Raw genomic sequence first — 144,179 nt, forward strand, 5'->3', positions numbered from 1 at the left:
AGTCTCACTCCAAATTGCTCACAATTTGCTAGTAGATGCACTGCAGCAAGTACAGCCACCAGCAGATCAACCAGAAATCAAATATATATAACGCTACTGTAGGCGTAAGTAAGCCGTTTGGATTCTCCTATGGCTATTTTCTAGCCAAGTATGAAAGCACACTACTATGCCAGATGAGATGACGCTGAGTTATGAAAAAAATAAACGTAAAATAAAAAAGGAAATGGCAGACTGTGCCTAATTGAAATACAACCCCGGGCCCTAATAAATTTTCCCACTTCGGTCTTTGCAATGGATATGTGCGTCACTAAGCGCAAAACACAGCGGTCGCAAGTCTCACTCCAAATTGCTCACAATTTGCTAGTAGATGCACTGCAGCAAGGACAGCCACCAGCAGATCAACCAGAAATCAAATATATATAACGCTACTGTAGGCATAAGTAAGCCGTTTGGCTTCTCCTATGGCTATTTTCTAGCCAAGTATGAAAGCACACTACTATGCAAGTTGAGATGACACTGAGTTATTAAAAAAAATAAACGTAAAATAAAAAGAAACTGGCAGACTGTGCCTAATTGAAATCAAACCCCTAATAAATTTTCCCACTTTGGTGTTTGAGGTGGATATGTGTGTCACTAAGAGCTAAACACAACGGTAGCAAGTCCCCCTGCAAATTCCTCACAATATGGTACTAGCTGCACTACTAGTGCCAGCAAGCCCAGCCACAAGCAAATAAAAAAAAAAGTATAACGTTATTGTAGCCCTAAGAAGGGCTGTTGGGTTCTTGTTGAATCACTCCTGCCTAACACTATTCTAATAGAACACCCTATCGCTTTCCCTAACCAGCAGCAGCTCTCTCCCTAGCGGCATCCAGACACAGAATGATCCGAGCAGCGCGGGCAGCGGCTAGTCTATCCCAGGGTCACCTGATCTGGCCAGCCAACCACTGCTATCGACGTGTAAGGGTACCACGTCATGCTGGGTGGAGTGCAGAGTCTCCTGGCTTGTGATTGGCTCTGTTTCTGGCCGCCAAAAAGCAAAACGGCGGGAGCTGCCATTTTCTCGAGCGGGCGAAGTATTCGTCCGAGCAACGAGCAGTTACGAGTACGCTAATGCTCGATCGAGCATCAAGCTCGGACGAGTATGTTCGCTCATCTCTAATTATGACTTATTTATGATGATGACTCTTCTTGTAATGTAAATGAGGTAATTGATGTATCTACAGTAGACCTCTAGTAGGACAATAAAGCTAACAATGATGACCTTTCTTACTTTACTGTGTATCAGCCAATGCAGCATTAGTCACATTAAAACAGTGTGAAAACTTGCATCTGCAAAATCTTTGCTGGTTCTGTGGGATCCCTCAGAGTCTCTGTTGCCCTCAACCAAGATGAAAGGATGTTCTACAAGTTTTGGAAGTGGAGGGAGTTCTGATTCAAATGGGACAGGTAAGTGTAAAAAATATCTTGAGTTTGTTTATCTCTGGGACTGAATAATGTGTCTGCAGAGATGTCCCCTTAGGTATCCCACACAAATTGATCAGAAAGCAAATAGTTATGAACATGTTGCTTCCAAACTTTCAACTCTGTTACCTATATTCATAATTTTGGCCTATAAGTTAGCTAGTTCAACCATCACTGAATGAAAGAGCTTTCTTGAGGAATGACTTAGAGATGGTAGTCAAGATAGCATCGGCATTCCATCCCTCATGTATGCTATCTAAATCTGATTTAACAGCTCTGTTGTCTGTGGATGCAGCTTTTTGGGATCCTATCTGGTTAGAAGGCATTCTTTTTTTTCCACATTTTCTATATGTCAGGTTGCCTTTTTTGAGACCTATGTGAACTTGGTATTCCTCCTGGTCTGTCTTTATTATTTTTCAGCTTGTGTTGTATGCAATGGGGCCCTGGTCCTACAAGCAATTATGTACAGTTTCATTAGCAAGGTATGATTCTACACAGGAAAATAGGGGCAGGAGTTCCAAATAGTAAGGATGAAAGGTGGGCTTTAGGGTATCAGACCCCTGATGCAAGTGCAGGGTTGTTTCTCACATGACTCAAGCATCTCTCACTGAACTACTTTCAGTGGTCTGAGTTTGTGGCTCTCAGGTTGTTGCTTGTCTCTGGCCACTTAGAGCGGGGCACTGCCTGGCAAATAAGGGGTCTTTTGAATGTGGTAGTGTGGGATAAATTCCTGGACCCGCACTGCATACTCCCCAGGTAATATTCCCTCCAATTCTCTTTTACTGTAGATCTGTGCAAATCAATGAATTCTCTGTGCTGGTTATGGAAAATGTCGGAAGATAGTGGAGAGAGCTGATGGCCGGGGATCCGATATGGAAGAAGCAGCAGCTGGTTTGGCTGCTATAGAGGTCAGGCACTTAGTCGGTACCTAGTTTCCTTATGGGTCCACTCCGGACAAACAGATGGGGAGTCTTCACATATACTGCTCCCACCCTATGTGCACGTGTCGAGACTGCGTCCCAGCAGCTGGCTGTTTGAGTTACCAGGGGTTGTTCCATTAGCTGGAACTTGTGTGCTCAATTAACACATTACTCGGAGCCTGATTTGGAGCAGAGCTCAGCGGCATTGCTTCCTCTACATGGTAAGCCACGCCCCCATTTTCAACAGAAATCTTTTGCACAAAATTTGATGAATCTGTTCTACTGCGTTCTATTGATGGGTGGAGGTCACAGTTGTTGCAAAACAAGAGATATTGGCACAGTCTGTCACCAAGAAAACACTTTTTGTAACATAAGACAGAAGAATTTTTTTTTACAAAGGTAGAATTAAAATATCTCTCATAGTTATGAATAAATGATATAATCATATTTCTACTTTTAAATGTTATGGTAAGTTAAATAAAAAAATATGCTCATATACAACATCAATAAATAAATCCATTGTTTTTAATAGTTATGGTGCGGGTACATTTTCACAGAACAGTTATTCCACTCGCATAACATTTCAGCTACAAAAATGTCTATCAGCCATAGCAAATTCATGAAAGCATGGCACATTGATACATGTACCATGTTTATTCTGAATATAGTACTGTGAAAATCAATATCAAAGCCATTGTAGCCTGAGGCAAACACTTTTCCTATTTGTATTTCAACAGTTTGTGAGGGAAATTCTTTATATTTTGTTAACAAAGCATTGCTCTCACTAGAACGCAGCTTTCAGAAGTTGCACCTTTGGCTATAAGTATCAATACACTTTTAGCTATGTTAAAGGGTCTACAGTGACAAACTATATCAATGAAAGTCATCAATATCATTTGCTAAAAATGGCAGAACTAAGGTGTCAGAAAATGCAAATCAAAAATATAAATCCAAACTTCTTCTTCTATTAACCCTCAGTAGTCATACTCTATTAGCTTTATTGTGCAAACATCACAAGGGGATACAAATTTAAGAACTTTATTTGATGGGCAAACCCCTTAATCCCTTAACATCCTGGAGACTTTTTGTTTTTTAATTTCCATTTTTCACTCCCCACCTTCAAAAATGTATATGTTTTTTAATTTTACACATACACAGCAAAGTGAGGGCTTGTTTTCTGCTTAGCAAATTGCACTGCATAGTGATGTGTGCTTGGATGCGGGAAAAAAAATCCAAATGCAGTGTAAATGGTTAAAAAAACGCATTTGCGCTTTATTCTTGTGGGCTTCGATTTTACAGCTTTCACTGTGCGCCGGAAATGACATATCTACTTTATTCTTTGGGTCGGTTCGATTATTGGGATAACAAATTTGTATAGGTTTTATAATGTTTTCATACATTTACAAAATTAAAACCTCTGGTACTAATTTATTTTTTTTCATTTTGCCATCTTCTAGAACCAATAACTTTTTCATACTTTCGTGTAAAGAGCTCACGGTGATGTCATTTTTGAGACATTTGGTTTTCAATGCTACCATTTTTAGGACTGTAAGACTTTTTGATCACTTTTAATTGAATTTAAAAGTTAAAAACCGCTATTATATTTTGATAGACGGGATAACACTCGCGGTCGGTGCTAGCACTGATAGCGGGTATTACTGGTATGTGTTTGCTGCAATATGCAGCAAAGACTTACTGGCTTTTCTGAACCAGGGGCTTTACTTTACATTTCTAGCCTCAACACTTTACAATAAACTTAATGTAAAGGGGCCAACCCCATTGTATGTTACCACAAGCAAATATTAAGAAATTACTTAATCTAGTCTAATTACTAGTTAGTGCCTGATTTTCTGCTGCTTGTCAAGGAATTGCTTGCTTGAGCAATTTTCTGATGAAATTAGTCTTTTTACAAATCCAGGAAATTGCTAAATCCTAGTAAACGATTTAAACCAGTGGATTTGGTCTCACACATCAATTATAATAGTTTCACTATGGGACAACTTTCCAAAGTTCTGCAAGCTTCATCCTTTAACCTTTATACAGTGAACTTGCCTTTGTTGTATATGTCTGGAGGCAGTCCTGGTGTAAATATTGGTTAAACCAGCAAACAAGAAAACACCAGGCGTCACAGGATCAGGCACAGTCTGAGCAGTAGGTAGAGAGTGGTCCCAGAATAGGCAGAATGGCCTGCAGGCAGCAAGATATTAAAGTTAGATATCAGGTAGATGGTCAAGGTAGGGAATGAAGTGATTCAATCAGAAGGGAAGGTGAAACAGTGTAACAGCCTGTAAAGCTGCAGCACAAAACCCTTCTGGATCGTTAGCATAATTTTCAAAGTTGATTTTAGAAGGAAGACACAGGGGCATTCTGAGGTAGAGAGAGATTAAATTGACTTGAATTTCTGTAGATCCAAGGAGTTATTCTAACAGCAAAATTAGGAAGGAATTTTTCCCTGCTTTGGGCCAATTGTCATTAGCCTTATAGGGTTTTTGCCTTCTACTGGATCATTACAGTATAATTAAATAGGTTGGACTTAAAGGACTAATGTCTTTTTTCTAACCCTATTTATTGTGACAAATTTAGATATAACTTCAAGGTAGAATCTTTGGCTGATGCCTCCACGCTGAACTTTGATCTGGGGAAGGTTTGAAGATGCTTGAGAAAATACTGGTAATAATTAATTACTGTGTATACTCGAGTATAAGCCGACCCGAGTATAAGCCGAGACCCCTAATTTTACCACCAAAAACTGGGAAAACCTATTAACTCGAGTATAAGCCGAGGGTGTAGTATACAGCTAGCCAGCCCCATATAGTATACAGTCAGCCAGCCCCCATGTAGTATACAGTCAACCAGCCCCCTGTAGTATACAGTCAGCCAGCCCCCTGTAGTATACAGCTAGGCCCCTGTAGTATACAGCCAGCCCCAAGTAGTATACAGCCAGCCCCATGTAGTATACAGCCTGCCCCAAGTAGTATACATCCAGCCCCATGTAGTATACAGCCAGCCCCAAGTAGTATACAGCCAGCCCCATGTAGTATACAGCCTGCCCCATGTAGTATACAGCCTGCCCCCATGTAGTATACAGCCAGCCCCAAGTAGTATACAGCAAGCCCCAAGTAGTATACAGACAGCCCCCATGTAGTATACAGCCAGCCCTCATGTAGTATAAAGTCAGACCATATAATATACAGCCAGCCTTCATGTAGTATACAGTCAGCCCCCATGTAGTATACAGCCAGCCCCCTGCCGATTTTCAGCGCGAGGCTCCTGATCTTTGGCGCGGGTCCTGGTGGCTCCTCTTCTCTCTTCTTTCTTCTTTCACTGGCAGAGTCATGTCCATGCGATCTGCCGGAGGGCCCATACTATGATGCGCTGGTGTTGCGGCTGATGACGGCTGATGACGCGACACCCCCGCATCATAGTGTGCGCCCAGATGCAACTCTGCCAGCAAGAGAAGAGAGAAGAAAGACGTGAGAAGAGGAGCCGCGCTGAAGATCGGGAGCCTCACGGTGAAGATGGGGACCCGCGCCAACGATCTGGACACTGGAGGGTAAGTATTGAGTTTTTTATTTTTTATTTGACTCATGTATAAGCCAAGGTGAGTTTTTTCAGCACATTTTTTGTGCTGAAAAACTCGGCTTATACACAAGTATATACGGTAGGTCATTTCTCTGTTACAGTGCCTTGTACATTTTAATTTATTGTTTTTTAATTAAATGTATTAAAGATTTTTTTATTTACTTTTTCCTTACTTTACCTTCAATTGTCCTTTCATTATGATGTAAATTCTTTAATTAGTTTAAAGTTCTTTCTTTGTTCAGTGGATGGTCCAGCCCAGTAACTAGTTATCTTCTAGGAGTTCTTATTCCTAGTTATTCTTATATTATGGCATACAGTCTTAATATATTTGGTGCACCTTAAGAAGTACAAATGAGCATCACAAATGACCAACCACATTCATGAATGGGTTTATAAGTTGGAAAACTTTTTATTGGTCTTATTATGCACCAAAAAAAGTGCCAGGAGAAAAAAAATGGCATGAGCATTGGAAAAATGAGGTTTTTGTGGCGCTTACACATAATACATCTGGGACATGCAATTCAGAAACAACAAGAAAGATTTCCGTGGCTGAAAAGACAGATAAAAAACATAGTAAATGCACATGTATATGTCAAGCTGCTGTACTCCTGCTTGACTACCATGAGGCAGATATATTTCATATTTAGTGACTGCGCCTTTTTCGAGCAGTTTGCTGGAGTTCGCCGTATGGCAGTTTTTCTGGTTAGCACAGGGTCAGGAACTTTTTTGGCTGAGAGAGCCGTGAACGCCACATATTTTAAAATGTTATTCCGTAAGAGCCATACAATATGCACATGCCCCCAATGGGACAATGTCCCATTGTCACAGGTTCCTTGCGATCTAGGTCTTCCCGGGTTCCTATAAAGACCGGCGGCTACCAGATAGATAGCTATAGTACATGTTTCCCATTATATAGGCAGCCACAGCACATACCCCCAAGTAGATATGTAGCCACAGCACACGCCCCCAGTATATAGGTAGCCACAGCACATACTCCCATTAGATATGTAGCCCTAGCACATGCCCCCAAGTAGATAGGTAGCCACAGCACATGCCTCTCAGTAGATAAGTAGTCACAGCAAACAAAACCCCAAAAAACAAAAAGAATATTCACTTACCAGCACTCCCTGCAGCCAGCTCCTCATCGGTCCCATGCTCTTCTCTTTGACCCAGGCTTAGGCGATGGCGGCAATGGCACCTGGGTCGTACAAAGGATGTAGGCAGCAGTAACATCACTGCATGTGTCCAATGATAAGTCTAAGAGACACACAGCAGCCATCACTATTTATTACAGATCTGAGAGCCAGATGCAGCCAACAAAAGAGCAACATCTGGCTCCCGAGCCATAGGTTCCCTACCCCTGGGTTAGCGCCTAATTTGTCTATGTATTTCTCCTGCTTCCAGATGTTTGTGCATTATGTAACAAAGATTTGCGCCAAAAAGGGTGCAAATAATTGTGCAAAAACACAACAGTCCCGACCGACTTGCAAAAGGTGCAAAAAGAGTTCAGAAGGAAGTTAAATGACCCCCACCCCCACATGTTGTACATATAGGGGGTCAATAGTATTATTTTTTAAATTAATAGATATGTTCAACAATGTGCTCTGTTAAATTCCTTATTCAATTGTTTTAGGGTTAAATACTTTGATTAACTTATACAGAGGCCCTAAAGAGATACAAATCAGAACATTTAATTCTGACTTGCTGCTTTGACTAGAAAAGCTCAGCAGCATAATATTCCTTAGCAATTCAATAGTACACCTGTGCTCACTTTGGCAGGATATTAGGGCAGAATTTAAATGGAAAACCTAGTAATAACATTAGTTCGCCTAAACAATATAATTTAAAGGATGTATTTAAATTAAAAGGGATGACAAGTGGAACTTTGCTAGTGTAGATCTAGGCACACCTATTCCCAGCAATGCAAATAAGCATATAAATTAAATAGAAAATATCTAAGGCCAGTGTAGGTGTTTTCAATTGAATATGTTTCTAAGTAATATCTAGACACAATTATATAATTTCATTCTTTGTTTGCAAAGGTCAATTTCAGGGAAGTAACCAGTGCTGACTACATACAGAGATAAAAGCTGGATATTCACTTTAAATTTGATTTATAGCATTGTGTTAACATTTTATTAAAAAAATCTCATGAGTTGATTGGAAAGTATAAGACACCGGTTCCCGTTGAAATGTATATTGTGCCTATTCATTGGAACATTATCTTGTGAAACACTACGACTAGAGATGAGCGAGCACTAAAATGCTCGGGTACTCGTTATTCGAGACGAACTTTTCCCGATGCTCGAGTGCTCGTTTCGAGTAACGAGCCCCATTGAAGTCAATGGGAGACTCGAGCATTTTTCAAGGGGACCAAGGCTCTGCACAGGGAAGCTTGGCCAAACACCTGGGAACCTCAGAAAAGGATGGAAACACCACGGAAATGGACAGGAAACAGCAGGGGCAGCATGCATGGATGCCTCTGAGGCTGCTTAATCGCACCATTATGCCAAAATTATGGGCAACAGCATGGCCATGACAGAGTGACAGAATGAAGCTAGATAGCATCTAAAACATCCAATAATTGACCCTGACACTATAGGGGACGGCATGCAGAGGCAGCGGCAGCAGCGGAAGGCTAGAGAGTGGCATGGCGACATACCCTAAATGGACTCAGGCTTCAAACCAATGGGTAGCAGAGAGGAACCAAAGAAGGTGAGCAAGAAGCGCTCAAATAATATTGGTACATGATAAAAGTTTGCCAGTATATTTTGTGGATTACACAGCAGGGTGGCGACAAAGTTAACATGGAAGCCATGAAAACAATCCAAAATTCTGCCTGACACAGCTCGTTTGATAAGGGGACGATGTATGGAGGCAGTGAACTAGTAGTAGATTAAAGGTACTGCAGTTAAAACTATGTTAGTTGGTTCTTGGCATGGAGCTGGTGCTCCGCTGCCAGGCGAGCTTTCGCCAATCCAAGCCCCTGTCTCTAGGCTACTCCCCAAACAGCACTTCTGAGAACCTTTCGGATAAGATCAAGTGTAGTAGCGTTCTTATAAGTTTGGGATATGGCGGGTGAGGGGAATGTAAACATCTGCGCAAGAAGCGCTGAAATAATATCCGTAAATGAAAAAAGTTTTCCAGTATATTTTGTGGCTTACACAGCAGGGTGGCGACAAAGTTAACAAGTTTGATGTGGAATGCCCTGCAATAGCTCTTGGGCGGTGTGCCTTTTATCACCTAGGCTCAGCAGTTTGAGCACCGCCTGCTGTCGCTTAGCAACGGCACTGCTGCTGTGCCTAGAGCTACCGACTGATGGCGCCATGCCCACGGATGGTAATTCGGAGGAGGAGGAGGTGGAGGAGGGGTGGGAGGATTTGGAGGTATAGTAGGCCTTTGAGACCTGGACCGAGGTAGGCCCCGCAATCCTCTGCGTCGGCAGTATATGACCAGCCCCAGGGTCAGACTCGGTCCCAGCCTGCACCAAGTTAAGTGTAGTAGCGTTCTTATAAGTTTGGGATATGGCGGGTGAGGGGAATGTAAACAGATGCGCAAGAAGCGCATGATGCGCATGGAGCTGGCGCTCCGCTGCTAGGCGAGCTTTCGCCAATCCAAGCCCCTGTCTCTAGGCTACTCCCCAAACAGCACTTCTAAGAACCTTTTGTATAAGATCAAGTGTAGTAGCGTTCTTATAAGTTTAGGATATGGCGGGTGAGGGGAATGTAAACAGATGCGCAAGAAGCGCATGATGCGCATGGAGCTGGCGCTCCGCTGCTAGGCGAGCTTTCGCCAATCCAAGCCCCTGTCTCTAGGCTACTCCCCAAACAGCACTTCTAAGAACCTTTTGTATAAGATCAAGTGTAGTAGCGTTCTTATAAGTTTAGGATATGGCGGGTGAGGGGAATGTAAACAGATGCGCAAGAAGCGCTGAAATAATATCCGTAAATGGTAAAAGTTTGCCAGTGTATTTTGTGGATAACACAGCAGGGTGGCGACAAAGTTAACAACTTTGATGTGGAATCCATGAAAACAACCCAAATTTCGGCCTGACAAACCTCGTTTGATAAAGGGACGATGTATGGAGGCAGCTATATTGACGACTTTTGGAGGTAGCAATGGAGACAACGTGTGGAGGCTGCTATGGAGACAATTCAATTTGGATAGTGCCTGTATGTGGCAGTCCAAAAAATTTTTCAAACCAGAGGAGCAGGTAGGTGGCCCTCCAGAAAAATGGAATAGATTGAGTGCCTGTATGTGGCAGTCCAAAAAAGTTTTTAAACCAGAGGAGCAGGTAGGTGGCCCTCCAGAAAAATGGAATAGATTGAGTGCCTGTATGTGGCAGTCCAAAAAATTTTTCAAACCAGAGGAGCAGGTAGGTGGCCCTCCAGAAAAATTGAATAGATTGAGTGCCTGTATGTGGCACTCCCAAAAATTGTTTAAAACAGAGGACCGTGTCGGTGGCCCTCCACAAAAATTAAATGCATAAAGTACTATACCTAGAGCCAGTGGGCCCTGTCAAAAAACAGCCAGTTTCCTCTGCTTTACTGTAGAAAGAGGAGGAGAAGGAGGAAAATGAGGAGGAGGAGGAGTGGATAAATTATTCAGGTTGAGCTTCCTTCACCTGCTGGAGATTTGAAATTAGGAGAAATCCATGCTTTATTCATCTTGATAAGCGTCAGCCTGTCAGCGCTGTCAGTCGACAGGCGTGTACGCTTATCGGTGATGATGCCACCAGCTGCACTGAAAACCCGCTCTGACAAGACGCTAGCGGCAGGGCAGGCAAGAACCTCCAAGGCGTAGAGCGCCAGTTCGTGCCACATGTCCAGCTTTGAAACCCAGTAGTTGTAGGGAGCTGTGTGATCATTTAGGACGATGGTATGGTCAGCTACGTACTCCCTCACCATCTTTCTGTAAAGATCAGCCCTACTCTGCCGAGACTGGGGACAGGTGACAGTGTCTTGCTGGGGTGACATAAAGCTGGCAAAAGCCTTGTAAAGCGTACCCTTGCCAGTGCTGGACAAGCTGCCTGCTCGCCTACTCTCCCTCGCTACTTGTCCCGCAGAACTACGCACTCTGCCGCTAGCGCTGTCAGAAGGGAAATACTGTTTCAGCTTGTGCACCAGGGCCTGCTGGTATTCATGCATTCTCACACTCCTTTCCTCTCCAGGGATGAGAGTGGAAAGATTTTGCTTGTACCGTGGGTCCAGGAGAGTGAACACCCAGTAATCGGTGCTGGAATAAATTCTTTGAACGCGAGGGTCACGGGATAGGCAGCCTAGCATGAAATCTGCCATATGCGCCAGAGTACCAACGCGTAAGAATTCACTCCCCTCACTGGCCTGACTGTCCATTTCCTCCTCCTCCAACTCCTCCAACTCCTCTTCTTCTGCCCATACACGCTCAACAGTGTAGGACTCAACAATGGTCCCCTCTTGTGTCTCGCCAACATTCTCCTCCTCTTCCTCCTCATCCTCCTCCACCTCCACCTCCTCCGATATGCGCTGAGAAACAGACCTAAGGGTGCTTTGGCTATCAACAAGGGAATCTTCTTCCCCTGTCTCTTGTGAGGAGCGCAAAGCTTCCGACTTCATGCTGACCAGAGAGTTTTTCAACAGGCCAAGCAGCGGGATGGTGAGGCTGATGATGGCGGCATCGCCACTGACCATCTGTGTTGACTCCTCAAAGTTACTCAGCACCTGACAGATATCAGACATCCACGTCCACTCCTCATTGTAGACTTGAGGAAGCTGACTGACCTGACTACCAGTTCTGGTGGAAGTTGACATCTGGCAGTCTACAATCGCTCGCCGCTGCTGGTAAACTCTGGATAACATGGTCAGTGTTGAATTCCACCTCGTGGGCACGTCGCAAAACAGTCGGTGAGCGGGCAGTTGGAGGCGGCGCTGCGCTGCCCTGAGCGTGGCAGCATCTGTGCTGGACTTCCTGAAATGCGCACAGATGCGGCGCACCTTCGTGAGCAAATCAGACAGATTGGGGTATGTCTTGAGGAAACGCTGAACTATCAGATTTAACACATGGGCCAGGCATGGCACATGTGTCAGTCTGCCGAGTTGCAGAGCCGCCACCAGGTTACGGCCGTTGTCACACACAACCATGCCTGGCTTGAGGTTCAGCGGTGCCAGCCACAGATCAGTCTGCGCCGTGATGCCCTGTAATAGTTCTTGGGCGGTGTGCCTTTTATCGCCTAGGCTCAGCAGTTTGAGCACCGCCTGCTGTCGCTTAGCGACGGCACTGCTGCTGTGCCTAGAGCTACCGACTGATGGCACCATGCCCACGGATGGTCGTTCGGAGGAGGAGGTGGAGGAGGGGTGGGAGGAGGAGGAGGCATAGTAGGCCTCAAACACCTGGACCGAGGTAGGCCCCGCAATCCTCGGCGTCGGCAGTATATGACCAGCCGCAGGGTCACACTCGGTCCCAGCCTCCACCAAGTTAACCCAATGTGCCGTCAGAGATATATAGTGGCCCTGCCCGGCAGCACTCGTCCACGTGTCCGTGGTCAGGTGGACCTTGTCAGAAACGGCGTTGGTCAGGGCACGGATTATGTTGTCTGACACGTGCTGGTGCAGGGCTGGGACGGCACATCGGGAAAAGTAGTGGCGGCTGGGGACCGAATACCGAGGGGCGGCCGCCGCCATGAGGCTGCGAAAGGCCTCGGTCTCTACTAGCCTATAGGGCAGCATCTCCAGGCTTAGCAATCTGGAGATGTGCACATTAAGGGCTTGGGCGTGCGGGTGGGTTGCACTATATTTGCGTTTCCGCTCCAGCGTCTGGGGTATGGAGAGCTGAACGCTGGTGGATGCTGTGGAGGATCGTGGAGGTGACGATGGGGTTTTTGTGGCAGGGTCCTGGGCAGGGGGCTGACTATCAGCTGACACAGGGGAAGGAGCAGTGGTGTGCACGGCCGGAGGTGAACGCGCTTGTTGCCACTGAGTGGGGTGTTTAGCATTCATATGCCTGCGCATACTGGTGGTAGTTAAGCTAGTAGTGGTGGAACCCCTGCTGATCCTGGTTTGGCAAATGTGGCACACCACAGTCCGTCGGTCATCCGGTGTTTCCTTAAAGAACCTCCAGACTTCTGAAAATCTAGCCCTCGCCGCCGGAGCCCTCGCCACGGGAGCTTCACTAGTTGACACATTTGGCGCTGATGCACCAGCTCTGGCCCTGCCTCTCCGTCTGGCCCCACCACTGCCTCTTCCAACCTGTTCTGGTCGAGGACTCTCCTCCGTCTCAGAAGCACTGTGTTCACCCGGCCTCTCAACCCAGCTTGGGTCTGTCACCTCATCATCCTCCGATCCCTCAGTCTGCTCCCCCCTCGGACTTCCTGCCCTGACAACAACTTCCCCACTGTCTGACAACCGTGTCTCCTCATCGTCGGACACCTCTTTACACACTTCTTCCACTACGTCAACAAGGTCATCATCACCCACAGACTGCGACTGGTGGAAAACCTGGGCATCGGAAAATTGCTCATCAGCAACCGGACAAGTGGTTTGTGACTGTGGGAAGGGTCCAGAAAACAGTTCCTCAGAGTATGCCGGTTCAAATGGCAAATTTTGCTGGGAGGGGGCAGACTGGGGGGGAGGAGGCTGAGGTGCAGGAGCTGGAGGAGTGCCGATTTCGGTGACATGGGTGGACTGCGTGGAAGACTGACTGGTGGACAAATTGCTCGAAGCATTGTCGGCAATCCACGACATCACCTGTTCGCACTGTTCTGGCCTCAACAGTGCTCTACCACGATTCCCAGTAACTTCAGACATGAACCTAGGGAGTGTAGCTCTGCGGCGTTCCCCTGCTCCCTCATAAGCAGGTGGTGTCTAACCCCGCCCAGGACCACGGCCTCTGACCCCTGCAGTAGTTGGACGCCCACGTCCCCGCCCTCGTCCTCTACCCCTAGCCCTCGGGTTAAACATTTTGAAAATGAGAGTTATAACTTGTATTTTTTTTTAACTTTTTTTTTGTTTTTTTTTTGTGTTTTTTAGTTTTTAAAACCAAACGATGCTATCCTATTGCTATGGCTATTTTCTAGCCAAGTATTACAGCACACTACTATGCCAGATGAGATGACGCTGAGTTATGAAAAAAATAAACGTAAAATAAAAAAGGAAATGGCAGACTGTGCCTAATTGAAATACAACCCCGGGCCCTAATAAATTTTCCCACTTCGGTCTTTGCGATGGATATGTGCGTCACTAAAACACAGTGGTCGCAAGTCTGACTCCAAATTGCTCCCAATTTGATAGTAGATGCACTGCAGCAAGTACAGCCACCAGCAGATCAACCAGAAATCAAATATATATAACGCTACTGTAGGCGTAAGTAAGCCGTTTGTATTCTTCTATGGCTATTTTCTAGCCAAGTATTACAGCACACTACTATGCCAGATGAGATGACGCTGAGTTATGAAAAAAATAAACGTAAAATAAAAAGAAACTGGCAGACTGTGCCTAATTGAAATACAACCCCGGGCCCTAATAAATTTTCCCACTTCGGTCTTTGCGATGGATATGTGCGTCACTAAAACACAGTGGTCGCAAGTCTGACTCCAAATTGCTCCCAATTTGATAGTAGATGCACTGCAGCAAGTACAGCCACCAGCAGATCAACCAGAAATCAAATATATATAACGCTACTGTAGGCGTAAGTAAGCCGTTTGTATTCTCCTATGGCTATTTTCTAGCCAAGTATTACAGCACACTACTATGCCAGATGAGATGACGCTGAGTTATGAAAAAAATAAACGTAAAATAAAAAGAAACTGGCAGACTGTGCCTAATTGAAATACAACCCCGGGCCCTAATAAATTTTCCCACTTCGGTCTTTGCGATGGATATGTGCGTCACTAAAACACAGTGGTCGCAAGTCTGACTCCAAATTGCTCCCAATTTGATAGTAGATGCACTGCAGCAAGTACAGCCACCAGCAGATCAACCAGAAATCAAATATATATAACGCTACTGTAGGCGTAAGTAAGCCGTTTGTATTCTCCTATGGCTATTTTCTAGCCAAGTATTACAGCACACTACTATGCCAGATGAGATGACGCTGAGTTATGAAAAAAATAAACGTAAAATAAAAAGAAACTGGCAGACTGTGCCTAATTGAAATACAACCCCGGGCCCTAATAAATTTTCCCACTTCGGTCTTTGCGATGGATATGTGCGTCACTAAAACACAGTGGTCGCAAGTCTGACTCCAAATTGCTCCCAATTTGATAGTAGATGCACTGCAGCAAGTACAGCCACCAGCAGATCAACCAGAAATCAAATATATATAACGCTACTGTAGGCGTAATTAAGACGTTTGTATTCTCCTATGGCTATTTTCTAGCCAAGTATTACAGCACACTACTATGCCAGATGAGATGACGCTGAGTTATGAAAAAAATAAACGTAAAATAAAAAGAAACTGGCAGACTGTGCCTAATTCTACTCAAACCCCTAATAAATTTTCCCACTTTGGTGTTTGAGGTGGATATGTGTGTCACTAAGAGCTAAACATAACGGTAGCAAGTCCCCCTGCTAATTCCTCACAATATGGTACTAGCTGCAAATAAAAAAAAAAAAAATATATAACGTTATTGTAGCCCTAAGAAGGGCTGTTGGGTTCTTTTAGAATCACTCCTGCCTAACAGTAAGCTAATAGAACACCCTAACGCTTTCCCTGAGCAGCAGCAGCTCTCTCCCTAGCGGCATCCAGACAGAGAATGATCCGAGCAGCGCGGGCAGCGGCTAGTCTATCCCAGGGTCACCTGATCTGGCCAGCCAACCACTGCTATCTACGTGTAAGGGTACCACGTCATGCTGGGTGGAGTGCAGAGTCTCCTGGCTTGTGATTGGCTCTGTTTCTGGCCGCCAAAAAGCAAAACGGCGGGAGCTGCCATTTTCTCGAGCGGGCGAAATACTCGTCCGAGCAACGAGCAGTTACGAGTACGCTAATGCTCGATCGAGCATCAAGCTCGGACGAGTATGTTCGCTCATCTCTAACTACGACTTAATAAACTAACCCAACAAAATTCTTGAATCATTAAACACAGTGTTTAATTAACAGGACTTTGCTTTCAACAGTACACAAGTAAAGGCAACTTATATCAGTGAACAGATTTAAAGGTTCCTTGAATTTTATACTTTGAATGCAGTAATTTAAAAAAAATACTATTAGAAATTATATTTAATACACATAGAATAGTAATGCTAACAAAGTGAAATTGAAATTCTTAAAAGCCTCATCTGAGAACAGATGTAATTTTGCCCTAATTACGGGAATCATTAAGCGACTTTAACCACAACCTTACACAAACACTCTTATATAATGTAAACAGTTTCAAGGAAACCTGTACCCATCCATATTCTGTGCATCAGATTGGGATATTCTAAGCAGCTTTATACAGACAGATAGATATTTTTTAATAATTCTTATTAGGGATGAACAGACACCCCCTTATGACTGGGCATACATAGACTGTTGTCAGTCGCTGATAGGACCACATTCTGAACTTTTTAACATAAAAAGAGTAGATATATTAACCCCTTAAGGACGGAGGGTTTTTCGGCTAATTTCTCGCTCTCCAACTTCAAAAATCCATAACTTTTTAATTTTTATTTGTACAGACCTGTGTGAGGGCTTATTTTGTGCGTAACAAATTTTACTTTCCCGTAATGTTATTTATTTTAACATGTCGTGTACTGCGAAGCTGAAAAAAAATTCCAAATGTGGAAAAATTGAAAAAAAAACCGTTCACGTTCTTGTGGGCTCAGTTTTTACGACTTTCACTCTTCGCTCCAAATAACACGCCTACTTTATTCTTTGGTTCGTTGCGATCGCGGTGATACCAAATTTATATAGGTTTTATTGTGTTTTAATACATTTTCAAAAATTAAACGAATGTGTACAAAAAAGAAAAAAAATTTTTTGCCATCTTCTGACGCTAATAACTTTTTCATACTTTGGCGCACGGAAATGTATGAGGGGTCATTTTTTGTGAAATGAGGCGACGTTTTCATTGCTTCCATTTTGAGGTCTGTGCGACATTTTGATCATTTTTTATTTCATTTTTTATGTTATGTAAAAAGGTGTAAAAGTCGCATTTCGGACATTTGGGCGCCATTTCCCGCCTCGGAGGTCACCGCCGCCCGTAACCGTTTTTATATTTTGATAGATCGGGCATTTTGGGACGCGGCGATACCTAATATGTCTGTGTATTTTACTGTTTGTTATGTTGTATATCCGTTCTAGGGAAAGGGGGGTGATTTGAACTTTTAATATTTTATTAATTTTTTTTATTTTTTAAACTTTTTTTTTTCTTTTTTTTTTCACTATTTTTTAGACCATCTAGGGTACATTAACCCTAGATGATCAGATCGCTCCTACCATATACTGCAATACTACAGTATTGCAATATATGGCGTTTTTGCAGGTCTTACATTACAATGAGCCACTGGCTCATTGTAACGAACCTGCATAAACCATGTAGCCTCGTGTCAAGAGAAGACCCGAGGCTACCATGGTAACCGATCGCCGCCCCCCGATGACGTTCGGGGGCGTGGCGATCGAAAAAAAGATGGCGGCGCCCGCGCGCCGCCGTCTTTTAAACGCCGCCCGCGACTTTGCGGGAGGCGTTTAGAGGGTTAATAGCCGCGATCGGTGCAAGCACCGACCGCGGTTATTAGCGGTGGGGGTTTTGTGCAAAATGCAAAAACCCCCACCTCTGTATGAAGAGGACTCAGCCCGTGAGCCCTCTTCATACATACCTTATACCTCTGCGCCGTAGAGCTACGGCGCAGAGCGTTAAGGGGTTAATACAGTTGATAAAATAAAGGTTATTCCTAATTTCTTTTCCTCAATCTGCCAATCAAATTCTGCTCTACAACATGCTATCTGTACATTACAATGCTCTTCTATTTGACTGGTTCTCTTTAAGCTCCATCGTAGCACCCTATAGAAAATTGCTGTACAGAACATCTGCATAAACTTCTTATGCAAAATATTAACATATGTAGTAGGGTTGAAAAAAAAATCTGGGTCCTTTAAGATTGATCAAATCAAGAGACAGGACTGCAAGGAAGAGGTGAACCTTAATAAGAACCTCTCAAAGGGAATATCATATTTAGCTGGTTCCAATAGCCTATTCTATGCTGATTTTAAAAATGTCTGCATTCAGCATTCTGAAACATTTCAATAGTTTATAGAATGTTAGGATCAGTGGATCCTCTGGACCACCGCGGGAGATGTAACTAGCCAACACCAGGAACCGGAGCCTAGCGGCACCTGGTTTTCACCAGAGCCCGCCGCAAAGCGGATTGGACTTGCTGCGGCAGGATACCACTAGGTCGTTCCCAGGTGTGACTAGCCCACGGTGGCAGCCGAGGTCGAGGTACCTTAGCGGATGACAAACTCGTAGTCGGGTCCAGGCACAGGGTCAGGGCAGGCGGCAGAGATGCAACGTCAGGTTCAAGTCCGGGGTCAGCAACAGGAGGTCCAGGCAGGTGGGAACGGGAACACAGGCACACAGCAACAGGGAGGAACACAGGTAACACGGCAACACAGGACTCAGGAACGGGAACACACAGGAATACACTGGAACGCAGGAATACAGCAATACTCGCTAGGAAGCTTTCTCTAAGGCTAAGAGGCACAAAGATCCGGCAGGGAATGATGGGAAACAAAGAGTTATATACAAAACAGGAAATTACCAATACTAATCACCTGTGCGCTGGCCCTTTAAATCTTGAGACAGTGCCGCGCGCGCGCCCTAGGGAGCGGGGCCGCGTGCGAGACCTAGTCCGGACGGGAGCGGGAGCCAGGAGAGGTGAGTGCACCGGAGCGGGACCGGGGCAGCGGAGGGAGGCACGGGTGCACCCGCGATCCGCGATATGGATCGCGGGGGTGCCCGCAACGGAGGCACGGGTGCACCCGCGATCCGTGGTATGGATCGCGGGGGTGCCCGTGACAGTACCCCCCCCTTCGGCCTCCCCCTCTTCTTCTTGGTCCCAAGAAACCTCTGGAGGAGAGTCCGATCAAAAATATTCTCTTCAGGCTCCCAGGATCTCTCCTCAGGCCCGAACCCCTTCCAATCTACAAGGAAGAACCGCTTACCCCTTACGAACTTCATGTCCAGAACCTTCTTGACTTCATATACATCTGGAGAATCAGCCTCAGGAGCCGGAGGAGGGGATTGCTGGGTGAAGCGGTTCAAGATGACTGGCTTCAGGAGGGATACATAAAAAGGAGTTCGGGATGCGCATAGATGGAGGAAGGCGGAGCTTGTATGCCACTTGATTAATGCGCTTGATTACCTCAAAGGGCCCAAGTTTATAGCTGGGTATCTTAAGCCGGACGTATCTGGAGGATAGCCATACTTTGTCACCAGGAGAGAAGACAGGAGGAGCTCGACGTCTTTTATCAGCCTGGGTCTTGGTACGGTCTGAAGCTCGTAGAAGGGACTGGCGGGTCTGGTCCCAAACAGCCTTGAGATCCTGCACCAGATCCTCCACCACAGGGACAACAGAGGGAGTAGACAGCGGGAGAGGTGGGCGAGGAATACGTCCATAGACCACGAAGAACGGAGCCGAACCAGTAGATCCCGAGTCCAGTGAATTGTAAGAGAACTCAGCCCAAGGTAGAAGGTCAGTCCAATTGTCTTGACGGGCTGAGACGAAGTGGCGCAAGTAGCAGCCCAAAGTCTGGTTCACCCTCTCTACTTGACCATTCGACAGAGGGTGGTAAGCAGAAGAAAAGTCAAGGATGACCTGCAGTTGGTTACATAAAGAACGCCAGAATTTAGAGACAAACTGGACTCCTCGATCGGACACAATGTGAAGCGGAAGGCCATGCAGACGGAAGATATGTTTGAAGAACAAACTGGCAAGCTGTGGTGAAGACGGAAGACCTGGAAGGGGAACAAAATGGGACATTTTGGAAAACCGGTCCGTCACCACCCAGATGACAGTATTGCCCGAGGAGACAGGCAGATCAGTAACAAAGTCCATTGCCACGTGAGACCACGGGCGACTGGGTATCGGCAACGGGAGTAACAGTCCAGCCGGTTTGAGACGAGAGGCTTTATTGCGGGCACAGGAGGAGCAGGATACCACAAACTCCCGAACATCTTTGACCAGGTCTGGCATACGTCTTGCCAGGAGGCAGCTGCCGAAGGTCCACCGGAGCTGCAACAACAAGCTGATCAGGAGAAATTATGTGCCGAGGAACTGGTTCATCTCCAACAACATCTGACGAACGGGACAGAACATCAGCCTTCACATTCTTGTCTGCCGGACGAAAATGAATCAGCAAGTCAAAGCGGGAGAAGAATAAAGACCACCGGGCTTGCTTGGGATTCAGGCGCTGGGCTGTCTGGAGGTACAGAAGATTCTTGTGGTCAGTGTACACACAAACAGGATGGAGAGCTCCCTCCAGAAGATACCGCCATTCTTCAAGAGCAAGTTTGATGGGTAATACTTCTCTGTCTCCAATGGAATAATTTCTCTCAGCTGGGGAAAAAGTCTTGGAAAAGAAACCGCAAGTCAAAGTTCGGCCCTTGGGCCCTTTCTGAGTGAGCACCACTCCAGCTCCTATGGAGGATGCGTCCACCTCCAGAAGAAAGGGTTTGTCCATATCTGGCCTAGAGAGTACGGGAGCCGAGGAGAAAGCAGACTTTAACTTGGAGAAGGCCATTTCAGCAGCTGGAGACCAGGCACGTGGATTGGCACCCTTCTTGGTGAGCGTCACAACGGGGGACACCAGAGTGGAGAAATGGGGAATAAACTGACGGTAATAGTTCGCAAACCCCAGGAACCTCTGTATGGCTCGGAGACCCTCTGGATGTGGCCATTGAAGAACTGCAGACAGCTTCGCGGGGTCCATCTGGAGGCCTCTGTCGGAAATTATGTAACCGAGGAAGGGAAGGCAGTGCTGGTGAAACAGGCATTTTTCTAACTTGGCATAGAGGTGATTGGCACGAAGTCGACCTAGAACTTGTCGTACGTGTGCCTGGTGGGACTCAAGGTCTGGAGAGTACACCAAGATGACATCGAGGTAGACCATGACACAAGTATAAAGAAGGTCCCGAAAAATGTCGTGCACAAACTCCTGAAAAACAGCAGGGGCATTACACAGTCCAAAGGGCATCACTAGATACTCAAAGTGCCCGTCACGGGTGTTAAACGCCGTCTTCCACTCATCACCTTTGCGGATCCGGATGAGATTGTAAGCACCACGGAGGTCCAGCTTGGAGACCACCTTGGAACCACGTAGGCGATCAAAGAGTTCTGTAATCAACGGCAGGGGGTAACGTTTTTTTACCGTGATCTTATTCAGCCCACGATAGTCTATACAGGGACGTAGGGAGCCGTCCTTCTTGGTAACGAAGAAGAAACCTGCGCCAGCCGGAGAGGAGGACTTGCGTATAAAACCCCTCTGCAGATTCTCCTTGATGTAGTCGGACATGGCTAGAGACTCAGGTACAGAAAGAGGATAGACACGACCTCTGGGAGGAGTGGCGCCAGGAAGAAGATCCACAGGGCAATCATAGGGACGATGTGGTGGTAGAATCTCCGCCTGCTTCTTGGAGAAAACATCCCAAAAGTCCCGATAACAAGCTGGCAGACCCTCCAGAGACTTGGGAGCCAGAGTCGAAGTCCTCACAGGTAGCGGACGGGGAATCTGCATACAACGTGAAGCACAGTTCGGTCCCCAACGGAGGATATGCCCGGAGGACCAGTCCAGTACAGGGGCATGAAGCTGCAACCAGGGGAGACCCAGCAGTAGAGCAGATGTGCTCTGGGGCAGCACAAAAAAAGAAAGTCTCTCTTGATGTAGGGCACCAACTTGCAGAAGCAGGGGCTCCGTGCGAAACCAGATGGGCACGGAGAGAATCTGACCATTGACCGAGGCAATAGACAATGGCTTCTCGAAACGAACCACTGGGAAGTGATGCCGAGAGACCAAGGCTGCATCCACGAAGTTCGCTATAGAGCCCGAGTCCAGGAAGGCAGTAACCTGGATCTGGGTACCGGTGCCAACGCTGAGGAGCACGGGAAGAGTCAGACATGGAGAAGCTGTACTTACACCTAGGGACGCTTCTCCCAAGAAGCCTAGGTGCTGGCGTTTCCCGGACGTTGAGGACGGACAGGACAGGAACCGATGAAATGCTCTGGGCTGGCACAGTACAGACAGAGGTTCTCCTGTCGGCGTCTTGAACGCTCTTGTAGAGTGAGCCGGGTTCGGTCAACCTGCATGGGTTCCTCAGCAGAAGATTCAGGCGGGCCCTGGAGCGGCCTTTGGAAGACTGGCGCCAGGCGAGGAATGCGTCTAACACGGCCTTGGGGATACTCGGAGCGTAGTTCCTCAGCTCGCTCCTTAAACCGAACATCAATTCGAGTGGCCAAGGTGATGAGGTCACTCAGAGTAGATGGAAGATCCCGAGCTGCCAGTGCGTCCTTGACCTGCGCAGAGAGCCCTTTCTCAAATGTAGCAATGAGGGCTGCATCGTTCCACGCAAGTTCAGAAGCCAGGGTGCGGAATTGAACTCCGTACTCTCCCACCGATGAGTTGGCCTGACGCAAGTTCAACAATGCAGACTCCGCAGAGGAGGCTCGTGCTGGTTCCTCGAAGACTGACCGGAACTTCGACAGAAACACAGTGAGGCTAGACACAACCGGGTCATCTCTGTCCCAAAGCGGAGTAGCCCAGGCCAGGGCTTTCCCGGAAAGAAGGCTGAGGACAAATGCCACCTTGGACCGCTCTGTGGCAAATTGCGACGGCATGAGTTCTATGTGCAAGGAGCACTGGGTTATGAAGCCCCTGCACATCTTTGGATCTCCATCATACTTGCCGGGCAAAGAGAGGCGTAGCCTGGGTTCAGCAGCAGGAAGATAAGCCGGGGTAGCAAGTAGTTGTTGGAGCATGGCGGTGACTTGCTCTAGCTGATTCCGCTGTGCTGCAATCTGCCGGGACTGGTGGATCACGATGGTGGCGAGATCAGGCTGACTGGGAGAAGGAGCCTCGGCAGGATCCATGGCCGGATCTTACTGTTAGGATCAGTGGATCCTCTGGACCACCGCGGGAGATGTAATTAGCCAACACCCGGAACCGGAGCTTAGCGGCACCTGGTTTTTACCAGAGCCCGCCGCAAAGCGGGTTGGACTTGCTGCGGCAGGATACCACTAGGTCGTTCCCAGGTGTGACTAGCCCACGGTGGCAGCCGAGGTCGAGGTACCTTAGCGGATGACAAACTCGTAGTCGGGTCCAGGCACAGGGTCAGGGCAGGCGGCAGAGATGCAACGTCAGGTTCAAGTCCGGGGTCAGCAACCGGAGGTCCAGGCAGGTGGGAACGGGAACACAGGCACACAGCAACAGGGAGGAACACAGGTAACACGGCAATACAGGACTCAGGAACGGGAACACACAGGAATACACTGGAACGCAGGAATACAGGAATACGCAGGAACACAGCAATACTCGCTAGGAAGCTTTCTCTAAGGCTAAGAAGCACAAAGATCCGGCAGGGAATGATGGGAAACAAAGGGTTATATACAAAACAGGAAATGACCAATACTAATCACCTGTGCGCTGGCCCTTTAAATCTTGAGACAGTGCCGCGCGCGCGCCCTAGGGAGCGGGGCCGCGTGCGAGACCTAGTCCGGACGGGAGCGGGAGCCAGGAGAGGTGAGTGCACCGGAGCGGGACCGGGGCAGCGGAGGGAGGCACGGGTGCACCCGCGATCCGCGATATAGATCGCGGGGGTGCCCGCAACGGAGGCACGGGTGCACCCGCGATCCTTGGTATGGATCGCGGGGGTGCCCGTGACATAGAAGTTTAATTCACATTACCTGGCTCCATTCTAACAGCTCGTGGTTAGTTCCTAGGGCACCCTCCCTAGAGACTAACCACATGCTGTTGGAAGGGAGCTAGCAGCCTGTGTGCTTAGTCTCCTCCACACTTGTCTTGCTCCATTCCCCTCTTTACTCCCATGTGCCTTGTGCATTGAGGACAGTAGGAGGATGGTGTAGAATAGAGGAAGAATGCATCACGATACACAGGCACACAACCTGCTGTAGCATACCTTCAACATAGGCTTCTAGCAGGGAACCAGGCAATGATAAATAAAGTTTTATAAAGCTCTAAAATTATTCAGAATGTTGACAAAGACATTTTAAAAATCAGCATAGTATAGGCTATAGCAGTGGTTCTCAACCTTTCTAATGCCGTGACCCCGCAATACAGTTCCTTATGTTGCGGTGACCCCAAACCATGTAAAAGAATATTGTATTCGTGCCAAAAAATGCAATAAAATCGTGGCTCCGATGGCTTTTAGGCGACCCCTATGTTCTGGTTGTTCGACCCCCGCCAGGGTCGCGACCCACAGGTTGAAAACCGCTGGGCTATAGGAACCTGTCACCAGGCAATAAGAACCTGTCACCACCTGTCACCAAATGACATTCTTGGAGACAGATTTATTTGAATCTATATAGGATGGCAAAAAAAAACTATCAAACACAAATTTATTAAATTTACATTAGTGTTGATGTTACTTTGTTCTAACAAATGAAGTAAGTCATCTTTGAAGCTATGAACAGTTATTGATGTGACCAGTGACTGTGAAAACCACTGTGCTCTTGGGAACTTCCAGACCAATATAGGATCTGTATCACCAGAAAATGGTTCCTTTGAGCTCTACAGGCAATCCCCTCTCATGACTTGTTTCTTTTTTCTCTAATGTGTATGTAGCTGAATTTATCACAGCTGGATATCAGTCAACTTGTGGAAACATCAAGCTGTATTTCAAGTGTAATAACAAAGGGTCTGAATACTTTTACTTAAATGCAGCATAAAAGTGCAAAAAAGAGGGCCTGAAGACTTTCCAAATGCAATGAAAAAGGACCATACAGGTGAGTCTTAGTTTAATGGGATTACAGGTACAGACTTGATGTTAGCTCTCTGACCTGGTAGGAAGATAGGTTTGGATGGTTCTAGATACAGCTCAGACTAACAGGTTTTCTATTTTATTTTGCAATGTAAAACCCTAAGTGAGTTTTTGTTAGAGCACAAAGAAGTCATGTTACTAAACTTTTTACCCTAGCTGAGATGAATATTGCAGTAGAGAAAAGGAAGAAGAAACATTTCTGTTAACCCTAATAGGGCAAGCAGATAGACCTAGATTAATAAATCTATTCTTGGTATACTGGTAGTTTTGGAAAAGCATCAGTAGTCTTTCCATTTTGGATTATAACTTTCTACTTCTTTTCTGAATTGATTCCATTTTGAATACGCCTTTTCTTCTCAGTTATACTCAATACAGACCATACTCTAATATGTTATTTTAGTTATTAATAATACATATTGTACAACTAGCTGTTGTATCAACAATGATTCAAAGCAAGACCAGCCTGGCGCAAGCCAGTGCCGCAGAAAAGTACACTGATGGTAGCTTTGAGATAATGAAACCAGCATAATTAAATAATGGTGGCACCATATATAAGGTACCCAATAGATACAGTACAATCAATGGTGATGATACACAGAAAAAGAACACTCAAACAGGACATTATATGGGGATTAACAATGAAGGGAGTCAAGAAAGAACTAAATGGAAAGTACTATGGGGGCCCACCAGATAACATATACGTATTGGACATGTAATGCATAGGATAGCCTGTGACATAAAAGTAATATGGAGGCCACCTAATGTCAAATTACAGTCCTTACCAAGTTTTGAGGGTGATAAGCTCCACTGTTTGGGATGCCTGCATCCCCGTTACACGTTTTGGCTCTGACTGAGCTTTCGTCAGAGCCAAAATGTGCATCCCGGACAGTGGAGCTTATCACCCTATGTGCGGCGATCAGCGGGAAAACACAATATGCAGCAAAGACTTACTGGCTTTGGAGAGGGATCAGCCCATGAGCCCTCTCCTTGCACCCGCACCCTGCATGTGACGTATTATGTCACATGTCGGTAAAGGGTTAAAGGGGTTTTCCCCTTTCAGTTCTTTAGTATGACTGATCTGACTAATCAGGGCTGTGTGTTATAACGAGTTAAGCACCTGTGTATAATCATGTGACCATGGATGGAATTTTATCAACATGTAAACAATGGAGCTTCTAATAGAATGACAGCAAGCACATATCTAGAAAATTGATACACAAAGTATATTGGCAAATTATAACTTTTCATTACACAAAATAAATTATTTGCTAAAAGTGGACAACCCCTTTAAATCAGTGCAAATGAGCAAAATGATCAAAAACATGAGAATTGGACATTAAGCAATATATGTTGTTTTATATATTTTTTTAATGTATCTATTGTGTGAATAAATTCAGTTTTCTTATGGTCTTTTTTAAGGTATAACCTGTAGTCAGGTATTGGAAAAGAAGTCCTACCAAAGACATCCTTCTACATTCTAATTTTGCATAAAAATATCTCTCAAACCAAAAACTTATAACACATACTGGTCTATTGTATAATATACAGTATAGTCAATTTCAACATATAGTCAATGCCAACATTTCTATAATTTGCCTTATAACAGTATTAGGTTTAAATTAAACAAAAACACTGTCACAATATTTTACATTGTCCCCAAGCATTTACATTAAAATCCCATTGAGTTGAGTAATGTTCATCTTGTTCACTGAGCTGTCACATTATGACTGACTGTTACATATTAATCTCATACGTTTTAATTGCTATAGACAGATGAAAGCCAAACATGTTAGATAAGAGGTTATTCAAAGACTAATCCATTTCCTTTGGCTGTTTCTTGCATTGCCTGGATAGTCTAAATTTGTTCTAAATGAAGTTGACTTTGTAGCACTGAGCCAATCACAAAGGGCATCTTTTAGGCAAAATGAAAGCCTCTGATAAAATGCCTTTGGCTGGAAATTTTCAATGTCACTGCAAATTTACTATAATGATTTACAAACAAGTTACGGGTAAGTAACATCGACATATGAGCAATGGGATAACCCAATTGAATAAGCCAGAAATATCATCTTTACAAAACCATAAGACACTACACTGAAAAAAGGAAGAAAGTTCTCAGACTGGTGAAAATTGATTGCTATTTTGGATGTTTGTGAAAAAATGAATAAATCCATAGCTTTGCATATGATTTTGTTTTAAGATTGAAATTGCTGTGAATATATCCAATTATGGGAATCAATTTATGAGCGTGACATCTTCTTAAAATGACAAACAAAATCTTGTTTCCTTAAAAGATTATATTATGAGAAATTGAAATCTTCACACTTTTATTGTGATACATTCATTGTTGATGAAAAGTTTTGGAATAAATAAGCTGTTTCAAAAATAAAAATATGTGACTTTAAAATAAATTTGACTGCCGGAATAATTTTTCTGTAACATGTAGTCTATTTTATTTTATTAATAGATGGATTGTTTGTATGGTTTAAGGAATTCTAGTGCAAGACCCAATCAGGTAATTTAGTATTCATCAATATGCTTGATCTTTTGTTCTCAAAGTTTCCATCACAATTAGAGGTATCCTACAGCGACTTTATGGAATTATAGAATGGACCTATGTAACAGCAGGGTTTCTAAACATCGGCAGTGGCTTTTTCCTTTCTAGACATCTCATCAAAACAGCAGAGAACCCTTAGCTCCCGCTAGGGATTCATGTGTAAAAATGTCAAATCTATATAAATATTGGAAGTGTTGTGCGACGCAAAAAAAAATATGCAATTGAGATATAACAGCTATGTAAAAACTTTTATCTTATGTTGATATAAAAATGTTGACATTTTAATTTTAACCTTTTCCTCTTTTTTGTTGACAGGAAATAAATCTTCTGAAATTAAATGGCCCCCTGTAAAATCTGTGTCAGCATCATGCTTAGAAGTTGTTAATTCTCCTCTGTATTTTGTGAGTATGACCTTTGGCTAGGTTTCTGATGTTCAAGGTTTCAAGGGTGGATTGAACTACACCCAGATCCTCTGCAGCCCAGTCCTATCTAGAAAGGGTTACTAGACTGATGGAAGGTTGAGGTCCAGATAGATGTTGAGGGCACTGTACCCTGCACCTTCCTTACACTCTTGCCAGATCTTTGTGCCTCACAGCCTGAAAGAAAGCTATTCTGCGATTTGCCTGCGATTCCTGGGTTCCTGTGTCTTCTGCGTTCCTGTGTCTCCTGTGTACCTGACCTCCTCCGTGTTCCAGTGTTACCTGACCTCCTCCGTGTTCCTGTGTTACCTGAGCTCCTCCGTGTTCCCATGTACCAGTGTTCCTCCGTGCTGCTGTCCTGTCTGCTGTGTTCCCGCACCCTTCTGCTTGGACCTCCTGTTGCTGACTCTGGACTGGAATCTGACGTTGCACCTCTGCCGCCTGCCCTGACCTTGTGCCTGGACTTCAACTACAAGATTGTCTGCCGTCTCTGTACTTCTACCTTGGCCGCCACTGCAGACAAGTCACGCCTGAGGAACGACCTGGTGGTACCTTGCAGCAGGCTCTGGTGAAAACCGGGTACCACTTAGACTTCGGTCCCAGGTAGTGGCTTACGTCATCTTATGCAGTGGTCAAGAGAATCCACACCTGCAAGCCTGACACACACCTTGTTGTTTCTACTAGTCTCCTCATACCTTTTTCCTAATACTGTTTTATTACTCCTTGGTGTATCCAACCTCTGCTACATTTACTTGATCCCATTGTAGTAATTTAATTTTGTTTCCTTGTGGCCATATTGGTTTTGACCCACTTCTGTCCTTGTGTGTACTCTGGTATGTTTCTGGCTTTATCTTACCCATATGCTCAAGCATTAAACTGCTGCCAGACAAAGTAAGTTCTACCTATCCACTTGCAGGTTATTTCATGGTCTGTAAGCATGTTCCTGATAGTGGGTTCCCCCTTATAAGGACAGTTTATCTGCTTCAGGCAGGACTGTAGCCTGCAGGGACATCGCATGATAAGTTGCTTGCTGCTTGCTGGAAAGGTACCTGACACCCAACTTTTGATACTGGGTACAGTCTCCTCTTAACAATCACACTCCTAGTTATATTATTAAGCGAGCCACTACCTCATCAAAATGAAGGTTTTCTTATCCCAAAAGTTTCATATTATTATTTATTTATTTATTTATTTTTTGTTACAGGTATATAGTACAGACATGTGTATGTAGAGAGCTTAAGAGATATATGGAGACATAAAGATATATATTTAACATCATAACGACATAAGGCGATATAGATCATCCTCATTAACGGGCTGTTGCCACACAGGGTTGATCTATATCATGTTCAGATTGTGCTGGCACTATCAGTGTGCCAGTCCAATCCACAGTCACTCCTCCGACCCCCTGCAGCACAATCGCGGGATGCCAGGGGGCTGCTATGGCAGCCGGAAGTCTGACAAAGACCTCTGTGTCTGCCATGTATGGTGGCTGTCAGGCTTGCGGGTAGTGGATCCACTGGACCACTGCAGACGATGACTCAAGTCACTACCTGGGACCGGTGTCTAAGTGGTACCCGGTTTTCACCAGAGCCTGCCGCAAAGCGGGTTAGACAAGCTGCGGCTTGGTACCACCAGGTCGTTCCACAGGCGTGACTTGTCTGCAGTGGCGGCTAAGGTTGAGGTACAAGAACGGCAGTCAATCTCGTGGTCAAAGTCCAGGCACAGAGTCAGGGCAGGCGGCAGAGATGCAACGTCAGGGTTCAATCCGGGGTCAGCAACAGGAGGTCCAAGCAGAGAGGTATGGGAACACAGAACAGCAGGATGGAGGAACACTGGTACACGGAAACACAGAGGAGCTCAGGTAACACAGGAACACGGAGGGACACAGGAGACACAGGAACGCAGGATACATGGGAACGCAGGCAAATCGCAGTAAAGCTTTCTCTCAGGCTGTGAGGCACAAAGATCCGGCAAGAGACACAGGAAGAGGCAGGCTTAAGTAGATTTGGTGAAAATGGCCAGCGCCAATTAGTGGCGCACTGGCCCTTTAAATTTGCCAAAGGTGGCACGCGCGCCCTAGGGGCGGGGACGCGCGCGCCGTGCTGCCGGAGTCGACGTGGGAACGGGACGGGGTAAGTAAGGTGCCGGGGGACCGGGCTGCCCCTGCGACCCGGGAGGGAGGTCACAGAGGCACCGGTGACAGTGGCCTATGAGGCCCAATCCAAGACTGGGTCTCTGAGGCACATTGTCACTAAATCACTAACAGAAGTACTGCAATGTATAAAGGATCAAGGTATCCCCAGTGTAAGTCCCCAAGTGGGACAGTAAAAAACAGTTAAAGTTTAAAACCACCAACCATTTCCTATTTAAATTATTATTAAAAATAAAATAAATAAAATAACCCTCCCAAACAAAAAATAAGTTTTTTCGCATCTGTAGCGACCTTGGCCAAGCAATATTGTCAGGGTTATGAAAAATAAAAAACTAATAAAATTTTGCAATTTTTGTGCTTCCTACCTCCCAAAAATATGTAATATAAATCAAGCAGAAAGTCAGATGTACCCTACAATAGTACCAATCTAACCATTACCTATTCCCACAATAAACAAGCCCTAATAACGCTTTTGATTGAGGAATAAAAAAGTTATAGTTCTCAGAATATGTTGGCAATTAGGCAAATGCAGTTTCCTTAAAAAGAAGTTTTTATTTGATAAAAATAAACTCAATAAAACAGCATGTAGTAAGGGAAACAGTAAGGCAAGTATGAACACAATTTTATACACAAACTAAGGGAGCCTATCCAGCAAAATTCAATTAGGGCTTTGCGAATTGGTTATCCTCATCACTAATCACCTGATATTGAGCCTATGCTAAAGCTGAAATTGCTCTGGAGTCACCATATTGAATTGGTGAATACAACTTCAACACAAGCTGGATCAAAACCGGAAAGAGAAGAAATGTTCTTTGTGGCATTTTTGATTGATTAGTTCTTTATGTAAACATGTCGAAGATGCATATAATTAACAAATTACATGAGCAGAATGATCTATAAAGAGTAATTTTGGTACTCTGTCACCACCAGAAACAGATGTCAAAGTTATACACTATTATCTTAAGATATTTTTTTTCAATTAACATACATTTAGACATATCCATTCACATGAGACAATAACTAATCAATAGCCTGTTTTTATAACCTAAACATTATTGATTTTTCATACACTTGTAAAGGACAGCAATACATTAAACCATGTTATTAAAAGCCATCAATATAATAGCATTAGATACATTACAAACAATGTATTAAACATTTATAATAGAAGAAAGATCAATATCACTTCTTAAATATGTTTCATAAATACATATTATTCTGTGTGGAGCTGACAGATTGAAAAAGCCGATGGTCTCTAATTCATTCCATAATTCAAATGCATTCTCTATTATAGGTTATCTAACATTTCTTTATTGTATATACTTGTGGCTTTGCTACCCATAATACCCTGATATTAGTTGATATTTTACACATCCCATGTTGTTCTTTTTATGAATAACCTTCTACTTAATAAAATAAAGAATGTTACACATTTAGGAATATTTTAGAATTGCTGCTTTTAAAGGGGTTTTCCCACAAACTAAAGTTAGTTCTAGTTCTAACTTGCTGATCAGTGGGGGGTCTCAGGACTGAGTCCCCCACAGATCATGGAAATGAGGGGTCAGACGGATAGGGCCTAACTTCAGTTCGTGGGAAAACCCCTTTAAGGTAAGAATGTATACAGCATTCCATGCTATTAAAAGATTTGCAGGGCAGATATTTAGGCTTCATTATATGGATCTTCCATAAGCCTAAGTTTCTTATATAATCTTTTTAGTATGTGAAGTGAATGTGGGTTTACAAGCGCTTAAATGAAGTCTGGATCAGGTTTCAATTTTCCTAAAGCATTAAGTAATCCTCCATCCAGAAAACAAGATATTTGACCATACATAAAATTAAACAAGAATACTCATAGCTCCCTAAGTTCTTGTCAGAGTGCCTATGTTTCATTATTCACCTTCTCTTTTTATTCATAAACATGTCCATACACTTATCCAAGAAGATATATCCCTCTCAAATACTTCAAAGTGAGACGATGATTGGGGCGTGCCTGGAAATTACAGACAGCTTCCCTGAAGAAGTCCACTGTCATTTTTTGAAAGACTTGATGAGGGGGTGGAATAAGGCAATGGAGACATCTGGAGTAGAAGCCACCAGGTATGTTGACTTTTATACCTAATAAATAGGTATGTGGTAAGTAGGTAAGTGGCGAGTATTTTTACTAGGTGGTGGGTATTTTTAATAGGTGGTGAGTATTTAACCCTTTAAGGACCTTGACCCTTTTTTGTTTTTCACTCCCCACAATCAAAACTCTAAAACTTTTTTATTTTTACACATACAGAGATGTATGACAGCTTGTTTTCTGTCTAACAAATTGTACAGTGGTGGTATTTATTACATATTCATGGACTTACCGGAAGTTCCGCAAATAGAGGGGGAGTGGCTGTCTCTCCGGAGGGTGTTTTAAATATGTGCACGGTTAGATTGCTAGTATATGTTTGTCATGATTAAGAGCTCGAAACACGTAGACGTTAACCATGTCTTGGAACTTTTAATGGAGAATTACTGAAAAAAGAAATGTAACGTTGGAGATGTTTGGCTAGACCGTGACCTCTTTTTTTATTGGAATCTTTTATGCCTGAGCAGCAAGGTGGCCCGTGCCTATCCAACCACATGTGCCTAGAATCAAGGGAAAGGTGAGCTGGTTTACTATTTGTCGGTATTTATTATTCCATGCCATGTACTGGGAAGTGGGAAATAAATTAAAAATGCAGTGAAAATGGTGAAAAAGCATTTATGCCGATTTCTTGTGGGCTTGGATTTTACGGCTTTCACCGTGCACCCCAAATGACAGGTCTACTTTATTCTATGGATCGGTGCAATCATGGGGATGCCAAATTGGCATTTCAGTGAATTGAGGGCTGAACCGGACCATGGCACCTAACAGGTTGAATGTCACGATCAGTGCAAGCGCCAACCTGCAGCCTGTGAGCTCTCTTCATAAACCCTGCAGCATCAGGACGTAATAATGCAGAGGGGATCTGGTAATCCTTCCCGGAATCCTTCAACATAATTTACACGTGGATTAGACTCTTTTTTAAAAGATGCATTTTTATTGATTATTTTTAATATGTCACGGTTAAGCTGTTTAACCCCTTCCTGACTTGTGCATTTTCTAGTACGTCGCAAGCTGGGTCCTGATGCATGGAGAGGGCTCATGGACCGAGCCCTCTCCATTGCCAGTAAGTCTTTGCTGTATATTGCAGCAAAGGCTTACCGGTAACACCCGCAATCAGTGCTAGCACGATCATGGGTGCATGGGCCGCCATTTTGCCGCAGATCGTCGCTCCCTGTGATGTCGTCAGGGAGCATCTATCCATCGCCATGACAGCTTTGGGTCTTCTGAAGACCCAAGGCTACTTTGTTTAGCCCATATATATATGGAGGTATATGATGGGATCGTTCGGACAACATAGGGTTAAAGTACCCTAGGGAGTCTGAATAATAGTAAAAGTAAAAATTTAAAAAAGTGTAAAAAAAATTATAATAAAAAAACATAAAAATTCAAATCACCCCCTTTCCCTAGAACTGATATCAATATTAATAATTAGTAAAAATCATATACACAAATACGATCTATTAAAATATAGTAACAGTTTATCACAGCATTTTACCCTGTAGCGGAAAATAGCTGCAAAAGTCCAAAATGGCACTTTTTTGCCATTTTGAAAAATATAAAAAAAATCAATAAAAAGTGATCAGAAGATCGCACAGTCCTAAAATTAATAGCAATGAAAAGTTGCAAAAAAATGATACCATTCACAGCTCTGTACACCAAAGTATGATAAAGTTAATGGATCCAGAAGATGGCAAAATTTGAAAAAAAAAATTTGTACGGGAGGTTTTAATTTTTATAAATGCATGAAAACATTATAAAACCTATACAAATTTGTTATCCCCATGATTGCACCGACCCAAAGAATAAAGTAGACATGTCATTTGTGGTGCACAGTAAAAGCTGTAAAATTCAAGCCCACAAGAAATCGTCACAAATGCGTTTTTTTCACTACATTTAGAATTTTTTACATGACATGTAATATCAAATACCGTCACTATGAAGTGCAATTTGTTATGCAAAAAATAAGCCATCACCCAGCTCTTTATGTGGAAAAAATGTAAAGTTATAGAATTTTGAAGGTGGGGAGTGAAAAATGGAAGTGAAAAAACTAAAAAGGGCCAAGTCGTTAAGGGGTTAATATCTACACTGGTGGTCCACTGTATAGGTTAAATGATGTGGTAAATTTTCTTAATTAATATATCTGATGTATTTTTACTGTTTTATCCAAAATGTATCAATGTTAACATTTTTAGGACTTGAAAGTATTTTTAGTATTTTAGTATTTTTATAACATAACCATTACATTAAGGACAGTAGCTAAATAATGGCATTATCAAAATGAGACAGAAAGGATATGACAAACGAAGGGAACACAGATATCATAGGGGTGATCTGAGATAAACCAGATCATCCATGTCCCTTATATTGACCATTCTTTGTCATTTTTTTAGAACTCCAGGGTATCATTTCTTTTAGCTAGTATTTCAAATGAGGCAGAACCAATGCATTGTAAAGTGATAATGTTACACCTCTATTCAATAAGTCCATACCTATTTTATTACATGACATTCCCATGTTGGCCCTACCAGCAGCTGATTGAAATTACAGTATATATTGTTAAGATGTTGAAGATCTCAAACTACAACTAGATCCTTCTCTACAAATGATTCCCTCAGTCAGTGTGTCTAAAACATACTAACATATAATCATTCTTCATAGGCTTCAAGATATTGCATTGCATGGTGACAAATATAAAAATTAATAATAATAATAATAATAATGTTAAATCTCATATTCCACCTATATTACTAATAAATTCACAGTAGATTCAGGATTAAAACATGGGATACAACACAATGGGGGTCATTTATCTTTAGTCAGGAGATTTGTGTGTGTCTCCCATTGCTTTTTCTGGGTTTTGGACTTGTTTGATTAATTTTTGGAGTTTATTTGCGACTTTTTGACCAAGATTTGGATACAATTTTTGACTTTTTAATATGTCCACATCTGGATTTTAAAGATATATCAGGCGCAACACTGAAAAATTCTTGCATGGCTATGTGTGTGGAAAAGGCTCAAATTTAGGAAAAATCCTAAAATCAATGGCCCAAAGAGCTTATTTTGCTATGTTTATTAGACACCATCTGAGAGAATAGCTTTTCCATAGTCAAAAACAAGTCAAAATCCACAGTGGTGTCTCTGCTCATGTTTCCACCTACTACTTCATAATACCAAATCAGGTGAGTCTGAAAATTTCTACCAATGGTAAAGTCATTATAGATTTCCCTTAAACCATTGTTATAGCATGTATGTAGTGCTTTGAGGGCCTCTAAAACATTTTCCTTCAATGGAAGTGAAGTTTTTGTTTCTGTAATTACATTGAGAGGAGCAGCAGCACAACCATTTGTGAATATGATCCCATATCTGCTTTGTTACAATTCTTAAACACTTGTCATTACTAGATGAAACATAGCATTGCCACTTGTAGAATATTTCTAACTTGCCAAACTTAAATTATGAGGAATTCATACAAGGCCCCTGATTATATAAATTGTGTGTAATATCAATATACATTATTGTATTTTTATATCAATAATTATTATAAATTCCTGACAATTATCATAATAACCATCAATGTACTACTACTAATAATGATTAGAATTCTTTACATTATTGCACATTTGATGATAATAACCATTAAGATATACCAAGCCAAGAAAGGCTATATTAAGAAAAAAACATAAAGAGGAAATTCAATAAACTTGTGATAAATAATAGATTACTGTAGTGTGGAAATATACTTCTCAGTTTCTCAGTTGGCTCTTATAGTCTCATTGGATTTGAGTTGCTGAACACTGCAAAAATTATATTATAGAGACAGAGAGAATGAAATACACATAAATATTTAAAACAACTGCAAAGGCAGATCATAAACAGCTTAAAGAGTACCTAAAAGCAGTAAAAGGGAACAAGCACAAAATACTTCATTAGATCAAAGCCCTTGGGAAATTAGTTTTATAAAACACCACCAAAAAGAAAAGCTAAATTAAGAGAGAGATAAACTGATCTGTATAGCCATTTAAAACCACACCATAGACTTAATTTTGTTGTTTTGGAATATTCACAGTATGCCCAGAAATATTGTGACTACATTACTACATTATTTGTTATGCATTATTGATAGAAGTACTTTTACTCCCTTATTTTATAAGATGTATACATTGTTAATTAAACACAACCCTAATGTGCAAGAACAGATTCCTGTAATATCCCCAATATTAACTAGGTTCATATTTCCCATTGCCGGTTTTTGTATCTGACATTGTGTCCTATTACCAGGGGTGGGTCTAAAAAGGTGGTATTTATTAAACAATTCAGTGTTCTATTCTATGGCACAGAGATTGAAAAAGTTTTAATAGAATTTGGTGTCTGTAAATGCAAATGCTCAATGATAATGATAATCAGGTCATGGAACACCATAAGGCTCTATACATCAAATCCTCCCTGATGCAAGCCACTTAGATCATGCTCATACTTTGCCCTACAAATATATCTTCAGACATCAACTCCTCAACCTCACAACAAGAGCATTTTTAGATTGCTCGTTAGGACAGTCGATTGCTCCCTTACCAGTTCTGCATTTTTTCACGTAGCTGCACTAAGATCAGGGGGAAAGGTAGCATGTGACTAATAGGGATTCAGGATAGGCCATATTTAAAATCAAAGACTGGACACATAGACAGATACAGTGGACTCAACCCCCTTCACAGCTGCCATTCTTAGTGCCCAACCTACCCTACTAGTTGATGTTCCCTTCTGCACCAAGAGGACAAACACATTACACAATTATAAGGCAAGTAGATGGTCAGAATAGAGACAAAGGGTCAGAGAAATCAGAATGAAAATGGTGGTTTTGAACGGGTGCTAGCAAAGTATTAAACTGTAGCCATATATATATATATATATACTATAGACAAAGAGTTCTGATTAGGAAGAGATTATATGAGAATCCATAGTTCCAGCCCGTGTCAAGCTAACACACAAATCATAATAACATAATCATTTTTGTTTATATAGCACTTACAGATTACGCAGGGCTGCACAAAACTTGCCAAATTCTAAAGGTATCATCAATTTACACAGTAGCAGCATTGGAAATTAGTTTTTTCTCAAACATTTTTCTACTGCATTTATCTAAAAATTGATATTTATTAGAAAATTGGAAAAATTCTTGTTTTTCAAAATTCAAATTTTCTACTTTACCAACACATAGTCATAACACCAAAATAACTTGATAATTAACTTTTACCAAAAGTGTTGACATGCTTTTTCATGCGTACTTTTTGTAGGATGTTATGAGGCTTAAAACTTTACATTTTTCACATTTTCAAAAAAAAGGAAAATCATACTTTTGATGGCTTTGCTCAGGTTTGCAGTGATTTTCGAAATTACACCCCTCTATGTATGAAAAACAACATTTCACTTTTGATTTAGTTATTTTTTTGGCTAACTGAATAAATTCACAAAAAAACACATTCCCAATAGATAAAATACCAAGACTCTCCATAAAATTTGCTACCCAATTTCTCCCGATTATGCCAATACTCTATATGTGGTGGTAAACTGCCATATGGAAAGACGCCAGGGCATTGAAGGGAAGGTGCACCATTCAGAGCAGATTTGCATTGTTATACAATCTTTATACTTTTTTGAAAATTTGGCATTACGAGAGCTTATTTTTTGTGGGATGAGATGTACTTTACAAATACTTTATTTAAGGACACTTCCTCAGCTTATTGGGTAAATTTCATTAACTCTTTAATGTGTGGGAAAAATGAAAATTATACTTTTTTTTTTGTATTTTTAGCATTTTTTCTGAGCCCGTTCACTGTACCATAATTATTATTTATTTGTATACCATGGATCACTACAATGACAGTGATACTACATTTATTTAGTTTTCTTTATATTTGTCCAATTTTATGAAGAAAATTTGTTTTAGGATTGCCATTTTAGCATGTTTTACAGGTTGGTTTGAACAAGTGATCCTATGATCTTTTGCTCAGGCTTTCTTTGAGCTAACACTGCAATACAATTGTTATAGTTAGTATCTGCCCAGAGGCAGGGCCTTACAGTAAAGGAGATTGCGCAACCCCGGGGCACTTGTCAGACTCCGGGGCTCTGGGGACTGGGGATCCAATCCACATTGGAAGCCCCTTCTGTATGGTGCCGACTCCGCTTGTGAGCCAGGACCATAATGTCCACAGTAATTGTACAGCCCTCGTTTGACAGTACCTTCCCTACCACATGTCAGGAAGGGGTTTATCATATAGGCCTGTAGCAAGATTGAAAGATTTGCCTGGCAAGGAGGATGGGATACTTAGTTATGTTAAATATTTTCAGGTAATATATGAAGAGTAAATCTTGTTATGGTATATAAGTAAGCAAATACTTTTACATTGAAATATATGCTTAAAAAATAAATGTAAGGCTCTTCAATCCTCAATCTTTTCCTTTTAATCTAACCTTGTGTGTTTATATGGATTGTCAATTCAAATGTAAAACTGAATGTGTTGTAAATAATCATGTTGCAGATTAATTACACATTGAAATGTTCATTTACATAATGGAAGTGATATTTTAATTACAGTCTTCCCTGGGTTAACAGGCCAGTTAAAATCATTGCATTTATTTTAAGATGCTTTTCTCCTGCTATAATTAATGTCACAGTTAACATTTTTCTCCTTTATATATTTGTTCTCTTTAATTTAGTGATGCCTAACGTCTGTATGTTCCTCTGACAATATCTGGTGCTTTTTCTCCCTTCAGACCAAAAAATAACAAAACAAAAGTTGTTTTGAAATACAATTCAACATGTTTTACACATATGTTGATAAGTTACTAGTAATCCAATGTGTTCCCTAATGAATGGTGATTAACAGATATGAATTATTTAATTATATAGTCAAGCAAACAATGTTAAAATGCCATAAAAACAAAGATGTAAGAGATACATTTTTCAGATCATCCCCTTTGAATTGAATTAGGTTAAGGTACAATATTAGACATAATACTTAAATAAGAGTAGTACAGTTTATGTCAGATGATCAATGGGAGTGTCATCATCACCAAATATGATTATGTACATGGGGCCTTAGGGTGAAAGGATATGTTTATTAGGGAGAGATGTTCAGCCTAGACACCTGTAGAGCCACCTCTAGTCTGAATACATGATGAGAAATGGGTGGGCATGAAGGCAAGCAGGTAATATGCAGTATACTGTGACACAAATGGCAACAGATATTGCAGATGGGCCTGCAGACCCTGCACACTCATAGACCTTGAATATGTCAATAAAAAGCTTTTGAAACCAAAGTAAAAAAACAATACATGAAGGTTTGTGTTCCAGGATGATTCCCTTGATGCTAATTTGCCGTAATTAAAGGAGTGATCCTCAACATGTAAGCAACCTTCATGGCTTTTAAGCTGATGTGCTCATAAAGAACAGTTATTGGACATTTATCTGGCTCTGATTTCTCATGCATCCCTTAAGAACGAAAAATACAGACTAGGTAAGCTAGTAAATGTTAACCTTACAAATCATGAAATGAAGCAAATATACGATTACATACAACTGTGAAGTGCCATGTGTAGGATCGTAAAAATGTATATACATGTATACTGTACAAACAATAATGTAAATAACACTCAATACCCTGTAAGCAAAGAAAATTGGTCACATATAAGGAAATCAAGCTCATCATTCTTGCAACAACATAATATATCAATTTCCTAAGCAACTGCAAGAATGGTCCATCGGCAAATTATATACATGTATATATATATATATATATATATATATATATATATATATTGACCCACATATACACTGGAGATTAAAATTAGACAGCAGCACACAATTTCAAGGTCATTGTTTAGTTCTATGTTAATAAATCCTTCCCAGTTTTCACTGACTTTGCAAAAAATGGTGTGCCATTCAAAAGTGACTGAAACTCTCCAGAAGCAGGATGTCCAAATGATGACCAAAGGGGTGACCCTATCAGCCATAACAAGAGAAGTTGTTCCAAGTCTGTGAGTTCAAAATATATAGCATTTTTATAACATCACAAACTCACTCAAGTCTCCCAAGGACGCTGGAAAGTGCATAAGAAGACAGAATAATGCTGAGAAAATCCATGGGTAATCATATTAACACTGCAGCTGGAATTGCTCCCTTGTTCATTAAGGAACAAGGTAAGGATCTGTCTCTTCATACAGTGCCACAATGCTTAAGACCATTTCAACTAAAAGCCCACTCTGCAGTGACCAAACATTTCATTAGCAGAAAGAATCAAAAGGCTAGAGTTACCTTTGCTGCGGAGCATGTTGTGTGGACAGAGGAGAAATTGTCCACAGTTCCTTTTATTGATGATTTTATTAATTTATTAGTATCTGATGAGAAACTTATGTTCATTGACAAACTGGGGAAATACAGAGAAAAATGGATTGATCTCACCAGTCATCAAACAGGAGTGAATCAGTTGCAGGGGTCCAAGTAAGGGGATATCTATTTTGTCCCTATTGGGCTGTTCTTTTTATACCTAGTAGTGAGTGAGATAGGTTAAGAATAAGACGAGCCACTGCTTGCCTCCCTTATGTTGGGTTGCAGGCCAATGTCCGCCTCAACATAGCTTGATTTAACTCCTCGCCACCAGCTGGGAGGTTTATTTTCAAACAAGTTCCATTTCCAAATTTTCCTGATTCTCCTGAGGAGTGCAATTAATGGTGCACAAAACGGGTAGGGAATACTAACATAATTTCTAGAGATAGGGCATATTAGCATCTATAGGGGCAGTTTTGGGACCGCCCTTGTAAGGGCTGGGAGCTACTAACCACGGGGTTAGGAACAGGAATATCAATATGGACAAGATAGGTATCCTCTTACCTGGACCCCTGGAATTGATACACTCCCGTTTGAAGACTGGTGAGATCAAACCATTTTTCTCTGTACATCCCTTTTACTATATGTCCCATGTGATGCATGAGAAGGGTTTTTCATGTCATGGCATATGATTGACATGAATGTATGCCTATGGGACTAGGAAAAGTCTGACCTATTCCTGAAACATGTTAAAGTGATTTGTATTTATATTTTATGAAGATAATGATTAAAGGTTAAGTTTTATTTCATGCAGCATTGTGCTAACTGTTATTCGTGACTCTTTCATGCTTTAAGACAATTGCTTGTCCTGTGTATGTGACTAGCGTAAATTGCTTTACTCAAAGTATGTAAAGAAGTCAATGAAAAGTGGTGGTTGAAGTGTCATGGTTTGGGGAATGTTTTCTGCAGCCTGAGTTGGACCTCTCACATAGTTATATGGCAAAACAGGTAAAGCAATTCCTTGAAACAAAAACATTGAAGCAATGAAATGGGCATTATACTAGACCCAATAGAAAATCCTCTATACCTATCTTTTTCTATTGGGGCACAATTCTAACCTGCTGCTGTGATGTTTCTGTGTAACTTTGTATCTTTAACTTGTGATATATGTGATTCCTATAAATATTTGGCATTACTGATAAGTAGGAGGAGCCTCTTTTTTATATTTTAATTAGTTTTATGTTATATAAGCCTAAAGTAATTAAATAGAAAAATGAACAGGGCTTTTAAAATTCATGTTACTATTTAAGTAGATTAGCAAATCTTTCATTGTTGTAAGTTTTTAGGAATAGGAGTTGCACATGGGAGGACAAGTAATATCCATGTACTGTATGTGCAAGACTATAGGTTCATTAACACTAAAAAGTAAATACAAATACAATGTGAAATGTACTTTAGGTTTACTTGATTGAAAGTGCTTTTTGCCTTTTTGTTTTAATCTAATAAGACATTGAGCACTCCCTCCAGCACACTGTGATACTTTGCACTCGTCCAAGCAGAAAAGATAGCAATGACAGTGAATCAGTCATTCAGATTTACAATAAAATGACCTGTGCAGGCAGCACTGTTAATATAATTTAGAAAAAAAAAAAATTAATTTTGTAGGTTGTCTGTCATCTGTGGTGAGAACATCTGGTTGATCATTTCTGTTCTGATCCACATGTCACAGTGAAGTGCACAGTGTTATAAGCCAAAGGCAACTTCCAGCCCGTGGAAAAGTGAAAATCAATGTGTGTTGCCTTTTTTTTTTATTCACAGCCTCAAATAAATTAAATATAGTAATCGTATATGGTGAACCAAGCATTATGAATACAAGTAGGAAAAGAAAACTAGGTTATTAAATAAGGGCATATTTTTGTAGGATATGTATCTCATTTAATGTTTATTTATATTTTATATTGTTGTATTTTACATGATATGTTGTTAGTATTGTAAGCGGATATGACACTTTAATTTTCCTCTGGGACAAACAAAAGGTCTATTATTACTATAGTTGATAAACAAGCATGTGGTTTAACTTCAGTGTAACTTCTATGGATATTTAATATTTATATGATAATATGATATTACTTACACTATTGTTTAGTTTTAGGTTTATTTCATTCCTCTTTTTTTTCTTCTTTTGTTCTCCAACTAAATCCCTGACTGCTTCCTTCTTTCAGTTTACAGGGTACACCCCTCCATGCAAAGTTATTTTCTATTTATAGCAGGTCACTGATATAAACAAGTTGTTTAGGATTGCCTACAACACACAAGGGGTACCCTTACTTTCTGTATCCATCAACCCATAGATTTTGAGCCCCCACAGGCATGATCCAAACATTGTTACTGAATGCACAGCACCACAGGATTAATAATGTTCTATAAATAATAATAATAATAATAATAATAATAATAATAATAATAATAATAAAATAAAAACCAAACAATTAAAATAAAAATAAAAAATTAAATAAAAAGGAAAAAAATGTACAGGTCCTAAATTATTTGGTCCAATTATTCAGTGTATTATTGATAAACAAAGCACAATTGCTCCCCAAAAACAAGTGTTATATCAACATGTGTGGGATAATAACAAACACAAATGTCATTATAGAGTTTCATATTATGAGCTACAAAATAATCTAGTAATAAGGGAATATTTTTACATTTTCTTTTCAAACTGTTAACCTTATATTTATTAAAAAGTTCAGTGGTTACAGAAAATATTCAGACCCAATTAAATTTTTCCCTCTTTGGTTCATTACAGTCAAGTGGTAAAAAAAGTGTTCCTCTTTTTGGTCATTAATGTTCACTCCATCTTGACAGAAAAAAACAGAAACTGAAATATCAAATGGTCAAAAGTATTCAGACCCTTTGCTGTGGCACTCATATTTAACTCACATGCTGTTCATTTCTTTCTGATTCTCCCTTCATTATGGTCCAGCTGTGTTATGAAACTGATTAGGACTTGATTAGGAAAGGCACACACCTGTCTATATAAGACCTCACAGCGCATGTTGGAGCACATAAGTTTCATGATGTCTAAGGAACTGCCCAAAGAGCTCAGAGACAGAATTGTGGCAAGGCACAGATCTGGCCAAGGTTACACAATTTCTGCAGCAAGTACCTAAGATCATAAAGTCCTGTATAATTCTTAAATGAAAAAAATATAGGACAACCACAACTCTTCCTTGACCTGGCAGTCCAGCCAAACTAGGCAACAGTGGGAAAAGAGCCTTGGTGAGAGAGGTAAAGAAGAAACTCAAGATAATTGTGGCTGTGATCTAGAGATTAAGTAGGGAGCTGGGAGAAAGTTCCACAAAGTCAACTATCACTGCAGCCCTGCACCAGTCAGAGTTTTATGGCAGAGTGTACCAACTGAAGCCTTTTCTTCGTGCAAGACACATGAAAGCTCACATTAAGGACTCCCAGACTATGAGAAATAAGATTCCTCACTGCCAAATACAATCTCAACAGTAAAACATGGTGGGTCTCAGTTATGAGGAAAGATTAAAGCAACTAGATTTATTTAGTCTAGAAAAGAGACAACTACAAAGGGACATTTATATAAATATTTGAATGGTCCTTGCAAAAATATGGTGGTAAGTTGTTTCAGATTAAATCAAATCAAAAGATGAGTGGGCAGTGTCTCCGTCTGGAGAAATCAAGGTTTAATCACCGGAGGTGACAGGGCTTTTTTACTATGAGAACTGTCAATCTATGGAATAGCCTGCCTCAGGCGGTGGTCACAGCAGGGACAGCAGAGAGCTTCAAGAAGGGTCTAGATGCCTTTTTACACCTAAATAACATTGATGGTTATTAGAGATGAGCGAGTATACTCGTCCGAGCTTGATGCTCGTTCGAGTATTAAGGTACTCGAAACGGCTCGTTGCTCGGACGAGTATTTCCCCTGCTCGAGATCGAGCATTTAATTAAAAAACACAGTGAAGAACAGTGAAGAATAGAATAAAAACAGTGAACACAGTGAACAGCACGGGGCACGGGGAGACATCGGGCAGCACGGGGGAGACATCGGGCAGCACGGGGGAGACATCGGGCAGCACGGGGGAGACATCGGGCAGCACGGGGGAGATAATATACACGCGGAACAGTGAAGAATAGATTGCAGATGTTTGCATACATCTGCTAACTTATCAGAAGACATTCTTTTTCAATTAAATAACACATTTTATTCCCGAACCATGGTCCCTTTGAAAAATGCTCGGGTCTCCCATTGACTTCAATGGGGCTCGTTATTCGAGACGAGCACTCGAGCATCTGGAAAAGTTCGTCTCGAATAACGAGCACCCGAGCATTTTAGTGCTCGCTTATCTCTAATGGTTATGTTAAATAGAATTGTTTCCCCTAAATCCCTTCCTCATCCAATTCCTTCCCTTCCTTGGTTGAACTTGATGGACATGTGTCTTTTTTCAACCGTATAAACTATGATACTATGATCATGCTATGTGGCTGTTTTTCGGCTGCAGGGACAGGATGACTGGTTGCAACTTTTCCTCGGTCCCTTCGAGGTGCTGAGGTGCATCAATCCTGTGGCCTATTGGCTGTGCCTTCCTCCTGCCATGTGCATCCGAAGCTCCTTCCATGTATCTCTCCTCATTTGCCTAATGAAGCTGTCTCCACCAACATCTCTGAGGTAAAAGAGGTTCAGGATATGAAGATAGTGAAAGGTAAACCCTTCTTCTTGGTTGACTGGAAGGGGAAGAATATACATCATACATAGGAAATTTCATTAAAGAAAAACATCCTCTTAAAAAAAAAAAAATCACATCTAAGGATACTCACCTGTGCTCCTTTTCATCTTGACCTCTTGTTTTCGTTATGCTTTACATGCCGGGATCACCTAGAAAAGAAACATAATTAGTAGCACAGAGCTCTTGGACAAGATGTCTGGTGCTCTGATCTTCTATTTATACATGCTCCCACACCTCCCTCTCTCATGGAAATCCACAAGATGTCCGGCACGCCCATGCCACCTCTCTCTCCTTGCAAATCCACAAGATGGCTGGCACTCCGAGCTGCTAATTATGCATGCTCCTGCACCTCCCTCTCCCAAGCCTCTTGAGTGATATTACCTCCCTCTCCTAGCATGGGGGGAGGTGCGTGGGAGCATTGGTTGTCTTTTCCCCATGCTTTGTGCTGTTAATTGTAAGTTTCTTTTATAGGTGATCCCGATCCCCAAGCGAAGATAAGCTCTGAGATCAAAATGAAGTGCCGGGGGGGGTGTGACTCTGTACAATGTGCAGGACACCAATATATTGAACAGAAATTATTTCCTATAGGGATATTTGCAACAGAATCACTAAGAGACACAAAACTTGTGCAATGTTTTCCCATATATTTATATAACTTGCTAATTAGTACTTGTGTTATATGACACCACTAATAACCCGGTATTATTTCCCGAAGCCAAGTTTAATTACTTTTTTGACTACTTTTTCCCCTAAAATCTTGTGAAACGGATCATGCAGTAAGAAATGATATTTCAGATTGAATTTCTCCTTATGAATGATGGATGTGCAGAATATGCTATGAATACTGTATATTTTTAATTTGAACTAATTTGAAATGTAAGGAATATTAAAAGTAGCACACTTTGCCCTTCACAGTGATCTCATTAAAACAATGATGTTCTTTCTTTATCCATGTACCTTTTCATTTGTCCATCAAAAGAAAGTTTGCTTTCTTGCTAACTATTCGGTTATGTTATAAACTCAGTTCTTAATCTATCGCATAGAGCAATTAAACAAGTACAATTGGCATTTTTTTGTTCTCATTGCAATAGAACTAATGCTAGATGTATAAACTGTAATTTCTAGAGAATAGAAGGACAGGTCCTGCTAAGTTAATGACTTTCTTTCATGTGTATTTTCCATCTCACAATTTGATTTTATCCATTGAAGTGTGAAGCAGAATGAATCAGGAGTAGGACATATTTTGGTTTCCCTTGGTTTTACTTTGTTAAAATGTATCTCGTTTATATATTTTATCCTAAAATGACTTGCAAAAAAATTACATGTTATGATGTTATTTCTGCACAAAACATGTAATAGCCATAACCTCATCAATGGTTGTAGTTTTACAAAGATTTACTTTTGTAGATTTATATTTATTTAGAAATAGAAATTCATGTAAATGTATTTTGCACAATGAATTATGCAATGAGAATTCTCTCAGAACATGAAAGAATAATTATTAAAATGGCACATAAATAATTCTCTTTGACTTAATGGTAGAAAAATAGGGAGGCCAAACAGGAGGTGGTAGTTTACAGGAGGTGGTAATTTACAGGAGGTGGTAGTCTTGGGGTACTTAGCAGTAAAGGAAACCTACCATCTCGGATCTACCTTTTAAAGTAGATCCGGTGGTAGGTTCAGCTAAAAAATGCAATCATAGCCCTTTTTAGGGCTAATCCTTGAGTGGCTGAGTTTGGAAAATTTTTATTGCCCTTATATGCAAATTTGAGAAAGAGGATTCTGGGACGTGGAGTAGCCAGAGCTGGGGCTACACGTGGATAATCCATACCCCAGTAGCCTCTTTCAATCCTCCTACTATGTCATTTTAAGCTCGCAGCTCCTGGTAGCAGTGTGCACTTGTCTCCGCTCTGCATAAACTCTCTATGCATAGCTGGCAGCTGCACTGACTCGGCTCCGAAGCCAGAGCTACTGCGCATGCTCAATAGCTCTGGCTCTGCAGCCGAGTGCGAGCCGCCGCAGTCTCTGCATAGAGAGTCTATGCAGAGCACTGACGAGTGCATGCAGCTACCAAGATCTGCTTGCTGAAGATTACATAACAGGAGGTTTGAAAGAGGCTCTGGCTACTCCATGCCCCAGCAGCCTCAATTTTTGCATATTAGGGCAATAAAACTCAGCGGCCGCTCAAAGATTAGCCCTGAAAGGTAGATTCGATCTGGTAGGTTTCCTTTAAGCAGCAAACAACTTGATAAAGAGTTGTGAAACTCAAATTCTTTTTTTACCCCATGCAGTAAAAGCAGCAATGCTTGGGACAAACAAACAGAACTATTCCCCATTTTCATCTTTGTGGCACTTAGAGTCGGAAGTGAATAAGGACACACAAAGTCCAGCTGCTACTAACATCCATCCATTGATTTTCATGGTAAATTTCCTTTAACAGGGAGAAAATCAGTTTCATATACATCCAGTCCTGTTGTGACTTCCCCAGCTACTCCTAGAGTTCTACCTTACCGATTTTATATTCTGCTTTACGTAGACCTCCATCTCAACTCTAACTAGAAAGAAGTATTTAATTACTATGATAACAGACTTTAAGGGACTGGCCCCAATACCACTGAAAATGAGGACATCCCAAATGTTACATGGAATTAAAAACTAAAATTCATAAAATCTCAAACATCTCTTAGACACATTTTGTGTTTGGTACATCTCTAAAAAAAATATAAAACTCCCATGCATTACTACTGGCTTGTCTTCCTATAGAATAGTGATTGCTTTAGCCACCAATTTCACAGAATATCATTTAGTGGCTCCTTTACACTCAATTCTTCCCAAAGTGGACAACATCATTCAGTCTAAAAAGCACATAAAGTTTTAATCCGTTTCAGAAAACCATCGTCATATCACTGTTTAAATGTCATCTCCCATAGTTGATTTTGGATAATGAAGACCATAGCTTTAACTAGAAAAAAACTCCTAGAACTATTCATAATTCAAAGCTGTTATTTCAGCAATTGTTGAAGAACAAAGATTGATGGAGCTAGGGATGAGCGGACCGAATTTAAAAATCCTGTTCAATGTCCCCAGTAACACCAACATTTGATGCCAACACTAATTGCCAGTGTTAACTGTTTAAATGCCGCCACAAAGTCACCACTGGTATTTAAACCAATAAGGCCCATGCACACCAGTACAATGGTGCCAATACATGCCACATTTTTGGCATTTAAACAGTTAATGCCTGCAATCATGGGTGTTACCTGCGGGGGGGGGGGGGGGGTTGAGGCAGAATATCCATACTGGCAAAGTTGGGTACCAACACAAACTTTGCCGTTTGGTTCTGCTCATCTCTAGAGTGAAAGACATATACTTTATCCTAACCTCCTACCTACGTTAAGGATAAGTTTAATTTTGGATGCTCATCCTTATTTATTCACTGTTTGTTATACTCCATGTCATATGCTCAATAGCAATGGAAATACTGGGTTGATACTGATTCAGCATTGGGTGTGGTTAACAAAAAGAAGACCGCAGAAGAAAAAAAATAATCAAAAAGACATATGTAAATATGTCATATATTCCTCAGTGTCACATATTACCATCAGTTAGATTGGCTACTGTATTTCCCACAATATCCCATGGAGCTCATAAATTCAGTTTCTTAATGTACAACCACCATCCCCATTCTTGGACATTAAAAAGATAAGAGTGACATTTTTTGACCTGTCACTGATCTGCAAGCCTGTAATGTCTCAGGAGAAGCTGTTCTTGCTACAGATGTCAAATGTCAAGTTTCTTCTGACAGAGCCTGATTTGTAAAGATTCAGACATTTATACAGTTTTACTTTGCTGAAAATTTAAAGATTTATCATATTTTTACTTATTTAAAATGTAAAAAGATTCAAATTTTATGAATAAAAAATTGTCTTTTATTATTATTATTATTATTATTATTATTATTATTATATTATCTGCTATTACATGTTCTTAATAGGCTTTTAATGGTTTCCCTCTAAGATGACTTATTGCCTCTCCTGACATGCATGTTGCTGTAAATACTATAACAAAAAAAATCCTTGCACCACTTTTCTTGGAACTGTGCTCTCTTTTTTGTTCTTCCTTGTCGAAATCGACGAATAAATCAACAACTTTATGTCAGTATTGGGAAGTATGGACCTGTATGCACCAGCAATATCTAATGAGTGTTGAGTGTGCAAGGAAACACCAATTCATAAGGGGAAGTTGGACCAGTTGGCATTTTATTTAGAAATGTCTATTTAAAACAAAGTTTTAAATATAGAAGCTGAAGGTACCTACTAAAATAGACAAGTTTCTCAGTGAATTCTTTGTTGAAAATAATCTTATTTGTCATTAGGAAACCCTCAATAAGATGGACAGGTCGTTTTTATAACAGATTGTATTGTGAAAATGCTTAACATTTTTTCACTTTATGACAACCTTAAGCTAAGTTTACTTATATTAATATTTACTATATTAATTTTAAATATTTACTATATCAATTTATGAATAAATAAAATAAACATATTTGTAATTAAGGAACATTTTTATTAAGTTAACACTGCTGCCCTATGGGTTTATCATAGAATACTTCAAGAATGTTAAAGTTTATGGGGGTGATTTACTATATTTTTCATACTATAAGACACACCTTACTATAAGATGCATCTCAAATTTAGACAACAAAAATAAATATATATATATTTGCCACCAACATCTCTGCTATACCATCCACTCAAACCACTCAGCAACGCGCACGCAGAGAGAGCTACATTTGCACACACAGCTCTACTAAATTAATCCTCCTCACATTATTACCTTTTATCATTACTAAACTCCTACAAACCCCATCTACTCAGTTTGACTCCCCCACCTCCCCATACATACATAATATGAATCAGCTCACAACTTATAATTTACCACTCCCCCACCCCAATCCGCACTTTATCCCCTCCCCAGAATAGCCTGTTCTCATCTTCTACTGAGACCGAGACCCAACAGATACGTACTCACAATCTATCTGTGCAGCTGCAGGGCTGCGGTAGCTCCTCCCATGAAATCAACCTCTTATTTATGGATCATGTGACTAGAGACACATGGCCTGATGACATCAGACAAGGTCCTTCTACATTACTGTGGGGATGCTATGAGAGGGACATAGCAGTGCAGAGACAATGCTCTAATGGAGATCTTGTAAGATGCTCTATCAGCACTTCACCTGATCTCCTTTACTATAAGACGCAGGAACTTTTAAGCAAGACTATTTTTTGCTAAAGTCAATAAAGTACAGAATAGAGAGTCACCAATGGCATCTCTCTTATCAGATGACCCTTTAATTTTTATGGCAGCATGAGATGATTGCACAAACAAACCAGTGGTGCTCATCTCATAATTAGAAAAAATTGTGACATTCATCAGTGGAGTAAAAAGAAAAAATTAATACGCACCAAATAAAATTCTTCTCATTCTTATTATGTAATTAAAACTGTAAGCAAACAGCCACAGGAGGCATACGGGGGCACAAGTAATTGTGATTATTTCCCTCCTTGCACCACCTTTACACAAAGTGGGTTAGAAGGGGGTTTGACTGGAACAGGCGCAAATTAAAGCAAATTTCTATGCCAGGCAGTATTTGGCATGTCACGGGTGCTCCATGTTCCAGGTCTCGTGCCTCGTGCCTCTGAGAAAGCATTCCTGTGTTTGTTCCTGAAGTTATTCTGATTATCTGTTGTGACCTTGATTGCGTTCCTGACTTTTATTCTGTGCCGCCTGACCTGACCTTCTGCCTTTTCCCTGACTCCGCTCCTGTGCTGCCTGTCCTAACCTCCAGCCTGACCACAACTATGTGTCTGCCTCACGATTCTGTACCTTGCCTTGGCCACCCATCGCAACCCGCATTGTGGCGGGCTCTGGTGAAAACCGGTGCCTCTGCTCCCAGATGTAGTCTTACGTCATCGCTTGCGGTGGTACACAGGGTTCACTACCCCTGAATCCTGACATGGCATAGAGTATGATGGCACACAAATGTAGAATTTGCATTGCCTTGTCTACCAGTTTTCGCCGCCAAAAAGAGATTTATGTTGACATTTATGCCAGCATGATACAGGTGTCAGGGTGGAAAGTAGGACAGTTTGGGGTATGACCAACTCAGTCAGCCTCTTTAATATAGTCTACACTGGAAAACCTGCAGAGACTATAGTAAAAGTACACATAAAAAAAGAAAAAAGAGAGAAGATTGTGGCCCACAATAAGAGTAGATTAAAATGTTTTCCTTTGTTAAATATCATATATAAAAATAATATACACAGAAAATGTCTTTAGAAAGAGGAACACAAAATATACAGAGAATCCAGGTAGTGTCCATATACTTTTACATACATATATATATAGTATAACTCCAAAAGGGGGCACCATAGTAATAGAGAAGACATTACAAAAACAGCTACCTTATTAACCCCATCACAATATATCATATAAATGCTAAATGCTGATTAAGTAAAAGCCTAATTCCTCAGCATAGACCAGTCGCACCTGGATTACAAATTATACCAGTGAAATGGGGCATATAACTAGAACATTGCAAATATAGTATTCAGTATTGCAAACGTATTTAAATATTCCTGCACATGGGAAGCCGCTATAACATGGACAGCCCCGACATGCATTTCAACCACCTGGTCTTTATCAAAGGGTGATGCGAGACAGCATACAGCTTGATTAAGTAGTGAGATCCACCAATTGCACAGCATGAAGCGCGAGTACAGAGTGACCGGAACACAATGTAGGTCAGAGTTGGAGGCAACAAACTCGGCCACAATGATGCCAGTCAATCCCTACCGTCCAATAAATTCAACATGTCAGCGGTATTCCCCACATGTTTTGATGGACCTGGAGATCTCAGCTCACATATCATTAAGTGCCAATTAGGGAAATTAGGGTGCAGGAACTAAATACACAAGAAAACACCTTGACAGTTATGATAAAGATAGCACATATATGTATAAGTGCATACAATTTCAGATGTCACAATGCAGTAATGTGAAATAAAATACAAAAATAATTGTTGTATGCATGCATTTATGTAGATCAATATTGTGAAATGAGTGAAACAATGTAAAAGGTGAAAAAAATTAAAAAAGAATTATGATAACAAGGTGAGAAGTTAAAAATAACATATAGTGCTAATGTGTATGATAGCACCATGTGAATAATGTGTGTGCATAGAGAACTACAGAACATGATGGCACTATAAGTATAAAGACCATCATAAATATTTAAAATAAATGTGTATATGAAACTAATGATGATAATGGTAGATAACATATGTGTGACTATAAGGGTGATAATAACAAATATGTGTGTGATAATCATCAAGAACATTTCAACACATACAGACACCACTCTACCCAACTATCATTTCATGACATCCATATACACATACCGCAACATTTGCATATGCACATACATACCCACACTCAAAATCACATATCCCATATAAGAATGCAACTCCCCAATTCCTATTCATCAGAGAGCTCTTCTGGACACATCCAGGGTAAATCCAGATGTTTTGATTATAAGGAAATAACCAAATGTCTCCCAGCAAAATAAATAAATCACTAAAAAGAGTTAATAAATACATAAATTGTATAAAAAAATAAATAAAACAAAAATGTATAAAAACAAAGTAAAACTAACGTGTCACAGCAAAAAAAGGATGAAAGGCCATTATCAGGACATGTATTTACAGAATTGAGACAAAGCCAAAATTTTTGTTTGAAGGGTAATAAGGGTCCAAATCAAGGTCTAGCCCAGTGAAGATTTAATTCAATCGGTTGAGCTCACCTCCGCATGTATACTAACAGGCCAGAGCCACTTAGTGTATCTGGAGACCAGTACGCCACCAGAGAGAATAAATTAGACATCACTACGCCAATCTTAAAAAAAACTCCCCTCAACAAGTTTTGACATTTTGTAGAGACTTGTATGACTTGAATGGAAAAGGAGCATGACTTTGTAGTCCTAATATATGAAGATGGAAATTTATTTTGTTGTATTGTGCGTTAACAAACAGTATATACTGCTTTGTACTCAGGCGTATACAGTCATAAACTATTACCACTAATATCTGTGCTTTATTTAAATGATGTAATTAACAATAATTAAATAATATTTGAGTGAATTATTTATACAAGTAAGATATTTTGTTTGCATATTGTTTAGTCAAGAATTGCATAGAGAGTCATTTAATGCGACAATATTTTGCTTAGCTTGTGTCAGCTTACACAAAAGTACTTTTCGGGAATGAAATACATATAATGATGTAATGCTCCTAAATCAGTATATAGCAAGATATATATATATATATATTATATGTTTGTATTGATTTTTCTCCATTCACATAAATGGCAGAGAGTAACAAGGTTTTAGAGCTACAAATAATTTATAACTAAATATATAAATATCTATTCTGATAGGAATACTTTTGCAAAGTTTAAACACGAGGCTTGTGTTTTGATCTGATTGGATTCCCCAGTTACACAAAAGAAAATAAGAAGAAACACAAAACTTTGGAGTATGTAAAGTCAAGGACAAGTAGGGTCCACTGTCATTTTGAGAACAGCCTTTTGATCGCATTAGATGCAACCTGCAATATTTACAGCACAAACATTTCTGTTCAGTCTAGTAATGAGATTTTGGGATGGTGAAGATGAATGATAAAGTCTAATTGCTTTAGTGGCTCTTGAGAGTTGGAACATGTCTTTGTCTCAGTGTATTGCTGCTTTACTTGTTTGTCCTATTTATGAATCCTTTACATTCCTGTCTATAAAGACATTGTGGATATTTGGACAATCAGGTTGTTTTCTATTCTGTATATATAGTAAAATAAGTATTTTATGCTTTGTTTTACTTCTCTATTAAGGTTGCAGCACAGAACCCCACAAAAAATGTGATTATTTATATACACATTTAAGTTATTAATGAACTTTATTACAAAAATTTTGCAAGTAGGTATTTCTCTAAAAAACAACAAAACTACAAATCAAAATGCTTTTAACAAATGTGACTTATTCACACACCGGTTTCCAAGTATGCTATTTATGCAAGCTATCCATAGCCATTCAACTTCCCTGCCTGGCCTAGCCCAATTCCAAATAGATTTTCCATCCAGACATGTTTCACTCATAATAATGAAATGCCTGTTATGAGACCTACAATGTCTTTCCATTACACAAGCTTTACTGTTCGTCCCAGGGATTCAGCCATTTACAGCTGTAATATACACTCACCGGCAACTTTATTAGGTACACCTGTCCAACTGCTCGTTAACACTTAATTTCTAATCAGCCAATCACAAGGCGGCAACTCAGTGCATGTAGGCATGTAGACATGGTCAAGACAATCTCCTGCAGTTCAAACCGAGCATCAGTATGGGGAAGAAAGGTGATTTGAGTGCCTTTAAACGTGGCATGGTTGTTGGTGCCAGAAGGGCTGGTCTGAGTATTTCAGAAACTGCTGATCTACTGAGATTTTCATGCACAACCATCTCTAGGGTTTACAGAGAATGGTCCGAAAAAGAAAAAACATCCAGTGAGCGTCAGTCTGTGGGCGGAAATGCCTTGTTGATGCCAGAGGTCAGAGGAGAATGGGCAGACTGATTCGAACTGATAGAAAGGCAACAGTGACTCAAATCGCCACCCGTTACGACCCGAAGAGCATCTCTGAACGCACAGTACGTCGAACTTTGAGGCAGATGGGCTACAGCAGCAGAAGACCACACCGGGTGCCACTCTTTTCAGCTAAGAACAGGAAACTGAGGCTACAATTTGCACAAGTTCATCGAAATTGGACAGTAGAAGATTGGAAAAACGTTGCCTGGTCTGATGAGTCTCGATTTCTGCTGCGACATTCGGATGGTAGGGTCAGAATTTGGCATCAACAACATGAGAGCATGGATCATCCTGCCTTGTATCAACGGTTCAGGCTGGTGGTGGTGTCATGGTGTGGGGAATATTTTCTTGGCACTCTTTGGGCCCCTTGGTACCAATTGAGCATCGTTGCAACGCCACAGCCTACCTGAGTATTGTTGCTGACCATGTCCATCCCTTTATGACCGCAATGTACCCAACATCTGATGGCTACTTTCAGCAGGAAAATGCGCCATGTCATAAAGCTGGAATCATCTCAGACTGGTTTCTTGAACATGACAATGAGTTCACTGTACTCAAATGGCCTCCACAGTCACCAGATCTCAATCCAATAGAGCATCTTTGGGATGTGGTGGAACGGGAGATTCGCATCATGGATGTGCAGCCGACAAATCTGCGGCAACTGTGTGATGCCATCATGTCAATATGGACCAAAACCTTGTTGAATCTATGCCACAAAGAATTGAGGCCGTTCTGAAGGCAAAAGGGGGTCCAACCCGTTACTAGCATGGTGTACCTAATAAAGTGGCCGGTGAGTGTAGTTATAAATAGAGATGGGCGAATTGATTCTAACGAATCGTAATTCGGTTAGAATTTCAGGAAAACTTCAATTCATCATATGCATTTTTGGGGATGTGTATACTCCAAATAGCAGTTCTTTTTTGTTGCCGAAGTGGATAGGAAGAATTCTGTGTAAAATCCACATACTTTCTGTAGTGATTTCTGCTCCAATCCCAGGGTGTCCATTTTGTGGGATCTGTATACCCCAAATAACAGTTCTTTTTTGTTGCTGAAGTGAATAGGAAGAGTTCTGTGTAAAATCCACATACTTTCTGTATTGATTTCTGCTCCAATCCCAGGGTGAACGGTTTGGGGGTATACCTCAAATAGCAGTCCTATTTTGTTAATGAAGTGAATAGGAAGAGTTCTGTATAAAATCCACATACTTTCTGTAGTGATTTTTGCTCCAATACCAGGGTGTACATTGTGGGGATCTGTATACCCCAAATAGCAGTTCTTTTTTTGTTGCTGAAATGAATAGGAATAATTCTGTTTAAAATACACATACTTTCTGTAGTGATTTCTGCTCCAATCCCAGGTTGTCCTTTTTGGGGGATCTGTATAGCCCAAATAGCAGTTCTTCTGCTAGTGATTTCTGCTCCTTTTCCAGGTTGTCAGTTCTTGTGCTTCTGTATACTACAAATTTCAAGTTTTTTTGGTAGATAAAGTAGATCCGTGTCAAATCAACATAGTTGATTAACCAATATATCAGACATAGAGGTGGCAGGTGGAGCAGGCACAGGTCAAAGCACAGTAAGGGGACATCGTGGCAGGGGTGACTCTGTGAGGCCAGATCTGCCATTGTCATCTAGCCGCAGTGTGTTTATAAACAACCCAAAGGTTTTAGATTGGTTGTCAAGGTCATCCCCTACCTCCCAGATGACATCTGACTACCCCAGCAAAGAGTCCGTGGGTTCGGCAAATACAACCCTTAGTTGGCCCGGGAGCAGGTCAGTGGAACTCACCTGTTCTCAACCAACCTCTGTCCTGTTCATTTTACTCATCCAGAGATCTACTAGGTGGTCTGCGCTCAGCGCCACTATACAGTGTGGACAAACTCCTTGAGGACAGTCAGCAGCTGCTTGGCAGTGAAGAGGTGGGGCAGACATCCGCTGCTTTGTGCATTAAGCTGGAAATTAGAGATGTGGAGAGTGCCATGGGAGGTTATGTTGTACTTGCAAGAAGTCTGGCTGTGCATACTGAGAGCATTGAGGAGAATAGCAGAGACAGGGAAACAAATCGATGATGATGTAGCCCATCATACTTGGGAGCCAGGTGAAGCCAGGGATTCATCATCATCATCAGTAGAAGAGGGTGTCAGCTTGCGTGTCAGGCAGTAAAGCAGGCAGCAAGTTGCTACTGTGGCCATGAGTCAGCAGGGTGGCAGCAGTGCAAGGACAGGAGCCAAATAGCCACAGGTCCAAGTAAGCAGTGGCACAGGGGCTTGTTTGGCAGCAGCATTAGTAGTCACTTAGTAGGCAGTTTTTTGTTAAGACACCAGAGAAGCCGAGCATGTGTACATGTAGAATCTGAGGGCACAAAGTAAATCATGACCAGGGAACTAATGGCACCAAGGCCCTGCGCCAACACATGCAGCATCACAATCCAATGGCCTAGGAGAAACATGGAACAGATATGGAGGTCCATCCTGTCGCCGCAGCAACAGCAGCAGCACCTAGTGCAGGTTGTTGTTACTGCAGTCCCTCCCTTTCCAAGTTGTGGACTCTGAACCCTTCAGAGAACTAATGGCTTGTGCCGAACCGAGGTGGATAGTTCCAAGACTAAATTTCCTTTCCTTGAGCTTTTCAGTTTCTTCCAAGGTGCACACCAGCGCAGACGTGTGGAGCTGGTCAGGGCCAGTACATGTCCTTTACGGCCCACTGGGTGAATGTGCTTCCTGCCCAGCCACACCAACAACTTGAACAAGAGACGCCACTCTCTCCTCCACGTTGTCAAACTGCCGCTCATGCGCCAGTGTCAGCCGCCTTCTCCTCCTTCTCCATAACCACCTCAGTCTCCACAAGTCTAAGTGTTGCTCCATCATACCAAATGTTCAGGGCACAGTGGTGTCACGCAGTTCTACATCTGGTTTGCCTGGGCGAATGAAGTCACACAGGGGAGGAACTGCTCCGTGTCGTGTAAGAAGAAATCAATATGTGACTTTCTCCATGACAACTGAAAATCGGAACCATGGTGACAGACATTGGGAGGAACATGGTGTCCGAGGAGGGATGGCCCATGCTCCCTGTATGGCAAATGTGTTCAATCTGGTTATCAACAGGTTTGTCAAGTCTTCCACCAATCTGCAAGACGTTATAAAAATGGCCAGGAAACTGTGCATGCACTTAAACCATTCTTACAAAGCCAAGCACACCCTCCTCAAGTTGCAGTGGCAGAACAGCCTCCCCCAACATAGTCTGTTATGCAATATTTCCACCCGTTGGAATTCCAGCCTCCATATGTTAGACTACCTGTATGAAGAGAGAAAAGCCATTAACCCCTTAAGGACGCAGGGTTTTTTTGCTCATTTCTCGCTTTCCACCTTCAAAAATCCATAACTTTATCATTTTTACGTGTACAGAGCTGTGTGAGGGCTTATTTTGTGTGTAAAAAATGTTACTTTCTCGTAATGTTATTTATTTTAACATGCCGTGTACTGCGAAGCTGAAAAAAATTTCCAAATGTGGAAAAATTTTTAAAAAACAGCTCATTTTTACGTGTACAGAGCTGTGTGAGGGCTTATTTTGTGTGTAAAAAATGTTACTTTCTCGTAATGTTATTTATTTTAACATGCCGTGTACTGCGAAGCTGAAAAAAATTTCCAAATGTGGAAAAATTTTTAAAAAACAGCACGTGCGTCACATTCTTGTGGGCTCAGTTTTTACGACTTTGACTGTGCGCTCCAAATAACACCTCAGTTTTATTCTTTGGTTCGATACGATTGCGGTGATACTAAATTTATACAGGTTTTATTGTGTTATAATACATTTTCAAAAATTAAATGAATGTGTACAAAAAAGAAAAACTTTTTTTGCCATCTTCTGACGCTAATACTTTGGTGCACGGAGCTGTGTGAGGTGTAATTTTTTGCGAAATAAGACAAAGTTTTCATTGCTCTCATTTTGAGGACTGTGCGACATTTTGATCATTTTTTATTCCATTTTTTATGTGATGTAAAAAGGTTTAAAAGTCGCATTTCGGATATTTGGGCGCCATTTCCCGTCTTGGAGGTCACCGCCGGCCGTAACCGTTTTTATATTTTGATAGATCGGGCATTTTGGGATGCGGCGATACTTAATGTGTCTGTGATTTTTACTGTTTATTATGTTTTATATCAGTTCTAGGGAAAGGGTGGAGATTTGAATTTTCAATATTTTATAATTTTTTTTTATTTTTTAAACTTTTTTTTCTTTTTTTTTTCACTATTTCTTAGAACATCTAGGGTACATTAACCCTAGATTGTCAGATCGCTACTACCATATACTGCAATACTACTGTATTGCAGTATATGGCATTTTTGCAGCTCCTTCATTACAATGAGCCACTGGCTCATTGTAACGAATCTGCAGAAGCCAGGTAGCCTCAGGTCAAAAGAAGACCCGAGGCTTCCATGGCAACCGATCGGTGCCCCCTGATGACGTTCGGGGGAGCGACGATCGTAATAAAGATGGCGGCGCCCACGCGTCGCCGTCTTTTAAATGCCGCCGGCGACTTTGTTGGTGGCAATGAAAGGGTTAATTAAGGGTTGCAAGCACCGACCACGGTTATTAGCAGTGGGGATTTGCTGCAATATGCAATGACCCCCACCCTTGCATGAAGAGGACTCAGCCCCTGAGCCCTCTTCATACATTCCCTAAACCTCTGCGCCTTAGAGCTACGGCGCAGAGCGTTAAGGGGTTAATGATTTTTTTTTGATGATGCAAGCGGACCGGAGTACTCCCCTGTGTAACTTTGATGTCAGCCACTGGCAGCTGATGCGTGACACCTGCCGTTTGCTCTCCACCCATTTGGACCCTCGCTGTGGTAAAAAATTTTTCCAGCTGCCGAGAGGGAGAAACAATTGCCATACTGTAGAGAAATAATGAAAATACAGTTGGCTTTTGCCTCTGTTCGCCATTGTCCATCCTCTGTCAGGTCTGACCGGAGGATTCCTGGCAGTGATCGCTTACGTACTACTGCCACAACTGTGGGGAGCTGGGGGAGTTAGGAGCAGTGACAGCTCCATTAGCAGCAGCTAAAGTCTGGAGTCCTTAATGAGCAACTTCCTTCACCCCCCAAGTGAGAAGGGAAGCTGCCACAAGTAGCAGCAGCAGGACATGAAGCAGACCCCGCACCAGCAGGTGGTGGCTTCTTGGACAGCACTTTACCACCCCAGGTAGAGGAACCACTGGACCACTAGGCAGCCAAACTTGATGTGTGGCCGCAACTTCCATAGTCTATAGTAGAGAAGTTGTCCTGCCCAGCCAGTAGTGTGGCATCAGACGGGTGTTCAGTGCAGCAGGGGCCATCGTTACCACAAGGAGAACCCGCTTGTCCACCCGAAATGTGGAGAGACTGACCTTTGTCAAGATGAATTAGGCATGGATCAGCCTGGATTTCAACACACCAATGCCTTATGCATTAAATTAGATCATCCATGACGCCTCTCCCAAACGTTGAGAAATCAGTCTGGATTCTAACTACCTGCCTCAGCCACTATCCTGATGCTGCCACCTGCCTGATGCCACACATCTGCTGCCAGTTGCTCCATCTGCCTCCCACCATCTTTACAAGGGACTGGAATTGTCCGCCACCACCACAATCTGTCATTGTGCCACTCCGTGGGCTCCTGCTGCTGCTGACGCCACCTCCACACTCTATCATTGTGCCACTCTGTGGCTTACCATGTTGCTGCCACCTCCATACTCTGTCATTGTGCCACTCTGTGGGCTCCTGCTGCTATCAGTCAAAAATGGGTGACTTTTTTCCAGCTGCCAAGAGGGTGGAACAACTGGCGTACTATAGAGAAATACTGAAAAGACAGTTGGCTGCTGCCTTTGTACACATTGTCCATTCTCTGTTGAGTCTGACCGAGGGATTCCTGGCAGTGATCGCTCACGTACCACTGCCACAGTTGCTGACCAGCAGCAGGAGCAGGACATGGAGTAGACCCTGCACCAGCAGGTGGTGGCCTGCTTGGAGAACACTTTACCACCCCAGGTAGAGGATCCCCTGGACTACTGGGGAGCCAAACTTGAAGCATGTCCGCAACTTGCGGAATTTGCCGTAGAGAAGCTGTCCTGCTAGGCCAGTAGTGTGGTATCAGTATCAGAGGGGTGTTCAGTGCTACGGTGATCATCGTTACCCCAAGGAGAAGCCCCTTGTTTACCCGTAATGTGGAGAAACTGACCTTTGTCAGGATGAATCAGGTTTGTGTCAGCCAGGATTTCAACACACCAATGCCTTATGCATCAGATTAGATCAGCCATGACGCCACAAACGTTGAGAAATGAGTATGGATTCTAACTACCTGCCTCAGCCATACATTAATCAAGTTCCTGCTGCTGTTGCTGACGCCACCTCCACACTCTATCATTGTGTCACTCTGTGGCTTACCATGTTGCTGCAACCTCCACACACTGTCGTTGTGCCACTCTGTGGCCTCCCACGTTGCTGCCATCTCCAGAATTTGTCATTGTACCCCTCTCTGACCTCATGCTGCTGCTGCTGCCACCTTTGCCATTCTTTTTTGGCAAAGACATAATAATTTCAGGAAAATTGTGATGTATTTTGCATGTGGCATCTCTAATCTTCAAACTTAATTTAAAATTTCAACTTCAAATTCATTTCAAACTCTGTCATTGTGCCACAATATGGCCTACCATGTTGCTGCAAGCTAAAGAAATTATCATTGTTCCACTCTCTGACCTCATGCTGCTTCCAGTGCCAGCTTTGCAGAAACTATATTTTCAGGACAATTGTAATGAAGGATGCATGTTGCTCTGTAATCTTCAGATTTAAATTGAAAATTTCAACTTCAAATTCGTATCAAACTTCAAATTCATTTCAAACTTCAAATACATTTTAAACTTCATCATTGTGCCAAGCTCTGTCATTCTGCCACTCTGTGGCTTACCATGTTGCTGCCACCTCCACACTCTGTCATTGTGCCACTGTGGTCTTCAATGTGTCTGTCACCTCCATAATTTGTCATTGTGCCACTCTGCGGCCTACTCATGCTGCTGCCTACTGACAGCTGTCTCCCTGGAACACACTGTGATTTCCATAATCCTGTTTTCCCCCTCCGCCACTTTATGTTGTTGCCACTATGTTTGGTTTTCTGCTTCATTTCATCTGTCAGAAGGAATGAAAAGCCTCCTCAGGATTGATAGCCAGAAGCAGGAGTGGATACAGAACACAAAGGACATGCAAATATCCCATTTACTGGTCATCTCTGTTTTGGATCCACTCCTGTTTATTTTTGGCTTTAGCAATACTGATGATGGATTATTGACCGAGTGAAAGCGGACACTGACGGATGAAATGAAGGGCAAAATGATCAGTGATGTCAATGCAAAATTACTGCCGACACCCTCTCCACTGTACATGTATCCGCGTTTAACAGAACAGGTTCTGTCATAAACTATGGAATCATTTGATGTCGGTGTAAAAAGCGTGCACTCTTTGATGTTATAGTGGGATCTTGGCCCTCAGCTCAGACCTTTCAAGCTGGCACAGAAGTTACCTTGTCAGGCTGCGTTCCCACTTCACTTATTTGGTAAAGTTGGCCTCCGTAATGCGCAAGCCCAGGAATAAACTACGGATGCTGACCAGCCACAGACATAAGATGTATGCAGGGAAGTTATATATCCTTTCCGTGGTGTGATGTTACTAAAGGGAAAGCCACTACTCCTGCACAGTATTACTTAAACAGGAAGTGGTTATAACATTTCCACATCTATATCCAACAATCCTAAATCTCCCCTCAAAATAAAATTATGGTGTGCCAGGTGCTTAGGGGGAAAGTACGGCAATGGACTATAGGGGCCACCGTGTATAACACAATGGGGCACATTTACTTACCCATCCGAGTCGCGATCCCCATTCCTGACTCTCTAACGATGAAGCACTGTGCCACGATCCACGTAGATCCTGCGCCCCATATCCTGCATGTGTTGCTCCCCGCTCAGGTCTGTTGAGTTCACCTTCTTCCCAGTGCATGTAAGTGCTTGGCTTGCAGCACAAATTTAAATGTTAAATCAGACGTTTAGTCCATATCTGTCGAATCGTCCAATGGCCCGCCCCTGATTTGTGTTGCGTGAAAGCCGATGCCATTGCAACACAATCTGATTGTGGGCGACACAATAACTGACGTAATCCCCGAAAAGTTGGGAAACCCGACGAAAATGCGTCCCCAAGACCCTTAGTAAATAAGCCCCAATGGGGCAGATTTATCAAGCTGTCTGAAAGTCAGAATATTTCTAGTTGCCCATGGCAACCAATCACAGCTCCCCTTTAAAATATTCATGAGTACTGCTAAAAAGAAAGCTGAGCTGTGATTGGTTGCCATGGGCAACTAGAAATATTCTGACTTTCAGACTGCTTGATAAATCTGCCCCAATATGTTCCTCACCACAGTTAAAGACAGCCCACTGCATATCACTGGATGGAATACATCTGTGGGTGCAATCGAAGGATGTCAATCGATACTTTAAACCACCCTGTGCAGTATGTAGCATGGAGGAGTATGATGAGGAGTCACAGTGAGTAGAGGAGTTCCTGATCCAAGCTGGCACACTTTGTACTACTTTTTGAGACCTTTTTTTTTGTTTCACAAAAAAAGTGATAACTGAGACAAGTAGTCTCAAAAAGTAGTACAAGAAACCAGACAACATGGAGACAAACCTTGAATTACAGCAATTCTAACCTTAATTGGCCATGGAAGCAAACTGTCAAATAAACTAATGTAATGTCATACCACAGTACTGGAAGGGGGCACAGAGGGCAGAGGAGTGGGCATTCCTGACCCACACCTGTGCATTATTTACCTGCACCTGCACATAGCCTCTGTCAGGGTTTGGCCTTGCAAAGAACTGCCTGCAGCATTACCCCTGTAGGATTTATCAGAATGGCACAACCTCCTGATAAATCCAGTGCATGTCGGGAACCCGGGATTGCATCATAAGTTGGCACACCTTGCACTACTTTTTGAGACTTTTTTGTCTCACTTAAGACAAAAAAGTGTCAACTGAGGCAAGAAGTCTCAAAAAGTAGTACAAGTAACTAGACAACATGGAGACAACCCCCCCCCCCCTTCCCATTACTTGTGGCCTGGCAATTGTTTATGTCGGTGAAGCCTGAATTACAGCAGTTTTAACCCTAATTGGTCATGGAAGCAAAATGTCAAAAAAACTAATGTAATGTCATACCACAGTACTGGAATGGTAGAATTCATTTACAACATTGGCAGGGCAGGCCTGCAGGTGAATAAAAACTTTGTTCAAATCCCTTTTATATTGATTTGTTTAAATATTTTCAGTTAACTTTTTACTTGTCAGTGTTTAAAAAAATTCCTAAAACAAAATACCTATAAAAAACATATATAAGAGAAAAACATAATCATGACAAATGCAATATTAAAGCAATATTACTTGGAACATTTTATTGAATAAAAAGGAATAAATATGTCAATAGGAAGAGCTGCAAAATATTATAAAACATAGCTTCTTTCTTCCTATTTATTCTTATTTTAACAATGAAAGAAAAACACTATTTTAGATGATTTTTTTAGACTATTTTTATTCCCTCATTTCCAACTGAACTTAGATGTGTTTCCATAGAAACACTTGAAGACTTTTGTCATTGAGATAGTCCCACTCAATAACTTTGTATTAACAATCAGAGAGCTTACTAATGTTCAACTATTATAATTCATCCCTTCCCTGCAAAAAAAAGCAATTTCAGTAGAATTCTTTGATAGAGTTAATAAAAGCTAACAAAAAAGCAATCACTGATGCATAGATGGATTATTACACCAGAGAAAATGAAGCAACACAGATGTGTATTTGACTATTGTGCTAAAAAAGTAGTTGTGTAACTGGTTTCATTTTAAGACTGAAATGAACACTATAGGTTATGGTAGTAGCATTTGAGCAGAAACTGTAAACTAAGTGTTATAAAACACACTGCAATTTAAGATATATATATTTTATCATTGTACTCACTATCTATGTAGGATAAAGAAAATGGAACCCTTCCGACATCCTTAAAATTTAGAAATATGTCATTCATTATTCATAAGTAGTAGTAATAATGAGTGGACCCAGGGCCAAAGTTGTGTACCCGGACATTGATTGTAGAATAGGTTGCACAAACCATAAAACATAATGAAAAACAACAGACTCAAATGCCTGATTTGTCAAACCCTATACCCACCCCTTCCCCAAAAGAAGGAAGTACAAATTTCCAGGCTAAAGATAAATCCCCTCTATGGGTCTGATCTGGGATCTGAGAATAAGGCTCCAAACCAGAATTTGAGTCTAGTTTAATCTCTATCTAGTTTTATCTTTATCTATTTATACTTTTTTCTGAAGTATAAATTAACTTTGGGTTGTTTCTTATATCTAATTGTATAAGTCCTTGTCAGAGGTTTATATAAATGACATAGATAGATGGCTATAGAAAGGATAACTGAAAATATGTAAACTTGTATACAATACTGGGTGTTAGTAATCCTGTTGATTCCCTGGGGTAATCGGATTGTACCGATGCACATAACAATGCAGTGGGGAAGGGGTGGGGAGAAAAGGGGACAGGGGGACAGGAAGACTAACTTTTGTCACGGGTAGGTCCGCTACCCATGTCTCAGGTTGCAGGCTCTCCAGTGCACCTCCGTGTTCCCCCGCTGTGCGCCAAGCTACTCAGCCATCCTTGCTCCTGCTTCTGGGTCCTCAGCCCCGCGCGCTTGTCCCCCTTTGGCTTCAGAAGATTTACAGGGCCAGCGCACCATTATTTGGCACATTACCCAGAATTGTATTCAACCTTGCCTCTCCCTGTATACCCTGCCAGATCTTCGTGCTCATGCCATTGAGAAAGCTTTCGTCCCTGCCTTGGGATAGTGTTTGGATTTCCCATTGTGACCCCGGTTCTGCATTTTATTCTGATCCTGTTCTGCCTGCCCAGGCCTCCTGCTTTGTTCCTGACATTGATCCTGTGCTACCTGTCTCGACTCCCTGCCTGTCCACGACCACGAGTTTGTCTGAGAATTCTGTACCTCGCCTTGGCTGCCACCGTGGACAAAGTCACACCTGTGGAACTACCTGGTGCTGCCACGCCACAGCAAGACCAACCTGCTTTGCAGCGGGCTCTGGTAAAAACCAGGTGCCACTTAGACTCCGGTTCCAGGTGTCGGCTTACATCATTGTCCGTGGTGGTCCAGAGGGTCCACAACCCCTGGAGCCTGGGACTTTCTAATAAACTTGGTTTTATAGTGACAGTAGAAATAACAGAATTTCTATGTGAGAAGCATGTGAGCTGCCTAAGTCACTTTCATTAGGATTCACCTACTTTATATCTGAAACATGACAGAGTTGATAACAACTTCCTTTCAGTGAATTAGGAAAGAGAGGTTATCAGCACAAATAGATGATTTTGCATGATAAAGGTTTCACCAAACTTACTGTGCATAGGAATGAAAGAGAATAGTGTAGTTTTTATTTTTCATAGGAAATGCGATTGAAAGCTAACAACAACACATTATGGCAAGAAATTGCTGAAAATTATAGTCAATGAAGATACATTTTCCAGTATATGATATTATAATATGAAACCTATAACATACAATACAAATATGCATTGTATTATGCCAGGGATGATGGCTAGTTAAAAGATAGAATTTATATTAGCAAAATATGAGATACAATGTACATTGTTGAATGACTAAACATTCAAAAGGAAACTGATTACTTAAACTGAATACATTTCATTTACAAAATTATGCGCCATTGTCCTCTGCGTTATTTATTTTTTAATGGCAGCAATTTATAAAAGTAGAGAACATTAGCTGCTCGCAGTTTTAGAAAAAATAATGTTAGCTTGAATACAAAATTGTTTTCCTTCACATGAACTAAAGTAATTTACTGTTAGAACTGCTTGTGCTGCAAGTATTGATTAGTGACAGTTAGCGGCGTTTCTCACAATCACTCCCCCTATGAGGCCTAATTAACACGGGCGCGCTTGTTGAAATAGATAAAACTCAGTGTCCAGTGAAATTAATGTTGTGCAATGTGAACATCCTTCACCTAATAGCCAAAGAATCAACTTTAAGTGGAGGAAGAGAGGGACGAACTGTTTGGAGTGAAAATAATTTCCACCGTGTAATAAATGGATAAATTCAAGGATTTCTCAAGGACGCAATAAAATACAGCAAGGTTTGGTTTTATAAATGGTACAGAGATGTTTTACAGTTTGGTTTATTACAACATAAACTATTGGAATTGAAGATAATAGCCCTAACCTAGGAAACAGGAAAATATGATTTTCAAGGTTAGGTCATGTTTTTGCTAAAATAACAGTGGACAAAGTGGAGTGCATTGCCTTGTGTTTGATCTAGGCGCCATAATAAATTATTTTATTTCAAAATTAAAAAAGAAATATTTGTGGTGAATGAAATGGTTTATACACTTTGCTACGAAAAACAACTAGCGGCTATTATATTTTATTATAGCAAATGCAGAGGATAAAGTAGGGGGTAGGCACTGCAGTTATTATGGCAAATGCTGAGCCTGAAGTAGGGGGTAGACACTGCAGTTATTCCTACATTTGGCGTTTTTTGACTCTATATGTTAAGCACTGTACTAAGAATAATACAATATAAATTTTTGTAAAAAAAATGACAGTATTTTTTTGACTATATGACGCACTTAGCAACAAATCTTGCTAAAAAGTGCCTGTATTTTGTAGTTCAAAGTAAGTAGGATCCAGCACTGCCAGACCCTCCTGAGTGCTGTAATGGAGATTGGGTAAAGCACTGATAAAAACATTTCACCCGGTCTCTTCTGTGAGGGTAGTGGCTCTGCACTTCTTTCTCCTGTCATCTTGAATAGTAAGAGACCAGGAACTGTGGTGATGTCATCGGGTCATGTGACGGTCACAAGTCACATGAACAAGAAACAGGGCTCTGATTACATGTTCTAAGCTATAAAAAAAGAAATATATAAAAAATTTATAAAAGTATTTTACAAATGGAAGTATGTCCGTGGAGAACGCTAAAAGTCCTAAATAGACAATTATGGATGGTTGTTAGAGATGAGCGAGTATAGTCGAGTATTTCCCCTGCTCGAGATCGAGCATTTCATTAAAAAAACACAGTGAAGAACAGTGAAGAATAGAATAAAAACAGTGAACACAGGATCATTTAAGTGAGTAGTACAGAGACATCACGGAACAGGACAGAGACATCGGGGAAAAGGACAGAGACATCGGGGAGCAGCACAGAGACATCGGGGAGCAGGACAGAGACATCGGGGAGCAGCACAGAGACATCGGGGTGCAGCACAGAGACATAAGGAAGGACAGAGACATCGGGAAACAGAACATAGACTTCGGGGAGGAAGACAGAGAAATCAGGGAACAGGACAGAGACAACGGGGAGGGCAGAGATATTGGGGAGAAGCACAGAGAGATCAGGGAACAGGACAGAGACATAGGGAAGGGCAGAGAAATCGGGAAGGGCAGAGAGATTGGGGAGACTTCAGTGGAAGAAGAAGAACGGATCCCGGGACAGCGTATCTCCCTACAAGTAAGCAGATGTGCCAAACATCTGCAATCTATTCTTCACTGTGTTTTTCACTGCGTTTTTCACTTAAATGATCCTGTGTTCACTGTGTTCACTGTTTTTATTCTATTCTTCACTGTTCTTCACATCTGCTAACTTGTCGGGAGATAATATACGTGCGGAACAGTGAAGAATAGATTGCAGATGTTTGCATACATCTGCTAACTTATCAGAAGACATTCTTTTTCAATTAAATAACACATTTTATTCCCGAACCATGGTCCCTTTGAAAAATGCTCGAGTCTCCCATTGACTTCAATGGGACTTGTTATTCGAGACGAGCATCAGGAAAAGTTTGTCTCGAATAACGAGCACTTGAGCATTTTAGTGCTCGCTCATCTCTAATGGTTGTTGATGTGGTTGTTAGCATCTAGATACAAGCAAACGTGGATGTGATCCGGACTAATGGCAGTCTTTATGTATTATTAGCTTATATGGAACTAGCGACTGGCATTTGGATAAGTATAAGTCAATACGATATGGTGGTATTACACTTGGGTTTTATACAGGTTTGTACTTTCTATCAAGAAGTGAACACCAAGTATTGCACTCACGGTTTCGCCACACTAATGCTGAAGGGTTCCTGAAGCCGGCCACCACAGACGTTGTTGGGATGAGGAGCTAAGGGTATGTTGGGGTTTAGTAGTTATAGATTAATTGTGTGGGGGGAGTGGGAGGCTTAGTGTACAAGAACCATTTGTCTGGAAGTATTGCAGAGATGTCTGTTTAAAAACCAGGGAAATTTAATTGGCTTAAATTTTTTTTTTCCTTTTTTTATGCCCAATTATGTGTGTCTAATAGTCTGAAAAATATGGTATATGGTTATTGTTTTGATTTAAAAATGTTTATCTGTAAAAACATGTAGCTAAGGCTACATTCACACCAGCGCTGCTCATCCTCGCCCCTCCCCATAGGAATACACAGCGCCATATTCCATCTAAAAACATGTCCTATCTTTCTACAGGCTATGGAACGGTGCAGTGCCGCACATGTGTGGCACTGTAATGCTACCGTACGGACCCGTGAGTCCATGGAAGTGTATAGGGGATGTACACACACTGGCCACTTTATTAGGTACACCTGTCCAACTGCTCGTTAACACTTAATTTCTAATCAGCCAATCATATGGCAGCAACTCAGTGCATTTAGGCATGTAGACATGGTCAAGACAATCTTCTGCAGTTCAAACCAAGCATCAGTATGCAGAAGAAAGGTGATTTGAGTGCCTTTGAACGTGGCATGGTTGTTGGTGCCAGAAGGGCTGGTCTGAGTATTTCATAAACTGCTGATCTACTGGGATTTTCACGCACAACCATCTGTAGGGTTTACAGAGAATGGTCCGAAAAAGTAAAAACATCCAGTGAGCGTCAGTTCTGTGGGCGGAAATGCCTTGTTGATGCCAGAGGTCAGAGGAGAATGGGCAGACTGGTTCGAGCTGATAGAAAGGCAACAGTGACTCAAATCGCCACCCGTTACAACCAAGGTAGGCAGAAGAGCATCTCTGAACGCACAGTAGGTCGAACTTTGAGGCAGATGGGCTACAGCAGTAGAAGACCACACCGGGTGCCACTCCTTTCAGCTAAGAACAGGAAACTGAGGCTACAATTTGCACAAGCTCATCGAAATTGGACAGTAGAAGAATGGAAAAATGTTGCTTGGTCTGATGAGTCTGGATTTCTGCTGCGACACTCGGATGGTAGAGTCAGAATTTGGCGTCAACCACATGAAAGCATGGATCCATCCTGCCTTGTATCAACGGTTCAGGCTGGTGGTGGTGGTGTCATGGTGTGGGGAATATTTTCTTGGCACTCTTTGGGCCCCTTGGTACCAATTGAGCATTGCTGCAACGCCACAGCCTACCTGAATATTGTTGCTGACCATGTCCATCCCTTTATGACCACAATGTACCCAACATCTGATGGCTACTTTCAGCAGGATAATGCGCCATGTCATAAAGCTGGAATCATCTCAGACTGGTTTCTTGAACATGACAATGAGTTCACTGTACTCAAATGGCCTCCACAGTCACCAGATCTCAATCCAATAGAGCATCTTTGGGATGTGGTGGAACGGGAGATTCGCATCATGGATGTGCAGCCGACAAATCTGCGGCAACTGTGCGATGCCATCATGTCAATATGGACCAAAATCTCTGAGGAATGCTTCCAGCACCTTGTTGAATCTATGCCACGAAGAATTGAGGCAGTTCTGAAGGCAAAAGGGGGTCCAACCCGTTACTAGCATGGTGTACCTAATAAAGTGGCCGGTGAGTGTATATACGCTGTGTGTACGTCAGCCATATATACATCCCCCATACGTTCGTGTGAATGTAGCCTCAGGTATTATTCATTTAAAAATTGGCATATTGGGCATATTGAAGCCGGTGTATCATGTGCCTCAGTTTTGGCTAAAAAATTATGAAATAGTCACAATTAGTTATGCACACCATGGAGTTTCTAAGGGGATTTTGGCCAACTTGTGCCATAATCATCACGGCTAGTGGTCAAACACACAGAACAGATGCAAATCTTTCTAGTGACTTTACAGAGGTAAGGTATAATAAGGTATAAATGTTAAACCATTCCTTGTTTTGGATCACAATAACTAAAGGACCTTAGCCAGTCACATTTTCCATGGCCTGGACTTGGAAAAGCTTTCATCCTGGCATGATGCACAGGTACACAGATGCTGTAAACACAATGGCGTAGCTATAAGGAGGGTGGGGGCTGCAGGTCGAGATCAGGCAGTAATACTACTGCTGCCGCATCCATTGCCGGACCATTTACTGATGCAGTCACTTACATGACAGATCCTGGATCATAGATAAGTTTCTTCTCTATAAACTAGGTACTGTTGCCTAAGCAATGACACCAGCGCCTGCAGAACATCCTAGGAGAGTGGAGGAGGTGGCTGTTGAGTATCCAGGCAGGTGAGTTTTCTTTTTTTTTCATTTTTTTATATAATGCACTGCTGGGGCATATGTAGAGGCTCCTATATACTGTTGGGGCATATGTAGAGGCTACTATATACTGCTGGGGCATGTATGGGGGCAACCTATAAACTGCTTGGGCATATGTGGGGCTATTTTTATACTAATTGGCATGTGCTCTAAGCCTTGTGCCACATTTATACTAGTGAGCATGTGATCGGGATAGCTATACAATGGAGGGCATGTACCTAGAGCCTGAGGCTACATATATACTGGAGGACATGTGCTGGAGCTACCGATATACTGGGGACATGTGGAGGGCTACATATATACTGGGAGTGCTTTGCTATCTAAATTGATTAGGATTTGCTGGTGTTAAATAAAAATGAATAAAAGGAAAGTATATGGTAGTACATCATAGTAACATAGTTTATACGGTTAAAAATAGATACATGTCCATCACGTTCAACCAAGAAAGGGATTGGATGAGGAAGGGATTTACGAAAACAATTCTGTATAACATAACCATCACTGCTATTCAGATGTAAAAAGACATCTAGACCCTTCTTGAAGCTCTCTGCTGTCCCTGCTGCGACCCACGCCTGAGGGAGGCTAGTCCACATTTGACAGTCCTCATAGTAATAACATCCTGTCGCCTCTGGAAATTAAACTTAGTTTTTTCCAGATGGGCACAGTGCCCCCTTATCTTTTGATTTCATTTAATCTGAAACATCTTGCCACCATTTTTTTTGTATGGACCATTCATATATTCTATAGTCTTATAGTCTGTATTTTATGGACTATAAGACTTACTTTTTAGCAAAAAAAAATCTTGCTAAAAAGTCCCCGCGTCTTATAGTCCGGAGGTCAGGAAGATCCAGCACTGCCAGACCTTCCTGACCGCTGTAATGGAGATCAGGTGAGAGGAGCCTCCGTACTGCTCTCTTGCTAAAGGACCTGCAGTGATGTCAGAATCATGTGACAGTTCACATGCTTCTTACATCTCCACAGGTCTCATACTGCCATGCTGCCCTGGGACAGGGTAAGAAGAAGGGGAATGGGGTAGTATGTATGTATGTACGTATGTGTATGTGTGTGTATAGGTGAGCTGAGTGTGCATAGGTGAGCAGAGTGTGTGTAGGTGATCTGAGTGTGTGTAGGTGAGCTGAGTGTGTGTAGGTGAGCTGAGTGTGTATAGGTGAAATGAGTGTGTATAGGTGAAATGATTGTGTATAGGTCAGCTGTGTGTGTATGTGGATGGATGATGCAGAGCTGAGTGTGTAAATGTATGTCTGTGTGTGCTGTGCTTTAGTGCGACCAACAGGGATATTTTAATTGGTATAAAATATATTTTTCCTTTTTTTGGAAGCCTAAATTTAATAGTAAGAAGCGTCTTATAGTCCGAAAAATATGGTAAGTCAATCATGTCCCCTCTTAGTCGTCTCTTTTCCAGACTAAATAAATCTAGTTGCTTTAATATTTCCTTATAACTGAGACACTCCATACCTCTTATTATTTTTGTGGCTCTTCGTTGAATCCTCTCCATCTCCAGGGCATCCTTTTTATGGACCAGAGCTCAGAGCTGGTTAGCATGTTTCAGGTGAGGCCGAACCAATGCCTTGTACAGTGGTAAAATTACATCCTTATCCCGAGAGTCCACAACACTTTTGATACATGACAAGATCTTGATGGCTTTAGAGGCAGCTAATTGACATTGCATGCTGTTATTTCATATATGATCTACTAGTATTCCCAGGTCCTTCTGTCCAAGATTTACTCCCACAAGGACATATGTTGCCTGTAGATTATTAGCACCCTGGTGCATAACTTTACATTTATCCATATTGAACCTCATTTGCCAAGTGGATGAGTAAACAATCCTCCATAGACTGTAGTAAACTGCACAGCTTGGTGTATATTGAGGGGTTGAAGTGTATTATCTGTATATGCACTTGCTTATTGGGCATTATATCGACTGGCTTTCTTTTAGGGATGGAATGTGAAGATGTTCTCAAGAGGCCACAGCCACCAGGGCGGCAAATTCTGTATTGATATGTCACGGCTGGGAGAAGTTTCCATGACGTTCTCTAACTGATGGAGAAGGATGGGCAACTATGAGAAGACTACAAGAAGAAGAGCCAGATGGACCAGGCCCAGATATACATATAAGGGAACAGCTGCAGTTAAGCATTAAGTAATGTGCAGCCCAGATGTGCAGGACATTTAATGCTGATATATATTTATCCGTGGTTATGTACTGAATGTGTAGTATTTCCATTGGAGGTACATATTTTTCTATTAACGCTATATATTTACTACTCTAGCAGTAAATCGTTTGGATTTCATTCTTATGATTTTTTTAAATGGGGGGCACTTAATTTTTCCATTCGTCCTGATCCTGCCGCATTTTTTGTTTACAATTTTACGAAGAGGGGGGTTTTATTGTAATTTTGCATGTCTGTCTGGGGCGAAAAAAAGTCCTGGCCCTATTAGGGTCCACTACGTAAAACTATTGACCTTGTATAAAAGCATCCCAAGCATACCTGCTAGTATGTGGCAGGTCCTGGGCTGAAACAGATGAGCGCTGTGCGCGTTGGGAGCTCTGGGTTAGCAGTAGGCACAGGTGATGTGCGTGACACAATGACGTTGTGAAAAGGGCAGAGTTCAGAGCACACACATAGTTCTCCTGCTTCAGCCAAGGACCTGCTGACTACTATCAGCACTCAAATAGCAGTATATGCCTTTGCAGTTAAAAACATTTGGTTGGGGGCCCACTCAGATGTGCACAACCCCCCAATCTTAATAATTCAGCCCAATTGTCATTCATTTACATTCATTGGAACACATAAAATAACCACCACCCCATAAATTTATTTCTCAAGTGTTCAAATTTACTCTTTCCACCTCTAATGATGCTAGTCTACCATGCAGAAAAGGTCACCAGATTGGCTGAACACTGTGCAGGGGTATGAATGCCATGCTATGAATGTTAATATTTTATAACTCTTAGATCTGTGAAAGACAATGGTGTCCTCAGACATTAGATGCATGTCTGAAATGGAATGCATTGGACTTATTGGAAACTTTTTGTACTGTGGCTTTTTAGTTTTAGACAATGAACAACAGAGGACTCCTGGAGATTTTTGTTGTCACTTGTCATTTCTGTATTATGACCTTATACAACTCCACACTGATTTACAACACAACATAAGGAAAACGGTGTCTATTAAGAATTAAATAGCATTCTATATTTGAAAGAATTGTCATAGATGTAGCCTTTTGTGATGTGAGGACAACCAAAAAACAAATTGTTGTACACTATTAGTCCATGACCCTTACTTTTGTCTCTACACATTAAACGGGAATAAAGATATGACATTTTATCAATGCCACAAATAATGTAAATGTTTAAATGCAAGATTTCAAAGCTCCTTTTATAACAAGCTCTTATTCCGATTTTAATATAAGAAATAATGTATTCCTCTGTTGCTGTTTGAGATAAGATCTAATCTCTAAATTGGACCTCTAGTTTCCTACTGAAGAATTAAATGTACCTTCCTCACTGAGTGTGGAAAGCTTTATCTCTTTTGCTGGTATTACGAAGAAGCAGACATTGATCCAAACAGTGAATATGTGCAGGTAATTACACTTTCCAAAGAAATATGTGCTAAAAATTTATTTATTATGTTATTTCAGTTAAGATTATTTATATCGTACTCTATAATTTACTACAACACCAGCTTTGTTTTTTCCAATGAATATATTGCTGTTGGATTTATCGTTGTTCGTAAATGTTGTTTTCTGGTCTGGCTTCTTTACTGAAATTAATTTTTTAAAAAGGAAGAAATAGGTTTGTATTATAGACTTCAAATAATCATTTTTAAGCAGAATTCTTTAGTAATGGTTGGTAAAGATGAACAACAATTATTGCAAAACGTTGTTGAAATGTCTGATTAATTGTAAACTAATCCTAAGTAGTAATGTTTGTCAGTTGGGACTAGCTAACCAGCTAAAGGACAGTTTACTTAACAATTATTTCACCATTGTTTTGGATCAGTTATTGTAAAGTCCATAAGTAAAATCCAGGTAAGAAGGCTAAACAAACAAAAGTTATGGGGGCACATTTACTTACCCGGCCACTGGAGTTCACAGAAAGTGCATTGTCCGACGATAATGCACTCAGGTCCCTGGAGTTCACCTTCTTCTTCCTGGTGCATGTAAGTGTATTGTCTTGCGACACAGTTTTAAAGTTAAATCCCGCGCTCAGTCCGAATCAGTCGGATCGTCCAATGGCCCGCCCCCCAATTTCTGTTGCATGAAAGACAGCGCAGCTGCACCACAATCCAATCGTGTGAGACACAATCCCCTGTTAAATAACTGTCACAGCAGTGCAAAACCCAAAAACGCCAGGAAGTCCGACGAAAGTGCGTCCAAGGAACCTTAGTAAATAAGCCCCATGATGCTTTAAAACAAAGGGGTGAGAATGTTCTATTTTACCATGTTTAATCCTCTTGTTCTCAGAGAGCAACGGCTAATACTAGAATGACAGCTATATTTCTTGTCAATCATGTGTATTATAAAAGATGGCTTTAGTAATGGCCTGAGTTTTGCCCTAAGAACCTGTGTGGGAGATTTACCTTGGTCTAAAGAGTTCATTAGAAAGATCTCTATAGAGCCCATTTGAGTAACTTTGTAAAGTGGTCATTCCTTATCTGTCTTTATTTCAAATGAAACAACTGTCAAAGCAAGTTTGATTAACCTTTATCCAAATGTATCAAAATCTGTGTATCAGTAACAGTGACTCTATTTTTCCTAGCAATAAGCCAATTGCCAATTTTAATAAATATACTTTCTCCTAGTCCCAGGAATCTAATTTAATGTGGCAAACCTTTATGCTGTACTGTATCAAATGAATTTGAAAAATCACACAGCACCCCCTTGAGGAAGTGACAACAAACATATGTCAGGGCGGTGGTGGTCTTTGTGGTCAGTTGTGCTTATGGGCAATATACAATGCTTTGGTAAGTAATATATTTGATCGTACATGATCTATTACTATGATTTCTTTGTACCAATATTTAGATGTTAGTTTGTTTTTATATGGGACAGGCCACCACATTCTGTACACTCGTGGTTTTAGCTGTAGGTAGGTTTGAAGGCTTTGTTATTGATGAATAAAGATTAATATTATTTTTATGGATTTTATGTCTTGGACTGATTTCTTATATACCGTTTTATTTATATACTGTGGGTGGTATATGCAACAACCATAGCTTCCCCCAAGTCAAGTCTGTAAATTACTTCCATATAAGTGGTTTATAAGATTATACAGGACTGACCTGTCATAAATTCATCCTGATGCAGTGTTATAATTTATTACACATTTTTCCATTCCTGGTGACTTTTTAAATATACTTTTCACTTTTGGACCCCTTTTTTAATATTGGCACTGTATCTGCAATGTGCCTATCTAATAGAATATTTATATATTATCAAAAAGGGTCTGTGTGTCATTGTCTGTAAATAATTTTTTGTTCAGTTTTCATTAATCCTGCTACTGACCATGTCATCTTAGATTTTCTTTGGTAAAGAAGGTAAGAAGAAGACATCGTAAATGGTGCCTTTCCACATCAATCTTCAGCAACAGACCCAATTTAACCGATACACCTAGATTATTCCACTTTTTAGTCTTTAGTTACTAAAAAGATTAACATATTTCTGCTCTGAAAAATAAGGCCATTAGGGTATTGGATGCATATTTTTCTCCTTGAGATTTTCCATGTGAAATATCTGCACCTTAATACAGTAGCAGTGTATTGTAAAGGATTTAATAAAATCCCATATGCAATACTGAAAAGATTTTGACATTACAAAATCACAGCATTAATCTACCCCAGAAGTCATATAATCTTGGGTGGTTTCTGATGACTTTGGTATGACTGAGGAATAAAAAAAATTCATTCACGGACATCAACCACCGGTACCTGGAGTAGCCATAGGCCTTCCTCCTGGATCCCGAGGCAGTTTTCAAGAAATTAAAGAAATTATCCAACGCTTACAAAGGTATGAGATAAAATTTTTTTGTCAAGCCTTATTTGATATACAAAACATGTTACAATGAAAACAATAGCACAAAAAATAATGCTGATGCATTTTCGTTGTCATGTCTTTTGGGTATCAAAAAAAGCTGGACTAAAGAATTTCATTTCCTACCTTGGTAAGCTCTGTATCATTTCTTTATTTTATGACTAAGAAATAACCCCTCTATAACTTCCACAGCCATTCTGCAGCATATCTTTACAGCCTTACAGAACAAACTTATACATACTTTCAATGCGTGTCCTATAACCAAAGGATTTTTTAGTTTTTTCTTAAAAGTCGGCATATGCCATAACATTTTTGAAATACCTCATTGCTTTTAAAAAAACATAAAAGTAACATTGGTAATTGTTATGATAATTTCTAGGTAAAGAGACTTACAAGAAACAATGAATACAATAGCAGCATACTTGAGCAATAATAATAAGCAATAATATGAATGTATGGAATCAGTTTCTACCAGCTGTGCTCTACCACTCTATGCTTTAATATTGCATTTCAATCCGTGGGGAAGGGGGGGCTGGGGGTACTGACGTGCAATAGAAAAAGAAGCAGCAATAATGATAAGATGCTCTAGATTACACAGAGCATTCCAGAAATCCAAGGAGACTACTGAAATTAAGTTTACTTGCATATCACAAGTTAGTCCTCCGGGCTCAGTTATATCAGGATATATACCCCGGGAAGAAATTGGAAACACATTTTCCTAGATATGTATAGAGTTTAATGATTTCTGAATAACATACTGTACAAAACCTAAAAAAAAATTATGTTACTCATGAGCCCATGAGATATTACATATCATATTTACACACAAATCTCTGCAAATTAAAGAAAAAAAAATCTGCCCTGTTATATCGAATACTGTAAAAAAAGTTGAATAATTAACTTCAAAAGTCAGGAGATTCATAAAAATCGCCACCCTGACACATAAACATGAAAGAGTCAATTTCTGTGCCCATTGTCCCTTTGCTTCATACATCTTAAGACAATATTGAAAAAGACATCAACCCAAAACAGGTGATTTTTTTTTTATTTTTGTCAATTAGTCACAACTCTTTCTACTGTATTGTGATCGGAAATCATACTCCTCATTTTATTCTACTCCATTTTTTAAAAAAAATCAATATACATATTATTATTGCACGCAACTGTCCAACTGTTCACTGTTTCATTACTTCATTATTTATTCATGTCCATTTGGTGTTTGATCCATTAATTGTTCCTGGTTTAATTAGAATTGCTATTGCTTTAACAGTCCTCCTCATCATGCTGTTCACTTATTCACTTTTTGACATCATGAAACCAAGATGACCCCTAACATTTGATCAATAGTACCCCCCCCCCCCCCCCCATTGCAAGGCTTGAAGCAGATGGAAGTGGCCACAAAGCTTAGTATGTCATCTATTGTTTTTTTCAGCCAAAACCCGGTGTGGAAACTTCACAGTTTCCTAAAAGACATCTACCATCAGATTACCTGATGTTAGATGATTACTACTCACTTTCCTGTCCTGTCCCCATTTTCTAAAATATTCTTTCAGTGTATCTTAGAAAGTCTGAAATTAAATGGCAAAACTTTTTTAAGACATACAAATGAACCTGAGCTGCTCTGCAGAGCACCTATGGGCTTCATTCTGAAGTAATTAATTTAATAATTCCCCCTGCTCAAATGGCAGATCATCCTTAGGGAGGGGGGAGGAGGTGGATGGAGTAGACCTAATCGGTTACCTCACTCGGTACTGAAAGCAGCGTAACCAAATCTTTAAAAACTTGGCATCTCCCTCCCAGTGGACTATTTCTTTAAATCTGCAAATCTCTTGAACCTTATCTTTCCACTGGGTGAGGGTTCATTCCCCAGTTACTAGAGATTAGTAACTTAGCTGCTGAGAGATGAATGTTCTGCAAATTATTTTCTTGCAACGCAAACAATGGGCTTGGAGACTGGGGCATTGGGACTCTGCTGATGTGGTCTATATCTGTCAGCACTGTATTCCAAAAAGAGTGTATCGGGAGGCATGACCATCATATGTGGGACCTAGTCCCAGCCTCCTTCTCATATCTCTAACAGGTTTCGTGCACTTCTCCAAATGTTCTGTAGTGTCTTATACTATCTAACAGTTATATTGTATGCATTTTCCCTAATACATTTAAACCTAAAAAACCCATTAGAGACTTGCAGCATTTTTACCCAGTCCTCATCTGTAAACTTCTCATGTAACTCGCTTTCCCAATATTGCAAGAAGTATGGTTTTGAGGAACTGCAAAGCTTAAAGGACATACACCACAAGGATCAAGGATTGTAAACCAAGCACACTGGCATACTGGTGTGTGTCCCCTCTGACAGGATCTGCTCTTCTTTAGGCTTCCTATACCCTTGTTTTTAAGAAATATAGGCTTTAAAAATATGCAAATTAACCTAAGGGGCTCCAAACTCCATTAATATCTATGTAGCCTGGAGCTCCTTAGACTCATTTGCATCATTTTAAAAGCTTTGTTTTATAAAAAAAAACAGGGCATAGGCAGCTAAAAAAGAACAGATCTTGCCAGGGGGGAAACACACCCGTATATCAGTGTGCTTTGTTTACAATCCTTGATCCTGGTCGTAGATGTCCTTTAAGTGGCGAAGAATATGCAGACAATTTCTCATGTAGGAGATGTATGGTAGCAAGTTTTCCAACCATGTGGGGCCCAGGGATGCTAGATGATTTGGCTAGGAACCTGGAGCACACCTCCTGAAAGCCTGAATGATGAAGGAAGTTTTTCAGCAGAAGGCCCATCCCCGGTAATATATGCACCTGATATGTCTTTAAAAGCCTGATGTTAACATATAAAAAAGTCACAATTTTGGAACAAATTAATGTACAATTGTGCAATTTTAGTACACAGAGGGGGTCATTTACTAAGGGCCCGATTCGCGGTTTCCCGACGTATTACCCGAATATTTCTGATTTGGCACACACGATCGGATTGTGGCGCATCGGCGCCAGCATGTACATGACGGAAATCGGGGGGGGGCGTGGCCGAGCGAAAACCCGACGGATTCGGAAAAACCACCGCATTTAAAAAAAAGAAATGTGTCGCTTGGGACGATCTCACCTTCACTTGGTCCGGCCCAGTGAACTCCAGCGCATTCAGATGCTTTTCAGCGCAGCAGCGCCACCTAGTGGATGGCGGAGGAACTACCTTGATGAATCCCGGCCGGACCCGAATCCAGCTCAGAGAACGCGCTGCTGGATCATGAACGGACCGGGTAAGTATATCTGCCCCATAAACTCCAGTCCTCAGTAGGTGTAGGTAAAAGCTTATGATGGGGTTGCAGAAGAAATTGTAAAATTAAAAAGCTTAGGACCAGCACTACTCAGAGTAAATGAAAAAACCTATGAGATGCTACATAAGGTCACATGCAACAAAAAACATATCATAGTCATTTCATTGCTATTCTCTTTATTTATTATCAAAAAGACTGCACACAAGATAAATAAAATCATCTAAAAAAGTGAAAACTCACCAAAATGAAAACTGTAGGAAAAGCAGAACATATGATAGTGGGTGCAAACAATTACCCCACTGGACAATGACCATAGAAACAGAAGAAAAAGAATTGTACAGTTTTTGTCACAGCATTCATGGCATAGTAAACTATTCACATAGTACATGTGATCAAGAAAGCACAACATATCATTAATACTCACCATTCAGCATGAAGGCCCTGAGCAAAACAATCAATAACCTGATAAAGCAAGTAGTCTGTCCACACTGGGGAGCTGGGGTAGAAAGAAAAGTGATTCACATGGCAATAGCAGCCCCCAGAACATATCCCAGCTTTTCTGGAAGGAATTAAAGGACATCTACCACCAGGATTAAGGATTGTAATCCAAGCACACTGTCATCCTGCTGTGTGCCCCCTCTGGCAGGATCTGCTCTTTTTCGGGGTCATTTGCATAAATAAAGACTTAAAAAAAAAAAAATCAGGACCTGCCAGAGGGAGCACAGACCAGTATGCCAACATGCTTGGTTTACAATCCTTCATCCTGGTGGTAGATGCCCTTTAAGCACAAATTTATAACATTTACCCTAACTAAATATATAACAGTTTAAATATGTGAAATTCTTTGTAGTAAATCCCTGTAATGCTATCTTCAATGGGTAAACTGGTTTACTATTAGTTGAAAAAGGTATTGTGGAAAAAGTCATATTTTATGGCATGCATTATGAGAACAGTAGCTCTGGAAATGAACTACAGTTTGAGAGATTAATAGTGTTAGTTCTGTGACTGCTATACTTATATAAAGGTGAAGTAAAAATGACCCAGAGGGTGATTAATGAAAAAGGAAAATGGCAACAAGGAAGAGGTCAAGACATTATGAAAGGATAGAGTATTTCTGTATAGTAATGTCAGCGTCTTGTGTATCCTACTGTTAGTTCTCTAAATATTGAGCTTTTGTGACACAATTCAGTGAGAAAGGAAACTAAACAATTCAATACAAGTTTTTCACATCTGATCTCCTATTTAACTTCTAATATTTAAAGGGGTATTGCACTAATAAGCATACTTATATTCCAATGGGTTTTAAAAATTGTAACTAATATGTAATTAGTTGGTATTTAATATTTTTTCTCCCCTAAGTTGAAAAATGTGGTGGAAATCCCCTATGGGGCACATTTACTAAGCTCCATGCGCAAATTTTCTGCACGTTCTTTCTAGTGCAAACTGCTTGCACAGGTATTTAAGAAGTTTCTACACCACATATGTGTCGCACGCTACCCTTTTGTTTTGCGGCTGCACTATTCTTCATGCGACTCAAATTTCTGCAGTGAAGGGGGTGTTCTGGTGCTAAGTCGTGCACCAGATTTAACATGCAGAAATGTGTTGCATACCCTATGTTAAGATGAATCATAAAAAAGTTGGGCAGTGCAGGGAGCACCAGATTCACTCTGCACTACACACAGGCACACTGCTCATAGTGCAATTTGCAATGTTTTTAGTAAATGAAGAATTAAAATACTACTGACCCTTCTGTCCATTGTTTTTCTCCCAATGGACAAGACACAGGACAGAAGATGGCTGCTGGTCGCAAGTCCACATCACATGTCCTGCACCTGCCTGGGCAGATTATGTGATCAGCACTATGATTGGCTGTAGCCAGTTGCTTGTGGTGAGTTTGATGTCACTAAAAGGGCAGGGCCCATGACAGTTAGGGGCAGTTCCATCATCAAGCAGCGGAGAAGCCACAGGGGTCAGTGCATGGAAGAGAAAAGTGAAGGTGTGTGAGCCAGGACAAGATTGTAGATACAGGGGGAATCTAAAATAGTGATGTAATTTATTAGTTTTGGAGGGACAAAAATAAATTTTTACATAGGGCTGCATGTCAGGGGCTGGAAGGATGTAGTCCATGGCCCTGCAGTTAAAAGTTGGAGGTACCGAGGGATACATTTACATGGGAATGCATGTTAGGAGGCTGGGGGGACAGGATGCTTACATGGGACTGCATATTAGGAGACTGGGGGCAGGAGGAATTGATGTACACGAGACTGCATGTAAGGAAGCTTGGGTGACAGGAGGGATGCATTTACAAGGGATTACATGTTCAGAGTGGGTGGACAAAAAGGATGTATTTACATGGGACTGCATCTTCGGAGGCTGGAGAGGTAAAAGGGATGCATTCATAGGGAACAATGTTGGATGGGATCAGGGTGTGCTTTATATGTAGCAATGAATGTTGGGCAGGTGAACATATTTTTAAAATCATGTCCACTTCCTTCCATAACCAGGTAATACATATTATTGCAGCTCAGCTACATTAGGTTTTCTATTTAACAAACTGTTGTCAGGTGTGGCGCTGTTTGTGGAAGATAGCGTCTTGTGGAAGAGAGTGTCTTTTTCATGGGCCTATATGTTGTAGGGGAGAGATTCTTTTTACATTGAGTGTACTGGATGATGAAGTACATGGAGGCAATCATCACATGGCAGGTTATACTGATATAAGGGGAGGATTTATGCCATCTCAGTGGAGCTGAGGTAATGTGCACTGATGGCAGAAACACACACATCATCAATATGGTAACAGAGCAGGAGAGTATGTTTGATCAATGAGAGCAGTAAATAAGAGGGACGAGCTGTTAGTAAGAACTGAGGGTTCATGGGAGTTGTTGTTGTATCCTCTGGTGACAATCTTGGAGATAACTTAGCCAATTTCAGAAAAAATATTGTAGATCATAAAACAAACTATTTAGGTTCCTTTTTTATTAATGACATTGCGATTTGTTGTATACATTTATTTACAGAAATATAAGGTTTTTGTATCAGGAGTTCATTTCCCCAAAATATCCCTTTAAGTGCAGTTCACCAAAATAATATTCTTTTACACACCCAGCAGTCAACTATAAATTTGGAATGAAACTAAAAGAATTTATTCTATTTCGTAGAACACATAAATATGGTAACATGGTTGAGGTTGGTAGATAAGATTACATCACAACATATCTGGTTAAATACATATGGAATATTTAATTGAATGAATTTTTTCTTACATTATACGGTATTATATTTAATTTTTGATTATGTTTAGGTTCAATACAGTATTTGTAAAATGGTTTTCTATACTGGATAAAATTAATTATATTTCGGAACTTTCTCCACATACTGTAGATTCCCTTTTTCTTACCAATAATTAAAGGGATATGAAAGTAAACTTAACAGCTAATCTAAGGCAGGATTGTGACAAGCTAAAAATATAATGCTATCTGTGCCTTTCCTTTGGAGCATCAACCACTATGCTCCCCCCCTTTAGTGTTTCTGCGTTGAGCAGTTAGGAAGGCAGGTCACTGCAGCCCCTATAAATTGTTGCAGCTCATAAACAGAGCCACTTATGCTTGATGATTCTATGCAAACATGGACATTTTGGGAGATTTAGCAGCACATAAATAATTGTAATTTATTGTGAACTTCAACATATTGGGGGTCATTTACTAAGGGCCTGAATCACGTTTCTACGGCGAGTTACCCGAATTTTTCCGCTTTGCGCCAATTTTTCCTGAATTGCCCCTGGTTTTTGATCGGATTGTGGCGCATCGGCGCCGGCGTGCACGCGACGGAAATTGGGGGTGTGGCCGCACGAAAACCCGAAGGATTCAGAAAAACTGCCTCATTTAAAAAAAAAAAGTGTTGCTTGACACGTGCTTACCTGCACTCGGCCCGGCTTGGTGAACTTCAGTGCATTCCGGTGAACTTCAGCGCAGCAGCGACACCTGGTGGACATGGGGGGAACTGCTTTAGTGAATCGGCGGAAGACCCGAATCCTCCACACAGAACGCGCCGCTGGATCGCAAATGGACCGGGTGCGTAAATCTGCCCCATTGTGATTATTCTCCTGACTACACCACCTCCATGTGTGCGTGGAAGGGGGCATGGAGGGGTGAAGGGGCGTAGCAGCTGGTGGAGTGGCCAGTACAGGGCATTCCTACTGTGTGCCTGTGTACTTTCTAATAGCCTGAAAACATTCACAGATCGTCGCTGTATGTTAAATTTCCCCAATAGTTTGTAGTAAAACTTTTTTTTTACTGAAGCCTATTTGTTAAACAGTAAGTTGAACAGACTTTAGCAATAAATTAATAAGATAAAACCAATCAGCAAATCAGGATCTCAATATTTCTAATTGTGCAAGTTTTTTACTTGATCTTCATGTACAGTGTACCATTACACTGTAGAATAATTATGGGTAATAACCTATCCACATCTACACAACACCTGGAAATCATTATAGTCTTGATGAGTTCTGTTCCATATTTGAGGTCAGATCTCTCTTTTCCTGACTTGCTTAATCAATTAACCCACAACACGATTTACCCTTCCGGGTTCTACATTTGCCAGAGCCTGAGGCCAATGTCTATTAGGCTCGGAGCTTTTCCAATGATCTGAGGACTGCCACTACCTTTTTTTGTGGTATTCTCATTTACTGTTTACCTCCTTGGGGCATTTACTCCCTTTATTTCCTGCACACTACTCATACCCTGCATGTTGTCTCCTTTTTTGCGAACTTTCAGCTCCACTTGTATATTGTTGTCATGGTTCCTCTAAGTCTTTTTAATGTAAACATTCTTGATGTTTTTCTATCTTACACAAGCTGCCACATTTCAAAAAAGAAACAGCCCAATTTTATAATTTTGGAGAACCAAATGTTGGAGCCAATTTGTTGACTGCTTTCTGATGAATAAACTCCTTACAATTTGCACCCCCCCCCCTTTATGAATTTGCACATTTTCGCTTTGAACTTATAATCAATTAGTAGGATAAAATATATAAGAAGAAGTGTTCCATCAGAGGTTCAGGAGTGAACAACAGAAACAAGGTTATATATAAAATATGTGTAATATTATAGAAACATTACATGTATAGAATATTAGAATATAATATATTAAAAAGATTGACTTATTTTCCTTCTTCTGTCAAAGACTTAGAAAACATTATTGAAATCAATGTAAGTAAAAAAAAGCCATACAGGATCATATTTTAGCTTTTCCATTAATTGTTTCCGATTAGGCAATTCACAGTTTCATAGTAAATTAGGTTGGATAAAGATAAGATGTCAAACACATCCTACCTATAAATGAAAGCAAGAAGGCAAGGAGATCTGTATAATAGACCAAAAAAATGAACAACAAGATAGGTATATTGAAAAGACATATACCACAATATAAATACAGGACATAGATTAAAACACTTAAAAATGCACCCAATAATGACGCAGGCCCTACACCCCTAACTTCAATCTGCCTGTAAAATCAATCAATTGAATCCAATTAATGCAACATTCATAAATACAATGTGAACATTAAATACATGCCTACCACTATGACCACATGAACCATACCCACCAATGTATGTGTGAAAAAATCTTGATGAAATGAGGCTTGGTCAGAAAGAGGGGGAGGCAGACAGACCCCAAGCGTTTAGTTACATATTTGTGACTTCCTCAGTGGTAAGTCTGTGATCATTACCATTGTATTTATTGGATTCAATGAATACATTTTTCAGGCAGATTGGAGTTAGGGGCATAGGGCCTGCACTCCTTTGGTCCTTGGTAGTCGCATACACCACGTGGGTGTTTTTGAAATTGTTTTTATTGTTGTCCTGTATTTATATGGTGGTATATGTCTATTCAATAAACTTATCTTGTTGTTTTCCTTGGCTTTTTGTTTTCATACATTGGGGTTCATTTACTAAGGGCCCGATTCGCGGTTTCCCGACGTGTTACCCGAATATTTCCAATTTGCGCCGATTTCCCCTGAATTGCCCCAGGATTTTGGCGTTCCGCGGCATGTACGCAACGGAAATCGGGGGCGTGGCCGAACGAAAACCCGACGAATTTGGAAAAACCGCCGCATTTAAAACAAAAAAATGTGTCGCGGAGCTTGCACTTACCTTCACTCAGCCCAGCTCGGTGTAATCCAGTGCGTTCCGGGGAACTTCAGCGCAGCAGCGCCACCTGGTGGACGTCGGAGGAACTGCCTTAAGAAATCCCGGCCAGACCCGAATCCAGCGCAGAGAACGGGCAGCTGGATCGCGAATGGACCGGGTAAGTAAATCTGCCCCATTGTCTTTAGATTTACCCTTTAATTGGGTAGCCCCTATTGTTGTTTTTGAGAAAAAAACCTGTGAACATTATTAAATTTTAGTTTTCAGTGAAGAAAGTTTACCATGTGGCACCAAATAACAAACAAATAGTGCTATTATTGAAGCTAAATAATGCTTCTATTTTTGCTGAATATTTATAGCCTGTCTCATTATTTTGTTCATGAAATATATGCATATAATCATGATTAGAAAATTGTCACCTATTGACATTTAATTTCAAGTGAATGCAAAATGCATAAAACACTAAAATCTCCTTAAAGTTCAAAGTAAGTTCATAAATAAGCATGTAATTTTTCTGCTGAAATCTAATGCCTATAGGATATGGTTGCCAATTTCCAATGCTTATACTAAGCACCCATGGAATTTACGGTTGCCCTAGAAGTGCCACTCACGTTAGTGTATAAGAACACTGATTAATGACCTCTTCTTAGGTAATGGTAGCTGGAAACCATCAAGAATCCCCATGCAATCCAATGTAATATGCCATGAGGATGAGGAATATTTGCTAAATTTGTTACGTTTAAGGATTATTTTCGAATGATTGGCTCAAGACTCATTTGTGTGTCAATGAAGACTCATTTGTGTGTCACTCTTGATTTGGAAAGAGATTTCTATCCATACACATTATACTGTCAAAGGGTTACCACAGCCCAATAATTTAGAACTGGCTGAAATTTACACAGTCACTGCATTAAGACCGTGAAGCAAATAAAGGCACCTATTGATTCAATTACAGATAACCTCCACTAGCCCTACAAAGACTAAGTTTTGCTCTGGAATAGCATTGGATAGTTATGCCATATAATATCTTGTTTTGATTGTTAGTCAGGTTCTAGTCAATATGTATGGACCCCCCCATCCCCCGCTTCACCTGCCTTGATCTTCTCTCCTTTCACTTTATTACATATTAGGAAGAAAATATTCATTATGATGCCATAAGGGTGTATGGACATATGACATCTTCAGAGAGGGCAATGATCATTGCTATGATAACCAGAAACCTCTCAGGATCTTCTATGTTATCTTGAATTTTCCATTACAGAGGAAGGCTTGAAAAGAATAGAAGAATAATTATAATAAACGTTATTACAGTAGTATTGCAGTACTGCTCCCTCACCTCTGTCTCTATCCCCCTACCAATATACTTTGTGAGCCCTCAAGGGCAGGGTCCTCCTCCTACTTGTCTCCTGATCACTGTAGCCATTTATCACTGTAGTTTTTTATTTTGTACTTGTCTTAATGTAATGTATCTGAACCCCTACTGATTGTACAACACCATCGAATTAATGGTGATCAATAAATAATAAAAATAATAATATTATTAATAATAATAATTATAATAATAATATATTGTATGAACAATCAAATCCTCTAGGGTTCAAAACATGTATAAAATAGGAATTAAAAATTCAAATCACCTCCTTTATCTATATCAATAAATAAAAGCATAAACATAGGGGCACATTTATTCAGATCAGTGCAAACTGCACTTTATGCAGTTTGCCTGTGTAGTGTGCAGAGGGCGCAAGATTCATGATTTCTGACGCCCGTTCTTCAGGAATCTGCAACTCTCTACAATTTTTTGATGCACCTTTAACATGGGCCGTTGGACGCACTTCTTTTGGACTCTGAAAGTTAAATCTGGTCCGAATAAGCACAGGAACGCCCCCGTAATGGCAGAAATTTGTGTTGCATGAAGAATAGTGCAGCCACTTCTTGGACACTTCTTAAATACCTGTGCAAGCAGTTTGCACTATAAAGAACATGCAAGGTCAGACAGAAAACTGGCACACAGCCCTTAGTAAATGTGCCCTATACAGTGGTGGCCAAAAGTATTGGCACCTCTACGATTCTGTCAGATAATACTTATTTTGTTCCAGAAAATGTTTTCAATCACAAATTCTTTGGCATTAATTTCTTCATTTATTTCGCTTGCAATGAAAAAACACAAAAGAGAATGAAAAAAAGTCAAATCATTGATCATTTTACAGAAAATTCCAAAAATGGGCCAGACAAAAGTATTGGCACCCTCATCCTAATACTTAATAGCATAACCTTTAGACAAAATAACCGCAAACATCCTCTTCCGTTTACCATCAATGAGTTTCTTACAACGCTCTGCTGGAATTTTAGACCATTCTTGTTTGGCAAACTTCTCCAGGTCTCTGAGATTTGATGTGTGCCTTCTCCAAACTGCCATTTTGAGATCTCTCCACAGGTGTTCCATGGGATTTAGGTCTGGACTCATTGCTGGCCACTTTAGAAGTCTCCAGTACTTTTTTTCAAACCATTTTCTAGTGCTTTTTGAAGTGTACAATTCAAATATAGAAAGATGCAGAAGAACAGGCACTACCCAAGTCTCTCCATACTGTGGACACAGTGTGAACTCTCCCCAATAGCACGGAACGGTACCTTCTCCAATCGCTGGTGTAATGGGATCTATTGTGGTGCTCTGTTCCCAATAGAATAGATGCCAGTAGTGGAAAGTCCAAGAACAGAACGGCACTCACTTTTCTCAATCCACGATTCCTTTATTTAAGCGTTAAAACATCAGACATCTGAGGACGCCGGGGTCCACAAGCTAACAGCCTGTTTCGCGCATATAGCGCTTTGTCAAACTTCTATACGCGCAAAACAGGCTGTTACCTTGTGGACCCCGGCGTCCTCAAATGTCTGATGTTTTTTAACGCTTGAATAAAGGAATCGTGGATTGAGAAAAGTGAGTGCCGTTCTGTTCTTGGACTTTCCGCTTTTTGAAGTGTTTTTTGGGTCATAGTCCTGATTGAAGCCCCATCACCTCTGTGGTAGACTCAGCTTTCTTACACTGGGCCCTACATTATCCTTCAAAATTTGTCAGTTGTCCAGTGCCAGCAGCAGCAAAGCAACCACAAAACATAAGGGAACCTCTGCCTTGTTTGACTGTAGGGACCATGTTCTTTTCTTTGATGGCCTCTTTTTTCCTCGTAAACTCTATGTTGATACCTTTTAGCTTTCTCAGGTAAGTTTGGCAAACTCCAGCCTGGCTTTTTTATGTTTCTGTGTAAACAGTAGGGTCTTCCTGGGTATCCTACCATACAGTCCCTTTTCATTCAGACTATGACGGATAGTATGGGTTGACACTGTTGTACGCTCAGACTGCAGGGCAGCTTCAGCTTCAGCTTGTTTGGATGTGTATTCATTTTAGGTCCAAATAAACACTTTATTGTCACATTTTTCACTTTCCATATACAAGGAGGAAGTCCAAGCAGCACAAACATAAATCCAAGATGGTATTTCCAAGTTTAAAAGAACCTGACCATGGGTACTCCACAAATATCCAAGAGAAAAAAAGGCACTCATACAGGCAGTAGTAGAAAAAGCGAATCCTTTTTCGGCCCTGTTAGAGAAACATACTGTCACTTTTTCTACTATTGCCTGTGTGAGTGCTGTTTTTCTCTTGGATAATATTCCATATATGAAAATTACATTTTGTTATAAATCATGCTAGAAGTTTAAAGGGTCCAAACGCTTAACTAAAGTGATTTTGAGTGGTTTAGATTTAGAAATGGGGTGCATTCTCTGGATTTCTAATAAATAGGACTTTCAATTCCCCAATAAATTGCTGTCTAAAATATTTAATTCAGAAATTATCTTAAAAGTTGGGAAAATCTTTGTTCGAATTGTAAACCTCCTTACTTCCTAAAAAAAATAAAATAACATACTAAATGACAACAAAAGCCAACATATGGCAACATATGGCAAATGATAGTTATTATTTTGGATGGTAGGACTATCTGAAAAGCATAACATTTAGAATAAATAAATGCTAAATGTTTCAACCAAAACTTCCCACTAACATGAAATAAAACATGTTATGAAAAAACTGTATGAAATTCACTTGGGCACGTTATGTTGCATATAGTTACACGTGGCAGATTTAAAAAATAAAACTTGGTCCTTAAGAAATTAATTTGGTTTCATTATTATTAATACATATTAAGAATCTGAAGTTGAATGTTTTTTACTGTAGTTTTTTTTTAATATATTATAGTTAAACCTATATTATGTTAATTTATAACAATACAATAGACATCTTAAACTTTCCAACGTATTATTTATTTTTTTATTAAGCTTACATTTACATTCTTAGCTTAATGGATGTTTTGTATAAATCTAAATGAATTAAATTAAAAGAAGTTATATACACAGTACAAAGTGCATTCATATGTTAGACATTTATGTTCTACAAATATCAAACAATGCATTAATGTAATATTTGAAAAGACAATTTAAAGTACAGTAAAGCAATGCACATTATTGAAATGTATTCATTAGATTTTGCCATAATGGATGTTTAAAAGCAAAATTCTTTTTATCTACTCATCTATCCAATTTTCGATGTTATATATATATATATATATATATATATATATATATATATACACACTGTTGGAAATATGACATGTTGTGGCTTGAGACAGTTTAAGGGTCTTTGTGGACAGAGGAAGAACTAAGCCATAAATGCCTACATTGCCCCTAATAAAGATTGTAGAGACAGCTGCATGTGATAACAATGGACTGTGCTATTACACCTGGAGGCTGGGGCTATCCTGACCACACTGAGGACAGCTGCTTGTCATTGCCCCCTGGAGATTCTATCAGATCCTGTGGGAAACAAAGACTCAAGTTACTTGTCCTGCAAGGTTGTATGATAAGAATGTATTGACTCTACCTCATCATTGGATTGGCCAAGACAGTGGTGGAGGTGGGATGATGGGCAATGTGTGTGAGCTATGTGTGTGTGTATATAAGATGGTATATAGATCTTTAGTTAGAGCACTTCCTTCCCCACCATCTCTCTGTCCCTTAGTTAGTTTACCCTCTATGTGTATTCCCCTGTATTGTACCCTTAATAAATCCCCTATAAAGATCCATTGAATATTGTTGTTAATTTAATATTAACTGGCACCCCAAAACCAAGCAGATTTTACATTTGGCACCCCAGTCTGGACCTGTAATTTAAATTCTACAGAGAATCCACGTCAACATATCTGCGCTATTTCAATCTATAAACGGAATTTGGATCTTTGGTACAGAGGAAATCCTGGTAAGTAACAAGTTTTCATATTACATTACTATCTTTGATAAGCCAGGTTGGTTTATGTGAATGTATAGGAAGTCGCTTGTTGAGATTGTAGGTTAACGTTAAGTGTGAGCAATTGTGTTTTAGTGTACAGAGGTAAAGTTGTAGGAAAAAGTTTGTTCCTGGGTATAGCTGTACATTTTCCTAGAGTGAATGAGTATAAAGGCTTAAACAGTGTGTAAAGTAGCTTTTAGAAAAGTTAGTATAGTAGGTAAACTGTGTTTGTTTAGTTTGTCATTTGTGTGTTTGTCAGTGTATTGTGGTAACAGAGATGGAACTAGTTCAAAAGTTTGTGAAAAAATATTCCTCTGCTAGATACCAGTCATGTGCAGATGGTTCACTGGAGGAGCAATATAAGGAGCTGATGATGCAATGTAAGGCCCATAATGAGAAGTTAGATAGGAAAGTGCTCAGTAAGAGAGGGAAGAAAGAAAGGTTGGGCAATGAAATTATGATGTTAATCAAGATGAAAGAATTGGCTGAGGTAAAGGAAGTAAATTGGTACATACAAAGGCTCCAATGTAAGGAAAGTATAGACAGAATCAGTGACTCTGTGATTGACATTTCTGCTAAAACAACTAGTGAGATGGATAATCTACAAGCAAAGGTGGATGAGCTGTCTATAAGAAATCATGAGTTGGATAAGCAGCTACATGAGTGTAGATTAAGTTCTGTATCTACTGAAACTCATATACAGTCCTTAGAAAGGGAGATACATCAGAAGGACGTGTTAATTACGTCACTAAAGAGTCAGTTGTCTGAAGCAATGGCCCAACTGTGTAAACAAGGAGAACAGATCCGGTCCCTCCAAGTACAGAACCAGACGTGCCATAAAGCAGCAGATGTCTGTATTGTCACACCCGGGGGTTGGAGTGATGAACACAATCTAATACCTGCAGATAAGTCTCCAACACTCACCATCCAGGATAGACTACATCTGTGTCAGGTCATTGGAGAATGGGATACAAATGAATCACCAATAATTGTATCCAATAAATTTGAAGCTGTGGTGAAGCAATACAACTTGTGTAATAAGGATGCCTGGTCTCTGCTGCGAGCATGGCTTCCTGGGCCTCTGGCAGCACAATTGTCGTCTGCACACATGGGAGATGAGGATTGTGGTGCAGACTTAAGAAGGAAGGAATTGCAGCGTATCATGGGAGGGAGAGATGTAAGGGGTGAGAATACCCTGAGAAGATATAGGTTCAGGACAGGTGATGACCCCCTTATCTTCTGTAACAAGTACCTGACCTTATTTAGGAGTGTTTACAACTGCCCCGATATGTCTCAGGATGACTCTGATTTCCTCTATTCAATGGCAAATCAGTGTAATGTGGATTACACCACAAAAATTGGCCTGAGGAATGCTACATCCCTAGAGAACTTTATTAATATACTCAGGGACTGGTGTGATGAGTCTGACAATAAGGATGAACCATCAGAATATCTGTCTACAGAGTACAGAGCTAGGAGGACAAGATATGTCAGGTATTGCTATGGATGTGGGAGGCCCGGGCATATTAAACGTTTCTGTAATGTAAATAATGGAAACCATGAGACACATTATAATTCATTGCATGCAGAAATTGATGCCATTGAGCCTGAGACCAACCAGAGCACGGTGATCACGGAGACATGTGAGGAGGCCATGGCACCTCCTGGAAATAGCCACATAGAGACATGTGAGGAGGCCATGACACCTCCTGGGACTAGCCATACAGGGACACGTGAGGAGAATACATTACAGGCAAATAAGATTCCCAATACACACAGGGATAAGAAAAAACAGCCTCCCCCTCATGGCAAAGAGCGCAAGGAAGGTGCTAATGTCCCAGTGTACAATCCATGGGCAGGGCTGCCATTCTGGCTATTCTGGAGCTGGTCACAGATCGCCCTCCCCCTGCTAATAAACAGTGCACAGTACAGCAGCAGCAGCATGGCTTATTAATGTGTGGCTATAACGATATACATTATGAATGAATGGATTTGGAATTGTGTTAATGGTATGAATTGTTTGGTTTCTAACAATGTTTTCTTTCTCTTGTAGACTGGATTTCTTTTGTCACATGACTCCAGGACAAAGAAACTAACACTTTGTTTTGTTTCTACAGGTTCCATTCTTTGATCTCGTGTTTTACATATCTGTTTTGAGTATTGTTTGTGTGATAACTGTCATTGTGTTTTTGTTTTAGGCAACAAGGTGGTTGGCTGAAGAAACAAGTTATTAATATTGACATTTTTGTTTACAGGTCATAAAAAAAGTAGTATGTATACAAATAAAACCACGTGGTGTAATGAGCTCAAAATTTATGAGGGTTAATTGTTTGCAAACAATTAAAAAAATGAAGTAACATCCCATTGTGATGTGTAGGTCCTGTGTGTAATATAATTGTTGTTTTTTTTTTTTTGTGCTATGTCTGTTCTTTATCTTGTCCCATAGATGACCTTACTTAATCATTGACAGAAGATGGATTGGAAACTGCCTGCTATCCCACCCTAAGATGTGTAGAAGCTGAATTAGCTCTCATTGTTTTATGTTGTCTGTTTTGTGTTCTGTTAAATGTAGTATGTAAACTGTGTCAATACACATTTTTTGTTTTTGTTCCTGATGCTCAGGAATGTTGGATTTGTTGGATTTTTTTTTTTTTTTTTTTTTCCCATTTTTTTTTTTAAATGGAGCATTTTTTTTTCTTGATTCAAGTATTATTTTTTTTTTTTTTATACAGTGTTTGGTACCATTTTGTGGTACCAAAGGGGCATGGTTTTAGAGAGTAATGCAGTGCCAAAGGAGCAGACTATAGTGAATTCACATAAATATTTTTTTTATTTTTTTTTTTAAGGTTTTTCTCTGATACATTTGTCTCACTGGCAACTTAATATTAATTTTCTCAAACAAATTGCACGCTCCTTTATACCAGTAAAGCATCTAAATGAAGAACATAGGGTATTAAAAGCAGCATTCGGTTTGAATTTTTTTTAAATTTTAATGTTCTTAATCTATGTGTGTGTCTTCAAGGTTGCGTAAAACATATAGTAATTAATGGCTCAGTATACGGTTACTATATAGTATATTGTATAATGCACAAGTAAGATTACCAATATAAGAGGTTAGATGGACACCTACTCTAAAGGTTGATCAGTGGAATGACTTATAATGGGAGACATATATAAGGTGTGATGTGAACATTTCTGTGGAGTGTAAATATAAAACCTGGTAAACTTACAGGGAAAAAGCTAAATGAAAGTTTATGTTTAAACTAAATATATTTGAAGTCAAGTAAATCTGGAAACCCTTAGATAAACCACCCTGCAAACTTCTACTTGAAATCAATCTTTTGATTTACTATTGGTAATGTTTTATAGTTCTGTTTGAGTTTCCTTTTATGTAATTTCATATCTATAGCTTATGTTGATATCTAAGATGTTATTGCCAGCTTGCATTCTGTATGACGTGGGATTTATATTTGCATATTGTAAATATGACAGTTACTAGCATATATGGAGATCTATATTTGTTGGATAAATGGTATAGATGAAAAATGTCATTCAAGAAATGGATATGAGAATGAATGTGAGTGAATGGTGTGATGACCATTGGTGCCCTATCCCTTACCCATAAAACCTTCAACTACTTTGTCTTGAGGAAAAGCCAGAAGAAGAAAGATCATTTCCACACCCAAAGAAGATAATGGAGGAGAAATGGATTTTATTTCTGTTCTAAACATGATCTAATGGTGTGTGGGCCTTTCAGGCCCAAAGGGGCATAATGTTGGAAATATGACATGTTGTGGCTTGAGACAGTTTAAGGGTCTTTGTGGACAGAGGAAGAACTAAGCCATAAATGCCTACATTGCCCCTAATAAAGATTGTAGAGACAGCTGCATGTGATAACAATGGACTGTGCTATTACACCTGGAGGCTGGGGCTATCCTGACCACACTGAGGACAGCTGCTTGTCATTGCCCCCTGGAGATTCTATCAGATCCTGTGGGAAACAAAGACTCAAGTTACTTGTCCTGCAAGGTTGTATGATAAGAATGTATTGACTCTACCTCATCATTGGATTGGCCAAGACAGTGGTGGAGGTGGGATGATGGGCAATGTGTGTGAGCTATGTGTGTGTGTATATAAGATGGTATATAGATCTTTAGTTAGAGCACTTCCTTCCCCACCATCTCTCTGTCCCTTAGTTAGTTTACCCTCTATGTGTATTCCCCTGTATTGTACCCTTAATAAATCCCCTATAAAGATCCATTGAATATTGTTGTTAATTTAATATTAACTGGCACCCCAAAACCAAGCAGATTTTACACACACATATAAATATATATATTTGACTGAGCAAAAAGATCTTCAATAATCACACAGATTCAAACAGGTATAAAACAGGCATCAAGATCGGAGGAGTATAGAAAACTGGTCGGGGAGCAGAGAGGGGGAGGTGTAACTACTCACAAATATCTTGAAACATCTTGATACGCCCTTGATTTTCTGCCAAGAGCTGCTCGCGTACAACTCCTTCCCAATGAGTGACGTACTATTAAGGAATAGGCCCACTTTTATCAAAAGTATAGAAAACTGTGTGCAGTTTGCCTCACTAATGTTCACCAGATTATTGAATACTGGCACGCGTTCTTCGTTAATCTGGTGCACCCTTCACTGCTTGGGAAGTGTTAATTTAGCGTATGCAAAACAATTCTGTGGAGTTGCAGTAATAAATGTGGCTTACGGTCTCACTCTGCATCCATTTAAATTTTCCAGCGTGGCCGACACAGTACAGTTGCAACACAAGACTGGCAAAAACACTTAATGAATATATGTGCAAGCAGTTTGCATGTTCTTTTCAGTGCAAAGTCAGACAGAAAACTGGTGCAAACAATTTAATAAATGTGGGCCATAATGTCAGAACGGGTGTATGTAAAGTACTTGTGGGCTGAGCATTCTCCCTCCCAGGCTTGTGATTCAGGCTGAATCTATCTGAAGGTAGACATTTTAAGATCAGTGGTGAAACTGCAATACAGGTTCAAGTACCCTATGGATTTTAAAAATAATAGAAAAATAAAGATATTTTACCCAGACCAGACCATCTTTTGCATCTTTGAGTTTTCATTTTTCACTCCCCACCTTCAAAAATCTATAACTTTTTTATTTTTCTATGTAAAGAGCTGTATGAGGGCTTGTTTTCTGCTTTGTTTTCAACAATTCATAATGATAGTATTTAATACTTCATGCCGTATACTGAGAAGCAGGAAACAAATTTCAAATACAGTGAAATTGGTGAAAAAAACGTTTGTACCATTTTCTTGTGGGCTTTAGTTTTTACAGCTTTCACTCTGCATCACAAATTACACATCTGTTTTATTCTTTGGGTTAGTATGATCACTGTGATACTGTATTTGTATAGGTTTTATAATGTTTTGATACATTGGCAAGAATTAAAACCTCTATACAAAAAAAACAATTCTTCATTTTGCCCTCTTTTAGTGCAAATAACCTTTTAAGCTTCAGTGTACAGGGCCATGTGTGGTGTCATTTTTTGTGACTTGAGACAACATTGTCAATTCTACCATTTTGAGGACTGTACAAACTTTTGATCATTTTTTATTTAATTTTTTTCATGTTGCAATATAGGTTGTAGATCGATCCGACCATATACTGCCGTACTACAATATGGGGATTTTACTACCCATTTATTACGATGTCCCACTGGCACATTGTAACAAATGCCCAAAAATTAAACAGCCTTGGGTCTTACAAAGACCTGAGGCTGTCATGAAGACAGTCTGATCGTAGCTCCCCAGACAGATGTCATGGGGGCTGATTATCAAAGTCAAGATGGCGGCGCCTGTGCACCACTGACTTTTTACTGCCACTGGCAAAGCTCTGATCACAGGTGTTACTGGTGGGAGTTTGCTGCAATATGCAGCAAAACCTCACTGGATATGGAGCGGAACTACCCCATGAGCCCTCTCTGAATACCCACAGCCAACATTAAGGGATTAAAACAAATCTAAAAGTTCAAATCACTCCCTTTTACTAGAACTGATATAATAATAGATAAACCTAAAAAAAATATGAACATGTAAGGTATCCCTCTGTCACAAAAAGCACCTACTATCATAATATAAAAGCTACTAATTCTTGGTGGTGAACCCCATAATGGAAAAAAACGCTCAAATATCCGAATCAGCACTTTTTCACCATTTTCCAAAAATTGGAATAAAAAGTGATTAAAAGGTTGCAGAGTCTTAAAATAAAAGCAATGAAAATGTAATTTCCAACAAAAAGTGACAAAGAGATCCATACAGCATGGATGTCAGAGTTTTCAATTAAGACTCAAATACAAAAGAAATAAAGCATAGGAGAAAAGTGAGTGTAATACATAATAAAATATAACTTTTAATCTAATATATTAAAATTCAAGGTATATCTCAGATTTGGCAGTGTGTCACAAGAATACCTGCTTGCAGAAATGCTACACATAACGTGTCATCAGGTAAAGTATTATGCTTAAAATACTCTTACCGTGGTTCAGACGTGAGCCCTGCCTAAGGGTGGAGAATCGGGGGTACCAGGAGGGATAACTTGTCTGACCCTAAACAACCCCTTTAAGGCTCCCGCCCTTACAAGGGCAGTCCACAGCTGTCCCTGTTGGACTTCAGCATGCCCCCCTAGCAAACGCCATTATCCCTGACGCGTTTCGTGGATACTCTTCAGAGGGAATATAAATGCATTAGATGCTTCAGTCTGATGTAGTCCTAGCAGACCGAGCACATAGTGGCATGCACAAAAAAAGGAATAGTGGGACTGCTGTTAGCAGGTAGACCCACTTAAAAGAAAGAAAAAAAGCTGCAAGTCTCCGATCCTAGTGGTGGATCAGGAGACCGTCATGTTGCAGGCTGGCTCTGTGATCGCGCCGGCCTGAGAGCACTTCCGGTCTTTTAAACCTGAAACCCCGCCCAGCTACCTTGTAATTGGACGCGCTGCCGTGCTGTAGCTCCTATTGGCGCATACTCCTGGGCTGCGACACACTAGGTGAGGCGGACCGCAAGGAGAATGTCTGACAGCTGCTGTCATGTGACCGCCCATAATTCTGTCCGGAGTGCGACACAAATTTGGCACGCGTGCTCTGAAAACTGCGGGGAGGTGTAGATAAACAATACATTGCCTTAGCAACGTTCAGCCGCCCGTCTCCAAGGGGGCGGGAATACCACTTAGAACATAGCGATTCTCTATAGCAGAAAAGGAAGACAGACAGACTAGAAACATCAAAAGTATAGGGACATAGAAATAATGAGCATAGAGAAACCAGAGGGAAATATGCAGGTGTCCTAGAGCATAGGGAAACCCGAGTGAAATATGCATGTGTCAGTTCTTGTATTAACCCCTACCCCCCAGGCAGAGAAAGGAGATAGAGGAACCTGCTGCCGACCTCTGTTTGGTATATAGAATCAGTACATCAGTACAGGGGTATACGTGAACTAGTTTATATGCGACCTGGTTGGATAGTGGGATTTTTCAAAATGTTTAAAGAAAGGGTGTAAAGATCAGTTTTTCATTTAGACCCCCCGGGTGGACAGTGTCAAGTGTGTAAATCCACCTTGCCTCTCTCTGCAGGATGGTCTTATCCCAGTTACCTCCTCGTACTGGGGGGGATCCGTTCGATACCCATAGAGTGCAACACTGAGGCATCACCATCGTTAGCCTGTCTCTGAAATTCTCTCTGGGAGCTACAGTTTCTGCGTGCTCGCAGATATTGTCCCTTGGGGATTCCTCTCCGGAGCGGGAAGGGATGGTGGCTATCCCATCTAAGCAGCGAATTCGTCGCTGTTGGTTTACGGTAGATGGAAGAATGAAGTGCCCCATCTTGCGATCTTGTGATGAGGACATCCAGAAAGGGAAGGCTAATAGGGTGACTCTCACATGTGAAGCGGAGCCCTATATGGTTGTGATTCAAAGTATCAACAAACTATTTGAATTCGGATGCCTCTCCTCTCCAGAGGACGAATATATTGTCGATATACCGTAAAAACATATCAATCTGCTCAATGCCTACGGGTGGGTTGTCCCCAAACACACAGGTGGCCTCCCACCAGCCCAGGAGCAGGTTTGCGTATGAGGGAGCACAAGGGCTCCCCATAGCCGTACCCCTGAGCTGGTGGAAGATTAAGCCATCAAATAGGAACACTTTTCTCGTGAGTGTGAATTGTAGTAAGTCAAGGACCAGTGTACTGTGTGCCCGGAATTGGGTACCTCTAGTAGAGAGGAAGTACTCCACTGCCTCCAGCCCCTGTTCGTGGGGGATGGAGGAGTAGAGCGCCTCCACATCTATACTGCAGAGTAAGGTATTAGGTTCCGTAATTACACCCTCAATGTGGCGTAAGAGGTCCGCGGTGTCCCTTAAGTAGGATGGTAAAGAGGAGACGAAAGGACGGAGCACGGTGTCAACATAGACTCCAACATTTTGACATAGTGAGTTCACGCCTGACACTATTGGTCTACCCTTTACGGGACCTATCCCTTTATGGACCTTGGGCATTACTGGTTGACTCGCTGACATGAACTCAAGTTCATGTCAAGTTCAAGATCTTATTGTTAGGTTGGATCTTCTTTAGGTCCGAACAAACCAACTCCACAAAGACGTCAATACATGAAATGTCACCTTGGGGGGGCATTTTAGTACTTCTGTTCTTAAGTGTGGTAAAGGGGCCATGGCCCTCCTCTATCGGGTCCGAGTGTGCCAGACATCGTCTACCATATCCGGAGGGATGCCTAACTCTCTACTTGATTTCTTAGTTTTGTTTATAAAGAATTTTTGCCACTGGAGTTTGCGGGCAAATAAGTTGACATCCTTCGTCCAGGTAAACGCATCATAGTCCGAAATGGGGACGAAAGAGAGGCCTTTTGAAAGAATCGCCATTTCCGATTCCTTAAGGTCCCTCTTTGAAAGGTTAATTATTTGGGGGGAGCTAATGGAGCTTGACCCGGATTCCGGTTCCTGAGCGGCTATGGGTTCTCTAAAAAACGGGCCGGTGTACCTCTGCCTGATCCTCTGCTCCCTCTAGGGGCCCCTCTTCTCGTGTTCCGTCCTTTCTTTTCCCTCTGCAAGCCCTCACTATCAGATATTTCAGCCTCTGTGGATGATGCCTCGGTATCCGTAACCCGAGGGTGGGAGCGTTGACTTAATACACTGTATACTTTATTTTCTTTAAAGTCTTGGAGATCCCTGACAAACTGTCAGTGCTTCCTCTCCTTCAGAAAGTATTGGTACTTCTCGACTGTATTTTTTAAGGTTGATTCTTTATTGAGGAACTCCGGCTCGCTCTCAAATTTCTTTACAGTGTCAATATGGTCCTGAAGTAATTTGTCTAGTCTCTCAAGGTTTATTTTTTCCTCCTCAAGGAGTATATTCATGAACCTGAGAGAACTTGTCGTTGCCTCTTTCTCCCACTTTTTTGTGAGGGTGGTGCTTATACAAAAGAGCAAATGTCAATATAAATAAAGCATAGGAGAAAAGTGAGTGTAGATTTGTGAGTAGATTGTGTTACCTATTGGTTGCTCTTTTGTCTATGTATAGTTGTACCACGACATGGCGGGTTTTCTATCAGCAGGAATTGACAGACAGCAGTGGCTTTCTGAGGCAAAAGATGTCTTTTCAGAAAAAGACTTGATACAAAATAAATATACCCCCTCTTTCCAAACAGCATTTAAGGACCTCACCCGTACATATAAGGACCACTGTACCTCGTGGTGGGAGGTCCAGAGCCTGGAAAACTATCTTAAAAATAATATTGTCCCTAGGGGCCTACGTATCACACTGACCCCAGGTAACCGCCTCAAAAGCACCACCCTCACAAAAAAGTGGGAGAAAGAGGCAACGACAAGTTCTCTCAGGTTCATGAATATACTCCTTGAGGAGGAAAAAATAAACCTTGAGAGACTAGACAAATTACTTCAGGACCATATTGACACTGTAAAGAAATTTGAGAGCGAGCCGGAGTTCCTCAATAAAGAATCAACCTTAAAAAATACAGTCGAGAAGTACCAATACTTTCTGAAGGAGAGGAAGCACCGACAGTTTGTCAGGGATCTCCAAGACTTTAAAGAAAATAAAGTATACAGTGTATTAAGTCAACGCTCCCACCCTCGGGTTACGGATACCGAGGCATCATCCACAGAGGCTGAAATATCTGATAGTGAGGGCTCGCAGAGGGAAAAGAAAGGACGGAACACGAGAAGAGGGGCCCCTAGAGGGAGCAGAGGATCAGGCAGAGGTACACTGGCCCGTTTTTTAGAGAACCCATACCCGCTCAGGAACCGGAATCCGGGTCAAGCTCCATTAGCTCCCCCCAAATAATTAACCTTTCAAAGAGGGACCTTAAGGAATCGGAAATGGCGATTCTTTCAAAAGGCCTCTCTTTCGTCCCCACTTCGGACTATGATGCGTTTACCTGGACGAAGGATGTCAACTTATTTGCCCGCAAACTCCAGTGGCAAAAATTCTTTATGAACAAAACTAAGAAATCAAGTAGAGAGTTAGGCATCCCTCCGGATATGGTAGACGATGTTAGGCTATTGGCGAGTCTGGCACACTCGGACCCGATAGAGGAGGGCCATGGCCCCTTACCACACTTAAGAACAGAAGTACTAAAATGCCCCCCCAAGGTGACATTTCATGTATTGACGTCTTTGTGGAGTTGGTTTGTTCGGACCTAAAGAAGATCCAACCTAACAATAAGATCTTTAATTGCACTAAGGAGGAAATGGTGGCCTTATGCAAACTTGAAAAGGAGAGATCCGTCACGATTCAGCCTTCGGATAAAGGCGGTAACATCGTGATAATGGACACTCCTGATTATGCACGAATGTGCAGGTCCCTACTGAACGACACATCGGGCTATGAAGTCTTGAAATCTAACCCTAACAATAGCTACCAGATGGAACTTAGGGGTATTTTGGAGAAAGCTAGATCTCAGAAACTCATTAACGACGATGAACTTGAGTTCATGTCAGCGAGTCAACCAGTAATGCCCAAGGTCCATAAAGGGATAAGTCCCGTAAAGGGTAGACCAATAGTGTCAGGCGTGAACTCACTATGTCAAAATGTTGGAGTCTATGTTGACACCGTGCTCCGTCCTTTCGTCTCCTCTTTACCATCCTACTTAAGGGACACCGCGGACCTCTTACGCCACATTGAGGGGGTAATAACGGAACCTAATACCTTACTCTGCAGTATAGATGTGGAGGCGCTCTACTCCTCCATCCCCCACGATAAGGGGCTGGAGGCAGTGGAGTACTTCCTCTCTACTAGAGGTACCCAATTCCGGGCACACAGTACACTGGTCCATGACTTACTACAATTCACACTCACGAGAAACGTGTTCCTATTTGATGGCTTAATCTTCCACCAGCTCAGGGGTACGGCTATGGGGAGCCCTTGTGCTCCCTCATACGCAAACCTGCTCCTGGGCTGGTGGGAGGCCACCTGTGTGTTTGGGGACAACCCACCCGTAGGCATTGAGCAGATTGATATGTTTTTACGGTATATCGACGATATATTCGTCCTCTGGAGAGGAGAGGCATCCGAATTCAAACAGTTTGTTGATACTTTGAATCACAACCATATAGGGCTCCGCTTCACATGTGAGAGTCACCCTATTAGCCTTCCCTTTCTGGATGTCCTCATCACAAGATCGCAAGATGGGGCACTTCATTCTTCCATCTACCGTAAACCAACAGCGACGAATTCGCTGCTTAGATGGGATAGCCACCATCCCTTCCCACTCCGGAGAGGAATCCCCAAGGGACAATATCTGCGAGCACGCAGAAACTGTAGCTCCCAGAGAGAATTTCAGAGACAGGCTAACGACCTCAGGGCTAGGTTCCGTGATCGGGGTTACCCGGATGAGTTCCTGAGGGAGGCCTACCATAGTAGTCTGGGGGCCAATCGCACTGACCTTCTACAGGGGCCACCCGAAGCTAAACCGGAAAATACTGAGAAAATACGCATGATAGCCTCGTTTGATAATGGTTCCAAGGAGGCCCGGGCCATTTTGGCAAAACACTGGCCCATACTAATGATGGACCAGGACATTAAGAACCTAGTGGGTTCATTTCCTCAGATCACCTTCCGTAAAACTCGTTCCATTAGGGACAGAGTAGTAAAGAGCCACTATGTGGCCCCGAAGCCAGAAGGGACATGGCTTGACAGACGGCCCATAGGGAGCTTTCGGTGTGGTGGCTGCATAGCATGCCCCTTCATCCAGACAGGAAAACTTTTTTACAGTAATGCCACTGGGAGGTCGTTCAAGCTGAGGGACTTCATTAACTGTAAGAGCACCGGAGTCATCTATAAAGTAACCTGTGACTGCGGCCTCGAATACGTGGGCAAAACCTTTAGGGAACTGCGTAGAAGAGTGGGTGAACAGCTGGGCGACATCCTACACAAGAGGGACAAGCCACTGTCTAACCACGTGGTAAGGTACCACAATGGTGATGCCTCAGTGTTGCACTTTATGGGTATCGAACGGATCCCCCCCCCCAGTACGAGGAGGTAACTGGGATAAGACCATCCTGCAGAGAGAGGCGAGGTGGATTTACACACTTGACACTGTCCACCCGGGGGGTCTAAATGAAAAACTGATCTTTACACCCTTTCTTTAAACATTTTGAAAAATCCCACTATCCAACCAGGTCGCATATAAACTAGTTCACGTATACCCCTGTACTGATGTACTGATTCTATATACCAAACAGAGGTCGGCAGCAGGTTCCTCTCTCTCCTTTCTCTGCCTGGGGGGTAGGGGTTGATATAAGAACTGACACATGCATATTTCCCTCTGGTTTCCCTATGCTCTAGGACACCTGCATATTTCCCTCTGGTTTCTCTATGCTCATTATTTCTATGTCCCTATACTTTTGATGTTTCTAGTCTGTCTGTCTTCCTTTTCTGCTATAGAGAATCGCTATGTTCTAAGTGGTATTTCCGCCCCCTTGGAGACGGGCGGCTGAACGTTGCTAAGGCAATGTATTGTTTATCTACACCTCCCCGCAGTTTTCGGAGCACGCGCGCCAAATTTGTGTCGCACTCCGGACAGAATTATGGGCGGTCACATGACAGCAGCTGTCAGACATTCTCCTTGCGGTCCGCCTCACCTAGTGTGTCGCAGCCCAGGAGTATGCGCCAATAGGAGCTGCAGCACGGCAGCGCGTCCAATTACAAGGTAGCTGGGTGGGGTTTCAGGTTTAAAAGACCGGAAGTGCTCTCAGGCCGGCGCGATCACAGAGCCAGCCTGCAACATGACGGTCTCCTGATCCACCACTAGGATCGGAGACTTGCAGCTTTTTTTCTTTCTTTTAAGTGGGTCTACCTGCTAACAGCAGTCCCACTATTCTTTTTTTTGTGCATGCCACTATGTGCTCGGTCTGCTAGGACTACATCAGACTGAAGCATCTAATGCATTTATATTCCCTCTGAAGAGTATCCACGAAACGCGTCAGGGATAATGGCGTTTGCTAGGGGGGCATGCTGAAGTCCAACAGGGACAGCTGTGGACTGCCCTTGTAAGGGCGGGAGCCTTAAAGGGGTTGTTTAGGGTCAGACAAGTTATCCCTCCTGGTACCCCCGATTCTCCACCCTTAGGCAGGGCTCACGTCTGAACCACGGTAAGAGTATTTTAAGCATAATACTTTACCTGATGACACATTATGTGTAGCATTTCTGCAAGCAGGTATTCTTGTGACACACTGCCAAATCTGAGATATACCTTGAATTTGAATATATTAGATTAAAAGTTATATTTTATTATGTATTACACTCACTTTTCTCCTATGCTTTATTTATATTGACATTTGTGAGTAGATTATGTTACCTATTGGTTGCTCTTTTGTCAAATACAAAAGAAGTCTCAAAAAGTTGTACATGAAACCAGACAAGGAGGTGAAAATTTTAATCAATGTATGACTCACTTCCTGACTAACTACCAATTTCGGTTACAAACCATAAAAAATGGTTCTCCCATGGTTAATCGTAGAGTGTAAAAGCTGGTTAAGCCATGGTAGCCTTCTTCTTTTTTCACATCCACCTAGGAACAGTTCATCAAATTCTGTTAACTTATTGAGATGGAGTTGTCAGGCATGCTTGGAGTTGCTTTAGTTCAAACGAGGGCAGATGGTGTTCTCTTGATATCGCTAATGGCAACAGTCTCCCCTCCAAAGTCATATTTTTAACCTAGGGATTAGAGATGAGCGAGTATACTCGTCCGAGCTTGATGCTCGTTCGAGTATTAAGGTACTCGAAACGGCTCGTTGCTCGGACGAGTATTTCCCCTGCTCGAGATCGAGCATTTAATTAAAAAAACACAGTGAAGAACAATGAAGAATAGAATAAAAACAGTGAACACAGGATCATTTAAGTGAAAAACACAGTAAAGAACACAGTGCAGAATAGATTACAGATGTTCGGCACATCTGCTTACTTGTCGGAAGATACGCGCGGAACGGTGCGAACAAAATAGTATGTGAAGAACAATATATATGTGTGTAAAGAACACATTGCAGATGTTTCCATACATCTGCAATGTCTTCTTCACACATATATATTGTTCTTCACATGCTATTTTGTACGCACCGTTCCGCGCGTATCTCCCGACAAGTAAGCAGATGTGCGGAACATCTGTAATCTATTCTTCACTGTGTTCTTTACTGTGTTTTTCACTTAAATGATCCTGTGTTCACGGTGTTCACTGTTTTTATTCTATTCTTCACTGTTCGGCACATCTGCTAACTTGTCGGAAGATACGCGCGGAACGGTGCGAACAAAATAGTATGTGAAGAACAATATATATGTGTGAAGAACACATTGAAGAACACGGTGAGCAGGACAGAGACACCGGGGAGCACCACAGAGACACCGGGGAGCAGCACAGAGACACCGGGGAGCGGCACGGAGACATCGGGCAGTGGCACGGAGACATCGGGCAGCGGCACGGAGCGGCACGGAGACATAGGGGCACGGAGACATAGGGGCACGGAGACATCGGGGCACGGAGACATGGGGGCACGGACACATAGGGGCACGGAGACATAGGGGCACGGAGACATCGGGGCACGGAGACATAGGGGCACGGAGACATAGGGGCACGGAGACATCGGGGCACGGAGACAGCGGGACACGGAGACATAGGGGCACGGAGACATAGGGGCACGGAGACATCGGGGCACAGAGACATAGGGGCACGGAGACATCGGGGCAGGGAGGCATCGGGGCACGGAGACATCAGGCAGCGGCACGGAGCGGCACGGAGACATAGGGGCCTGGAGACATAGGGGCACGGAGACATAGGGGCACGGAGACATAGGGGCACGGAGACATCGGGGCACGGAGACATAGGGGCACGGAGACATCGGGGCACGGAGACATAGGGGCACGGAGACATCGGGCAGCGGCACGGAGCGGCACGGAGACATAGGGGCACGGAGACATAGGGGCACGGAGACATCGGGGCACGGAGACATCGGGGCACGGAGACATAGGGGCACGGAGACATCGGGGCACGGAGGCATCGGGGCACGGAGACATCGGGCAGCGGCACGGAGACATAGGGGCACGGAGACATAGGGGCACGGAGACATAGGGGCACGGAGACATCGGGGCACGGAGACATGGGGGCACGGAGACATCGGGGCACGGAGACATCGGGGCACGGAGACATCGGGGCACGGAGGCATTGGGGCACGGAGGCATCGGGGCACGGAGACATAGGGGCACGGAGACATAGGGGCACGGAGACATAGGGGCACGGAGGCATAGGGGCACGGAGACATAGGGGCACGGAGACATAGGGGCACGGAGACATAGGGGCACGGAGACATCGGGGCACGGAGACATCGGGGAGACTTCAGTGGAAGAAGAGCAGCGGATCCCGGGACAGCGTATCTCCCGACAAGTAAGCAGATGTGCCGAACATCTGCAATCTATTCTTCACTGTGTTTTTCACTTAAATGATCCCGTGTTCACTGTTTTTATTCTATTCTTCACTGTTCTTCACATCTGCTAACTTGTCGGGAGATAATATACACGCGGAACAGTGAAGAATAGATTGCAGATGTTTGCATACATCTGCTAACTTATCAGAAGACATTCTTTTTCAATTAATTAACACATTTTATTCCCGAACCATGGTCCCTTTGAAAAATGCTTGAGTCTCCCATTGACTTCAATGGGGCTCGTTATTCGAGACGAGCACTCGAGCATCAGGAAAAGTTTGTCTCGAATAACGAGCACTCGAGCATTTTAGTGCTCGCTCATCTCTACTAGGGATAGATCTGCTATTCCAACGAGGAATAGGTCTTTACCTGTTGCAATGCAGGATTTTGAAACAAGGGAGACAAGGGACATGAATTTACCAAAGCAAACATACCCATCCTATACCAACAACGAATTTGGAACATTTACAAGTACACACAGTAAAGAAGACAAGGGACAGACCTGTTGCATGCCATTAATTGTTTAAAAAAGGTCTGATAGAATACTCCACAACAACAGGTAAAAAACAAAACAGTAATTGGAAACTAAAAATCAAACTTGTTGCTTAGAAATGACGGCGCAATGAGAGAAGGGAAGGAATGGGGGTCCGGTATTCCTTATGGTCCCAAAATGTCTGAAAAGTTTTTCCCTCTGCATCCACGTCTTTCAAATATTCTATATCGCAGTACCTTAAATCCGGTAAGCAATGAAGTGGAAAGGTAGGGTCATCAGATTCTCCATGTGTCGCTCGCTCTGCGGTATTCTCATGGATCCCGTAATTCCACTTGCGGTGTGCAGCGGGCGGCTGTGTAGATTACTTTTTCCTCCGACTGGGAACTCGATTTTGGTTCCGCCTTACTCCGCAATGGTCCGTATGGGAAAAGAAGATACGGGTAAAAAATAGTGCAGCAGAGCTTCTATTTGGTGAAGAAATATTTAATATTATACTCACAAAAATTGGTTAAAAACAGGCCTTAAAATAAACTATGGTGCACGTTCGGGGTCATATACCCGACTCGAGTTTCGCCAATAGCGGCTTCTTCCGGGGGTGGCCGTCGTGCACAAGAGTGTGGGTTTTTTTAGTCACCTATACAACGCGCTTAATTTAAAGGGAAAAAGATTTCTGATCCAAGTCCAAAATCTAAGAAAAAAAAAATAAAAAAATAAAAAATCTAAGAGATTACATGGTTCATAGTAGTCTTAATAAGAATGCACTTGGATTAGAAATGTCCCACACCGGTTTTTATTATTGCACAAAATGTAAAGCCTGTAAAAGTATAGGCAAATCAAACACAGGAGGCACTCATCAATTTTCATCCTCTGATAACAAAAAAGTGTTCAATACAAAACAACTTACTAACTGTGACTCCTCTAGGGTTATATATATATATGAATGCATGCCCGTGCGGTTTGAAATATATTGGCAGAACAGTTAGAAAACTAAAGACCCGAATAGGAGAAAAAAAGGAAAAATTGACCATTCTTTATCCGCACACTTTGCGAAATTCCATGATAAAAACCCCAAAGGGATCTCATTCATGGCTATAGAACACATATCTCCTCATTGGAGAGGAGAGGATATCGAAAAAGAGATTAACCAGCGAGAATCCTTCTGGATTTTCCAGCTAAAAACACTATCACCACATGGCCTAAATGCCGACTTTGAAATTAAGTGTTTCCTTTAATCAACATAAACAAGGTTTTTATATGATATATATATATTTTTCATGTTTGTTGCACTATTGTATTCATATATTCTGCACCGACACATTATTATATTATTATTATATTCTGCACCGACACTTTATTAATACATCTTGCAGATGTTATATATATCTTGTAGATGCTATATATAGAGCGTATAGCAATATATGTCTTTTTCCCTTTATATTAAGCGCGTTGTATAGGTGACTATAAAAAACCACAATCTTGTGCACGACGGCCACCCCCGGAAGAAGCCGCTATTGGCGAAACTCGAGTCGGGTATATGACGCCGAACGTGCACCATAGTTTATTTTAAGGCCTGTTTTTAACCAATTTTTGTGAGTATAATATTAAATATTTCTTCACCAAATAGAAGCTCTGCTGCACTATTTTTTTCCCGTATCTTCTTTTCCCATACGGACCATTGTGGAGTAAGGCGGAACCAAAAGTGCTGTGATCGAGTTCCCAGTCGGAGGAAAAAGTAATCTACACAGCCGCCCGCTGCACACCGCAAGTGGAATTACGGGATCCACGAGAATACTGATAGAATACTATTTGCTATCACCCTTGCCATTGGCAGGGTTTACAGAGCCATCACCTGGGCCAAGTCTGATTTGTTGAAGTAAAACCAGGAGAAAACTCCAGTGCACCTTGTCAAATATTTTCTCATTGTTCACAGAGATCAGGCACATCCGTGTTTTCCAATGTTTTACATGTAAAATAAGGGTAATGGTATACTATGTTTTGTCACTTTCATCCCTCCCCATCATAAATCCAGCGTACCCGAAACTGCTCGTTGCTTGGACGAATATTTCGCCAGCTCGAGAAAATGGCATCTCCCGTCGTTTTGATTTTTGATGGCCAGAAACCGAGCCAATCACAAGCCAGGAGACTCTGCAGTACTCCCAGCATCACGTGCTACACTTCCATGTCGATAGCAGTGGTTGGCTGGCCTGATCAGGCGACCCTGGAATATACTAGCCACTGGCTGCGGTGCTCGGATCATTCTCTGCGTGGATGCTGTTAGGGAAAGAGCTGCTGCTGGTCAGGGATAGTGTTAGGGTGTTCTAGTGTTAGGCAGGAGTGATTCTACAAGAACCCAAAAGCCCTTCTTAGGGCTACAATAGCGTTTTTTTTTATTTGCTTATGTCTGGGATTACTGGCACTAGTAGTGCAGCTACTACCATATTGTGACGAATTTGAAGGGAGACTTGCGAACATTATTTTTGGCTCTTAGTGACACACATATACATTTCAAACAGCTAAGTGGGACAATTTATTGGGGGTTTGATTGAATTAGGCACAGTCTGCTGATTTTTTTTTTTCAAAAGTGAAAGTCACAGTGGTGCAAATGCAATTTCATCTAGCTTAGTCTGCCTGCTACTGTTTAGCAAGCTAGTCTCCAGAAATCCCAATCCACATTCTCTCTCCCGGTGAAGCATACCGTACGTCACACGTGGCGTAATCAAATACGGTCTTTTGTTCACATCAATACCGGGACATTTAAAAAAAATTGTTTGTGTTGGTTAGAAACTATCTATAGCAATCATCTTCTGAGGTTGCTGTCTAATATCTTCTGCACGCTTTTTTCTTCTATAAATTTAGAGTTTATATTTCTCTTTTGTCTATAAAATAGACTTTTATTTGGAAAATGTTGAACCCGAGGGTTAAGGGTAGAGGTCGAGGGTGTGGGCATCCAATTACTGCAGGGGTCAGAGGCCGTGGTCCTGGGCAGGGTGAGACACTACCAGCTGATGAGGGAGCAAGGGAACGCTGCAGAGCTACACTCCCTAGCTTCATGTTTCAACTTACTGGAACTCGTGGTAGAGCAGTGTTGATGCCGGAACAGTGCAAACAGGTGAGGTCGTAGATTGTGGACAATGCTTCAAGTCATTTGTCCACCAGTCAATCTTCCATGCAGTCCACCCATGTTACCCAAGTGAGCACTCCTCCAGCTCCTCCACCTCAACCTCCTTCCCCCCAAGTCTGCCCCCTCCCAGGAACATTTGGAATTTGATCTGGCATACTCTGAGGGACTGTTTTCTGGACCCTTCGCAAACCACTTCTCAGGTTGCTGTTGGGCTCTTTCCCTATGCCCAGGTTTTCCACCGGCCCCAGTCTGTGGGGGATGATGACATTGTTGATGTAGTGGAAGAAGTGTGTAAAGAGGTGTCGGACGATGAGGAGACACGGTTGTCAGACAGTGGTGAAGTTGTTGTCAGGGCAGGAAGTCCGAGGGGGCAGCAGACTAAGGAATCAGAGAATGATGAGTTGACAGACCCAAGCTGGGTCAATAGGCCGGTTGAAGACAGTGCTTCTGAGACGGAGGCAAGTCCTATACCAGAACAAGATGGAAGAGGCAGTGGTGGAGCCAGATGGAGAGGCAGGGCCAGAGCAGGTGCATCATCGCCAAATGTTTCACATAGTGAAGCTCCCGTGGCGAGGGCTAAATTTTCTCAAGTCTGGAGGTTCTTTAAAGAAACAGCGGATGACTGACGAACTGTGGTGTGCCACACCAGGAGCAGAAGGGGTTCCACCACTACTAGCTTAACCACCACCAGTATGCGCAGGCATATGAGTGCTAAACACCCCACTCAATGAAACCAAGGTCGTTCACCTCCAGCCGGGCACACCACTGCTCCTTCCCCTGTGTCATATGCTGCCTCTGCTAGTCAGCCCCCTGCCCAGGACCCCGGCACAAACACCTCCCGCTCCAAAACCACATTCGCCTCCACGATCCTCCAAAGCATCCACCAATGTCTCCATGCCAAGCGTTCAGCTGTCTATACCCCAGAGGATGGAGCGCAAGAGGAAATACAGTTACACCCACCCACACGCCCAAGCCATCAACGTATGAATGTAATGTGCGGTAGGTCTAATACCACACTCTTTATTTCTGACTAGTGGGACAGATGAAGAATGTCCCTAATCCTAACACGTGCTAATTGTTAGTAAATATATAGATCTGTGGGTCCTAAACCATTAGTATGAACAGAGGTGATAGGTCATGCCACAACACAAGCTCCGCTAAATAAAAGAGACAATTATAACCCCCCCCCCCCTCCGACATGTTTCGACCACAGAATGGCGTCTTCAGGGGTGCCGGAGCTGTATATTAAAATAAAGAGTGTGGTATTAGACCAACCACACATTGCATTCTGAGTAGACGCACATCTCGGTGCTTCTGGCTTACAAATTATAGCTAGGCACCACTGTAGAGGCGGGTCGTTTGTTACCTAGCCTCTACAAGCAAGTGTAGTTTATTTGTAAACACACTTGGCTACATTGTTGTGCGTCCTTGATTGAGTGCTAGATACTTGCTTACTTCAGTGACCCCTGCCGGTTGCTTATGAGGGTGATCTGTAGTGGTCCTCAGTAGGTGACTGGATATATTAAATAGACCCACACCACAACTCCGTAGATTTTTAACGTTAGTTGTAGTTCACATTTCAAGTGTTGCACACATTGCATTAATACACTAGTATTTTCATTAGTTATTTTCAATAAAATTTATGTTTTAAACTAATGGGTCTCAGTGAGGTTCTTGCGGACCTTTTTTGTATTTAACTTGCCTAGGCGATAAAAGGCACACCACCCAAGAGCTATTACAGGGCATCACGGCGCAGACCGATCTGTGGCTGGCACCGTTGAACCTGAATCCAGGAAGGGTTGTGTGTGACAACAGCCATAACCTGGTGGCGGCTCTGCAACTCAGCAGCCCATGTGTTCAATCTGATAGTTCAGCGGTTCCTCAAGACATACCCCAATCTGTCTGATTTGCTCACGAAGGTGCACCGCATCTATCCGCATTTCAGAAAGTCGACCACAGATGCTGCCACTCTCAGGACAGTGCAGCGCCGCCTCCAACTGCCCGCTCACCAATGTGCCCAAGAGATGGAATTCCACATTGTTTGACTGCTAGATGTCAACTTCCACCAGAACTGGTAGTCAGGTCAGTCAGCTTCCTCAAGTCTACAATGAGGAGTAGATGTGGATGTCTGATATCTGTCAGGTGCTGACTAACTTTGAGGAGTCAACACAGATGGTCAGTGGCGATGCCGCCATCATCAGCCACACCATCCCGCTGCGTGGCCTGTTAAAAAACTCTCAGGTCAGCATGAAGTCGGAAGCTTTGCGCTTGTCACAAGAGACGGGGGAAGAAGATTCCCTTGTTGATAGCCAGAGCACTCTCCGGTCTGTTTCTCAGCCCGTATCGGAGGAGGTGGAGGATGAGGAGGAAGAGAATGTCGGTGAGACAGAAGAGGGGACAATTGCTCAGTCCTTATTAACTGTTCAGCGTGTATGGGCAGAGGAAGAGGAGTTGGAGGAGGAAATGGAGAGTCAGGCCAGTGAGGGGAGTGAATTGTTGCGCGTTGAGACTCTGGCGCATATGGCAGATTTCATGCTAGGCTGCCTATCCCATGACCCTCGCGTTCAAAGAATTTTTTCCAGCAACGATTACTGGGTATTCACTCTCCTGGACCCACGGTACAAGCAAAATCTTTCCACTCTCATCCCTGTAGAGGAAAGGAGTGTGAGAGTGCATGAATACCAGCAGGCCCTGGTGCACAAGCTGAAACAGTCTTTCCCATCTGACACCACTAGCAGCAGTGGGCCTACTTCTGCTTGACAAGTAGCAAGGGAGAGTAGGCGAGCAGGCGGCTTGTCCAGCACTGGCAGGGGTATGCTTTACAAGGCCTTTTCCAGTTTCCAGCAGAGTAGGGGTGATCTTTACAGAAAGATGGTGAGGGAGTACGTAGCTGACCATACCATTGTCCTAAATGATCACACAGCTCCCTACAACTACTGGGTTTCAAAGCTGGGCATCTGGCCCGAACTGGCGCTGTACGCCTTGGAGGTTCTTGCCTGCCCTGCCGCTAGCATGTTGTCAGAGCGGGTTTTCAGTGCAGCTGGTGGCATCATCACCGATAAGCGTATACATCTGTCGACATGGATTTCTCATGATTTCCATTCTCCACCAGGTGAAAACAGCTCAACCTGAATAGCTCTAATGTATGCACTCCTCCTCCTCATTCTCCTCCTCCTCTCTGTACACTAAAGCAGAAGCAACTGGTTATTTTTTGCCAGGGCCAACTGGCTCTAGCTATATTACTGTATGTATTACATTTTTATGAGCAATGAACTGTGTCAAGCTAAATTTTCAGGTGTTTTATATGGGTCACTCATTTTGACATTGGATGCAAAGCTTTATGACTGAGTGCGCTTCCCCCCCCCCTCATGCCTCCACATGTCGTCTCCATAGCAGCCTCCACACATCGTCTCTATAGCTGCCTCCACACATCATCTCCATAGCAGCCTTCAGATGCCATCTCCATACCAGCCTCCACACGCCGTCTCCATAGCTGCCTCCACATGTTGTCTCCATAGCTGCCTCCACACGTTGTTTCCATAGCTGCCACCACACATTCTCTCCATAGCTGCCTCCACATGTCGTCCCCTTAGCAAATGAGCTGTGTCACGCAAAATTTTCGGGTGTTTTACCGGCTGTTATTTTCTGTTTGTCTCGCCAGCTCCATCCCAAGATCCAACTAACATCGTTTTAACTGCAGCAACTTTAATCTACTACTATAACCTTTTACCTCTAAAATCTATCTTTTCATTCCTCTTTTCTCACCTTCTTACGTTCACCTTGGGTGCCATAACCCTCCCCACTGCCTATACACGTCGTCTATATAGCAGCCTCCACACGTCGTCTCGATAGCTGCCATCACACGTTGTCTGGATAGCTGCCTCCACACGTCGTCCCCTTAGCAATGAACTGTGTCAGGCTACATTTTCGGGTGTTTTATATGGGTCACTAATTTTGACAATGGATGCAAAGCTGTATGACTGAGTGCGCGTCACCCCCCACATGCCTCTTCATAGCAGCCTCCACACGTTGTCTCGATAGCTGCCTCCACACATCATCTCCATAGCAGCCTCCAGATGCCGTCTCCATACCAGCCTCCACACGCCGTCTCCATAGCTGCCTCCACATGTTGTCTCCATAGCAGCCTCCACATGTCGTCTCCATAGCTGCCTCCCTACACGTTGTTTCCATTGCTGCCACCACACGTTATCTCCATAGCAGCCTCCACATGTCATCTCCATAGCTGCCTCCAAAATTCGTCTCCATAGCTACCTCCACATGTCGTCCCCTTAGCAAACGAGCTGTGTCAGCCTAATTTTTCGGGTGTTTCCCCAGATATGTTATGGAACTTTGTCACTCTGTCGCCGCCATGCTGTGTTATCAACTTAATATACCGTCAACCTTTTGTTCACATAGGAAATAATTTCAGCGCTTCTTACTCACCTCCTTTCATTCCTCTCTGCCGCCATAACCAGGCCAAATACTGATACGTACAGTGCTACACATTATCCTCGCCAACAGGAATTTTTTTAATTGGTTTGAAGCCTCAGTCCATTTGGGGTATGTCACCATGCACTCTCTAGCCTGCCGCTGCTGCCGCTGCCTCCGCATGCCGTCCCCTATAGTGTCAGGGTCAATTATTGGGTGTTTTAGATGCTATCTCGCCTCACTCAGTCACTCGGTCATCGCCATGCTGTTGCCCATAATTTTGGCATAATGGTGCGATTAGGTAGCCTCAGAGGCATCCATGCATGCTGCCCCTGCTGTTTCCTGTCCATTTCCGTGGTATTTACATCATTTTCTGAGGTTTCCAGGTATTTGGCCAAGCTTCCCTGTGCAGACACTTGGTCCCCTTGAAAAATGTTCCCATTGACTTCAATGGGGTTCGTTATTCGAAACGAGCACTCGAGCATCGGAAAAAGTTTGACTCGGATAATGAGTACTCGAGCATTTTAGTGACCAGGGACAGACAAGGCATGTTAGCTGTGAGTTAGCTGCAGGGGAATAGTTTGCCCAATCACCAAATGGGATGAGATTTCTAAAAATCCAAACAACATTCTGTACTAAAAAGTTGCTGTGGAAACTGTGTTTTTAATTCAACTCATCCACTTGACTATTTGATTGTTTCATGTCCTCCCCTGGTTTTAGAAACTTTTCTACCTTATCAGAAAAGGAGAGGTCTTGGCGATATAAGCAAGGGGGTTTGTGTTTGGATTTAAATATGTTTTTGGATTCAGTGAATTGATGTGAAGCCACCAAACAGATGCTTGAGATATTAATTTATGATTCAGTATCAGAATAAGTTGTGACACAGTCTATTTAATAAAATATTGTAGTGTATTTTTATGCCCCACACTGTTAAAATGCCCTTAGATATACTGAGAATGTATTTTGTCAAAATGTAAGAGTCTATGTTGGTGTGGACATTTTAGAAATTTTATAATATCTATCTGTCAAACTAAAGAGGGGGTTCAGGCCCTAGACTCATCCACAACCCCTATAACCTAAATAATGAGCCTCACAAAACCTATTGGTTAACAGCTGTTGGTTGATAGAACCGTCGGAAATTCAAGAGTGACTGCAAAGCACATAATTGAATAACAAGGAGAATGGTCAAATAACGAAGCCAAGGTTGAATACACAGCATAAGCAAGGTGATCGCAAACAGAAATAAGAAAAGTTATAAGGGGACTAGAAAAAACAACAAGGATTAATGGAAATAAGCAGATGTATAAAGAAGTTCTGGGATGCTGCCACCACCAGCTGATTGGGTCAACCGTCTATCACTCAAGTTAACTCAAGTTTGCTGGACAGAGCTGAGTTGGAAAGGAACCGGGTGTGGTCTAATTAGTCCCAATACAACAGAAGCCACAGTTTACACACACAAAAATCACAAAAGAAAATCAAAGCCTTCTAAGTCACATTCTGCAGACAGAAGATGATGATGGCACGGTTGTTTCATTATCTATCTATACATGTAGCCAGGTTTAACTTGACTCTTAATGACAAAAATGTTCTGACCTTCTAACATTGTCTCTTATTTTTTCCAACTCTCAACAGTCTCTTTTTCCAAGGAAGCCACTCATGTCTTTCCCTGCTTCTTTATTTTTCCTATAATAAACATTTTATAAGAAATCCTTCACCTTAGAAAGACAAAGGACATGTGACTAATAAATAACACTTTAATAGTGATGAGCGGACCCATAGGAATTCTTAGAAGTACTTAAAATTGTGTTTATGTCTAGGTGCCATGTGGATTTAAATGTAAATGTGATTTAAATTGTTTCTGAATTTCATGCCATGTGACGTCATCGACAATCGGTAGCCATGACAGTCAAGAGTTTAAGTTAAACTTTCAGGCCTGTCATGAGGCACCATCTGTAATGGTCTGTGAATGTTGGTGGACAGCAATTTTCAAGTCTCTCCAGTGATGAACAATTGTGTTAAGGTCAGGGCTGCGCTTGGCCAGTCATGAAAGGTCACAGAGTTTTCGTTAAGCTACTGCTTTGTTTTTTTAGCTGTGTGCTTAGGGTCATCATCTTATTGGATCGTAAGCCTTAAGTCCAGAGCACACTATAAGAGGATGACATCCAGGATATCTCTGTATTTGGCTGCATTCATCTTTCCTTCAATTGCAAGCAGTCATCATGTCCCTGCGGCTGAAAAACAACCCCATAGCATGTGTCACTGTTGGAATTGTATTTGGTAGGTAATGAGCAGCGCCTGGTTTTATCCACTTAAAATTAACACCAAAAGTTCAATCTTCATCTCATAAGAGCAGAGAATATTATTTCGCATAGTCTGGGAGTCCTTTGTTTGTATTTTTTTGCAAACTGTATGTGGGCTTTCATATTTCCTGCACTGAGGAGTTGCTTCTGTCGGCACTCTCTGCCATAAATCCCCCACTGGTGGAGAGTTAGTCATTTTTCTCTCATCTCCCTACTCCATCTCTGCAGCTCAACCACAGTGATCTAGAGATTCTTCTTTACCTCTCTCAACAAGGCTCTTCTCCCACAATTACTTAGTTTGGCTGGACGGCCAAGTCAAGGAAGAGTTGTGGTTGTCCCAAACTTCTACTATATTAGGATAATGGAGGCCACTGTGCTCTTAGGAATCTTGAGCTTCTTTGGCACTTCTTTACATTTCACGGTTTGCAGCCAGATCTTGTTGCAGTGAACACAGCAGCTTTGTGTGGCAAATCAGCTATTTAAGAGCAATCAGAAATGTGAATGTGCAAGCTTTTTGACGAGTGTGCATTTATCTTAAATGGTGCAGTGTCCAAAGTAGGATTTAGGATCAAGGGACTTAAGTTTGAGGGACTTAAGGTAACTGCTGTATTTTTGTTACTTTTTCTGTGAATTCTTCTTTTCTTCTGTATTTCTATTGTATTTCCCATTAGTACACTAGACTTCATAAGTGGCAATTCTACACAGTGCACATCCTGTGCCATGTATGCTTTTCTTGAACAACCGTTCAAGGGGGAATACTGTAGTGTGGGATGTGTGAAAATTTCTCATCTGGAAGCCCAGGTTCAGGATCTAAATGATTAAGTTTCAAGGCTGTGGGCAATTGACAATATGGAGCGAAGTTTGCTTCTCCTGGAGCACAAACTTTCCTGGGAAGATTGATATGGGAATGGAAATATGGAGGTGCAAAGTGAGGGGGCAGCTAGTTGGGTAACATGCAGAAGGTGGGGTAAAGGAAAGAGTTGCAGGGAGTCTAGTCCTGATCTGGTGCACCCCAATAAGTTTGCCAAGCTGGAGGATGAGGGGGATATCAGCTATGGGGTAGCAATGCTGCAGCAAGACATGGTCTCTAGCAACCAGGGGACTGTCTGATCCAGTAGGAAGGGTAATGGGAGCACAGGCAAGGTCACACTGGTGCTGGTAGTTGGAGATTCCATTATTAGGGGAACAGACAAGGCAATCTGTCACAAAGACCATGAATACTGAACATTGTGTTGATTGCTGGGTGCTCAGGTTTGGCATGTTGTGGATCTGGTTGACCGACTACTTGGAGGGGCTGGTGAGGAACCAGCGGTCATGGTCCACATTGGCACCAATGACAAAGAAAGAGGTGCATGGAAGGCGCTTAAAAATGATTTCAGGGATTTAGGCCATAAGCTCGGGACAAGGACCTCAAAGGTAGTTTTCTCTGAAATACTAACTGTGCCACAAGAGAAAGGCAGTGGGAGATTAGGGAGGTAAATATGTGGCTCAAAATTTAATGTAGGAAGGAGAACTTTGGGTTCATAGTGAACTGGGCCTGACTTTGCTGTCGGCTACAGGATCTACAGTATGGATGGGCAGCTGTTTTGGGGAACAAAATGGCTAGAAGGTTGGAGAAGTGTTTAAACTAGAAACTTGGGGGAAGTGCTACTACACTTGTGCAGGGCAAAAAGATAGCGTGGATAGGGAACTGGGAAGAGTCATAGTCCATGGGGGGGGGAGGGCATCTGGTATGAGATTGGGGAAAAATAACAAAAGGAATAGGGATAGGGAAAACCATATAAAGTGGATGTACACAATTGCAAAAGCCTCACAAACAAAATGGAGGAACAGGAACTCTTAAAGTTGTAGCGCAAATATGATATAGTGGGTATCAGCAAGACATGGCTGGACAATAGTCATGACTGGGCTGTTACTATAGATGGCTATATTCTATTTAGAAATGATTGTATAAATAAAAAAGAGTGAGGGTTTTTTTTATATGTGAAATCTTGCCTCAAGTCTGTCCTGCGAGTTGACTTAAGTGACACAAATGAAAATGTGGAGTCTCTATGGGTGGAGATAAGGGGAAGGAAAAAGAATAATAAAATATTTCTAGGGGTTCGGTATAAGGCTACCAAATATAATGGAGGCAGCAAGGGAAATGCTGATACGTCAAATGGATGCAACTTCAAAGAAAGGTGAAGTACTTTTCATGGGGGACATCAATTACCCAGTTATTGACTGGGGGCAGAAACCCGCAGGTCCTTCAAAGGTAGGTTTTTGTCGACAACAAAAGACAATTACCTGTCACAACTAGTCCTGGAGCCAACAATAGGGGGGCACCGCTAGACCTTATCCTAACCAACAGACCTGACAGGGTATCAAAATTACAGTTTGGGGGGAACCTGGGCAATAGTGATCATAATAAAATTGATTTTGTATTACACTTTACCATGAGCATTAGTGGAGGGATAACTAACAATCTAAACTTAAGGAGGGAAAATTTTAAGCAACTAAGGAAAGAACTTATAGGCATAAACTGGGACAATGTTCTCAAAGACAAAAGCCCACCCCAAAAATGGGAATCTTTCACAAATATTGGGCCTGTGAGAAACACATACCATATGGGAAAAGCATAAGAGGAACAAGAAAAGGCCAATTTGGCTAACTAGTCTGGCTAAGGAGAGCAATATGTGAGAAAGATAAGGAGTTTAATGCACCAAAATGTGAAGGTAGCGATGAGGTGTATTTTTCTCTCATGTGACGAACACATTGTAGATGTTTCCATACATCTGCAATGTGTTCTTCACACATAATGTTCTTCACATACTATTGTGAAGAACACCGTTCGGCACGTGTGTCTTCCGATAAGTTAGCAGATGTACGCGAACATCTGCAATGTGTTCTTCACTGTGTTCTTTCTGTGCTGTTGGTCCTGCTCCAGCCCGCTCCAGCTTCCACTTCAGCCCCCGCTCCACTCCCCCATGCCCGCTCCAGCCCCCGCTCCGCTCCCCCATGCCAGCTCCAGCCCCTGCTCCGCTGCTCCATGCCCACTCCGTGATGCCCGAACTGCTCCTCCATGCCCGCTTCAGCCCCCGCTCCGCTTCATGATGCCTGCTCCGTGATACCTGCTCCACTCCTCCATGCCCCCTCCGTGATGCCTGCTCCAGCCCCCGCTCTGCTCCGTGATGCCCGCTCTGTGATGCCTGCTCCGCTCCTCCATGCCCCCTCCGTGATGCCTGCTGCAGCCCCCATCCGCCACCTGATGCCCGCTCCGTGATGCGTGCTCCAGCCCCCATCCGCCACCTGATGCCCGCTCCGTGATGCGTGCTCCAGCCCCCGCTCTGCTCCGTGATTCCTGCTCCAGCCCCCGTTCCGCTACCTGATGCCTGCTCCGTGGTGTCTGCTCCACTCCTCCATGCCCCCTCCGTGATGCCTGCTCCAGCCCCCGTTCCGCTACCTGATGCCCGCTCCGTGGTGCCTGCTCCAGCCCCCTATCCGCTCCGTGATGCCCGCTCCATGATGCCTGCTCCAGCCCCCATTCTGCTACCTGATGCCTGCTCCGTGATGCCTGCTCAAGCCCCCACTCCATGATGCCCGCTCCGTGATGCCTGCACCAGCCTCTGTTCCGCTACCTGATGCCTGCTCCGTGATGCCTGCTCAAGCCCCCGCTCCGCTCCGTGATGCCCGCTCCGTGATGCCTGCTCTGCTCCTCCTTTCCTGCTTAATCTTTATTTATATAGCACAATCAAATTCTGTAGCACTTTACAAATCATAGGGGACACATGCAAAAGAATAAAAAAGACATTACAGAGTACAAACATAGTCATATGGTAAATCTTATCTCATACCACTGACACCACTGATTTGCTACAATGACCACATGACCATGCAGTGTTCAATAAACTAGCCTCAGCAGGGAAACATAGATTTGTGACAGGATAAATACAATTTATTTCTTTTACCCCAACCCATGGATTTTGTTGAAATTGGTTGCATTATTTATTATTTACTCAATAACGTTTTATTCGTTTTTTTCGTTTAATCTATTTAATTCTTCATTCAAGAGATAGTTACAGCTGTCAGTTATGAGAAATCCTGTTGAAATTTTATACTTATATTTTAGGTTTACCTCATATTATCATGAAATAATATAACACCTTTCTCATACTGAAATCCATAGAACAGCATCCAAATGCTTTTTCCTTAATATTTCGCATTTCTACTAAATCAATCAATATTTGTCATAATTTTGCATGATTGTGGTACTATGGAAATTTGATTAGCACAGCTCTGCAATTTACGCTTAACTAAATTGTCTACTAAAAGCATTAAATTTGTGGTGTACTTGATCAGGATTTCTAATGGCTAATTTGCAAAGTCTTTATAGTTTTGGCACAGAACTGGAGACAGACTTACTAAGATCTCCTGGGATCCAGCATGTCTTTGTGTACTCAATTAGAATGGATCTATCTAGAGAAAAGTTGTTTTACTTAACATTGTCTAATACATTTATCCAGGGTTTTAACTTCGTTGTCCAGAAAATTTAGACATTGTACCTTATTTTTTTTCTGGTTAAATGTTAAAGCATTTGCCATGAATGTTTTAGCTTATCTCCATAAAAGCTATGCTAAACAAACTATTCAACTAGTTGGTGGAACCATGATTAAAGGTCTAGAAAACTAACTATTAAGGTAGATCTGATGGTAGGTTGCTAGTTACGTGCTAAACCCTAATCTATTTTTACTTAATCCTAAAATAATTTGCAAACTTAACTTTATCTACCTAATATGCTAATAATCGGCAGGGGCGGCTGGAGCATGGAGTTGCCTCTTTTGGCAGTGGGAATCAAGTCAACTCCAGTAGCATCTGAGATACCATCTTTGTACCTTTATTTGTACCTGCCAAAATTGTACAAATTGCCCTACAAGATGAAAGTGTAATATATCTGCAAACTCTGATAGTGAAAGGGTTAATCTGCAGCTGGTATGATTACTGTCAACAAAAAAAAATCCTTGAATGTTCAAAAATAATAGTTATCCAATATTTTGAAGCATTTCGAAAATACATTTTTCTAAAGAGAAATAAAGCTGTGTAATCATCAAATTTTTTTGATGTGTTTATGTTATTGTTAATAGTTTCATAACCTTTTATGTTGTTTTGCTGGTAGTGGATCCATCACTTTAAATAGGTTTTTTGCTTATTACAGACTTCAGGAAGAGAAGGAGCTGTGATTATTATGTTGCACATTTACTGTGGATACAATATTTTACAGACTCTAACATTCTGGATACGCAGTTAATATATTTTTATATATAGATACACTAGACAAAACTACAATATTCATAATTAATAAATGATTTTCAAATAAAAAAGTTAACTTTTTCATAAAAAAGAATTCCTGTTAAAAATATAAACCACCTTTTAACAGGAAAGTAATGCCAAGGAAGTCAAACGTGTTATTGACTCAGCAGGAGTTTATTTTCAAGCCTTAAAAGCAAGCAAACAAAAAAAAAAAGATTATAGAAACACTCCAGACAAGGTTGACACATTGGACCTTAATTATTGCTCTGTACTACAGTATCTCTGACAAATGTACTTGTACGCACTGTGAAGTATATGCAAGGCCAGCTTTAGACAAAGTGGGACAATGTATAACATTAAAAGTGGGGCCAAACTATTGAAATACACTATTGAACCAGTTACATTCAGGTTTTGTCGGTTTGCAGAAAACTGTGGTGCTGATTTTTAGTACCTTTAGAGGTGTTGCTAAGGCCATAAGCATATATCCACATAAGGAAACCCACTCTATATACATTTTCCAATACATAATAATAATTAAAAGGGAACAGGTAGACACATCTAGCACCCCAAACAGAAGGTCCTCCTCATTTACTCTAGTAAATTGCTCAGCATGTTGATCTGTAGTAGATTATAATATAGGGGGTGTGGGTGATATCCCAGGGCCCAAGACATCTAGGGTGGGCATGGCTATCCAAACCACCCACCAAATTCTATACTGAGAAGGGCCTTCACCCATGAAATCTTTGTACATCTGTTCCTGCTCTCAATACACATGTACACATTTCAGGACATTTGAAGGTCCTTGAAAGGTCCTGAATCTGCAAATTGAGAGCAAGAAGAAGAGACACATCCTCCATTCCCCCCAAAAACTTGATTCAAGTACCATGTAGTACCATGTAGGAAGTGAATTCCAGACTTGTATAATATTTATACAGCCCAGAGCCCAGGTCAGTCTTAATGCACTCCTGATGATGATATTGAAATCAAGAGGCAATGGCTCCTGTGAATAATAAAATGAAACTCCCCACTTTGCATTATAACCTTGTGATTTGAGTCAGCCGGGTGTCCCTGAGCTAACCTGAGTCAGGTTGCAACAACGCTTTCTTACTTATCATATCACACATATCATTCACACCCATTTCTGTGCCACAGCTTAGCAGGAGGTGTGTGCGGAAGGTATGCAGGGTGCATGATAAACCAGTGTCCTGCTTTATCATGTTGGATTTTGATGGTAGATTCCTTTAAAACATTTTGATTGATGTATTCTAGTTTCTTTGTGAACGCATTAGGCAGGATCCATGATCCAATTTTTAGACTGTCTTAGATTCTCTTCTGCACATTAGATTTATCATAGTGGTTAAGACTGCTTGTTAAATCTGGCATAGAAAAGGCCCCATTTATCTTGGTTTGTATTAGCCACCTCCATGTGCCTGGCAGATAAGTGGCACAGTGTTCCTGTCACATGCATGCATCCTGCCTGTATCCTGCACCTGTTCAGGTGAATTGTCAAGCATCATAAGTCAGACTTAAACATCTGGATTCCAGGGTTAAACAAGACACATGTTAGGAAAATTGCCGATGGTATGGAATAGTTGCAAAAAAATTGTGCAAATTAGCAGATGTAACAATGTAGCGACATGAAAACATGTGAAAACAGGCGCAGCTACAGAGATAAATCCTCTCCTCCTAAATCTAATACTTAAACTGTAAAACAAATGAAGAAAATCACGTTGGAAATGAAATTCTCAAACAATGTATTTTCTATATGTTTTTTCATTCATTCAATGAGTTTTTGAAGTTCCTGTAGTTTTGGCTTGCAACATTTCCACTTTACAGCAAATTTGATTAAATAAAAACTGTACATTTTCAATTTGTATTAAACACTATTTTCTTTGGAAAGATCAATTTTGTACTCTTTTATTTTGTTGTCTATTCATAAAGCTTTGACTTTGTGTGAAATTCAGGTCAACATGATGACCTTAGGATGTCACATCTGCAATTGATTTCTCTTATCACCTCTTACCCTAGATACCGTTAATTGGGTTACACTGAAACCTCAAAAAGGTGTTTGAAACAATGGAATACAATGCAGAATTCAGACAAGAACCGTATGGCTGCTGTCACTAAGAAGTGTTATTTTTTTTGTATTGCTGTCTCCAAAAACATGAAATAAAACATAAAATTTTTGTATTGGCCATAATGCAGTGTATATAATGCTGTAGGTGTACACAAAAAAGGACAGGTTCTAATTTTTTTTCAAATGACCACTGGAAAAATACTCTGTGAAAAGGCCCATTGAAAAGAATGGGTCAGTAAGGCATCTGTGAAAAATCACTGAAGCCATAAAGAGAAAACAAATATGTAATGTGTAAATTTACACGTCAATAAGCTAAAATGGGTTCCGTGAAAAATCACTGAAGTGAAAAAATGCTAAATTTTTTTCCTGGCTTCTGTGATTTTCAGTAATACTATATAGGTTTTTTTTCTATGTGCTTTCTCACATAATTTTTCAAAGTAAAAAAAAATAATATAAAATCTGTATGAACATCTATTCATACTGCCCATAGAGTCAGGCCAGTTGTGGCAGATAAAGCTGAAAAACATACAACCTATACTCCACTGTTGATCCAAAGACAGAAAAAACACCATACAAAGCAAGTACCCATTGGCTTAAGGCAAAATAATTTTCCTGTTCCGTGTCTGAAAAAACGGGTGAAAAAGTGTGTTTTTCACAGATTAACTCATTAACTGTTGGTCAGATAAAGCTTATTAAATACCTCAAAAACCAGCAGAACGTATAATTAATTTTAACTCTATGATTGGGACATACAAATGTGTTTAAAAAGACTGGAAAATTCCACAGCTGACTAGATTTCTCTAAAACCTACTGTAAGAATGTAGCACATGCTCAAAATATAAAGCATTTTGTCATGCACTGCTATTCAGGCAGGAATAGATATTGTAAGAAAGAACCATTGATGAGTAAGAAAGATGTGAATGTATTATTTAAGTAACATAATGCACAGAAATAGCAGGTGAACTGAGTGATATTATAGAATAACTTGGTTTATTTTATATTGCTTGACACCTCTTTAAATTATTATAAATATAAATATATATGAATCAATTTATTACATGTGAAAGAGCAATGTTTAAGCTCCAAAAAGTTAGCTTTTCTCAAGCTGAATGTCAGTAATTGTGTATAAATATGTATACAAAATGGAGGAGGGCACGTGATCGACATTAAATCCATATACACCAATACATCATTATATATAGTGGGGGATATTTATCATACGCAGCCCCACCGCTGCAAATTCGCAGCCTGATACATCAAGAGGCTTCTGCCTCTTGATGTATCGGGCTGCCAGCAGCGCAGCGTTTATCCTATGCCAGACGGGGCCTGGCGTAGAAAAAAACGCAGCCGGCAACTTTTCACTGATGAAAAGTCGCCGGCAGCAGCGAGTGCGCAGTCGAGGGGACAGTAACGCCCCGTGCCGGCCCACTCCCGTCCGGCCGCGCCTACCCTTCACGCCCCTTCACGTCCCACTGGGCGATCTGTGCTACAAAAGCTGCTGGCTGCCATCTTGCCGAAGAACATTGCTCCCTCTAACGTCATTGGGGAGTGGTGATCCATTGCTATGACCGCCTCGTGTCTTCCAAAGTTGAAAATGGCACTTTTTTGACCATTTTGAAAACTATAAAAAATTCTATGAAAAGTGATCAAAAGTTCAGACAATAGACTAAATATCAGACTAAGGTCAGACTAAATATGGTAGCATTGAAAAGGTCATCAAAATTCACACAAAATGACACCACCCACAACTCCGTACACCGAAGTATGAAAAAGTTATTGGTGCAAGAAAATGGCAGAATCAAACAAAACATTTTTGTACAGGAGGTTTTAATTTTTGTAAATGTATAAATACAAATTTGCTATCTCTGTGATCACACCGTGACTCAAAAAATAAAGTAGACATGTCATTTGGGGCACACAGTAAAAGCCGTAAAACACAAGCCCACAAGAAAATGGCGCAAATGCGTTTTTTCACTGCATTTGGAATTTTTTTCCTGCTTGCCAGTACACGGCATGGAATATTCAATATTATTACTATGAAGTGCAGTTTGTTACTCAGAAAACATGCCATCATGCAGCTCTCTACATGAATAAATAAAAAAGTTATAGATTTTTGAAGGTGGGGAGTGAAAAATCGAAATGAAAAAACAAAGGACCAGGTTGTTAAGGGGTTAAATAAAGAAAGTTAAGACTTTCATTATTATCGATTCTTCTTTAGAAAATGAGGCCATTGGAGGAGTACCAAAAAATTAGTAAGTGCTTCGGTTTCTTTACCTGTAGTGGGTTAAGGTTAACCCTATTTCATATGTAGCACTTGCAAAATCCCAAATGTAATCATCAGCTAAGAAAAAGTTATGAGCATTTAGAATAATACAAGGGAATATTAAATATAATCTATTATCTTATTTTTATCTGTATTAGTTATCAGTAGCGTGGTCACAGACATATGTTTACTAGAAGCATTTTTAATAGAAGAATTTTATCTTTATGTAAATGAAGCACTGGTGCTTTGGGGAGGACATCATCACATCGGCCTCTACACACCACCGCAGAAGGGGAACAGCTCTCTGCACCAGCACCTTATTCAACTCTATCTGTGTCCGTGGGAAGTCCTTGGACAGCAGAATCAGGGGTTTGAGTCAGAAGAGATTGGGGCAGAGCCAAAAGGTGTTGGGGCAAAATGATGTTATCACTGGTACACCGGTGGGCCAGTCTGACTCTGCAGTCAGTAATTCATGGCCCAACAACAGTAATGTGAAACTGCCCTAACGGATTCCTTAAATATTCATCAATTAATGAGAGTGGGATCTCTGTTCTTGCTAGAGGGTGAACTTCTTGTGATAGGTGGGATTGTCCAAACTTTTTTTTTTAAACTAAGTAAGCCAGTATTTTCTATTTGTTACTTATATATTGTCAGTCAGGGAAATTGGACTCTGAGTGGTGTGTGATTCACATGGTTGTGTGTAACTCTCCTAAGAGAGAGACTGTCTAGATCATTAGCAGCAAACACAGTGAATTTAATGTGCATATGTGTTTCTTTATTTGGTGAACTGAGTTTAAATGAGCATTTTTTTTTGCTTAAGTTTTACTTTGCCAAGACAAATTTAGGCATCACACAATAGGCCACACGCTTTTATTTATTCTTCTCAACATTCAACAGCTGCCTTATAAATGTAGTATGTATTTAGTTAGAATGTGCCAAGTACATCTGTTCACAAGTGTCTTTCAGTCAACAATAAGGGACAATTTGGTGCCAAACTGTGACATTAAAGAAATCAAAGTGTAAGAGTAAATCCCAGGTGGCTTTAATCCTTATATTCTGGAAGCTGAGAAAAAAGCCTAGAAATTAAAGGGGTATTCCGGGAATATGAACGTCTGACACAAAAATCCATGATGATATAAATAAATGAATACAACAATACTCAATGACATTAGTCACAAAACGGAGCTTAAATAATTTGATTTTATGATTTACAAAATTTATGGCCTCTCTAAAGGAGGTGGAGTTATTACTAAGATGGCCGCCACTGGAAACTACAAGTTCCATGATCCTTTAGTTCTTAGTAACTCCTCCTGCCTCTTATACTCTGCTCCCAGTGATGATATAACAGGTTTTCTTGCTCTGTTACCATAGTAATGATGTGTAACTGTCATCACCAAAACACAGGCCATACTGGATGAACTGCAACCAACCGACTACAGCCAAACATAGTGGTGATCACATGACCCTGCCCAGGCAGGTGCAGGACATGTGATGTGGACATGTGACCAGCAGCCATCTTCTGTCCTGCAACGGACCGCGCGGAGGAAATTAACGGACTGATTAAAGGGCCAGTAGCATTTTAATTCTTCATTACAGTCTATGTCACCAGCATTTTCTGCTAAGGGGAGCAACATTTTAAATAACAACTAATTACACATTAGCTTATATTTTGAGTCCCCACATGTATATGAATTATGCTGATTCCTGGAATACCCCTTTAATATAGTAGTGGAAATGCAGTAACACAGTTATGGAATATATTTGAACAAAATAAAGTACTTCCTTAATAGCAAGTCTTAAACTTTTATTGCAGTATGCATACAGTGAAGCATATTCATATAGTTAAATTAGGTGAATTGAAAAATTAGGTGAATTGACAATAGTATATTGTGGAGGACCTGACAGAATTGTAAAAATTAATCAAATTTAAATTGTTAAAAAAAGATAAAATAATATATAAATTAAAATCACCCTTTCCCTAAAATACATTAAAATAAATAAACATGTATGGTATGCCCACATCCCAAAATATACGATCAAAATATAAAAAAGCCTAAACCATACCCTGAAACACTGTAACCTGAAAAAAATGTTCTAATGTCTGAATTGTGGCGTTTTCATTATTTTGTAAATTTTGGATAAAAATCAATGAAAAGACCATATGTGTCTCAATATGGTATCAATAAAACATCAGCATTAACATCAATTGTCAGTATTAACTATTTAAATGCCGGCAGCAAAGACACTTTACCAGGAAGGGGGCGGGGGGGGGGGGGGGGGCTGAATTCCAAACTGTAGCTACACTGATGTAGAAACATATCTTCTTTAATTCCTGAATTGAGTGTTTTTTAAAACAATTATAAAATTATGATAAAGAGGCTCTGTCGCTCCTGTGACGTAATCACTGTGTTGTTCATGACAGGCAGAAGTAATCAATTGCTGCACCATCTCCCAGCTTCTGTGAATGAGTCTTGGGTTGATTAGTCCTGTCTAGACAGTTCAGGAAGCTCCATGAAATGTGTTTATGTAGGCAGCCAGCAAGCAACCCAGCTTTCCCAAGGTCCTTAATTTTAAAATTGTATTTTGAACAAAACAACTCGGATCAGGGGTTAAACAAAACATGTTTCTGTATCAGTGTAGCTACAGAATTCTCAAGGTATGTTTGGTTCACAGTGCATAAAAATTCCTTTTAATCACATAAGGCTTGTGGCTCTGCATTATGGAGATACACGCAGTTAAATACATAGTTGATAAAGATCCAATTCCCTTCTATGTTTTTAACTGACTTTATTTCCAGTGTGTAGCTCATTATAGTCTAAAGTGATTATACCCATTCGATGCTTAAAAATGCATCGAAATTGGAAAAAGTCTTCAGTCCAAATTATTGATTCTTTATTATACAGTGTTGATCCAAAGGAAGGCAAAAACCATGCAAGGTTGATGCCAATCGGCCCAAAGCAGGGACAAATTCTTTCCCCATTCCTAATATGGCAGTCAGAATACCTACCTGTGCAATATTACCCAACTAGGGACTGTCTGCAGTTTGGGGTCCGCTTCCATCTCAGGGACCAGAGTGGCTGGCTGTAGTCTTGCCTAGCACTAGAATGTGTCACAGTAACTTGGCCCACGGGATCAAGCTTTGTCCACACTCATCAGTGCCAGAAGGGAGATACAAGAAGAGGGGAGCAAGTGGTGTGGTGTGTGCAGGGCCACATCTGCCATGAGGCCACATCTGCCGCTATAATGTGGATGATTCGGGCGCCCGTATCGCCAGAATCACCCACCAGATAAATAAATTGCACCTGTCTCTTTAAAACACAGGTGCGATTTACAAACAGAGTAATGTAGCGGCGGGTGTAACACCGCCTGTGTCTCTGAGCGAAGCCGTAGCTGCCAGCAGATGGGAGCTGCGCGACGTGGGAGCACCCTGCCTGCAGGTAAGTATGTTTTATTATTTTACATATACACTTTTCAATAAAATGGCCATATAAAATGGCCGGATACTAATATAACGGGATAGCGTGGGGTGGGGCTTCTACATATTTTTATATGTGGCCAGATTTGTTTTATACTGGGGGGGCTGTGTATATTTATAATTGGCCCAGATTCTTCTTATACTGGGGAGGGCTGGGGGGCTGTGTATATTTACGGGGACAGATACCTCTTATACTGGGGGGCTGTGTATATTTATATGGGGACAGATACTTCTTATACTGAGGGGGGCTGTGTATATTTATATTTGGGCCAAATTCTTCTTATACTGGGGGGGCTGTGTATATTTATATAGGGACAGATTCTTCTTATACTGGGGGGGAATGTGTATATTTATATGGGGACAGATTCTTATACTGGGGGGGCTGTATATGAGATGCAATATATTACTAAGCTGGGGGTGTATATGTATATGTGGGGCCAGATTTTATTTAAGCTGGAGGGGATCTGTATATGGGAGCTGTATATAATTGAATTGGGTGCTGAATAACGAGGCCTTTTAATATATGAGAGCAGGGCTTTATAAAAATAAATTCTATGTATATATATATATATATATATAAATAATATTTATATTTATAAATATAGTATATTTTAATTAGGGGTGCTATATATTTGAATTGGTCAGGGTAGCACTGTATATAAAATTATATGTAACATAATAACAGGGTGGGGTATATTACTTATAGGATACAATAGATTACTTTGCATCATGTAAAACAAATGTTGGGGGGGGGGGGGTCTGTATTAATAAATTAGGGGTGTTGTATATTTATTAGTGTTAGCACACAGTCCAGAATATCCTCGGCAACTGACTGGCAATGATCCTTCCTGGCAAACACTCAATGTGGTGGTCTGGTTGAAAGAGGTTGGTAGATTCCGTTACAGAGCAAGAATCTAGAAGAACCTCAGCCTTGATCTTGGTATCAGAAGGCTGGCAATATGTGCCAAGGAGTTCTGATGCTTCTGCAGCAATGCAGAAAAAAATCTCATGATGGAGATCGGAGGAAGAATCACACAGCAGTGCCTAATTTATAGAATTTCTGCTTTGGGGATTTTCAGATTTACAACCAATGACAGCATGAGTTATGGAGCAGAAAGTAACAAATGGTTACAAACAATTGTAAATAATACTAATATTAACTCTTTCTGCTAGGTACGAACATATTGCACATGGTGTATATTCCCCTGCCACTAGATGATGATACTGGATAAGGAATATATACTGTAGATAGACTCCAGCACCTTACAGTCTGGTGGTAGAAAATCCCTAGTGTAAATAGGGCCTGAATAACTGGCTTTACCCTGACTTGTGTCATAAGGGGATGACCAATCCCTTTGGACTAAACTCTGGACAGTTAATTTTCCAATGCCCCAACTCCAGCCCATTAAAACTGGATAAACAGAAACTACTTACAAAAAGTTTTTTTTTTCCCAAAAAATGAGGTATTATTGCTCTCCAGTTGCTCCAGGTAATTTCATATGAACTTGAAAGTGATCTTTATTACAATAGAAGGAATGCTAGAAAATATATTTTACACCCTACCTGAGGGTGCTGTTAGTTTATTAGTATAAGAACTAGTGACAGAGTCATTTTGCTACAAATATTACTCTGGCTAAAGTTCCTGTATTGATCTTCCTAGTTTTATTCATTAGTTATTTTATGCAAGTATATATGCAAGTTAGTCAATTAAATTTTTTGACCCTGCTATTCCTAATTCAGTTTTATTTTGAATATAGATTGGAGTTTTTACATCATTATTAACACCTCAATGTCAGCTTAATTCTTGTAAGTAAGGTTATGGCCAATGTCCTTTTTTAGCCTCTTCACATAGCCTTAGCCTTCACGTTTCCTACCTAATAGAATGTACTATTATAGACTATTATTCTTTGCAAAATACTGAATCAGGCCATGCCCCTTGTCCATAAATGTATACTTTCTTAGTTCTATGCGAGTGCTATATGCATGAGTGCTATGTTAAATCATTATGGCAATTATAAAAATGGTAATTAGAAAGGCCAATAGAAGGGTAAGCTTGAGAAAAACAATTTTTGGCAACTTATTTTTTTTATTTGCATAATATTACCTGTTTTTCTCCTCACCTTCCATCCACCTATCCCCTCACTCTTTTCCTTTGAGCCAGTTGCAGAAGAAGCTCCTTTCATCGGCACCCCCCACTTCACAACTTATGCAGGCCCTCTTCCAAGAAGTCACTTCTTATCTCAATAACATTTCTTCTGGTGTCTTTCACTCTTCTTTCAAGCATGCTATTTTTACCTCCTTACTATAGAAACTGGACGCGTCCAGTGCCATTAACTACCGATCAGTCTCTAATCTCCCATACATCTCCAAACATCTGGAACGCAATCTATCCTTGATTAGCCCGACTATCTCTCTGCTTACTCTCTCATCGACCCTCTACAATATGACTTTCATACTATGCACTCCATTGAAACTGCTCTTTCTAGCGGCCAAATCTAAAGGCTGCTATTCTCTCCTCATTCTTCTGTTGCTCACAGCAGCATTTGATACTGTGGACCACCAACTCCTCTTCAGGATGTTTCACTTTATTTGCCTTAAGGACAGTGTGTTCTTTCAGTGTCCCCTTTTCGGGATATGTCTATCTTCTCCCCTTACCCTCACTGTCGGGCTCGTCTAGGTTGAAGTCAATGGGGATCCAGATTTTAACACCCAAAAATGCATATAAAATTGGTTTATTTAGGGCTAGAGGGCTGAAAAATTGTGGCAATAACAGGGCAGTTCCCAGTATTACATCCTCTGTCATACCCTGGAGTGCTTTTTCTAGCAGGCGAAATATGGTGATGGTAGAGCTAACAATGGTGTTATTGGGAATGACCATATTGGTGGTATTTTGGAAGCAATGCAGCACTGAACAAACGCCCCTCATGGAGGCCCAGTCATTGGTGGTGAAGTGCTGCTGGTAACTACTTTGACTCACCTGGGCATTCTGGAGATGTAATTCCACATTTGCTTTTTGCTGACACAACCTTTTCAGAACATGTAAAATGGTTTTTACATCAAACCCAAACTTCCGCTGCAGTGCAGATTGGTGAGCAGCAACATGGTTTGAATGCAGGTCTGTATAGTTGGCAAGGAAACTTTGCACCACCAAGCTAAGCACATACGCAATACATGGGACATGCATCAACTTGGCTTGGCCGAAATCTGCTATAAGGTTCTGGTGATTGTTGCACACCACCAGGCTGGGCTTGATGTTCAGCAGCAGCAACCGCTGATCTGTCTGCCCCTGCATCCCAGTTCACAGCTCCTGGGTGGTGTGTGATCTTTTGCCCATCTAGATGAATTTTAGCATGGCCTGTTTCCCCATGACTTTGCTGTATGCCAAACAAATAAAAACTTGGGTTTAGCTCAGGGGAAACTTCAGTGAGTCTTTTATTGTCAAAATTCAAAACATCCAAGGTTGCAACATGATCCACAATGTCAATGTATTTCAGACAGATATACTGTCATTAATCATGATTTAATCTTAATTTACACTGTTACCGGTGGGTGTTTGCTGTAATAGTGTGTCACATGTTGATGAGGGGTTAAAACACCCATAAATATAAATAAAATAATTAAATCTTACATTTTTGTGAAAACCTTGAAAACTACTGATCGATTTGTAGGTATATTGGATTGTAATGCAACTAATAATAGGCTCTACTCATGTAACTAAATTGACCAAATATTCAGTGCATTTTTGTAACTATGAAGATACATTGTAACTATTTTTAGTCTGCTGTTCACAAACAAAACACTTCATGCCCTTATCTTAGAAACATCTCTCACCCAAAACTGAATCATTCTCTCTTTATGGTTTCTGGAAAAAACTCTGTCAGCAGATGGCATCTGGCTCAAAGAATTTCCTGTTTAAGCAGAGAATACTTTCCAATTTTTGTGAAAGACGTTGCTTAAAATAGATCATTTATTACAGACATTAAGCATTAGTGCATTAATTCTCCATTAGTCCATTTGTTCTAGCACCTTGAAGAACGAAATATGCAGTATTCTACTGGTTTATCTAAGGCATAAATGATGAATGTGAACTGTTCCTCCCAAGTAACATAAAAAGAGGAAAAAACATGTAAAGTGCAATCCTGACATTTGTATAAATTAATTCAGAACATGCACATTATAATAACATAAGATGGCACTGACATTTCTAGGAACACCTACCACTTGGTAAACAAAAACCCATATGCTATTAATGTGATGCTGACTGTTGCATTTGCTTCCGAATTAATTTCCCCAAATGTATTTTAAATAGGTAAGAGTAAAAGTAAGATGTAAAAGACGTTGAGGTTCTTATTTTAAAAAAATGCAACTTGGACAATTCCTGTAAAGTGCACTTAATTTACATCTTATTAGAAGTGAAAAGTACAGGTGACTATAATGTAAATTACATATTACAGATGTATTACATATGAATACAGAAAAATGCCATTACCCAAACCTCTTCAAACTGTTCTCTCTTCTGCTTTTAGTAACTGCTAATGTAAATGTCTATGGGGGAGGAAAAGGGAGGAGACAGCTGAATGACTGTAACATGCTAAGTTAGAAAACAAGTGCAGTTTGGTCTTTTAAGTGCAGAGGAAACTTACCTGTACATGGCCATAGGCAGCATGACCACAGGCAGCAAACAATGGTCCCATAGGCCTTTGTTTGCGACCCAGCTGTCATTAGTGGGCAAGCATTACTCACAGCCAATGACAATAGAAAAAGATAGCTTGAGCCATAAACTTGGGCACAAATAGGACCTGCTCAATTTTTTTTTTGGCCTAGATAATTGGCTCAGCTTCATTAATGTAAAAACAAGGGCCATGAGAATGAAACTATTAAATACAATGTGGCCATGTGGAAACTGTTAAAAAAAATTACTACCCCATGCACAAAAAAAAATGTCATTTGCCGGAGAGATAAGGCAGTTGATCACTTACATATGATCAGTGCACTGGTCTTCCCCGAATCCAGCTACAATTCTGGAATATAAATGCATTTTTTTAATGTCTTCTGCTACTAACAGCACACACAAATGCTTGGTGCCTCAGCCCACCGGAAATCTAATACCTTATTTTAATCAATTAATACATTACAAAATGGACTTTCTATGGAATTTTCTTCCAAGTGATCAATACTGTGGAGGGGAGAGGATTGAAGTGAAAAGTTGCACTTCATAAATCTTTTTATCACATGATTGGATGATTAATTTGTAATAAGTTGTCTGATGTGAACGCCACAAACTGGAGGTTTTTATTTATCATTATTATTTTTTTATCATTAAAACTTTTCTGCATGTTTAAAAGATGGCACTGTGATAGGCGACTACCTGTGCATCAAGGTCATGCTGTCTTGCCCCCCCCCCCCTCTCCTCCCCAGATTTTCCATAATTTTTCTTAGCAGATTGCTGCCCCATTCCTCACTCATCGAAAGAAAGCGTTTCAGAAGCAGGATGATCCGCCTGCAGCACCTGGAGTCATAACGAGCACCTTAGACCGGTGCAGGACTTTCACCAGTTAAACAATCCTGCAGCACAATACCCAAGATCCAACCAGAGACCAGTGGACCCTGAAGATAAGCAGTGCAGCTCCATCAACAATGCACCCAAATTCCGGAAGCCCCAGTCCCAGTACTGGCATTAGAGGCTCCATCTAGGCCCAAACCACATTGGAAGCCAATCTCCTAATTCTTTGTGGCATGGTCCAGGGTATCGGGGATGAGTGCATGCTGGACACCCCCTGCAGCAGACACTCTCCACGGCAGGCTCCACATTCTTTCACTGCCAACTAAGCTGTGGCTCTGGAAAGGTAAGAAGTGCCAGACTTTTATGAAATTTTGTTGAAAAATGAATATACACTGTACTAGAGGGACACATATACATCAGAGGGAAATGGGCAGTCATAAGGCAAGTAATGTACATAGCAGTTGCGAAAGCTACAGTGAAATCACAGGCTAAAGAGCACATACATAATTGTTATTACTATTTGGAGGACGAGATGTACATACAATTCTCAGGAAATATTTGTCCAGTTTTCTGGTGGACTTTGTATGTTCTTTTAAGCGCAAATTGCTTATACAGGTATTTTAGAAGAGTTTGCGCCACATTTCTGTCATGTGACACAAATTTTGGCACTGAAAGGGGCGTTCAAGTGCTCAGTCAAATTGTGCACCACATTTTTCATGCAAAGTCTGACAAAAGTGTGTTGCACGCCCCATGTTAAAGGTGCACCAAAAAAGTCCAGGGAGCACCAAATTCATGAAGAACATGCACCAGAAATCTTGAATGTGGACCATATTCTCTTTCATTCCACTTGTACTTTGACAATACATTAACCTTAAAGGGTCATGTGCATATTTCCTGTGTTGCTGGGTGCCCTCATCTGCTCAGGCGGCTGACACGGCGAAATGTGTTTCGGCATGATGCCTTTGTCAAGGGGGCAACATCAGAGAGTTAGTCAGGTGCGATAGAGTGCCTGAACTTAGCAGCACACAAAACCTGATCCACTCGCCCTGATTTAAGTTCCGGTACCTGCAAAAAAAAAAAGAAAACACCCGGACACCCCCCCACCACCCTTGCAACACATTGCTACCAATCCTACTGACCTGTACCTGATAACTGTAACTGCCAATGTTATGTATCTAGCAACCCCAGTTTTTTAGGTCTAGAAGGGGGTAAGGTCTGTAGGTGGTTGGCATGTGTGGCTGCATAGAGCACCAGCACCACTGACAGGAACAGGAGACAAAAACAGGGTACAGAGGTAGTCCCACTGCAAGATCAATACACTGAGAAGTAACCTTAAGTATTGTAAGACAAGTATCAACTGCAATGCACAGTACCAGTTTGTATATGTATTTGTCTTTGTACGTATTGTAGGAGATTGCTCTGCTAGATGCCTTGTAGCAGTGCAGGAAGCAGGGAAACACGCAGAGTTAAAGTCCAAAAGTCAATTGTTTATTCACACTTCTTTGTCAAAACACAAATTCAAACTGCCTAATACATTAAAAGTACCTTACTATACGTGTACCTGGCTGCCAGGCACACACTCTTGGCCCGCAATATAACAGGAGGCACTCAGTTACCTTTGCTGTGTGAACACGGTCCAGCCTTCAGCTCTCCAGGTAGTGGCTCACCTACTGCTTCTGGCCTGCAGTCTAAATCAGGGTCTAACGAGGTCTGTGATCCGCACCTGTGGGCTATACAAAAGCCCAGGATCAAAGCCCGGCCTTGAGTAAGAGTCCCACTACCAGCCTACCCCTACTCCATAATAAGCAGGCCAAGTATGGACATTACAAAGGTGTCTATGCTAGCTAGGCCAACATAGACCAAACAGACTTCTCCTGCTTACCACATGTCTGCATTAACCCCTGGTTTACTGCAGACAAATCCAGGGCTTTTACCATGTACTTTTTATCTGCCTGTAGGGCAGATAGCGGTTCTTCCACATGACACCTCTAACTTTCTCACAGTATGTAACCATGTAACAAGTAACACTAAGCAAGCAAGAATCAAGTGTAAAATTGTTCATAGATTGTGTCTCTGTTTATATTGTATTGTCAGTTTGTACTGTTTTTGTTTGTTATAATATGTTAATATATTATCTGTATGTAACCTTTCCCTAGTTGTATGTATCGCTAGATGTGAGCCCTAGGCACAAATGAATTGCCCCACCAGGGGATTAATACAGTTGTATTGTATCGTATCACATCATAGAAGAAATAATCTCTGTTTATAAAGAATGTTTCCACATGTATTCATCATCTCCAACATACAATTTAGGCACATTGAATGAATCTACATACAGTAATAAACAGATTCCATTCCCCGTCAGGTTCCATTTCACTGTTAATCATCTTAGAAGAATATATTACTTCCAAAATAGCCATCCCTCTTAAAATGAACAAAAACTGCACTATCATAGTAAAGATGTATTGATAGATAGACATAACAAAATGACATAGATGCATGAAGGCAGATGCATGGAATATATACCATGTGTTTTGTTCATGTCAGGTAGAGCATGGGGAATGTGATGAGGGATATTGATTTCCAGATAGAATGTGCTATTAAGTAATTACAGCTTTTCAAACTCCATCATCTGCCATCTACTCTTAATGAAACTACTAAAAATAGCCAACTGTCATCACAGGTCATAATACATAATCGTATATAGCCTCCAAGAATTTTTCATCTAGCCGGTATCATCCTGCCACACTGGTTCATATAGGATTCCCAGTTTAGTATTCAGCGAGCTAATTCATTCTGCTTTTGGCAGCACTGCATTAATGATCAAGCTACAACCATGAACACAGTCTGCATAACAAATGTGCTTTTCTCGAGATGCAGTAAATACAAAGTGATTAACATGAAATAACTTCTCAGCCAAACTGCCTCTTGTGTTTTCAGAGAGTACCTGTGTTTTTATTTATCCCAGAAGTTTGGAAATACTTTATTTCTTTGAGCAGTTTATTATTTTATTTCATTTCTTTTGCCTTTTTTTGGCAATCTACATTTTTCTAATGTATTATTTTGGGGAATAGGTAAAGTTTGTGCTGTGCTGCATACATTTTACAGAATGTCTTCTTCTAAAGAGCAGCCTTTAGCACACTGAATGCAGATAATTATTAATAGTTTTTTTTCTCTACATTTGACATTTGCTAAGGCAAAAGCATCAAACCGAACTGAATCACGTCATGCTCCTTCCAGCCAGCCTCATACTGCCATCTATTCCATGCTAATGAAAAGAAGGTCTATGCAGGTTAATGCTGCAGATATTAATATCTTTTAATTTCTTTAGAGTATCTTTCATTTGTTTTTACAGATATTCTGAGAAGGGCATGTTTGAGTTTAAGGTTTTAGTAACATGATCATACGCTTTTTTATACGTTGTAGAGGAGATTGTCCAGGATATAGAGAGCAAGGAACAAAAGTGTTTCATTCTTCATTCAATTGACTCATAAAAGGAAAGGCCCAGTTGAACGCATAATAGAAAAGCAGTGAGCAATGGAAAATGCCTTCCATCCGAGTCATTTGAAATACGTCTATTCTGTAAAGTTTCAGAACATACACCCCACAGTACTGAGTTACTGAAACCTTCCTTGTCAGTCTATCTTATTGCTAAATGTCAAGAGTATGGCCTTTAAGTTACAAGACAACCTCCTAGACATTTTTATTAAAAGGAAAGTTTACGATATACATTGGGTAAATATAATATTAGCAGATCCCGTTTTCTAGAATTGTATTTGCTAGACTGTAAAAGTAAGGGTTCAATATATCTGTAGGTTTAAAACAATAATCACAATTTTAAAATACAAATTACATTGTTAATTATTTGGACAATGGATTTTTTTTTTACTTTTTTACATTAAATGTATATAAAATAGAATAACATAGACATTGTAAGCATGGTTACCATTGATAAGACCAAGTACTCAACAGTTATTTCAACTCAACCTGTCCCCACCTTCAGCAACTGATAGGAGCAGGACAAGTTATAGAACATGAATAATCTGTGCAATTAGTTTTAGCAATTATAATATCATAGTTAGGCTCTCAGTTCTATACTTGGTGGCTGTCTCCTTCAATCCAATAAAGAGGACAATATTCTTGCCATAATGCAACCAGCAGCCAGCTGTTCAGAGAGGTTACCAGCAGTTAAATGCTCACCCTCTTATATTGATGGCTTTTACCATGTAAGCACAAAGGTAATAATTCTAATAGCCCTCTTTAATTGATCCATTTAAGCAAAACAATGGGTGGATGCCAAAAGTAAAGGAGGACATATTCACTTGATTATTTTTATGTGTACTACTACGACTTTGAATCCCTATATCTAAATGATAAAATAACTAACTAGTAAATAAAAGACAATACAAATACAAATTCCTACCTATTGTGAGGTAATTGCAAATGCTCTACTAGGAAATGGAAGGGCAAACAATATTCATGAAGACTGGGAACAAAAAGATTGACTAAGTCACCAATTGTATTAATTGTACATCTATGTAAAACCTCTAAATATATCAACCAGGAAAGTATTTTACATGAGTACAATTATCACATTTAAATTTGTGACACTGTAATTGTAATTGTGACACTGTCTCAGCATATCCAAGGAGATACTGGACCACCATGAAGACGGTCATGGTAAGCTGAAAATATCTACAAATTCATCCCATGCATTTTCAACAATACTTCCTTATTTTTGCTGTGATTTGAAGTGAAAGTCTACATGGACTTTGGAGGGTCTTAGTCAAGAATGCTTAACCTACTGTTGAGTTCATGCAACAGACAGGCTCCTAAAATGTTACAGCTGATCAAAGTCATGTGAGAAGAAAAGAAGGAGCGAGGTTGGGCTTCAAGAATAGAGAAACTTGAGCTGAATGTTGAGCCAGTTGCTGGTGCAGGCGATTCAAGTCTGTGCACAGGCATGGGGAACAGATGCCCTGTGCTGGCCCATTCTGCCACCCTGGCATGGCCACCTTTCATGCCACTCCATGCCGACTTTAGTTTCTAGCTGTTCAGGAATTGCTACTATTCTAGGGCTTGTACAAGCCCTGATAGCCATACCCTACAAACATACAAGTCCTGATAAATATGCCCCAATACCTCCATGCCCCAATAGTACTATGAGATAAAATAACTAACACTGAGGCCTGTGTAAGGTGCTTTTCTATAGTAAAAAATAAATTTAATGTAGTAAAGGGATGAATGTGAGAGCATGTGGGTAGCACTTCTGATGTTTTAAAACCATGTTTCTGGTATCCACTTAAGGAAGCATTATGGACCTTAAAGGGTCTAAGAGCCCTCCCCAATTTTTTTCATTTTTTTGGTAGAGGGGCATATATTTATAGGAGATGTGTGCTTACCTCAAATATGCATCACATCTTTGTGTGAACATTCAATTCTTTAGCGATGAATTATTTTTGCCCCATACATTCAACTCGAAATGTTATCATATAAATGACATCAGCGGGTGGTGGGTTAAAGGGTGTTAAAAAATGGTATTCTTCCATCACTAATCACTATGAGGACACAAGAAACCACTATTGGTTAATATAAAGGAACCTGACATATCTCTTTCTCTGGCACTATATCAAAATGCCACAAGGTAGCAGCAATGGACTAGCATGGACTAGGTTCTCTACTAGCTCCATGCCAGCACAGTTCAAAAGCATACAAGAGCATACAAACATAACAATCATAATGATATACTTTTTATATATAATATACTGATATACATAAAAATAGAATATTATTGTGCTTATGTTGGAGCTTAATGTGTGAGTGAGGTGTGGTACGAGTGATAGATGGCTGAACAAATCAGCAGCCAGAAAATACCTGATATTCCTGCCCCCAACTTCACCCAGGTTCTGGTTATACTGGTTTCCAGATCATTGTTGTATTACTCTATTGTTATTGCTGCGCTTTTGGCCATTGTTAGAGTGTTGACTACTATTTGCCTCAAGATTCTGTAACTTGCCGCCATCTTTTTTCTGTCTCCCTTTCTTTGTCAACTGTTCATAGTACATACTTAGAGTATGGGACTTTGACCAGTTGCTGCCTGTGGGCTGTCGCTGGGCCTGGCAAATAGGAAGGGACAAAGGTTGTGGGTTAATTTAAGGCCTGAACCTCTTCATTGTTTTGATAATCTCCTTCAAGTTACCTTAAGCACATCCACAATGAAGCTGCATTATATGGTGGCGACACAGGTGGACTTTCTTTCCACCTGCAACATGGGGCCATAAAGGCTCACTACAGGGATGGTTACATAATTTACTTGAGAATGAAGGGTAGACATTAAGGGTAATAATTAGAGATGAGCGAGTATACTCGTCCGAGTATACTGCTCGGTCAAGTATTAGCATACACGGACCAGCTTGTTACTCGGATGAGTATTTCCCCGGCTCGTGATCGAGCATTAAATGAAGAAGTGAAGAACAGTGAAGAACAGTGTTTTTATTGTTTTAAAAAAATTACAGATGTTTCCTGATGTTTTGCTTGTAAGAACACATTGAAATAACACTATTCTTCACTTTCCAGTTGTGCATGTCTCCCGCTAAGTTCGAAGATGTTCGGAACATCTGGAATGTGAAGAATATTGTCTTCCAATAGGTTCGGAGATACGCGCGCACATCTGCAAAGTGAAGAATAGAATTAAAACATTGAAAACAGTGAATACAGGACCATTTAAGTGCAGAACACATTGAAAGAACAATATTCTTCAAATTCCAGATGTTCCGAACATCTCCTAACTAAGCGGGAGACACGCGCGAACACCTGCAAAGTGAAGAATAGTGTTATTTCAATGTGTTCTAAAAAGCAAAACATCAGCAAACATCTGGAATATTTAATTAAGCACTGATCTTTTACTTTTCTG

The 144,179-nt window shown here is 41.2% G+C and overlaps 1 protein-coding gene across 1 annotated transcript; it reads left to right on the forward strand.

The window, feature by feature from the left end:
• The first annotated feature begins 1,388 nt into the window (after positions 1-1,388).
• LOC140117086 (posterior protein-like) lies at positions 1,389-94,545 on the forward strand. Its single transcript, XM_072133519.1, has 5 exons — positions 1,389-1,446; positions 1,882-1,943; positions 90,201-90,209; positions 92,587-94,153; positions 94,526-94,545. Exons 1-5 carry the CDS (start codon positions 1,389-1,391, stop codon positions 94,543-94,545), a joined length of 1,716 nt encoding a protein of 571 aa, XP_071989620.1.
• Positions 94,546-144,179: the final 49,634 nt, after the last annotated feature.

Source organism: Engystomops pustulosus, chromosome 2 (genome assembly GCF_040894005.1).
Source record: "Engystomops pustulosus chromosome 2, aEngPut4.maternal, whole genome shotgun sequence".
Classification (NCBI taxonomy): domain Eukaryota; kingdom Metazoa; phylum Chordata; class Amphibia; order Anura; family Leptodactylidae; genus Engystomops; species Engystomops pustulosus.

Coding starts and splice junctions, on each gene's coding strand:
- LOC140117086 (XM_072133519.1), top strand. CDS start 1,389: ATGAAAGGATGTTCTACAAGTTTTGGAAGTGGAGGGAGTTCTGATTCA. Junction 1,447..1,881: donor TTCTGATTCAAATGGGACAG/GTAAGTGTAAAA, acceptor ATTATTTTTCAG/CTTGTGTTGTATGCAATGGG. Junction 94,154..94,525: donor TGGCAAAGAGCGCAAGGAAG/GTGCTAATGTCC, acceptor TTTTTGTTTTAG/GCAACAAGGTGGTTGGCTGA.